Below are 143,301 nucleotides of genomic sequence, written 5' to 3' on the forward strand. Positions count from 1 at the left end.
AGTCGATAAATAATAAAAATAATTAGAAGGATGCTTAAACAATCCACAAAAACTTTTTTCAACCTACTCAAATATTCATTCTATTGTCTCATTTATTTCAAGTACTTAGCCGCATTCACTTTCATATAAATCCAGATTAGAGTTAAGAGCATAACTGAAATATTCAGCTTTTATCATGTTTCTTTTTTTCATTGAAGCGTTTTGTTTTGATTTTGCAGCACTTTTAAATCCATCTATTCCCAGACCAGAGCCCTCAGCCAAAAGGTGGGCTGTTCGCACAGGTTTGCGGTTTAATCCTTCCAGACGAATGCGTTGAAATTATTTATTATGACGCAAAACTTTTTTTCTGCCTTGCGCCCGGCCGCGACACGGCTGCGCCCGTTATCTGACGCAAAAGAGCAAAAGGGCTCCAGCCCGAGGGTAAAAACAAAAAAAAATAATTTGAGCATTTCGTGAGTTAAGCTTTCGGCGAGACTTTAAAAGGTGGACAGTTCTTAGCGGGCGTTGCAAATAAAAAATTGTCTGAAAGCTGATTTTTCAGCGACATCAAACGATTTGCTTATGCGGCAAACATCGGGCGTAATTCTGGCATAATTGCTAATTTTGGCTGGGATAAGGATGTCGTAATGATATCCTGTCATTATCCTAGCAATGATATGACTATGACATTATTGTCAGTCTCCGACTGGAGCGAGTTAAAGGCAATGTAAATTCAATTTTGGGAAGTGCCTTTTTTATTTGTCTGGAACCCTAACCCTTTTTCTTAGCTGCTTCTTTTGAGTCTGATTCGCCATGCAGAAGTCATGTTTTCTTAAGTGTCTTATTGTTGGCAATTAGTGCGGCTTTAATTGCCAAGCCGTTAACAATTAAAATGCCACAAAATGTGGCAACTGTTGTGCTTTATGTTGCCTCGAGTCAACGCCCAACTGAGCAGAATGTTGGATAGGGCTGGCAAACACCTCAGCGGGGAGATTATGCCCATATACGCATTGACTGACCAGATCATTAATCCTGCGCCTTGTTAGCCCAAAAACAATTTGTCCAAATAACAATTAAGGCTACCAACCACAAGCTCGCACCCTCGCACACAAACCCCACACACATAGAGCCATTTGACAGTTGGCTAATGAAATCTGTTCTGTTCGAGTGAAAGTGACGCAATTGCAATCAAGTTACCATTGATTAATGATTTAAAGAACTGATTCCTCTTTGATTTATAAATTTCTTTAACTGCATTCGTTTAAATTTCTATATAATTTAAATGTTCCTTTATTCCGCATCGTTTGTTCCAGTCGCTCTTTGTCCTGCGTTTCAGTTTATGTTTACATCCATTAAAGTCCATTATTTCTGGTCAGTTTTTCTCTTCCTTTTTTTGTGCATTGTGCATCACATTTTTGGCACAACAATGACTTTTAGAAATGGAGGATATGACTTGTAGGTAGATATTATAAATTCTACAAAAACTAATGGAACTATTGTTAGGCATTGCACATTGGCACATTACAACATTTGTATAGTACAGAATTCGAAATTTTAATAAATCTACAGAAAGTAGGCATAATTTTTGTTTTAATCTAAAATATTTATAATTAAATCGAGAATAATAGGGAGAAAAACAATTTTTATATTTAACTATTTTATTGACTGTTTGTCCTGGCTGACTGACTGAATAACTAATTGGTGATCAACGCACAGACCAAACCATAAGAGCTAGGAAGCTGAAATTTTTACTGTAGTTACCTTATGTGAAGAGCGTGCACGTTAAAACGGGCTTTCGGGAAATTCCACCCGCAAGTATGGAAAAATCGCGAAAAATGTTTGTATGAAACTTTTTTGTTTACCATCCGATTGGCATCAAACTTAATTTCAGAGTTCTTTGTTCAAATTAATTTGAGGGGTGTTTCACACTTCACACCAAAATGTATTCCTCCTTGGTGGATATGGGGGTCAAGGATTTGGTGGGTAACGTTTCGCGCTCAAATTCATTTTCAAAGCTCTATATGAAAAATCATTTGAGACGTGTTTCACATTTTCGGTAGAAATGCGATTCAAAAATTTTTTGGGCGAAGTTTTAGGTGGGGTCCGATTTGCTTCCAACTTATTTTTAAAGCTCTACATAAGAACTTAATAAATACGTGTTAATTAGCGTGTGTTAATTAGCGAAAAACGTTGGTATGAAACTTTTTTGTTAACCATCGGATCGGCCTCAAACTCATTTTCAAGGATCATTGCTAATATTTATAAGAGGGGTGTTTCACACTTTTCGAAAAATCCATTACTCCTTGGGTGAAATGAGAGTCAAAGATTTGGTGGGTGGCTTTTTCCCTTCAAATTCATTTGCATGGATCTACATAAAAAAACAATTGAGACGTGTTTCAGATTTTTTGCAAAATCTTAGCTCCTTTGGTGGAAAGTGTATTTTAAAGTAATTTTTTGAGAATTTTAAGCTGTGACCGATTTTCATCAAACTTATTTTTAAAGGTCTATATAAGAATATAATGAATACCTGTTTCAGCGATTTGGAAAACATTTCTCGAAACATTGGTAAAATGAGGCAAAACGTTTTATGAGAGTAGTTTTTTACTGTCCGCTCAGTTTCAAAATCATTTTCAAAGCTATTCGAGAACATTGGTCTTATAACATAAGTGCCACGGGCAAGGAAGGGCTATACCCGCTAGTATAATATATAATACTTAATTCGCCAATCGAACGATCTTTGATCTTACGAAGATAGATATGTCTTAGGAAAATTAAGGTTTAAAGTTCACATTCCGCCCAGAACATGGTCACGGTAGGGTCACAAACTGTGCAGTGGTCCGGGGTAATTCACTCCCTATAGCTCTTCATATATGCCCGTTAAGGGAAATAATTAGCACTTGACCATACAGCAATTGTCAATAATTAACATAATGGAACCATAAATTGCGAAAGTTCACCCTAGAAGAAAGTCCAATTGACACAAACAATGCGAAAGAAAGCAGGCAAAAAAGAAAAATGAAAATAAGTATTATCATTGGGTAGCATAATAAATTCTAGAGAAAGCGCAAAATGTAACGCCACATAAATTAATATGAAATGTGCATATGGGCGTTCGGAGCTGGATGGCGATGCTTATCTCCAACAATTGCAACCAGTTGCCAGTTGCCAGTGAAAGTGAGCCCATCACATGGCGGACAGTGAAAGAATGGGCCTTAATTACGCTACACTGCCCCACCCAAATTGTAGAAAGCATGTCCGTTTGCCTGGACATGACAGTGGCTAGCCTATGGGCCATTGGAGTCGCTTCTTTGGTTAATTACCAAGATGTATGCGTGTCGCGCACAGCAGCCCAATTAACCCCCATTATGGGCGACTGCGCTTGTGGGTGACGATGACCACAACGACAACGACGACGCCACAACACTTCAACCCCAGCTCCAGCTTCAGCAGCACTTGTCCTGGGCGTGTGAGCTCAGGCGCTGCACGAGGTCAAGCGTTCGCTTGGGCAAGTAATTAAGATTTCTGCGTGGTTCCCTGCCCCACAACAACAACAGCAACAGTCGTGAGCAACAAGCAGCACATATCCATAAACACGCTCTATGCAACGCAAACAACTCAGAGCGTTACGCGCCCAACCCCTTCAGCCCCCCTCGAAACACCAAATTGCTTTATGATGTTGCAGATTATGATAATGAATGCCATCTGGACTTGCACTGGACACTGTGCAGGCAGCCAAGGGCGCCTCTGTGGCAGCCACAACGTTGACACTTTAAGTGATTTAATGTTATTGTTTTCGTACAGCTCGCCAGCTATACGACTTCTTATAGTAAGTGCCACATACTTCCTCCCCCGTCCACCACTTGACAGCTAGAGTCTGAATAATTTAATGAATATTAATGCGTAACATTTAATTGAAATGCTTCGTACTTGTAAAGCATGAAGCCTCTCTGTATTGGAACGCAAATATTATAAACAGATTTAAGAAAAAAATTAAAAGAATATATTAAATAAAGCAAATAACTGCTCTTAATCAAAGATAAGTGTGTTTTTAAGGTCTGTGTCAAGAACTAACGCTTACATAAATTACTATCCGTAATCGACAAAAAATAACAACATTTGTACAACTCTTAATTTAAAACCAAATCTTTTTCCAATAAGGCAGGGAGAGAGAAGCTTTAAAGGAGAGAACTAGTTAAAAATGTTTTAAAAAAAAGTACATAAATTGAAAATAATAAACATATTATAATAAACAAAGAAAAAACGATGTATACAGAAATAATCTAGAGGGAAAATGATTCACCATTAAAATATGTTCAATTTTTACCAAGTTATACGTCGAAAGACCTAGAAGGAGGCTGTTTTATATAAAATATATAAATTATGATAAATAAATAAACGATAAAATAAATAGATAGATAATAAAAAAAGCATTATTATAATATAAAAAATAAAATTAATTTAAAATGCAGATATGATCTTGACAGAAACTCATTCAGCATTGATATATATTCAACTTTTACCAATTTCTGGCTGATTTGACCAATTTATAATATAATACTATTCGCCGTTTCAACAGTTGTCTCTCTTATCGGGCTAATGTATCCAATTTAACATTTTGTGCTGGCCTTTTTCGACATGGAAGGGAAATAAATCCGACGCCGTTAGCCAAACTCCACTGAACTGTGCTCAGGGACAGCCTCCCTCCTCGCCCCCCCCCCTCTCCAACCCTCCAAAACACCCCCACACACACACCTCTCTCTGTGTGTGTGTGTGAGAAGCGCTTTTGAAATGTTTTTGATTGGAAAAAATTTAATTTCCTACACGCTGACAGAGTGCGCTTATCGGCCGCAGCATTGTGTCAAAAAATTGTCAATTTTTTCCGTAAGGTTGTTTTTTGTTTAAATTTTTTTTTTTTAATTTAAATTGAGTGCGGCTGTGAATGGAAAGCATTTAACAGATATCTAAACTTTTTTATATACGATATGTTGTAATCGCAGAAAAGCTACCCAAACCACAATTAAGCGCCAGCTCTTGACAACAATGAAGCAAAACTCAAATGCAAAAATTTATAGACAGTTGCCAAATATAATTTTTTTTTTTTTGCAGTTTTCTCATTTTTAAAAATTGCACAAAGCGCATAGCTTCAATTACGATTTGAAGTTTCCATTTGTTGCGCGACGACAGCCAATAGGGGAGATGAAATCAAAAAAAAAAAGAAGAAAAAGAAGGTTCATTAAACGCCTGGCTGTTGCCAACCAATTTTCGCATTCATGAAAATTCGCTGCCCGCACAAAAAGCGGCTCGAAAGAAAAAAAAAATTAAAAAAACCGCAAAGCGTGGAGTGAAATTCATTTTTTCCATTAAATCGAACCGTTGATTGTGCATGAAGCGCACAGGCACAAATGTCAACGCTCGGTTAGATGGCACCAGCCTGATAGGTTGCCAGCTCCCAATGCTCCACCCGCCCTCTTTCTCCCACCCCTTTACCAGCTTATCCGCATGTGGAGTGCCTGAGTGGCAAAACGCGTCGACTGCTGTCACATACGAGTGGCAAAAGCCCACCCAGGGGAGTATTTTTTCCAGCGCACAACAATTCCGACTGTCGCAACACCCTACCCCAAACAAAACGCAGCTCAAACTGAGTTTGACCAGCGAAGCTGGCTCATGTGCTGGATGTAGATCTATATACTATGCAAGTTTTTGGCATGTCTTTCTTTTTTTTTGCTATACTCTTGAAATTCGATACGAACCGAAATGGCTTTTTGACAAACAATGACACGAACCTCACCTCCTACTATTTGGGGGCGCATTTGTTACGATTTTTCGCCTTTTTATTTTTTATTTGGCTCCCATTGAGAATCGCATTTGCAAATGAATTGCTTATTGACAGTTTGATAGAATGTTGCCCGGTTGACAGTTGGCTTTTGTTGTCCCGATACGGTTTGCCTTTTGTTATTCTTTAATTATTCGTTTGCAACATAAAGAAAGTAAAAGTAAGCAGCACATTCAACTTTAAGGAACTCAATTGTTCCAAGCATAGACGAGACTGATATTAAATTATGCTATATGTGACATAATCTTAAGTGTGGAGTTTTAAATTTACATTTTTGATACAAATTTCAAACTCAGACTGTTGTATAAAATCCTAATATATAAGCACATATAAAAAGCTAATATATTACCATATATTTCCTATTACCAGGATTTAAGTTTTGTAAAAAGCGATAGAACTTACCAACTTTAAGATGTTTAAGACCTGAAGAAAGAATGTCAAATGTGATAAATACGAGAAAATGTTGTTTTTAATATAATATCTTACTTAAAATTGTAAAATAGAAAATTTTTAAAAAATTGAACCTAAGTAAGAGGTTCTAGTCGGGAGCTCCCGACTAGGGGATACCTTGAACCCTCTTCTTCCAACATCAAATGCATATATATTCTATTTTAGAAGCTATATGTCAAGTTTGGTGACTCTAGCTCTTATTATTTATCAAAATTGCCCAAAAAACAGGATATCGATATCGATTTTTATCGATTGCTTGGAAACGGAGTAAGTTATCGATTATCGGAAATAAACTTGATCTGCGCGGGAGCTAGGAGCACCTACATCATTTCAAGTCTCTAGCTCTTTTAGGTTCTGAGATCCTTCCGTTCATACATACGGACGGACGGACGGACAGACAGACGGATATAGCTAGATCGACTCGGCTATTGATGCTGATTAGGAATATATATACTTTATGGGGTCGAAGATGCTTCCTTCTGCCTATTACATACATTTGGAAATCGCACAAATACAATATACCCTTATACCCATTTTTAATGGGTTCAGGGTATAAAAACTCTTGTAACTATTTTATTATTGTAGAGAGTTTTTAAACTAAGTAATATTTTTACGAAATAATTATTTATTAAAGTACAACAAAACGGGTTTCAACCTAAATACTTCACTTCATACTGCATAAATATAGAAAATTCAAAATTACAAGTATAAGCAGGATGCAAAAATTTGGAAGTAAAAATTATTTCATGATTTATTTTAATAAGTTTTCTGACTCATTCATTAATTTTATAAGTATCCATGCAATATTAATAGAACTCAAATTAATAATATATTGTTCATTAGACTATTTTTGGTTTAATTTTCTGACAAAGTGTAATAGGTTTTCTACTCATACTAGACCTCTGAAAGCTCAAACATGACTGTTGCTCAAGATCGTTCCATTAACTTTTTGAGCAGTTCAACAGTTGTCCATTTTTTGAGCACCCTTTCGCCTGACTGCACACTGCAGAGCCACGCACTTCAAAATTTGTCGCATTTCCCCTATCATTACACAGAGATGGGCGACAGAATAATAATTATAAATTCGCATTGCAATTAACAACTTGGCTTTACGTTCAATTTAATGCATGCAAAATCCATTAAATCACTTAAAATGCACAAATCTCGCGTTGCATTAAAAAACGCTAAAAAGCGAGCATTTGAGAATTTGAGAGCACTTCAGAGCAATGACATATAATACGACTACAAACAGTTGCCGTGGAGATGATGTTGGCTGCAAAGTCAGGACAGGGCCAGGACATGCACAGGAGCAGACTACCGCACCGTGCTGCCTGATGTCGATGATAATGTAACACACAACACTCAGGCCCCTTTTCCTCCTGAAAAGGGAACTAGACAAAGCAGGGCCGTGGCAAAACAGCCAAAGGGTTGGACATGCGTGCAAAATCCTTGAACAAGGGTAAATGGAAAAGCACCGCATAACGAATTGTCACAGTTTCCAAATTTAATTACAGGCATGCAAATGAAGACATGACTGGACTTTACAGATTAATCAGATCTATAATAATTTAGCTACTATGTCAGTGTTGCCAAATGACTCTTCAAAAACGAAACTATTTCCAATGTTAGAAATAGAACAAAATATCTGAAGTAGCTTTCCGAACACACATAGTTGCCAGTAATTGTCAATCAATAAATTTGAAATACCAACTGATATCCTCTGAATATAGATAAATTTAGTTGAATCGTTAACACTGTTTAGTTCTCTTCTAGTTCATTCAAGTAGCTGCCTTTCCACAGTTGGTACTACAACTTTGTATCTTTCTGGCATCTCTCGCCCTTGCCTGAACGAACTGTAAGTAATTAGCACTGTTAGTTGGCTCCTGGTTCTATTCACTAGTTCCCTTTACAGAGTAGTTCACTTGGATTTTAAGTTTCAATCTATCTGGCAGTCCTAACATAGTCTTGTAACTGGCGCTTGTCGCCCTTGCCTGAACTGTAATTAACCCATGTTTCCATCTAACTGCCAGATTAATAAAGCACATTTGTATGACAGCCCTTTTACTAGCTTCATTTAAATGTTAACTTACTGCCCTCCCCAAATTTTTGGCGCATGTTCATCAGCAAACTGTCAAAATTGAAATTTAAAAATGTCAAAAAAGCTGACACGTACCCACGTTTGCAATCCAGATGCGATTTCATATGTGAATGATGTCATGCATGAATAACTGATAAGAAAATATTGACAAAGAGTTCACTGAAAATGCGAAAAGTCTAGGGTAGAATATTTTGTAGGTCTTCAATTTACATTTAATAATTTCAAATATATGCATAGATATTTAAAGCCTTTTGTATACGAAGAAATTTGTACATTTGTTTGTTTTTCAATGAACCAAATTTGTTTTGTATTGGATAAGATAAAGAAAGCGAAGAGTGCCCTTTTGAGAGTCAACAATGCAAGCATATTTTCACAAATTTAAAATATATTTAAATACTTACGTAAATACCTGTATTCAGACATACATTGCTGAAAAAATTGTATAATAATACCAAGTTGTTTTTCACAAAGCAGTTAACTGCAGTCAGCTCGAGACAATTGTTCTTCACTGTACCAATAAACAACCAAACTTTGTGCCCCACATTGTCAACTTATAAGCCACCAAATACTTTCACCAGTGCTTAAAGCTCATAAAAGCAAGTTATTAAAGAAAAATGGGCATAATTTTGAGTCGCAGCAACGGCGACTAAGGAGTACTAATGGAGCTGGTGCCCAGCGAGTAGACCATTTGCAAATTGCCGAAAATTGTTGGCCAGCTGCGGCCCGTTGCCCAAAAAGGTGGGCGGGATTTTTCAATTAGCCTAAAACCAGCTGACAAAAAGGCTGAAAAGCTGGTGACTAAAATATTTAATACCTTTTATCCAGCCTCATAATTCGCATAATGACAAAAAGTCTCATTTGGTAATTTAGGCAGTGGGTGGCATAGAATCAACCCCAGCCACATTTGGCTGACCAGCCGGATGCACTTCAACTTTCCACCCTGTTGCGTACAATCAAACGTGTGGCAGGTGAGAGGCGGGGCGGGAGAGTGAAAGAGGACACCCGCCGGCACACGACAGCCGTCGTCGCCGTCGTCGGATTGTTGCAAAAGTGCGAAACCGCAAATGTTAAGCGCAACACAGAAGTCAATGCCACCCCACCACCCAAACAAACCCACCGACAAACCGCAAATGCCTCACGACGCGCTACGCTGTCGACCCACTCGATGCATCGTCGACAAAGCTCTTCAATTTGCTTGCCATCTATTATGGCAGCTCATTGTGGGATTACCGACCCACAACCACTAAGCAACCACTAAGCGTGGTTGGGCCGCGTTGTCGTTGGCGTTAACATTGACGTTGGCTGTGGCAGAGGCCGGGGGAGCGGCAGCAGCAGGGGCAGAGTCAGCAGCAAGGGCAGCAGGCCGGGGCGTTCAGCAATTGCTAATAAAAAGGGTGGAAAATCCACTTTGCTATGGCATTTGATTTTGATTTTTCTCTCTGTTTGTCCATTGACTCTTGGGAGTTGAATGCGGTTTGACAGCAGAAGGGGAACAAAGAGGGAGATACATTTCGTCCGCTGACGTTTGATGTCATCGGATAAGGATAGGTTCGCATACAGCCAGTCAGGTAAATTTCATGAGAATGGGAGAAATACTGTCATAAATAGTTATATATTATTATATTCTAAAATAAATTATCTCCAAAAGCTTAGAAAACGGCTTTGATACTGAACACACAACTTTCATACAAACATTTTCCGCCAATTAACAATGTTGCGGGAGGAATTTCCCAAATTGTGTAAACACGTATTCATTAAGTTTTTATATAGAGCTTTGAAAATAATTTTGACGCATATCGGAAAAAAATTAAAAGATCACAAAAAAAAATCTTTGAATTGCACTTTTTACCCAGGATGCTTTAATCCTGCGAAAAATTTGAAACAGGTCTCAAATAATTTTTCTAATAGATACTTAAAAATGACCCACCAAAACATTGACCCCCATTTTCACCAAGGAGGGATGAATTTTCTCCGAAAAGAATTTGAGCAAGGATATTTGAATAGAATTTTGAAGCCGACGGAATTTGCCAAGTCGCTGAAATATGTATTCATTAAGTTCTTATGTAGAGCTTTAAAAATAAGTTTGAAGTTTAAATAATAGTTATAATGTGTACATAAATAAGTATATCAATCTAAAATGAATTACAAAGATCTTTAAGCTCTATAATTTTATGTTTTTAACAACACTTTTTTATTATAATAATTGACAATTAGATGCAGATTAAGTAAATATAGTTTCAGCTAAGAAATCGTTGTTTCGATCTAAAATCGAGACCTAACCCAATAAAAAAAACTAACTAGAGAAGCTAATTCATCAGCACAAAGTTAAGCGGCTTCTGGTTGGGGTGACTGATGGGCATTTGGAAGGACGCTTGAACAATGAATGAATGGCATCCAGCTGAGTGAGTTCGTCTGTGCAGGTCTTTACAGGATTACACTCGATTACAGGATACATTACAAGCGACGACGGGTGGGCAACAGTTAGGCAACATGCATACATAGGTAGCCAACACCCGCTGGGAATGATCAATCAATTCGCATCAAATTTGATTTTATCCAACTGACTGAATCGAATCCGTGTGTTGCGGGGTGGAAACGGGGAAACGCGGGATTCTATTATTATGATTATTGCATTGCGCTTGATGTGGAAAATGGAAGCCATGTTAATTATGAAATTGCGATTTGGTTTTCAGTTTGACCAAGCTGCAATTAACCACTAAAAACTGGACGGCAAGCCGAAGCGATTGTCCGGCAAACAAATCATTTTGTGGGCAGCGATATGAATAAACAAAAAAAAACATCAGAACACAAAACACAGCCCATAGACATTTTGATTTGGGTTTTCGTCTGGACTTAATGAAAAACGGAAATGCTACTTGTTTTATTTTCTCATTCAACATCCTCGTGAATGCCCCGCCGCAATAGCTTTTGCTTTTTGCGTATGATTACATCTGAGCATGGGCGGGATTGTGGCGGGGGGTAGCTTACTGTTTGCTTATGTACTTTGTTTTTAGCGATTAATTAATGCAATTAATCTGCAGCTGGATTCGTGTCTTGAGACTTGAGCCAGTTGCCCTTCAGTTTTGATGAAATTGTTTGTGCGCATTTCTGTGTATTCCTCTGAAAAAGCCCCTGCCCAGCCCAACAGGCGCCTGGCAAAGATTAAGTCGAGCTTATTGGTAATAAAGAAATTTATTAATGCGCACCGAATGTGTATACATACATTAATATACCATGCAACAAGAAATTAATTAGCTAATTAAGATATAGTCAGACAGTAGAAAAAACAAAAAACTATCCTCAGAGGCAGTGTGGCAATATTTACATTATAGCATAATTAGAGATTATCTTGAGCAATAAAAAAAATAATCCTTGACAAAGAAACGCACATAAGAAACACATAGTGCCTAAAATGAATTGAATATGAGTTTTTATATGGCTTGCAAAATATATTTATATTAATTTGTAATATTGCACTTTGCTATTCATTCAAAATTTCGAAAATTTCACCAAGTAAACTCATCTCCCTGGGCCAACCGAGTGTTAAGATAGACTAAGATTACGAGCTGAATGAATAGCTACAAGGGATAATTTGTCAATCAGTTGCTTCGCATTGCTGCAAGCGATCAGTTCGGTATTTAAGAAGCATACGGAATTGCAATTTTTACCGGCATTATCAGTAAAATTCTTCGATTCATAATGTTATCAGGTGTAATTTTGATAATATTAGCGGCGTATCAACTGTGTAAGCATTGCATGTTTGGTTTTATTTCTGAATGAGGCTTATCTTAACGATAATTAACATCGAGAAAGTAGAGCTTAAATCTAGCAAAAATATATATGTATTAGATAGTACGCAGAGCACTTAAAATTTCTTCGTTTCTGAAAATAAAATATTTGAAATTTTGCATAACTAAATTAAATTTAATTTAATCCAAAGTCGGAACCACATTATATTTTAGGTTGTTTTATCTTCTAATTTATATATAATCTATTTATTTATTAATTTTGTGATATACCAAACATAAAAATAATAAATAATAAATAAGCCAATTTATTAATTAGAGCACACAGTAACATGTTGCTTTTCTTCTCGAAATGCATCTATTCTTAGCCCTTCTCTCTTACCCTCTCTCTCAAATATAACTTACTTATCTGTTAATCCCACTCCAAGTAAAGGTTTCTCAGAATGCATCTATTCTTAGCTTCTTCTGTCTCTTAAATACGTATATTTTCTACTGTAGCTTTTATTGGAGCTGCTGATAATTTATTTTCATGCTGGAATGGCGAATGCATTCCGGAGAGGGCTAAGTGCAATGGCGTACTGGATTGTGAATATGGCAGCGATGAGACCTTTCTGGAATGCTATAATAATACCTGCGACGAGTCTGCCTACTTTCGCTGCAATTACGGGGGCTGCATCCTGGACCAGCTAAAATGCAATGGAGAGTCCGACTGTTTGGACGGAAGTGACGAGAACAAATATTTGTGTGCAGACGATAATCAACTTGATTCCTTACTAAATGAATTACGCGGTGAGTGCAGGTGAGTTGGCCAAAAATATGCTTAAGCTTTATTCAAATCGAGACAGCGAACCGGTTCGAGGCTGTAATTCATTTATTCCTTATTTCTAATGGGAACCAAACATTGAACTGAATCAGCTGCCTAAAAAATTGCCGAAGATAAAAGCGTTTGCTCAAAGATAAATACTTGTTTTTGTTCACGAATCGAAAATGAGGTATTCACTTGATTTTTGAGCCAAATCGAACAGATAATACATACTTAAGCCTTGAAGCTTGACAATAATATATTTCCCTATTCGTATGCAGCCCTGCCCACGCCGTCAGCTGTGACAAGAAGTGCCTAAAGTGGAGTCGGGTGTGTAATGGCCACAACGATTGTACGGATAGCTTTGATGAATCTGCGGAGCTATGCACCGTCAGTCAGTGTCCAGCCGATTCGTTTCGCTGCAAGAATGGCGCCTGCATCAATGCCGGTTCCTTTTGTAATCATGTGCTCGACTGTGCCGATGGCAGCGATGAGATACCCTCTATATGCCGCAAACTTGGTGAAATGGTGGCCAAGATGGACACATGCCCACAACTATTAAGCGAACAGTTGCCACAGTCGACACCGACTAAGGAAGAGTCTAGTGTATGGCAGACGGACACCTGTTCGCTGGAAACAAGTGAGGGCAGACTTGTAAGGGATTACTTCTCGGGCTTTGAGTTTGGCCCAGCTGACGGAGTGCCAGGCGGCAGCATCGTGGAAGTGAGCTGTAATGAGGGCTATGTGAATTTCGGCTCGACCATCAATAGATGCATGAAGAGCCAGTGGCATCACGAGGGTTTCGGCTGTATGCGCCTGTGCAGCCAAAAGGATGATATAGCCAAGGCACACTTTGCGACGCAGTGCATCCACGATGGCCATTTGGTGAACTGTCAAAGTGATTCGCAATTATTCGGCACAGAATTGATTGTAACCTGCGCAGACGGCTATAAAAGTGCGCTGGTAACTAGTAAACCAGGTGAACATAGCTGCAATGAGATGGGCACCTGGACAACTATGGTAAGCAATCCCGAATGTGAGCCTATCTGTGGCATTAAGTCGGCACAACATCCTCAACTTTTCCCATGGACTGTGAGCATATTTCAAAGAAACTCAAACAACGCAGCAATCTATGACTTTAGATGTGCGGGCACCATTGTCTCCGCCCAATTCGTAATTACAGCAGCAGCCTGTTTCACCGATCAATTAAATAGTACGGAGCAACAACTGAACTACAACATTGTTCAGGGAAATCATAGCATCAGCTACAGCCTGAACGAAGATCATGGCTATGTTCTACACAACATCAAAAATATACACACGTTGGCCGTGTAAGTATTCCCTGAAATACTTAGCCCAACTACGCTTAACTTTAACTCTCTATAGAAATTCGGCCAAAAAATTAGTCTTACTTCAACTGACAGGATGGTTTAGCTTGGGCGCTAAAGTGAGACCCATTTGCTTGGCTGATTCAAAAGCAGCGCTTAATATAAAAAGATTGGGTGACTTTCAGAATTATCAGCTCGGTGGGGCTCGGACGTTATACGACAACAATAAATATATTTTAACGCATATTGCCATTAAGAATACGACTTTGTACAATATAAATCAATTTCTGATGCCCATTCAACGGAAAATAAAAAATACAGTCGCTTGAAATTTGATAAAAAGGCGAAAATAAAAGATTTCCTTATCTATATAAAATATTTATATATCTACATCTATATCTACATTTATATCTATATCTATATCTATATCTATATCTATATCTATATCTATATCTATATCTATATCTATATCTATATCTATATCTATATCTATATCTATATCTATATCTATATCTATATCTATATCTATATCTATATCTATATCTATATCTATATCTATATCTATATCTATATCTATATCTATATCTATATCTATATCTATATCTATATATATATCTATATCTATATCTATCTATATCTATATCTATATCTATATCATATCTATATCTATATCTATATCTATATCTATATCTATATCTATATCTATATCTATATCTATATCTATATCTATATCTATATCTATATCTATATCTATATCATATCTATATCTATATCTATATCTATATCTATATCTATATCTATATCTATATCTATATCTATATCTATATCTATATCTATATCTATATCTATATCTATATCTATATCTATATCTATATCTATATCTATATCTATATCTATCTATATCTATATCTATATCTATATCTATATCTATATCTATATCTATATCATATCTATCTATATATATCTATATCTATATCTATATCTATATCTATATCTATATCTATATCTATATCTATATCTATATCTATATCTATATCTATATCTATATCTATATCTATATCTATATCTATATCTTTAGTTTTACATATCTTCATCTACATCTTATATCCTCAAACATCTTGTCTCTTTTCTTTAGATTGACTCATAGCCATCTACTTTGACATTACCATCCCAAACGAAGCCGCAGTTCATCGCAACTCATTTCGAATCGCCCAGTCATTATGGCTTGTAGTATCTATTAGCACTTAAACAAATTACCATATTAATTGCTACTAATTAAAAATGCATTAAAACACAGAGCTCTGTCCGTATCAGAGCCGGAATCGCACTCGGGGAGTCTGGCAATTTATTATGCTTTGTCATCTCTGTGTTGCCAGGACCAAATGTGCAAAATGATAATAATAAATATTTTCATATTCATTTTCATAATGCCACGATATCAATGAGTTCATAAAGAGCCACTGTCCGCACTGTGTACTTTCAATTAAAAGCCAACTTTTAGCCATAATTCAAAAACTAAAGTATACAAAACGAGTTTTGCGGCGAAAGTTTCAATCGCATCGATTTGCATAGACCGAGGGGGTTGTCAAATGTATCTGCACATAAGGATGTAAGCAAATATCTATATATATACTCATACCGTTCTACCACCCAACCAGGCGCACCTGTAACATCTGCGCTCCACCGCAAATTTCGCTATTCATGCCATAAATTTCTGCTGTGTGGCACATTAATTAATTTGCTTTGCGGCATTTCAAAAGGATTATTTACCGCTCATTTCAGATGAGTCAGTGTGTGTGTGTGTGCTAGTCAATAGGCTTAAGTTAGGAGAGTGTGTGGCCGTGTGTATACTTATATATGTGGGTGACTTGTATTTCGATATGCAAAGGTATTTAAATGCTTTTAGCACTCGATACAAATTACATATTTGTAGTCTGTCCATGGAGACTTATGGTCTTATATTTAAATATATGTTAGACTTACTCAAGTCATAATTTTAACTTCAGATAAATATTTTGTTTATCCTTTTTAAAAGCTTTTTTACATCTTTGTTTGTCACATCTTTTCTTTCTACTCATTATATCTCATTAAAATTACCCCTGACCGCTGAGCAGCACTCAGTCTCAGCTGCGTGTCGAGAAAGTTTATGACATTCTTAAATCTAATGAACAAAAATTAATTTACAATAATAACTCAGCTAACACGAAACGATGGCACAGGCTGCTAACAACCTCAAGCCCCAAAGGCCCATCCAATAATCCGACAGCTCCAGTTTCAGCCAATGAAAGAGTTACGCCGTGTGCCCACAGTCGGGCCCAGAGGGAACGGGGCGGCGACGCCATTTCAAAGTGTTTCCGTTTGCAATTTGCATAAAATTCGTTAAAATATCTTACGGCATTAATGAGCTGGCCGGAGGGAGTTAGAACGTTACCTGTTGCCCGGTAAAATGTCATCGACTGTACCCAGTGGAGCTCAAGTGTAAATGGATCGCCTTGTGGTATCCGGTAATTGAGTGTAATTAGATCCTGCCCCAAAAAAACACAAATGACAAACACTTTAAGCCTGTGGTTACTCGGTGGGTGGTATTGTGGTTGCCCGTGGTTGCCATGTGGTTAGGCGATGCCAAAGCTCAAACCAGAAGCTGAAACATTCTTCAGCCTCAGCCCTCTCAACCCTTTGCCTTTTGTCTTTGTCGCATTTTGTTTTTAATTATGTAGCGTGAATAATTTTGCTCTTTGTCTCATCTATTTACGAGTCATTGATATTCCTTTTCTATGCTTTAATTGGTGGAAATTCTGTTGTAATTAAATACAGTTGGAGCTTAATTGGGTTTTGGATAAGCGGAAAAGAATGTGCGTAGGAAATTGTTCAATGTGCTTTAGAATATCTATGTAGATGATATTAATGTCAGTATGGTAAAGATGGTTTTGTCAGTAAGTAGAAGGATACATATCTTTAAAGCTTTTATAATAACAGTTTGCATTGTCTTTCTCTTGTAGATAATACAAATGGCAATGATACAATATGGTAAGGTATGGTATAAAGTTCTTGTATGAAGAAAAATCTTGGTAAAGGACCTATATGGGATTGACTAGCTTCATAATATTTTTGTATGCCAACTGATTTTATTTCGAGCTTTGCAAAGGATTTCAGATATATTCAAATATTCTGAATTGTGTTTTAAACCCCAAACCCATTAAAAATGTCTATAAGGGTATATTGTATTTGTGCAAAATCCAAATCTGTGTAACAGGCGGAAGGAAGCATCTGCGACCCCATAAAGTATATATATTCTTGATCAGCATCAATAGCCGAGTCGATCCGCCATGTCCGTCTGTCTGTCCGTCCGTCAGTCCGTCCGTATGTATGAACGCAAAGATCTCAGAACCTGTAAGAGCTAGAGACTTGAAGACTTTTAGATGTAGGTGCTCCTAGTGCCTGCGCAGATCTAGTTTGTTTCCCATAATCGATAACTTACTCCGTTCCCAAGCAATCGATAAAAATCGATATCGACATCCTGTTTTTTTGAGCAAATTGGCTAAATAATTAGAGCTAGAGCCACCAAACATGATATATTGCTTTAAAAATATTATATATACGTCAAGTATCTTTCATTTTGTACCTATCGCCACCTCCCCGCTACCACCCCAGAGCTATAAGTCAAGTTAATAACCCAACTTTTATTGCCAACCAATTTAAACCACAAATTAAATGCTATTGACTTTTACAGAATACACAAATATTCTATGGTACAATAAGATATACTGTAGAAAATTTCATAAAGATCGGTTAAGAAAAAAACAAACTTATATGCAACTGCACAATTGAATAGGGCAGCAGCTTTAAGAATTTCTGTATACATGTACACACACACATTTATGCGCGTCTGCTTCGCATTCTAACTGCATGGTAATTGCGACTTTTTTCTGTAATGGTATTTTAGTTTCTTTTTTATTATAACTGCTTAATTATTGGTATAGCTGCTGAGTAGAGGCATAGCAAGTGGTGCGGTTTGTCGCGAGTTCGAGCCCCACCGGGGAAACATTTTTTTTTTGCTGGTGCAGCTGTTGAGTAGAGTCGACAGGAAGAATGCGGTCAGTTGCGAGTTCGAACCCTGCCAAGGGAACTTTTTGTTATTAATTTATTTGATGTTGGAATAAGAGGGTTCAGGGTATCCCCTAGTCGAGAGCTCCCGACTAGAACCTCTTACTTGGTTTTTATTTGTAAAGCTAAACTAATTATATTTTCACTTTTTGTCAATCGCTCACAATTTAATAAAATGCAATTCTTGTGATTCATGTCATTGGCAGCCTATATTGCTAGCAAATCTTCTGCTAGCGTATCAATAACCAAATTTAATTTCTCAACCCCTCCATGATATATCATCATTCAAAATAAATGTTTCACATGATATGTTCCCAATCTTATCAGATCCTAAATTTTGGCCTCCACACATGATTGTTCACGAGTTCAAGCCCAACGAGAAAGAAAGGCTAAATTCGGCACGCCGAAGATCTAATACCCTTGCAGACCCAACCTTTTCATAATGCTAATAGTGCTTTACCCGTATCTAAGAAGCACAGGGAAAATAGAGTTTGGGCAAGATATCTTGATAAACAAAAAGGTTTTTAATCAAAAACCTTGTTTTCGACCGATCGTTCCTATGGCTGATATATGATATAGTAGTTCGATGTAAATACGATTTTGCAAAAATGATGGGAGCATAGTGAAATCTTTAAATGCCGTATTTAATCAAAATATCTTGAATGACAAAAAGTTTTCCATACATCAACTTAATTTTCGGCCGATCGTTCCTATGGCAGATATATGATGTAGTGGACCGATCTTAATAGGATTTTAGATGTATATGAGGAGCATAGTAAAACTAATAAATGCCGAGTTTGGTCAAGAAATCTTGAAAAACAAAATGTTTTTTCATACAACAACTTAATTTTCGACCGATTGTTCCTATGGCAGCTTTATGAAATAGTGGTCCGATCTTAATCGAATTTTGGATATATATAAGGATTATAGTAAAACTAATAAATGCCGAGTTTGGTCCAGATATCTTGAAAAACAAAATGTTTTTTCATACAACTTTATTTTCGACCGATCGTTATTATGGCAGCTCTATTATATAGTGGTTCGATCTTAATAAGATTTTGCATATATATGAGGAGCATAGTACAAAAATAAATGCCAAGTTTGGTCGATATCTTGAAAAACAAAGTGTTTTTAATACAAAAACTTAATTTTCGACCGATCGTTCCTATGGTAGCCTTATGATCCGATCCAGCTGGTTTTGACATATATCGGATATACTTCCTTCTGCCTGTTACATACATTTGGATTTTGCACAAATACAATATACCCTTATACCCATTTTTAATGGTTTCAGGGTATAAAAAATGATTCAAAAAAACCCAAAATCAGATATGGTTGAATTTAACCATGTTTCTGAAAATGTAGGCGTAGGTGCTCCTAGTGCCTGCGCAGATCGAGTTTGTTTCCGATAATCGATAACTCAACCCGTTTCCAAGCAATCGATAAAAATCGATGTCGATATCCTGTTTTTTGGGCAATTTTGGTAAATAATAAGAGCTATAGTCACCAAACTTGACATATAGCTGCTAAAATATAATATATATATGCATTTGCTGTTGGAAGAAGAGGGCTCAGGGTATCCCCTAGTCGAGAGCTCCCGACTAGAACCTCTTACTTGATTTTGCATAGAAATGATCGGCCGACTTGAGGCGGTGGAGTGTTAATTGCCGTTAAAGCCACTCTCCAGTCAGAACTTTTCTGTTCTAGTACGCCTACTGACGCTGAGATTGTCTCAGTTAAGGTGTCTTTTCCTACACGGAATATCTATGTAACATGCTCTTATGCCCCTCCTTTTTCTGATATTTAAGTTTATATGAAACATATAACTTGTATAAAAGAAGTTTCTTCATACGTGCGTGATAATAACCTATTTATGGTGTTGGGTGATTTTAATTTGCCGAGCATCTGTCATTATTCACTGCCGAAATTATCTAGTGCTCTCAGCACAGCACGATTTAATAGACTGCATGCTTGATCTTTCGTTGTTTCAAATCAATTCAATTTTTAACCATTTGAATAGATCACTTGACCTTGTATTTGTTAACGACTACCTTATTTCTAATGTGTCTAGGCGCCTCCCTTATCTCTTCCTGAGGATGTCTATCATCCTACTTTAGAGATTGCAATGCTTAATTGTAATCCTCTCATTTCGTGCTCATCAGCTAATAAACCCCACTGTTGCTTTCGCAAAGGAAATTATTCTTTGCTGAATCAGCTTCTTTATGCAACCGATTGGTCTTTCTTATATGACTTGGTTGACATGAATACTGCCATTAATTTTTTTTATATCACCCTAAACTCCCTCATAGTTGTGTGTACTCCCAAGTCAATTCCTTCGACTACTTTTTCAAAACCACCCTGGTTTACTACCAGAGTATCACATCTAAAAAATGTAAAATCTAAGTATTTTAAAAAGTTTAAACAGTCTGGTTCGTGTACAGACTTGGCTAAATATTCCATAGTCAAGTCAAACTTCTTTCTTCTTAATTCTCAATGCTATAAGAATTATCTAACTGGTTGTAAAAGGCAATTTTCCCAAAATCCGAGACAGTTTTATAATTTTGTAAACTTGAAGCGTAAATCTTCAAGTTTGCCATCTCCTTTTTCTTTCGGGATGGATAAAGCTAGCAATGACTCTGATTCTGCTAACCTATTTGCTATTTTTTTTAATCAACTTACTCTTCAGTCTGTCCTTATACTAATTCTTTTCTTCCGCTAGTCTATACCTCCTCCCATAATTTCTCTCTCCACTCCTATTAGCTATAAACTCTTTAAAATCTTTAAATCTTCTTTTTTAAAATCTTTTTTTTTTATCTATCCACTGAATCTTCTGTCTTTCCATCCCTTTGGAAAGAATCTTATGTCATTCCTCTCCACAAGAAAAGTGGGTAGTCTGATATACAAAATTACAGGGGCATTGCAAAACTGTCCGCTACTCCTAAATTATTTGAAAACATGTAAGAGGTTCTAGTCGTGAGCTCCCGACTAGGGGACACCCTGTACCCTCCTCTTCCAACATCAAATGCATATATATATTCTATTTTATAAGCTATATGTGAAGTTTGGTGACTCTAGCTCTTGTTATTTACCAAAATTGCCCAAAAAACAGGAATAAAACACCTCCATCGGTCGGTGATGCTATTTAGAAAATTGTGTTCTTTAACTATGCCCTTAGCATATAATTCCATTATCTATTGTATAATCTATTGAATAATGAGGAAGACACTCGTTTTGTCGACCATTAATAAATAAATAAATACAATTTTTTTGGCATATTGTAAAAGTTTAGTAAAATATTTTTGTAATTTCTGTAAAATCCCTGTGTGTGGTCTTCTATATGCCCACATATCTTGCCCGTGGAGTTTCTCTTACTGTTGCAGCAACAAAATGCCAGAAACCGCAAAAAGTGAAATACACCTCGATTTTTTTTGTTGCTCGCATCATGTTAGCAAAGTTTGTTTTGTCTGGCTTAAAGCGAAGTTCTAACACTTTTATTTGCATTGTGTTTTTTTGGCCAAATTGTCGCCAGTCGGTTTGCTGCAGCCGCAACTGCTGCTGCTTGTTTTGCTTGCCACAATTTGCGGTGCCAGCAATTTGCAACAACTGCAGCAAGCTGGGATCATTGACGGCGTAGTTCCCCTCACCCCCTGCCTATTAACTTTGTTGCACACGCTGTTGATTGTTGGCTGATTGAAGCCACCAGGAAAATTGCAGTTGTTGGTTTTATTTTCTTTTTTTTTTGTGGACACTGCGTGGGTTCTGTGCGACTGATTGCCTTACAATTAATGTTTTTTGTCGGCTAGCGCACAAAAAATTTACATTTAATTTGACTCAACTGCTCGGTTGGCCAATATCTGCGAGTCTAAGGAGGTGCTAATGAATCTACAATCTTGCGTGGGTGCCGCAAAAGTTGTTCCAGTTGTTTTCCCACTTTAAATGAGATCTTAAGTTGTTCAATTAACGTATTACTCAATCAATAGGAAAAATTATCACAATTATCTAGAGAGACCAATTAGATTCCTAAAATATATATAAATAGTATACTATTACGAAAAATGCACTTAACCTAGTGCAAAGCTGACGATACAAACAGTTAAGCTTTTTTCAATACATATACAAAACATACACACACATATGCACACTTTACGCTGCGTCTGTGCTTCTTCTTGCAGCATTCAATACCTTGTATAGGAAACGCATTCTTGAGTAACTTCGGTATTTACAGACCGATCTTAATGGCACAAGTGTGTGCATATACTTTGGGAAAACGTGGGCGTTTCAAAAAGTGGAGAATTCTGGATTTTTCTCAACTGGTCCTTCATGAGTATAAGCTCTACTGATGCTGACCAAGAACATATATGCTTCATGAGGCAAGAGAAGTCCACATTAATATAAAATTTAAACTAAACAAATGTAATAATACTGACAACGAATATAAATAAGTACTTAACGAGCCAAGAGAAATCAACAATAATAAAAACAAAGTACATTTATATTTAATATTTAACTATTTTTTTACATAAATATTTAATTCACCTACATTCTACATGTTTGTAATTGCCATCAAGTGAAAAGAGAAAAAACAGATTATGTTATCTGCAGTTGAACGGCGACCATTTATGGCCGCACGGCCGACCTGGCCGAATATTGTAATTAACCTCGGAGCTGGCGAGGGGCAAAACAAGTTGCGACTAATCCTGAATTATTATTTTCCATAGTCAGGCCAAAGACAAGCAAATGGTTTATTTTCAATTTATGGCACGAAAGGGTTGCCCCAGCATGCGGGGCCAGATGTGAGGTCAACCCCCTTGGCAATGTTTCCAAATCATTTGCATATGAGTTTTTGGGTACTCGCACTTTTGCCTAGTTGAGCATTCAAATTACTGTTATTATTATTTTCACTCATATGCCACTCGTCCAGATGGGTTTGAGGGTTTCGGAGGCTGAGTGGAGGGGTAAGGGGTTGGTTTTGGGCAACCATTAAAATCCAGCACGACCTTTGTGCTGCGGCGATGCGCTTGGCGCACTTCCGTTAGCTTTTAATTCTATTAGACGAGGCCACACGGCTCGGCGCTTATCGCTGCCGGCACACATGTCGCCCGCCGCCTCCATCGAACCCAACTGTTTGCAGCGCCCTCTGGCGGTGGGGCAACTGTTCAAAGGCGCGTAAAAGGTTAAAATTATAATTTGCGGCTTCTGCGTGGCACTTTATTACGCAACTTTTTGGCATTTGCAGTCAACACGAGTCGACACGCTTAATTTCTTGGCCGCCTTTTCATAACATTTGTTCTACATCATGTATAATACAAAGTTAGGGAGTTGTGCTGGCTAGAAGGGGCGGGAGGCTGTGTTTTGTTTGCCGCCGTGATCTCCAAAAACAAAAGAACATTTTTAATGGGTCTGCGTGGGCGCTTATCAACCTCGGATATCCTTGACGCAGTTGCCACAAAACAAATAAAGGTTAGTTACGAGATTCTCGAGGTTTCGGTCGCGGTTTTGGTTTTCTGCCCCAACTTTATTTGTTTGCCTTTACTTTACACCTAAGCGGCAAAGTTTCGCACTGCTCTGTGGGATAAACGAGCGATAAGCCCCGTTTGAATTATTTCGTTAACTGCCAAAATTGTTTATCCTTCTGTTAGCCAAATACAAGTATCCCCTTATTTAGTATGTGAAAAATATGCAAGCAGGTTATTTGGGTTATTTTGGTGAAATACGCACAGAAAAGGTTTACCTATACAGCTATACTTAAAGATAAACACGCAACTGATTTGCCTTAATTACTTGCAGGCTCGAAAATATACATAAGATTGGAAAACTGACAAAAAAAATTATTTTGTCAAATTATTTCTCATATTTTCCAAAAATATAGTATTTAAATGATAAATATGTTTCAAATTGTAACTCAAATAAGTTTCTTAAGGCTAATTAGATAGAAGTAAAAAATTAATATCAGCTAAATTAATATTTAACCCAAAATATATCATCAGTAAACCATATTAAAAAATTCTTCTATCCAACTAATATCTATGAATATGCAAATAAAAAGAGTAGGGTGTTCCAAGGATGAACATAGAAGGATATTAATAATCTACAAACAATAAGAAGGGTATAAGACATTTGAATACCTTTTCAAAGGAATTAAGCTCCCATAATATGTGAGATACGAACAAATATTATTTTTCATAGCTTCACGCTAGTAATTCTCAATTAGTTCAAGCATCGAAAAAGCGAAAATGTGTTTGCAATTGGAGAATCGAATACAAGGTCTGCTAATAGTAGAACCGAGTAATTCTTGAAAAAGTTTGCAATTTTTATGTTTATACCTTGTTATTTGTTAAGCTCGAGCTGGTCCGCTTTATACTTTTAAATTCTACTAAAAAACTTAAAATATCAGTAGTCATTATTTAAATGGAATTTGAATTATACTAAGAACAATATTCTCAAATGCACTTTCATTTGGAATGTGGCGAATATTTCGTTCTTACTTTTTGTACTAGTTATTTGATGATTTGATGCCCCTCATTCCGAATTACACCCACACTTCTCTGGTTAAATGGGATGCAAACAAGCTTAAGCCTTGGCCACACCCATTGCGAAAAAAAATATATAACAAATTGTCAACACACAAGATGGCATTTAATCTTCAACAAATTGTGAGCCACTTGTACAGACAGCTTAAATAAATACAGTTGGCAGGCAGCACCACCTGCACCACCACCAAGAACAGCAGCTCTCCCGACCCCGCTTATCCACAATATCGCGTGGCAATCTATCAAGCGGGGCGTACTCGGAGTCGAACGCAGCGTGTTATGCGTAAATTTGTGAAAATCTCTTTGGGGTCTTTATTTTTATACCCTGAACCCACTGAAAATGGGTGAAAAGGGTATTATAAATTTGTGTTAATGTAGATAACAGGCAGAAGGAAGTATTTCCGACCCCATAAAGTATATATTTTCTTGATCAGCATCAATAGCTAAGTCGATCTGGCCATGTCTGTCCGTCCGTCCGACTGTCTGTTCGTCCATCTGTATGAACGCAAAGATATCAGAACCTATATAGAGACTTGAAATTTTAGCTGTAGGTCCTCCTAGTGTCGCAGATCGAGTATTCGATAATCGATAACCTGCCCCGTTTCCCAATAATCGATAAAAATCGATATCAAAATCCTGGTTTGAACAAATTGGGTAAATATTAAGAGCAAGAGTCCCAAACTTGATATGTTGCATCTAAGATATTATATATATCAAGTAGTCATTTTATACTTATCACGTTCTCCACGGTACCACCATATAAATCAAGTTAATAACCCAACTTATATTTCCCCTCAATATAAGCCACAATTTTATTGCAATTTACTTTCTGAGAATACACATATATTCTATGGTACAATAAGATATATGTAGAGAATTTCATGAAGATCGGTTAAGAAACACTTGCTTACGGCAAATTCGAAAAATATCTGTATACATGTACACACATCAACAGCATTGCAATTGCGATTTTCTTGTTTGGTGTGCTACTATTTAAATTCGTTTTCTCACTGAGACTCAATTATTGGTGTGACTGTTAAGTAGAGGCGGTGGCAAGTGCTGTTGTCTGTCGCGACGGCGGAAAGTAGTCCGGTTATTTGCGAGTTCGAGTCCTGACACGGAGATTTTTTTTTTCTAATTTATCTTCGTTAATACTTAAGCAAAAAGGCGCGTAGCGCGAGCCGAGTTTGGTGTTGGAATAAGAGGGTTCAGGGTATCCCCTAGTCGGGAGCTCCCGACTAGAACTTCTTGTTTTATTTTCTATTTTCCACTTTTCTTGTAGTCATGTGAAATTTGCATTTAAAGTCAATAAATTCATTTTGCATACGCACACTCGCTGACTGGAAGCCAAAACATGCGCCGTGTTGTGCTCTATAAATCTGTGCGAGTCGTCGTCTTCTCTCCCGGGCTGACTCTGCAGGGGCGTGGCGCGGGGTGTTGTCTTAGCGGCTTAGCCTTCAGCCTGCGGCCAACTTGAGTCTGGCTACTGACTTGCAGCTGCCTCCGCTTTCCTTCCCCCTCATATCACCGAGTATTACAAGATTACTTCAAGTGCGAGTGGGTAAATAACTGACAACTGAGAGCTGAGAATTGCGACTGCCGTCGCCTTTTGTCGCTTTGGCAGTGCTTAAGGCGATATTTGCGTTATTTACGATTATTTACAATTTAAAATGTACATGTGCCAAGTAGTCCGCGCCCAACCTTGCACTCCTCCCCGCAGCACTGCCCTTTTGTAACCAAGATGTAGTACATCCTTCGGCTCGTATCTTGATATGCTGATTTTTATTTACATCACAATTACTTTGCTGTAACTACGGATTTGTTGTGCTTAAGGTAAGCGATTCGATTTCGGAGTTGACACATAGGTAGCATAATTAAGATGGTTTTAAAATTTAAAAAAAAATAAAAATTAAATCAAACAAAGAAATATTTAGAAAATTCGAATTGCTATCAAATACTGTATTGAAACTATAGAACTAGATTCGAATCGGCAGCCACGTTCTTATTATCTTTCACCTCCCGCAAGAAAGTGAAAGGCTACTGAAAACTATACTGAAACTATCAAATGGGATTTGAAAGAGCTACCTCAATTGTTTCTTGCCAAATGTTTTTTTTTTTTTTGCACTCGATTTTTGTCTTTATCTATCATCTAGCCATTAAAAAGCTACTTACACTGATACTTTAAAGCTAGGATTTGAACCAGCAACCTCATTTTTTCCATTCCAAAGTTCTATTTTTCATTATTTTTTATCTTTCTCCATCACAATAAAATAAATAGTTACTAAATACAACACTGAAACTTTAAAATAGAATTTGAACCAGCAACCTTTTTTTTCCATGGCTAAAATTTTATATCATATCAATTGTTTCTGATATGATATATTATCAACGACTTAGAATATATCATAGTATTTTTTTAGTATATGAAAAATAAACGTATTATGATATGAAACAATGACTATATAATGTTGTTTTCGTTTCTTTTTTCGGGTAGAACTGATTACGCCCAAAAGATTATTGGCAACCAGTTTGAGCAATTTTCACTACGCGCTCCGCAAATTTATGCCGTGGTGCGATATTTGCCCGGCGGCATTTGGATAATCGAGGCCCACGCTGCACCGCAAAAACTTCTGTGCGACTGCAACCGTTGAAGAGAAATCCTGGCTCAACAAGCAGCTAACAGCATCAACAACTAACCACAACAGCAGTCGGCATCACAGTTTGGCATCTTTTTGAGGCAACTAATTGAATTATTAGCGGCTGCAGCCAGTGGTTGGGCTGCGGTTGTTGTTGGGTCTGCGGCCGCTTCGTCTGCCCCGTTGTGCGCACATTGAAATTATTGTTGGTGGTTGACAAGGATCAGCGCCGACGCCTTATTTGTGTTCATGCTCATTGTACCCACAGCCGCTTCCCTCTACCCGGACCAACTGCTGCTGCCCTTGGGCAATGGGTGGACCAAGCTTTAACAAGCGGGTGTTGGCCACGTTGCAGCCCAGCTCGCTTTTTTTGGCATTTGGTTTGCTGTAGCCGCCGGCTGGCGACATGTGCACACGTATTGTTCTTGTAAATCATTGATTAATTCTTACTCTTTTTGAATATGATTAGCGAAAGTTATGGGCAGAGATTTGAATGCGGATTCCAATTGGGTTTGCCCAAGCAGTGCACAATTAAATTACGGCCACAACCCTTGGTTAAACTAAAGGTCCAAGTGGTTAGAACAACTATTTTTTAAGGGCTGCACATTTAATACACTTCAATATTTTTATTATATCTATATGAAATGGTAATATTATGCTGATGATATATTCTTACATGCTAAAAGTAAGAGAATAATGAGTTTAGTCCGAATTTCATGTTTCCTAGAACGGACGATGTCTCACAGCCAACCTTAGTATAAACACTACTTAATTAAACAAGATGTTCTAGTCGGGAGCTCCCGACTAGGGAATACCCTGAACCAACGTATTCCAACACCAAAATGCAGTTCGCACAACGCGATCGTTTGAAGTAACAAAGATATATTGAAAAAAAAAGTTTCCTTGGGGGTTCGAACTCGCAATCCAGCAAAACAAAAAAATAGTTTCCCAGGTAGGGTTCAAACTTGCGACAGACCGCAACAATTTCTATGCGTCTATTCAACAGCCACACCAATAATAGCGAATTATTAAGAAAAGAACGAACTTAAATAGCATTACAGAAAATTATAATGCTGTTAGAATGCGAAGCAGATGCGCATGAATGTGTGTGTGTACATTTATACATAAATTCTTGATGTTTTCGCTAGCTGTGCCATCCACTTGGGCAGTTACATATAACTTTGGTTTTTTCTTAACCGATCTTTATGAAATTTTCTAAAGCATATCTTATTGTACCATAGAATATTTGTGTATTCTAAAAAAGTCAATTGCATTTAAATTGTGGCTTAAATTGGTTGGCAATAAAAATCGAGTTATTAACTTGATTTATAGGTGGCCATAGGTATAAATGAAAGATACTTTATATATATATATATATATATATATATATATATATATATATATATATAGAAGCAACATATAAAGTTCGGTGACCCTAGCTCTTAATATTTACCAAAACTAGTAAAAAAAAACAGGATGTCGATATCGATTCTTATCGATTGCTTAGAAACGGACTAGGACAACCTACATCTAGCTCTTATAGCTTCTAGCTACGGATGGACGGACAGAAGGACAGACGGACGGACAGACAGACGGACATGGCTAGATCGACTTGCTATTGATGTTGATTAAGAACATAGGTATATACTTTATTGAGTCGGAGATTCCTACCTTCTGCCTGTTACATACATTTGCATTTTGTACAACTACAATATATCCTTTTACCCATTTTTAAAGGGTTAATCAAGTTTTATAGAGATAACTTCCAACTGACCGAGTTCACATAGTTAGCTAGATGGATAGACATGTCCAAATCCACCCAGCTCCGCTCGATCAAGCATATATCAACTCTATGTGCTCAAAAATATATCTTGCAATGCCTGGCACATCTCGTAATAAAATTATTATACCCTTCAACAGGGTATACACTACCCCATAATGTAAGGCATGTCCGTACATCCCTTTGTTATCAGCAATCAAGGTCCAAACTGGAATATGAGACACACACGCACACTTCTCTGACACTCTGACACTATACTCTGGCATCAGGCAAATGTCACGCATGTCACGTGGACCAAACAATGGCCAGATATAATCAGCACGTCTAGCAGGACTACAGCTCCTGACACTTTAGTAGTTTCTATAAGAAATATGTATATGAAATACTGAAACTTTCAAATGGAAAAACTTGCATATCTTTTGGCCAAGTTTGCGCTGGCATTGTATAAACTTTTGCCTATAAACTTTGAACTCAGGAGTTTTCATCGAGCAGTTGACACCAGTTGGACTGAGCAGTTTGGGTATATCTTATATATATGTATACAGAAACTCCTGTAAGTGGAGCACACTCAGACCAGTAAATGGCCTGCGCTTCCGCACAATTAGTTCGTACCAATTGTGCGCCTTTGGGTGTCTAGAGAAAAATTTAGGTAAAAAAAAAAAAATGGAAAACCCATTTTTAAGCTAGCAATTTGCAAGGTGTTATTCTTAAGAGCTGGCCGGGGGAGAGCCGGGTAGCTGGCTCGGCAGACAAAAACAAATCACTTAGCCTTAATGGCTTATGAAGGCAGCGCATTTAACCAAAAAACCTCAAGCAGTTAAGCGAAGCGACAGTGGGCGACTTTGGTAAACCAAGGGAAGACAGCAGGATGGGTTGGGCCAGAAGGAGGAAGAGGAGGATGAGGTGCAGCCGAGGAAGCTGTCAAATGGTTGTCTTTACCCGCAGCTCACACATAAAACTGGAACATTGCACACTGCTGACGCTGAAGGCGTTGGCCATAAGATGGAGATGAGATGGAGATGAGATGTGAGAACTGAGACCTGAGACAGCGTCTACAGCTGGCATAATGGGCGACCCAATTAGGCAAAGTGAGTGTTGGTGCAGTGCATATGAGCCATAAAACAATTGAACAATGTGCTGGCAACAATTAACAAACATACACAATCACAATTAAAAGAATAAAGACCTGCAGAGCCTGGGTGTAGAAATTGAAGGAAGCGCAGAAAAAAAATACACATATGTATGAATATTTACATTAGTTAAGTTTTCTTCAGGTTCTTAAGTGTCAAAAGATAAGCCACAATTTTTTTAAAAGAAGTCCTGCCGTGACTTCGATTTTAGGCTTCGGGTTGGGTTTTTAATAATTTGAAAAAAAATGAAATAATTTAAAGTACCCAATATCGTAAAATTTTGCAATAATATTATAAAATATAATATATAAAAGTAATATACGTAATGTGATCATTGAACTTTCAAGCGAGAGGTCGCTGGTTCAAATGCGAATGCAGACACTTGATGGCATTTAAAGCAACCGCTCAAAAGCTGTGTGCCCTTCAGAAGTTGGTGCGAAACACACAAACAATTTGGATACCATTTATCCTTGCGATCATACATACGGACAGACGGACCGATGGTCATGGCTAGATCGACTCGGCTAATCATGCTGGTCAAGAATACACTTACTTTATGGGATCGGAGATACTTCCTTTTACCTGCTACATACATTTACATACATACATTTGCATACATACATTTCATACATTTACATTATACCCTTTTTAATGGGTTCAGGATAGAGAAAGGAATTCCAAGTTTCAACCAGTGAGGTTCAAATCCGGTTTCCACCTTTTAGTAGTATCTGTATATAACCGAATTTTCCTATCCATATAAATTATATCAAGCCTTAAACCAAGAACTTAAACTAGAACCTAAAACTTACGATCCTTACAAATCAGGAGATAGACTAATTCGATTAGCTAAAAGCTTTAGTTAATATTGGAAACAATAAATTGAGCACAGCTGTCATTCATTCGTTTATTAGATTTGTCAATGCAACAGTTTTTTGTCAAGTGGCTGCCATTCGAACAGCATCAAGCTGACCATAAAAATCATCGGAATTGCAAATAGGTTAAACAAAAAAATGAGCTTTGGCCGGAACAAATTTTGGCGTCAAATGCAGGCGTTGCGTATAAATTAGAGTGGCCATTGTGTGTGGCATCTTAAATGTCAAAAGTGATACCCCTCGCTCTGCACCCGGCGCCCTGCGGCCTGCACCCTCGCCTTTGGCTAGTGCACCTGAAGCGCTTCAACTTTGACTCAAAGCGCTGGCAAAACAATAAATTTCCCTTTGGCAGTCATTGACTGAGGGCAAAAAGGAGGCGCAGCTTCAAACCTGCCTAAAGCCCTTACACATCACACACACACACACACACACACACACACACACACAGCTCCACATGAGGGGGCTGGGCAAGAAAAATGATGACCACAATGTCCTGGCAACTGGACGCACGGCTGAACATGAGGACATACAAAAAAGGAGGAGAACTGTTAAGGAACAACTTCTGGGCTAATAAAAAAAATCAAAAGGCAAAAACCAAAGGAAAAACATGCGGAAAAACCTGTTCCAAATGCATTTGGCCATTATGTGCTAGCTGGAGGGGGTGTTTTAGCGGAAAAGGTAAGTGATGCTGGCGTTGGGTGGGGGGGGGTGCTCTTTTAGTCAATATCTCAGGCTATGCTGCAATTTTTCTTCATTTTTTTGGTTTTTGTCACCCAACATGGAACTCAGGCGGAAGTTAAGCTGTTGTTTATGTGTCATCGTAAATCATGTTCAATGTACACGAAACAATTCCACGTAAGTGGATAATGGAAGCTCTCTGTAGTTGGGGTAGTTAGTTTTATGTACTTGTCGTTGGAAGCAGTTCACAACATGCAGCTCTTTAAGTGCTTAACATCAACAAATTTCTCAAAATAAAAACTTTCAGCACTTTATAGCAAATATAATCGAAGCTTTCATGTATATGGTTACAATGCTATTATATACCATATATTCCTTGAACTTTTACCAGTCGCTCAGTGGGCCATAGTTTAAGGATCGAGCCCCCGCACTTAGACGCGTGGTGGAAAACAATAATCGTACCAATTGCATTTGTAGCATTCTTCATTCGATCCGCGCGACGCCTGGTAATTTTCTTTAATATTCTTATATATCAATATAATATAATATTAAATGGATGTAAATTGCATTTCATGCCCAATTCGTTCTAGATAAAACCACCATTTAAAAGTGCTTCCAAAATGTGAAAATAAAGCAGCGCAACTTCGACGTGAGCCATGTGCTACCGCCGTTTCCTTACAATTTTTCTCATCATGCCTCTTTTTTTGAGAACGGCATCGAAGGTGGCCAACAGCAAGGGTACATAAGAATTGAAATTGAATTAAATTGTATAAAACCGATTGCATAATAAAGACTTTCTTAGCTAGCTTGGAAGAGTTATCCAAAACAGCAGCGCCTAATGCGCTGCGTGATGCTGAATTTAAAAAACTTCCGGCCGAAGCGCCAAAGCCTATACAATATCCATTTGTAGCATCCATTCAGATGGTGGAGAATGGAAGGTACCAGCACCTTTGCGGCGGCGCCATTCTGGATAACGAATTTGTGTTAACGGCAGCCCACTGTAATTTGAAGCCTCGCCTACTGCTTGCCAAAGATTTACTTGTGGCCGCTGGCTCAAATCTGTTGTTCGATACGAAAGCCCAACGTTTTCGTGTACGGGCCATTAAAAAGCATCCGGAGTTCAAGCCGCTTTATGGTCATGATATTCTACTGCTGCAGTTGGCATCTCCAATACCTATCGATAACATTCGATTTGCTGCTATCGACTTTAAAAATTCCACCAGCAGAAAGGACGGCAATTTGAATTCAATTCTACTCGGCTGGGGCCGCACAACGCCCAACCTGCCCAAGCAACTAGAAGTTGTGCCTTTTCGTACCATTTCCGATGAAATGTGTGTTCTTAAATATAAATTTAAATATTTAACACGTTCGGAAATTTGTGCCGTGAACACAAATGGACCTCGTGGAGCCTGTGATGTGCGTATTTGAATCAGAGTTGTGTGCCCATAAAATATTGGAGTTCTTTACAGGGTGACTCGGGTGGACCTCTAGTGGATGCGACGCAACATACGGTATATGGCCTGCTCTCATACGGTCGTAAGCCATGCGAGACGGGCAAACCCTTTGCCTTTACACGAATCAGCATCTATGTCAACTGGCTTGAGGAACAAATAAGATCAATGAGAAAACTGAATAATACGAATGATTTAGGATAGATATAACAAGTAAGAGGTTCTAGTCGGGAGCTCCCGACTAGGGAATACCCTGAACCCTCCTATTCCAACACTAAATAAATTCAAAAAAATGTTCCCTTGGCATGGTTCGAACCCGCAAATGGCCGCATTACTTGCTGTCGACTACTCTACTCGAAAATAGTAAATGCCGAGTTTGGTCAAGATATCTTGATAAACAAAATGTTTTTTCACACAAAAACTTAATTTTCGACCGATCGTTCCTATGGCAGCTATATGATATAGTGGTCCGATATTAATAGGATTTTGCATATATATGAGAAGCATAGTAAAACTAATAAATGCCGAGTTTGGTCAACATATCTTGAAAAACAAAACGTTTTTTCAAACAAAAACTTAATTTTCGACCGATCGTTCCTATGGCAGCTATATGATATAGTGGTCCGATCTTAATAGGATTTTGCATATGTATGAGGAGTAAAGTAAAACTAATAAATGCTGAGTTTAGTCAAGATATCTTAATAAACAAAATGTTTTTTCATACAAAAACTTTATTTTCGACCGATCGTTCCTATGGCAGCTATATGATATAGTGGTCCGATCCAGCTGGTTTTCACACATGTGCTGCGTGCAAAAGAAAGAGGAAGTTCTGCAAAGTTTCATTAAGATAGCTTTAAAACTGAGGGACTAGTTCGCATAGAAACAGACAGACGGACATGGCTATATCGACTCGGCTGTTGATGCTGATTAAGAATATATATACTTTATGGGGTCGGAGATGTCTCCTTCTATGGACATTTCACACATTTCACGACAAAATTATAATACCCTCTGCAAGGGTATAACAAGTAAGAGGTTCTAGTCATGAGCTCCCTACTAGGGGATACGTTGTACCAAAGACAATATAAACAGTTAGATAAGTAACGCCATACAACAAAATGCTACTATGCAGCTTGATTTTTTGAAAATTGAGAATGAAAACGAAACCTGTAGTATTGCGCTCTCACAGCCGAGAGAACGAAAAAGCTAAAAATAGAATTTGCTCTCAGCTTCGACTCTGTGAGGGCCGTGCAAGCAATTATGTTTGTATGCGTGTGAATATACATACATAACAGCATATTTGAATGTGTTGTTATCCACTGCTCTGGCAAAGTCTCTGGCTCGCAAAGAAACAATTTTCTTAGTTTTTTAGCGCAGATCACGACCTTCCCTTAGAAATACATATTTTCTGCGGAGTCAACCTCAGTACACAAAATGCATTCATATATCAACACAAATTTGGGATAGGTCATGATCTGCGCTAGAAAACTAACAAAATTAATTTCTTGCCAGCTGAAGCCAGAGCAGTGAATAACAACACATACCTTAAAGTTCTTATGCATGTATAATTCACGCATACAACGAACGGCGCACGCACGCTATTGGCTGAGACAAGGACTTTTCTCTAGCATACACTGTCCAAAAAGAAAAGTGCAATCAATCTATGTGTGCTATTTTCTTAACATAGTTATTGCGCAAGAAGCGTCTTGTGTAAAAATTATATAAGTTCTTCAATTTTCCTGTAAAATTATTTGTTAATATCTAGGGTAATATATCATTTAAATAAAGCATGCATTTCATGGATAAAGCACAAGCATCCATCGTAAGTTCTAAACTTTTGCGCTCAGTGTACTTCGAAAACGAAGCGACCAGCATCGACCAGCTTTGCTGAAGGCAGGCTGGCGACTCACTTTGTAGCTCGTGTCAGCATCAGCAAGCCACGACTTCGGCATTCGTTCGTCTGGTCTTTGGAGAACGAACAACCAGTCGGCAGGCATGCCGTACGAAGCCTCAAAGGCCAGATGAAAGGCCAGGCTAGAAATTTTGCATCGCATTCAAATGTATGGGCGTTACTCATCTTAGTGTTTATATCGTCTTTGCTTATACCCATTTTTAATGGGTTCAGGGTATAAAAATAAATGTATCACGAAGTTTTCAAGTCTCTGTATCTCTCTCTCTCTCTCTCCCTCTCTTTCTCTCTCTCTCTCTCTCTCTCTCTCTCTCTCTTCCTATTGGTCTCTCCCTTTTTCTCTCTCTCTCTATCTGTCTCTCTCTCCCTCTCTCTCTGTTCATTTTTTTTAAATATATGCAGCATTATTCCCACTTGACATTTTTCGAAAATAAAAGAAGTCACTTAAAAAATTATGCCGCCCACCTTGGGCAATTCCACGGGATATAAAAAATGTGTTAATGTGCCGAGCCGCAACGCTTTTAGAATTCATGTCACTTTTATAAGGTAACAGATTCACGCGCGATTGTCACTTACGCTGATTTCCAGAACAGGCCCCCAGAGAGGACCCCCCCTAGACAATTGAGCCTGATGGTGTGGGGCGTATCCCCCAACCAGGCCCATGGCAAACACACAAATGACAGTTACGTGTGCGGGTATTCCATTTCTTTCGAATGCTTCTGTTTTGTGTGCCCTGTGCTAAAGGTATTAAGGGAATTGTGTTTTTGAGTCTAGCATGTGAAAACTTCTGATATTTTCAGTAGTAAAATAAAAATCTAAAAGAGATACAAAAACTAATTACACGGTAAAAATCAGAGATTTTTTGCCAATATGATAATGGTAGTAATAATAAAGAATTTCTTCCAATATAATAATGGTAGCAATCCATTAAGGACGACAGGCTCAGACGATCTAGCCTTTTGTGTGAACGTGTCGATCTCGGACTTAAAATTTGAGAGCAAGTCATTAATTCCTTTTCAATATCGAACACGCTTTAGCTTCTTTATATCCTAAAGTGAGATAATAAGATAGACAATTTTTTATAAAAATTTTAAAAAGGTATAATTTTAACAAATATTTACTTAAGCTGGAACAGCTGCAATTGGGAACTGTGTTGACTTTTTTTTATGGATAAAGTTCAAGGCACATTCCATTGATATAAATACATTAATATATTTAAACGACTTAACTGCCGTCACAGTTAAATTTTAACAATTGTGAAATGTGGACGCATTTACTCTGGGGCTTCTCGGTGATTATCTTTGTCTGGAGCTGCAGCTCAGTTGGAGCCTACAGACTTCTCGACTCTAGGAACGAACGCTATGGAAGCTGTCCGGCGGCTGATTTAAATGCACAACATAAAACATATTACAATGTGAATAAAATAAATACAGAGGAGGCGTCAGACGGTAAAGAGGCATGCGTCATATCCGATAAGCGGCCGAAGCCCGTACATCTCCTGTTGCGCATCATCAATATAAAGGGCTGGAGGAGAGAGCCAACAAATGTTATAAGGTCCAGGCGTAGAGCGGAACCCGGAGATGAGCTTTTTAAGGAAAATCCAGTTTTGGAGAAGCCTAAACGAAAGTTGATTCTAATTTTAAACCAAAAACGCGAGGGAGCAGAGCCAGCCAATCATTATTACATGTGAAACAAGTATAATTTTTCCAATTCATCAGGTTTAGCTAGTTTTAAGAACTAGTAATTAAGCAAACTTTCTGAAAACATATGAGACCATATTTGCCCATAAATTAAAAACATTTTGTTGCCGCAAAGGATTTAAAACTCTAAGAAAATTACTTTGAAGACTTTTACCAATAAATAATAAAAACCCACACACACATATGAGCTGCATCTGGGCTTTGACAGAAAAAGCTTCTGTGGCAGTTGATTGCGGTTACAACCACCCACAAGCACAAGCACAAGCCACCCACCCGGCCAACATAAAGCCAGTCGCATAAAAAATGATGTTATATGCATGACCCTAAATTAATCTAGCGAAACCTTTTCCTTTACAACAAACACCGAGCTACGCACCAAAACTCTGCTGAACGCTTTAGTCCGGGCACATCAAAGCCACTGAAGTATGACAGAAACGAAGCTATTTGAATATTCACGTAAATGTCATATACGAACAAATTAAATTTGGCTTATGACTAGCTTAGAGAGAGAGAGAGAGAGAGAGAGAGAGAGAGAGAGAGAGAGAGAGAGAGAGAGAGAAGTAAGCACTGCGGGAGAAAAAGCCAAGGTCTTTACAAAAGGGAGTTTGCTGCTTCTTTTTATGTCGATATCATAAAAGAGTAGTCCTTGGCCATCTAGATATTTGATAATTTTAAATTTTGTGAGCCATTAAATGACTCATTACGGCTTTGAAGTACCTTCATAAAATACAGCTACAGTAAATAATATTTCTTCCTTGTTGAAAAAAACCTATGGTTCATCTTTTAGGTTCTATCCCAGTCTCAATTTTGATTTATTTATAACTAGAATAGATATAATTTCGAAAGAGCTTAAGATCACATTTCAATCTTATTTCTGTTCGTATTTTTGTATTTTTTAATTTTTTGGTCAGTCTCGCTCCCCGTCTTTATCATATTGTATTGTCATAAGATTCATATATCTGTACCCGCTCTTGAAACTAATTTTAATCCTTAGCTACAACGTGCATCACATTTATTTATTATTATTATTATTATTCTAAGACTCTTCTCTTTAACATCTTGTAAATTTCTTGGTTTCTTGCAAATTTAAACACATAATTTTATGTGCTGCAATTGATACGCGTAAAATTCAGCAAGTTTCTTGCGGAGTGCCAAAAAAGATAAGTAAGAAAAGCTGAAAACTAGCTGCGCAATATGTCGCTTGCAGCGAATTGAAAATTATGCAAAACAAAAGTAAGAAATAGAATTCCATTTGAAATTCAAAATTCTTTTATTTTTTTGCGCCCAACTGCGCTCAACAAGACGTTGCCAGACTGTCGCAATGCCAGCGAAAAAGCGACTCATTCGCATGCAGTTGGCGTACCGCAAAGTGGATATTGATATTTTGTTCTTAAATTTTGTTATTTATGTGGACACGCTCCAGCTCGCAACCCAACGCCACAAACATATTCCCGCATATACTATATAAAAGCGAAGCAGAAGTTTACAATTTGCACAAGCGAGCGACATTTTTGCCAACTTGTGCAAATTTAACGCAACATTGTAAGAGTCCCGGAATACACTATGCCATCCCTTTTTAGAGGCGGGGTTTGGTCCGCCCCAGGGCCCCGGGCTTGTCATGCCCATTGACATGCACGTCGTGTGCCAGTGCAGAGGCCGCCGCTTAACTTTGACAGACCAAACCAAATAACCCGCCCAACAATGCCCCTGCCCGCTACTCTCCACAAGACCACATACAATTTTGCCATAAATTTTGCAACGTTTTCGACACATTGAAAAAGTTTTTTTATTTTATTTTTATTTTTTTTTATTTTTATTTTTTTTTGTATTTGGCAACCACTTGAATTTTTCAATTGTCGCACATTTATTTTAATACAGCGTGAAATTTATGAGTGACAAATTGAATTTGAAAATTGAGTAATATTTGTATCTTCACGAAATAACTTTAAACCTAGGGAACGTGTCTTTTACGTTAGAACTGCAAGAAATTTTTTTGGGAATATTTCTCGGCTTCAAACTGATTAAAGTTATGAAATTGGTGGCACATATGGCACACATTTTTAAAAAATGTTTTCATATAATTATTAAGGAAGAAAAATAATAAATAATACATATTAAGAATGTAAAACGCATATTGTATTTCCGTCTGCTCGAAGCTGGGCAACACCGGGCAATTTCTTCAAGTATATTGAAAATTTCAGTAAAACAATTTAGTTAAGTACATTTTTTTAAATGGTATGTATAATATTCCAAAAAACTTCCCTCTATAACATAACTTTAAGACATGCTCTATTTTATTTCTACGACGCCTCAAATAAAGTTGATTGATGGTTCTTCGCTGACCCAGTGGCCCACCCCAAGAGAATCATAGTTTAGCCCATGTCAAAGTGATTCGATATGGATTGGTTTAGCTGCAGGACATTTATAAGCACAAAGTACAGCCGACTGCTTAAGGATATGCGCGTGTTTTATATTGTTTCAAATGGTCCAAAACACTAAACACTCCATAAATAAAACCATTAGAAGTACCATTAACAGAGAGCAGAAAAAATAGAAATAATATTAAAGTAGTAGCAATTTTTTGTTTATCATTTTTATGTGCGCCCTGAGTATGTGGGCGTGTGTCTGGGAGTGTGCGTGTGTGTTTGTGGGTGTGTGTTTGACATACGCAATCATATAAATCTTAATGTTTATAAATCACGTCGTATTGTTATGCCCCAGGGTCACTTTTTTCGATAGCATGCAATACGCCTTAGAGTATATAAAAACTTAAGATTATTTTGACTGGGAACAAAAAAAAGCTTGACATTGAAGGATAACCAACAAAAAGAATTAATTTAATACAAACATTAAAGCTTCTATAAATAAATTCTATAAGCATCACAAATATGTTTGGAAACTGCATTCCTAATTAATTTCGGTGCTCAGAGTCCGATCTCTATGAAACGTTGTAGGCATAAAATATGAGACACAAAAATATGTGACTTAACAGATTTTATTTGAAATGAAAGGTTAAGAACACTGCAGAAATCTCGAAGAAAAATGTCAAAAAAAAAGTAAAAGTAAAAATATGCTGCTCTATTATGGTTAAAGAAATACACATTTTGAGCTTGATTGGTTTTTTATCTTTCTTTTTTGTGACTTTTTTAATATGCAAATAATTTGGTGGGCAAATGGCAACCAACTGTGACCCAGCAGCAGATGACAATGGCCAACGCCCCATGCAAAAGGAACATGCGATTTCTATTCAAGAGTCAAGTTGACAACAATGCGACGAGGCCTACTTGGCACTTGCCAAGAAACAGGAACAGGATGTGACCATGATGCCAGAGTCTACCTCCCCGCACGACATTTGAATATGACACACAGATGACAGCTGCTCTCAGCTCGTTTCTGGGGATGGCCAGGATGATGCGTGTCCATTGTGCGCATTTGACGTTTGGTTTATTAATCAGTTTGGCCTGCGGCCAGGACCAGGGCCAGGGCCAAGTACAACCAAACGCCGTCGCAATTTTCTACGAATGAATAATTTTTGTTCGCAAAAAAAGGGCAAAGTCAAAAAGCAGTCGCAGTCCTGAGTTCATATTTTTGTCGCGTAACTCGCATTTTAATTTCTCACAAAAGAAAAATAAAGTCAAACAAATGTCAGTCGCGTGTTAATCAACTGTAAATAAATGGCGCAAAGATTAGAGAGAACCGCAAAAAAAAAAAAAAAAAAACAGAAACAGAAAAAAACACGGGCAGCAATTTGCACTTGCCAGACTAATAGATACCCAGTAAACTGGCCCAGAGTACCTAAGAATCCTTATCAAATTTTGTATGCATACAAAGCCTTAAACAATTTCAGTTTATATTCAAAAAATGCTGTTTTTTTTTAAATATATACTTTGATATACGTTTAGCAAAAATGTATGTATAATTTTAAAATATTTTGTGAGATAATTTTAAAGTTATAACAACTTATTTGTCAAAAAAAGCCCACATCCCAAATTTAATCCAAGATATGTCTAGACAGACTTTTAGCCTAACATCGTCTAAACAACTAGAAGCCGATAAACCGAAGGCACATAAAAGAAATAATACGTAAAATTGTACAGGGTATAACACCAAGCAAAACCACAAAGAATTTTGTTGAAAGCCCCTTAAATGCGCACGCAAAACAAATAAAAAATGGGGTGTGATGCAAAAAACTGGCTTAAAGAAAACATTTAATGGTTTTTTAAATGTTTTTTAAATGTGCGTGAAAAATCTGTCACTCGACACAAAACTTCAAAAGCTTAAAGCTGCGGCCACATTTCCTGTTTGCCGAAGGGGCAGGCAACCCATGCAAATTGGCTCTAGTAAAAGTTGTTATCATGAATCCAAGGCGCGTTGTTATTGCTTGACACCCACTAAATCCGCAGCCCAGTTTGAACTTGTATGCCCAATAGACGAAGCCGTAGCCATTCCCGCAGTCAGCAACGCCTACAATAAATAAATGCGCTCAAACATTGTCCTTTTCGAGGCGCAGCCTACGGGCGGGGGTTCGGATTGCTGGTGTTGATGATACTATTATCTTATATCGCGACAGGGAAGGACTCTGCAAGCTTTCAATGGACGCGGCAAAGGACTTCAATAGTCCTTTTGCCAGGCATTTACAATTCATAGATACTCGCAGTTAGATAGTCAGCGAGAAAAAATCGTTTTATTGGCTTTCGAAGGTCCTTTTTGTCGCCTCAGCCGCCCACCAACAACAACAAGGACATAAACCGCAAATAAGTTTAACATTGTACAACATTTACGTTCCGGCGAGTGCCTGAGGTTTCCCTTTTGTTATTGTATATGTTGTGATTTGTGTGGCTTTGTCCAGGGCAGCGCTTGAATTTTAAAATGTCGCGCACAGTGGAACAAACCGTGCAAGAAAACAAACAAAATTGTAGAAAACTGCAAGGAAATTCTCAAATATTCAACAATAGATTACAATTCTTTAAAGATATATTTTATTACATAAAATTACTTTTATTAATGCACAAGCTCGATTTTGAATATGAGTACTGCCCATACTCATACAGGGAGCTGCCAAAAGTACTCATTTTAATCTAGCTTAAATTTTAAAAGATTCATTTATACGCATATAGATATGTGACACATCTCTGTTTTGAGTCGCATATTGATACCGGCGACTACTTATGAATACTAGGTTTACTCATGCCGTCCGACTACTCAGTTTTAAAACTAATCGCTGTAATTTCTATATTACTGAGAACTCATCATGTATTTTAATACGCATATGAGTAGTATTCATTAGCAATACAACTACTCACATTATACACACCACAGTTTTCAGGTCAAACATCCCACCAGTACAAAACGGAAGATTATTAGCGCCCAGCTTGTTCCACTGTGCCCGTAAGCCACTTTCAAGTAAAAGGGGTGCAAATGGTGCAATTTGTAAAATTGCTTGTTTTTTCTTGAACCCAAAACCCAGTAAAGACATTGCCACAAGACGGCACTATGCTATCTAATCTTATTTGATATTATTTTTACGTTAAACTTACATTTCAGCACACTTTAAGGCCAGAGTTGGGGCTTTTGTTCAACCACCCCCGCCAAAACGGAAATCTAACAAATTGTCTTTAAAAACGAGTCGTGTCTTTAAACTTGGAAACAAGCGTTTTTAATGATATTTACAGGAAATGCCAGCAAATCGCATCAATCATTTGTCAGCCATAAAAATTCGTCATACATGAGCATTAAATTATAAAAAATAGTAGAAAAGGCCGGGTAAAAAAAAACAGAGAGAAATTCTTAATGGTTCTTTGTAAAAATGACCTTGTAAGTTATGAGGCACAGTTGGGCGCCCTTTTAGCCAAAAAGCCACGAGTCGAGGTTCAACAGCGGTCACTCCAGCAAGAGCTGGGCACAGACTCGAAGCCCAACATCCACTTGTGGCTGTGGGTGGCGCGGGTTCAATTGGTTTAACAACCGCCTACTCCTGCTGTGTATGTGTGTTTGTGTGTGTGTAGTCAAGTGCGTGCGCGCTCATATGTGAACATTTATTGGAAAACATTATAATTTATGACTTTTTGAATGACATCGCTTGAACTTTTTCAAGCTATAAAGTCCAGGGACAATAACAGCGGATATTGCGGCGGGACTTCAATTTTGTATTTCCGTTATTTAAAATTGCATTCTCCATAGAGAGTTGGGAGTTTTTGATTTATGAAGATATTCATTAGGAATTCGGGATATGTTACATACGAAAATTGAGGAAATCTTAATGAAATGAAACTGCGAACCATTTTTGAACCTCTTTTAAATGACTAATAAACCAGTTCTCAGCTGAGCTTAAAAGTTTAAATAACATATAAGGACAATAAATGCAACAACTTTTGGTTCTCTTTTTGCAAAATACCGCAAAATTCCTTATTGTTGTTGCAGTCAGAGAAAAACGCACCAAACGTTTTCATCCAGTTTAGTGTTCATTTCATATATTCTTTGTAATTTGTAAAACGTCCTTTTTTTTCAAGACAACCGAACTAAGTAAACCAAAAACCAAAGAAAAACAAATTGGTATCTTAAGCCACGCATAAGCTAAACTTCCAATCTAAAATGAAAATCTTTGTATCCACAATAAACGACCTAACAAATAGCAAAGGCTTGAAATCCACACGCTAAAGGGTTTTATCCCAGTCCCAGTTGAGGAGTCCTTCGCCCTGTGAAGGACGTTGCATATACTATATGCACACGCTTTAAGATCTTATCAAATAACCATAAGAACAAGAATGATTATTTTAAGTAATTGCCAGCTATTGTTAGCTGAGAAAATAGCAAAAAGGACCATTTTCTTATGACAGGCATTCGTAGCCTTAATTTAAACTAAAAACTGTGACTTTTGTTTTTATTTACTAAACACTCCGCTTATTTACTGTTGCCATATAGACGGGAGAATGAAAGTATAAAAAAGAACAAGAAGGAAGCTATTGTATATGTATGAGTGAGATATGTACATGCTCCAGGCGCATGACCCATTCCTGAACTCACACACAAAGCTCTGGCAGCGTTGGGTACGACGGATACACGAACTCTCGCACTCCCGACTAAACTAATGCCATCCTCGTCTAGCCTCGTATCTCTGTCTGTGTGTAGGGTGCGGGTGAGTCAAAGTGTAGATAGCTGCCTGCCATAGGACGACAACGAAGTGAACGATGTCGACTCCGCATACATATAGAATGTCCTAAGGTGGAGCAGAAGCCATGACTGCGGCCATGACAGCGATAATGTATACCAGCCAAGCCGAAGGCGAGGTGGAGGAGGCGTGCGTAGAGGAGGGAGCGACTCTTGTAGGGTTGCCGTTTGCTATGGCATCATCCACCCAACCCAGCCCAGCCAACCAGCCAGACCCAACCAACTGCCTGCTGTCGTCTGCAGCTGTCTCTCTCAGACTTGCTTCCCTCTTTTATGCTTTGTGGGTATTAAGTTTTTGGTCTTAATGCTAAAGATAAACGTCTTTGACTGCACTTATCGAGTTACTACTTAGAGGGTTTATCTCTTTGAGCTGAATTGTCTGAATATAGAATATCATGTGATTAAATTAAATTTCATAACTAAATTTATATATAATATATTTTGGATACATTATAGGTATAAAATAAACATAAACTATCCAAAAAAGCGAAATCACATATTACCGATTTCTAATGCGGTTTTCCCGCTAGAGCTAGCTTTTTTGATTCTTCAAAAATTAAATTTGTCTGATCCTAATATTTTTGTTTAAGCAATTTGTCTACCTTTTTTTAGCATAACCATATCAACAAGCTTCCTTAGGTCTATTCAATCCAAATGCTGCAACACTTTTCGGCTCACGACTTATCGAACCTGGTGGCGATCGCGACACTAACCTGACTCGACACGAAAAATCAAATGTAAATAAATATTCTTAATTTTGAATAAATACATGCGAACAACCCCTAAGATACTACATTTGTCTATAAAACTAAGAAGGTCGCTAAGCAACAATACATTTAGATTAATAAATTAAAATTAAATTATGTTAGGCAATACTATTAAAACCATGTGACTAAGTGCCGAGCAATTAAAAACACTTTAAAATCAATTTATCTAAAAGTTTATGTTAAGCGAAATCTTGTTTCTGATTGATTTTATTTTATTTTAAAAGGCAATGGATCGATTAAAACTTTCTAAAAGTTAATCTTATTTGACTTAAAGTCAGGTTATAAAAATAGTTCCTAACGGCTGAATGATGTTTGATTGTTAATATGAAGGAAATTAGTTCAAGGGCAGTATTATATTTATATGAATATATAGATATGTATATGAATGATGAAGCTGATGAAGCTATATATGAATATATATAATATACATATTTTATATATATGAATATATATATTATACATATATTATATTTATATGAAGCTCATAATTTTAAAATTCCAGAGGCAAATGTTGTTTACAGACCAACATGCGGGCAGATATCTGCGCATATAAAATGCGAATTGCTATTTTGAAGCACAATCAAATTCACTTGGGACACTTTTTATGACGCACTTTGTTAAACGATGTGGTTTGTTTGGATGGGAATTCTCGGCGCCATAGCCAAACACAAGCTGGGGTTTGCAGCAACCCCAACAGCGAAATACTTTTCTTATCGAGCAGGCAACTTAAGGCCTTGACCGTGGGGACACGGGGGTCGCTTTTTTAGCTGCTTGTTGACTGGACATATGAGACACTATTTGTTTTATCGTGGACGATACATCAGCCATCAAGTTGATTAACTCACATGGAATGTGCCAAAGTGCCCGAAAATCAAATTAAATTGCCTTGACGTGAATGTTGGTGACATATTTCCAAGTGGTTGGTGGTAGGAGTTTGTCATGTTTGGGATGGTCCAGGGCTATTTGATTTATGCGTTGTAAATGAATAGTTTGTGTGGGTCCTTAGAGTAAAGGGATAAGTGTCACATGGAAGAGAAGATCATATGATGCACAGAATTTCAAAATATGATGAAATGAGTAACAAGTTGCTACTAGACGACCTGCTTGGCCTTCACATGCTGCTCGTACTTTTTCTCCAAGAACTTAAATACAGACTCGATGGCTGAATAGGAGGTCCATTCGTGCTCCGGATGTCCAGCAGATACACAAGTGATATTCTCGGCAACATCGCCTTGTGTTAAATCCGTATCGAGCGGCTCGTTGCTTGACACCCAATTGCAGGTGACATCAAGAAAATACTTTTGACAGCCGGCCGGCGGATGACCCACTGTGCCATCGGTAAGAGCAATGGCATATACTTTTTCCTTGAAAAATTTTGTATATTTCTCCGTCTGCAATAAGAAGGGATTTTATAAATAAACATGATTGGATTACTGTTGGACATACCAAAGCCCTGCTCACAGCCCCACCAAAACTATGTGCCACAATAGCTACACTTTTGGGCTGGGAGGGCATAATAATATGTTCCCATACGTAAGCGGCATGAGTCATGGAATTTTCCAAACCTTTGATCGGCGTACGCTTGCCCTTTATCATGCGTGTGGTGTCATTCGTATTGGTGACGAGTATATCATAGCCCAGTTTCTGGGCTCGCTGTATATAAGGCAGCTGCGTGCCGTGATCCAGGGAATTGTTTATAATCAATCTAAAAGTAATGATAGAAATTGTTTTATATTGAACTGAATGCATTTAAATTCGCAATTTAAATTTGCTATATCAAATACACTCATACGAGTATTTAGACACTTACAAATCGTAATAAGCATTCAGCATGCGTTTATACTCATATAATGTATGTATACTAGCAAGAATTACCCGACTTTGCGTGGCAAAATGATTTTCATTATATGTAAAATTGATTTTTCCTTCATTTTTCATCTGTGGTATGACATTTTTGAAATCTGTGAAACACGTGCTTGATAAACTTTAAGCGTCAAAAAAAAATCATAATGAGCTCTTACGCAAGTCTCGGGAAGTCAAGGATTCGATCAGCTGGTCAGTCAGTCAATCGAATTGTCAAATAAACTATATAACTATTTTATCCGTTTTAAGTTCTTTATTTCCATCTCTGTTAGTCAGCTGGTCATGCAGCCAGTATAGTTACTGATCAAAACTCGTCATCTAGCTCTCATCAGTCGCGGTCAATCAATGAATCCATCAGTAAGTCAATCAATCAGTCAGTAAATTAGTCAATCAGTCTATAAGTCAGTAAATCAATTCGTCAACCAGTCTGGCTACACACTTTGTCCGTTTTTAAGCTTTTATGTCCCTCTGAGTCAATCAATGACTGAATCAGTTGCTCAGTCATACAGACACAATAGTTTAGCATATATCGATAACTTTAGATACATATATGAATATATGGGCATACGTGCCAATATGATACCTACCTCCTTGCCCATTGCCCGGCTAGCACATACCCACTGCCATGGATGAGCACAAGCAGCTTCTTTGACTGGGAAAGCGGCTGCGGCTGTGAGAAAACGAATGTGGAATGCTCAATGGGCACGCCTTTGGGTATGTAGGTCCTTTTTAATCCGTTCTTTTCCAGCAGTTCGTATATGATTTCTGGTATCTGATTGGCCAGCTGCTCGTAGTGCTCCTGATTCTTAGCCTGATTGTCGCTTATCTTAAACTCGTAAGGCTCCTCGCCGGGTTCCCCGCTGATTTTGTCTATTTTGCGTAGTTGTCCAGCTGTACGCTCACACACACACACACACGTGTATACGTATATAGTGAGTATGTAAAACCAGATAACTGTTAAGCTGCAAACTCACCTTCATTGAATGCATATCCAAATTCCCGCAAGCGCGCAATAGCTTCTTGGCAATTTCTGGCACTTGGTTCCGACATGGTACACTTCCTGCAGTTATTTATGTGCCCTGTGGGAATAGATTGCATAGTATTTATAAAGCGCCTCCACATGGCACATATTTATCGCGCGTCACTTACTTAATAAAAGCTAACAAACTGTTCTTTTGCTGAAGACCGGCGTTTTTGAGTACTTTGGTTAGCAGCATCGATACTCACTGTGTAAATACCGATACACAAGAGGACATATGTTGAGGCGGTCTACCGATAAGTTCACATTAGAATATTCGATAAGTAATGTCGAACCGGTAAACTTAAATTGCATTTAATTACGTTTATTCATGTCTCTATTAAATTCTACGTTCTAGCTTCAAGAGCGGTGTAGTTGCCAGTTTAATGGTGATATTATCAATAAATTGTAGATGTTTATAATTAAAACTTGTGCTAAATTTGTAATTTCTCACTAATTTGGCCAACGTAACTTTCATAGATAAAATGCCATAACGCCAGCCTGAAATTTGAAATATATGATTATAAATATGGATTAATATTTCGTTTAACAAACACCACGCACCTATGCAGTTGCGCAAACCCTTCGTGAAAGGTATATACGCATACGGATGCTTTTCCTGAAAGTTGTGTGGCAGAAAGTGGTCCGGATTAAATGAATCTGCCTCTGGTCCCCATATATCCTTGCTGCGGTGCATGTGAAATATGTCAATCAGAATTTGCGTGCCCTTGGGCATACAAACGCCATTTGATAGCCGCACATCCTTCGATGCTTGCCTGACCACAACCGGAACAGGCGCTATGAGGCGCATGCACTCCCGCAAAACGAGATCCATATAAACCATTTGTTGGGTATCCTCGTAACTAACTGAAAAATCGCCCGCATTGGGAAACAACGCAAGGATTTCATCAAATGCCTTTTCCTGGTACTCGGGAAACATGGCCAGCAGCATGAGCGTATTAGCCAGCGTCTTGGAAGATGTCTCAAAGGCACCCAACACTATTATAATGGACTCATTTTCAACATTCTCTCTGTCAAAGCTGCCTCGTTTGAGATGCTCAACTGCCAAATTGAGAAAAAAATTCTTGTTGCCCGTTGTCTTGTCCTGGATGTCCCGAGAGAGCTTCTTATCCACCAGCTGCAGGAAAATATATATTATTCGTTTATACTGAGGTGTGTGTTCCTTTTACCTTTCTGATAAACGATCTTATTTGTGTTTTTGATCTGAAATAATGCTCCTCTCTGCCCAGAAGTTGACGTATTATTCGAAAATTGAACCATGGGGATAAGACAAAGTCTGCCACGCATTCCTGGAGCCTAAATGCAAATGCTTGTGAATGCTCTTTCATTTGTACTCTACTCACCATTCAACATGTGCTATAAGGGAACTGTTCTTAAAGCTTGGCTCTTCCTTAACACAAGTGCCCATTGTGGTTTCTGCTTATATCAAGAAAAATTTATAAGTTTTTTAGCTAAAAAAAGTTCTACTTACGCGTAGCTATGCTTAATGTAAAATGCTGTAGACAAGGCAGTATATCAGTCTCCCTGCCATCGGCCATTTTATCAAACTCTTTTAATAATATTGCCGTCTCGTCATTGAAAATGGGAAAAAAACTCAGCAAAACCTTGTGACCAAATGCGGGATTTAACATTTTTCTATGTTCAGTCCAAACCGGATCTACAAGGGGAAATTTGTTCGCCTTATAAATATGACAATTATCTTAACTGCTCACCTTCCAAGCTTAATAAGCCCTTGCCCCCAGCATCGTCGAATATCTTATACATTAAACTTTTGTTCACACAATGCGGAGAATTTAGTATATCCTGCGTCACTTGAGGATCGCTGACAATTAGCAATGGCAATGGGCCCAGCCAAGTGACCAAAGTAGTGCCATAATCCTTGATATAAGAACCAAACAGGCTAAGCAAATCTATTATATAAAAGATAGCAAATTAAAATGCAACCAAGCCTTGTCATAAGTTCAATTTACCTTCCTTATGCCGCATCTTGTGCGCTATTCCGATTAGGGGATACCCTAGAGGACCTGGAAATTTCGCAAAAAACTTATAAAAGTCACGACGCGACCACAGATAATAAGTTGCCAGCACAACTAAGCATAATATAGCCAAAATTAAATTCATGACTGTTCTCTAAAGCTCGCAAAAATATTTTAAACATCTCAACTTAAGCTGATCTCTTATATATGACCGTCAGACAATAGAATAATTTATTTTTAGCATATACAAATTAATAGGTGTTGCACTTTTCCCTTTGTTATGCCTGTTATAATTACGCAAAACTTGAGCTATCAAGTTAAGCTATTATTTTTTTTTTACTTTGGGGGCAATGCTCTAAGTGAGTGTGATTAGGGTTAACCTGTGCTAAGCACCAAATCGTCGTAACATGCACTCATAATAGCTTTTTTCTCTGGAGTTTTTTTTTCATTTCATCAAAAACGTATAATAATCCGAGCTTCTACCTATAAAAATCTTCAAGTTATGCTTAAAAAATATTAGCGAAAATCTGCCAAGTTACCAAATGTTAATTAAACTTAAGTATAGTTTTTAAAAGCTTACAAATTTGTATGTTGAAGATTCAAATTATTAGCGCTTCAAAACAAGTAAATCGATTTAAGATCGATATCTTTAAAATCTCTATATCTTTTTGTAATCGAACTATTCAACGATGGAACTATTACAGTTCTCATTGCGAGTCAGCTGTTTTGTGTTGTTGGCAGGTATCGAAATGTTATCACTGGAGAAATCTTAACAGAAGGATAACATTTAACATTTTAAACCAAAATTTGTGCCATTTTTAATTGCTGGCGCCTATCAAACAATACGAAATCAAGAAGAATCGATTCAAGCAGTTAGTAGTCAACCCAGTTCGATAGAACTTGGTATCGAACTATCGTAGAGAGTCATTGGGCAGTCAGCTGTTTTGTGTTGTTGGCAGTTATCGATATGTCGTCAATCGTGGAATCTAAACAACAGAGCCAAAACGGACACATCACATAATTTAAGCTGGCCGCATCCACAGCCAATTCGCTGCCACGCTGCCAAAATTCAAAGTTCTAAATGCAAAGCACGACGTACGGATTCAGAGATCTGGAAAACTCACCGCGCACCATGCATATGCGCGACTGGCGTACCGCCCTGCGTACGCCAACCTATCGAATTGGCAATCGCACAGTCCGCTTTAATTATCATTTCGCATTGCTTGTGTTCTGTGTTTTTATCCTCGCGCTGCTCTTTCTGTATGCGCGCCAGGGCAGTCGCAGCTCATCGGATGGCTATTGGCTGCGCAGCCGTTATGCCAGCCAAGAGAATGCCGCCTCCCTAGCCACGCCTTACAATACAACATATCCACTGACGCCGCCGCTGAGCGTGCAGGGCGGGGTTATCAGCTATCGCATCGCCATGATAGCAGATCTAGATACCAGCTCGAAGATTGTCAAAGGCGATGGCAGCACAACGTGGCGTAGCTATCTCAAGAAGGGCTATCTTACGTATCTGGCCAAAAAGCAGGAGATACAAATTAGCTGGGACGACGGTGCGCCGACGGCGCTGGAGTCCTCGTTTGCGCTAAAGGATCGCGGCATGGAGCTCTCCGAGCTGGTCACATTCAATGGCAAGCTGCTCAGCTTCGATGATCGCACCGGGCTCATCTATGAGCTGGCCAATGACAAGGTCATACCCTGGCTAATACTGCTGGATGGCGATGGCCACAGCACCAAGGGCTTCAAATCGGAGTGGGCAACCGTGAAGCAGCACACGCTCTATGTCGGCTCCATGGGCAAGGAGTGGACAACGGGCATGGGTGAATATCAGAATAATAATCCCATGTACGTGAAGGCCATAAGCACAACCGGCGAGGTGCGCTCCCTCAACTGGGCGGAGAACTACAAGCAGCTGCGACTGCAATCGCTGCAGATCAGCTGGCCCGGCTATATGATACACGAGAGCGGCGTCTGGTCACCTGTGCATCAGCGCTGGTACTTTCTGCCACGTCGCTGTTCCAAGGAGAAGTGAGTGGGCGCTTCTCAAATCGTTTTTTATCTTTGATTCAATTGCTCTTCACAGATACAACGAAACCTTGGATGAGCACATGGGCTGCAACATACTAATCTCTGCGGATGAGCACTTTACCAGTATAGACACACTTAAATTGGATACCGCCAATACGGCGCCCACGCACGGTTTCTCTAGCTTTAAATTTCTACCCAATACAGAGGACTCCATTATTGTCGCGCTCAAAACGGAGGAGCTTAATGGAAAAACGTCCACATTTGTGACGGCCTTCAGCGTGAAGGGCAAAACCCTGCTGCCCGAGACGCGCATAGAGACGGACTACAAATACGAGGGCTTCGAGTTTATTTAGCAAATCGTCGCTGCTGTGGTATTCAGTGTATATAGTGTATTTTCTGATACATATATTTATATATATATATATATATATAGTCAAGTTTATCTATAGTCAGCTTTAAATATAGTACGCTTAATTTATGTCTGTTAAAAGATGCTCATAGACCAATGCCATTCATACTTACGCTGTTTAACATACTCTGTTTACCATGTGACCAAATAGGGTTGGCGCTTTGTCTGTCCGATTGAAAATATCTCTTATATATTTTTAATTTGCTTATTTATCTATGAAAGGCAGGCTCGAAATTTAGTAAATACACGTACAGGGAAAACTCTGCCAACGTAAACTCCCCTGGCCGTATATTTCTTCTCAAACCATATTTTGTATATACGTACAATTTATAAATTAGGCTCGACGCTGTCCGCCCAAGGCAGTTTTTACTGTAGTGTGTTTAGATAGTGTTATCAAATTTGACAGGTACATGCTTGGCAATTTCCTTTAAAATTATGCTCTTATTTTTCAACTAGAAAAAGCAATTAATTTTAAAAACATAGTTCTTACACAAAATGAATTTCAGGCTAATTGTTCCTATATATTCTACATTATATAGTAGTCATCTGTTGATATAAGAGATTTTTGTAGGTAAAGAACGGTATAAAACTCGCAATGATAAATAAAATTTTTGGTCAGGTTACATGCCTGCAATACAAATAAGTGTCTATGCAGTTTTATCAAAATATCTTAAATTATTTCATAAAAACAGATAGTGCTCTAAAGTATATATACTCTAAGGACTGGTAAACAGAGTATTGTGCAGTCGGTTTGCCAGCGACAGAAAATTATTTTAAAATTTTGTGATCTTTGTATTTGATACGCAGCAAATGCCAATTCGTATTTATTGTAATGCACTACGTGTTTAACAGAGATAAAAACTTGAAAACTATCACACTGCTAGGATCTAGCTACATTATTTATACTAGTTGCCGATTCCAGACCTGCCACAACCAAATCTTCATTGTCGATGCGACCCTCGCTGGCACGCACCTCTAAGCGATCTGCATTGTGATTGACATTCCATAGCTCGGGCAAAAATTTTGGCTGCATTGTATGCAGAAAGTGCTCCCGCCACAAACGTTCCAGCTCCACGAGGCCACCAAATTTATCCCGATACATTTGCACCACCTTCTTGCCATGCTGGCAGTACGACTCGTTGGGCACACGGCACTCCAAGTCGGCGGCCTTTTGCAGCAGCTCCGGCGTTATTTCGGTGGTGTCTGTGTAGTAGTCCAAAATGGTTTTCTGCAGCTGTGCGACTTTTTGGATGGGCATGCGATCGCTCTGCAACAGCAGAGCCTTGCCAGCGCACTTGACGTTTCTGGAGAGGATGACAAGCAGTTAGTATAGATGCAGACTCGAGCTGTTCGAGCCCAGTTCGATGCAAATGAATTAACCAAGACAACTCACCTAAGCTGCTGATCATCATGGTACTTGGAGACGCCCTCGCCATGGCCAAAGGGCGCCTCGCATGTGGCCGCCAGCTTGTTCCGTATTTTGTTATCCGATATATTGCTCAGCTGATGGCAGCTGGGACAGAGCAGGAGTATGTCGTGGGATGTGTGCGATTTCATGACAACGGGAAAATGTTTGCGATATTCGCGTGGCACCACATTTTTCCGTAAATAGGCATCCCGCCGCCCGCAGACCACACACTGGTTCTCCTTGGGCGTCTGATAGTAGCGACCCACATCTCCGACCGCGCGACCCGCCGGTTCAAAATTCAGGCGCACCGTAAAGGGCTTCTCGCTGATTTGTGTGCCCAGCTTCTGATTTAAGTACCAGGAGGCCTTGCGGCGATCAATGGTGCAGAGCAGTTCGCCATCGGGCGCCTCCAGCACGCAGTTGTCATAAAAGGCTTTCGACAGGGTGCCCAAACTGCGGACTTGCTGCTGCTGCTGTTGCTGTTGTGGCTTCTTGTTTCTCTTGTGCTTGGCTTTGCCTGTTAGCGGGCTGCTGGGACTGTCTGTTTCTGTCTGTGATTTGCTCAGACCGGCGGCAAAACCTTTCGTAAAGTCCACGTCCAGAAATGGCTCTATTTTTGGACGCAGCTGCTCGAATTTAGGCGGACGCCAATCCCAAAATGTACGCGGCTCCAAGTCTCTGGATAGCTTTTGAAATATGGCCACAGCGGCGAGGGCATCATTGGCCGCATAGTTAAGCTGAGCGGCCTCCAGCTGTGGCGCCTCCCAGTTGGAGCAGGCTAGCCGCCAGTTCTTGTCCAGCACATAGTTCAGATGTGTCTGCGATAGCTTGCCCAGACCCTCTGCCGGATGCCCGGACATGATGGCCATGTAGCGCAAATCAAGGGTGCTGGCGACGCCGACACCAAAATCATGCGATAGCTTCATGGCATCATCTTGCGGTGCCACGCCCACCTTGATAACGGAATCATCCTCGAGCAGCTCACGCAAATCCTTGGGTATTTGCTTCATGCAGCAGAGACGAAAGAGCGCACAAAGACCCTTGTACGAGCTGAGCTGGAGCAGGGCCACCGGCCTGCGTGTGCCGCCCACAGTGATCCATTCGCAGTCAAAGCCCAGAACCTTGAATGACTCACAGTGGCTGAAAATTGTTGTGTGTTACCAGGTGCCGAAATCCGTTTAAGCCCATGCCCACTCACCTCTTTAGCTCGTTTAGAATACGTTGCGACTCGTTCACCGAGGTGATAACCTCGATGCGTTTGTGCTGCAGCTGGAGGGGACTGCGACAGAGGATTTTCCATATGGATTGCCTCTGCCGCACGAGCACAAAGACCAGGCCCAAGCTGGCGGCGAGCAGCGCCCAACGTTTTGTGTTGTTGGCGGTTTGGTTGTTCATGGCAAGTCGAAGTCGAAAAGTGTTGATGAAATTACAAAATATATCGAAATTACAATAAACTACGGCCCCGATAGTCCGATAAAGAATGTTAATGCAGCCTACTCGACTTGCCGCCAAACAAAAATTTGAAATGCTATCACAATTCATTTTTAAATGGCATACTGATCTCAAGCTTAGGCATCTAACTACATGATATAATAATTTGGTTTTGCTTTTGCCACATTTAAATTACTGTCATTGCGCACTCTGTTTACAATTATTGTTATCGCTGTTAACCCAACGATAGCTGTGCTGCTGCTTAACATAACTTTCTGAGCATTGCATTCTATTTGCAGCACGTTGGCAGTTCTTATAAACAGCACTGTTCGCCAACAGGAACGACAGCAGCTGTTAATTTAATTTGCAAAAGTTTGCTCGTGCTACAATCAAATGTTTGTGTATGAAAAACTATTAAGTAAATATTTTAACAACAAATAATAATGCAACTAATCACAGGCAGTCATGTTAAGTTAAGGAATGCTGCAATTTAGCAGACGCAGTTGTTAGCATTTTGCCTAAAACGCTGCAACACGATTGAAAAATCGATTTTTCCAAAGCAATCAACAAAAAAAAATATAAAACAGGTAACATAATTGAATAACGGCACTTTGTAACGCTTCTTTTCCTAACCTAATTAAACGTTTTCAGGATGTGCCAGTAAATTAATAAGTAGACTAGCATATTAGAAAGCGGCACAATGCCAGAGAACTTGGAATTGCATCAGTTTGTGGATGGCACGCGTGCGGGTGACATATCAAATCAATGGCTGGAACGCCTTAAAACGCGCGTAAATTGCCCATATTTGGGCATTATACTGGCCACGCTCTCATCGTTGTTCTTCTCGCTATGCTCGGTCATAGTGAAGGGCCTGGTGGATGTCAATCCCATGGAGCTGGCCTCGTTCCGTTTTGTGGGCGTACTCCTGCCGGCCATACCCATACTCATCTATACCAGGCAGCCGGTATTTCCCGAGGGCAAACGCGTCATCCTGCTGCTGCGTTGCTTCATGGGCACCACGGGTCTGATGCTTAGCTTTTATGCGTTCCGCCATATGCCGCTTGCCGATGCCAGCGTCATCATCTTCTCCACACCTGTGTTCGTAGCCATATTCGCACGCGTCTTCCTTAAGGAGCCCTGCACGCTCTTCAATGTGCTCACCATCAATATGACGCTGCTGGGCGTGGTGCTCATCACCAAGCCGCCGCTGGCCTTTGGTGATGCCAACCACCACGCGATGGACAGTGAAAAGTATTCGGATAAAACATATGATATCTGGGGACCAGTTGCTGCCATATCATCCACGCTGTTCGGTGCCAATGTTTATATTCTGCTGCGTGCCCTCAAGAATCTACACTTTTCGGTGATCATGACGAACTTTGGAGCCATCGCGCTGGTCTATACACTGATTGTGTGCGGCTCCATTGGCGCCGTCTGCTGGCCCAGCTGTGGACGAGATCGCTGGCTAGTCGTCGTGCTAGGCATCTTTAGTTTTTTGGGTCAAATCCTGTTGACGCTCTCGCTGCAGGTGGAGCAGGCGGGTCCGGTGGCAATTGCCCGTTGTGCCGACATTGTGTTCGCATTTATTTGGCAAATCCTCTTTTTTGGCGAGGCACCCAATGCGTATTCCTTGTGCGGCGCTCTCATGGTCGTCAGCTCGGTTATTCTGACAGCCATGAAGAAGTGGGCCATGACTTTGCCACGGGAATCCTCGCTGCGCAAGCGTTTTCGAATCATTCTGCTGGAGTAGACCAACTATTAGATGTAGTTTGTAGTTGTAATTCGAATGCTTTAGCTATGTAAGTGGTTTCTCAACGTTTAAAATCAAATTTTCATCGGGCATCGAAGAATAATGCTCAAAACCTAATACGATACACTAATTCATACACGATTTAGACTTGGATTATTAAAAAGCTCAGCTTAGCATACAGAAATAGGCGCATTATAGACTCATTCACATATTTTAAATAAGCATAAAGTTTTAAAGTTCGAGCGTGATACTCATACCATCTAAAAAATTATTCATACATATGACTATTATATATACACGTATAATTGTAATGGTTTAGTTTAGCCAAATTCATTAACTTGTTGTTTTGTACATTGTTATACATGCTTATACTAAAGTATTTCGAACAAAAAAGCTAATTAATAAATACAAATTGTGAAAAAGTAAAACCCGTTAACACAAATTTAAATTTGTGTAGTGTTTGCAGTTTCTTAAATTGCAGACAGAGGGCGCTGCGTAGGCAACAGCTGTTACCTTTCGATACTTGCCTGTATGCATGTGAGGTACTTAAAGATAACATGCAATTAACATGGCGCAACCTCCAATTATTTCAAGTCCTGTAAGCAGAGCGTCGGCGCCATCGGTTGGCACAGCACAACGCAAATTTAACACAAAGCAGACAGTCTTATTTTTACCATAATTTAAATAATTCAGATTTACAAATGCAATGAAATAGCGCCACATTAGCAGCTGCACCCACAATTTGAAGGTACTCAATATCTGCAAAAACATACAGTGCTCGTGACGTCAGACGCTTTTGTTAGGCCTCGTTGAGCAGTATGCCGTTTATGTACTCAACATTAACAGTTGCTTAACATAGTGTAACCTTTCAGTGCTATTAACTTTGCTAACAGCGCGTCGGCGCCACCGGTTGCCACAACAAAACGCAAAAAGTACTCGAAAAGCGATAAGTACTAAAAACAAACAAACACGCAATTTGCCGGCGAGAGAAAACAATTACAGTGAAATAAACCAACTTGCAATTGGAACGTGAATACATAGTGTGCCTTGAATTTACATATGTCGATAATATAATTATATTTAAATACATTGAAAAAAGGAACACTACGCAAACAGTAAACAAACACGTTGTACATTCGATTCTTTTTTACTGGGAGCAGCAGCTGTTTTTGTTGTTGTGATTAATGCGCCTAGAAACCCAAATCGGCAATTACCGCATCCAGTTCGTCCTGGAGATTGGTGGCCCTGGAGCGCACCTGTGAAATTTGATCCTGCAAATTGTCCACATTGGCCTGCAGCAGCACATTGCATTTCTTCATAGCAGCAAAGCGACTCTCGTGCTTCTTTACGCGCGGCTCCAAATTGCATTTCTTGGCGGAATTGGCGGCATCCTAAGGAGCAGAGGTAAACCGTGCATATAAATATATATATATATATATATCTAAATATATATAAATAAGTTGACAGATATTATCCGGTATTGCCCGTGCCTGACTTTTTTCTGATGTCTTGCATGTTTATCAATCAGTCAGTCAGTCAATCATTTCCATCAATCATTTATTCAGATAAAGAGATGCCTCCCAGATGGTGTACTTACTTCCGCTTCGGATTCGCTGGCCGATTCCTCTTCGCTTTCTTCAGATTCCGATTCGTCTGACTCCTCCTCGGACTCTGCCTCTTCTTCCTCGTGCTCTTCTTCGGCTGCCTCTTCATCATCTTTGTCCTCGGCATCGATTTCGTCTTCGTCCAGCTTCATCGATGCGGCCATCTTTTGCACTTCCTTCTCCAGCTTTTTGAACTTTTTGTTCTCCTCTCTGCAAGAAATCTTTTATAATCACAAATTCACTATAATATTTGGCCGCTCTACTTGAGTATAACATGATTCTTCTTCATGGCTTGCTTCAGTGCATCCTTCTCTTTCTTGGCGGCCTCCTCCTTGACTTTCAGCTTTGTCAGCTTGCTGCGCAGCACCTTCACCTCTTTGCCCATTCGGCGCTCGCGTCGTTCTGTCTTCTTCTCCTCGGGCTCGTCGGGATCACTTTCGCTCATCTCCAGCTCCAGTTCGGGAGAGCTGTCGCGTCCGAAATGCGCATCGCTGGGTCTTCTGGAGCCGTCCGCTGAGCCACCTCCCTACATTTTTACAATAGATGGGTGGATTAGGAAAACATCTCGCCAAACGCAACGCCTGACCGAATGCATCTGTGGGCATTACCTTGTTATTGGTTACCCTCGCACCGTAGTAATCATCGTCTTCGTCCTCGTCCTCGTCGACGTCGTAAGCAAAGCGAAAACTAATATGCGGTCTGTTAGTGCTTGGAGTCGTATTTGCCTTATATAAATAGCGATTGCGTTGGTTAAATCGGTTAATGTTTTTAGTATGCGGAGTATAGAAAATAAGCAAAAGCGTTGTCTTTGTCTATTTAAATCGATTTTCTTAATATTACAAAATCTAATCTTCGTTTGGGAAACTCATATTGTGCGTGTAAAGTGTGCATAACACCTTGAAGATTTCGATGACGGGAGGTTAAGATAGTAGCTGAGAGATTGTAAGCTGGTGCCGTTAATCATATAGTGAGCCTTACCTGCAGCTATGCGAATCGTATAGAGGGGCGTATTTTAAAAGAGAAGAAAGCAAGTTGAAGAGAGCATGCGGTAGGGTGGGGGGGAGGTAGAGGGAAAGAGAAATTAAGAAATATAGAAATAAAGAGGTGCGCCAAGGATATTATGACAGAGAGACGGAAGGCATGTGAAAGATAGAGGAGAGAAAAGGGAGAGAGAGAAGAAAGAGATACAGAGTGGAAAAGAGGGAGAGAAAGAAGAAATAGAGAATAGGTGTGACTGAGGGTTGAGAGGACAAAAAGAGAAAAAAGACGGCTGAGCAGAAAAAAGTCTTGAAAACGTTTCAAGTTTCAAATTGAGACAAAGAATCTCGCTTATTGGCGCGGTAGATTTCAGCAACCCGCCCACGTCTCTGCAGCCCCTCCCCACAAATGTCTCAAGAATGTGTGTCGTGTTGTCAGCTGATATGTAATTATTTATCGTAGGTGCTGCTACAACTACAACAATGACTACAAAAAAAAAAAACTACAATCAATGCGAAAGCGACTAATTGCGATTGCTTTGTTAGCTGGTTTTTTAGAATTTTTTGTTTGGTTTTTTTAGGCTGAGCTGTCGCTCGGGGGGCGGCAACGCAGACGGCGCTGAAAATGTGCGAGAACAGGTGGATATGTGTGGGTTATGACCCCAGCTAGAGCTTCAACTGACAACAACTGACAACACACGGCATCTTCTACTAGTCTAGTGCCACGCCCACAGTTGTTAAGTTGGTGGGGGCGCCCCGACGGCGCTGTCGCTTACCTGCAGCGCAGCTGCCAATTTGCGCTCAAGCAATTGTATCTGTCGCTTTTGTTCCTCGATTTCCGTTTTCGCCTCGACAAGCAGCTCGCTGGTATCATGATAGTTCTTTTCCACCTCCTTGGACACCTTGCGCGCATCCTCGACCTCACGTTTTAGGGAATTGACGTACGCCTGCTCGGAGGTGGGCGTGGGATCCATGGTGGCCACAATAACATTCGAGCCATATTCGAGATTCTTTTCGCGCGATTTCTCACGCTCCAGCTCCGTTTCGAGAGTGCGTATTTTGGCCAAGAGCTTTTTATTTTCCCGTTCCTGGGCCTCACGATTGCGCAGCTCAAGGGCCAGCATTTGCTTGGTGCTCTGCAAGTCGTCGCGTATCTTGTCAATGTCGTCCAGCTCATCGGGACTCTCCTCGTCTATGGACATGGTAGACACTATGCTGGGCCTCGAGCCGCCCGCTCCGAGCGCTGTGACACTGTTCGGACCCAGGGCATTACTGCTGGGCGCCTCGCTCAACATATTGACCTTTGACTGCGACTTGTGGAGCTGCTCCTCGATGGTCATCTGGCGGCGGAACTTGCGCAAGCCCCCCAATATCGGCTTGCTGCGATCGTTTGTCTGTGTAGGACGCAGCCTTACGCCGCCCTGAATCTGCTTGAGCAGCTTATTATGCGAATTATCCTTCTCTGTCTCATAGATGAATTTATCATCCACTTTGGTCATCGATTTGCATGTCAATATGGGCTGAGATCTAAAAGAAAAAATAAAGTTTGCATATTTAATGCATTATATTTCTAAGAAGAATCTGTTCTTTATTCCAAATTTTGTCCATTTATTAAATTGCAAAATTTTTAACAAGTTTTTGAGAATCACACAACTTCTTTTCTTGGGTTCGAAACATATAAAAGGATTTAATACACGTTTTAATATCTTTTGCTTTTGGTACATAGTATCGTAAAATTTTATTTGCATTTGATTTTCGTCATTAAAATCTTGTGACACTTTGTCATCAGATTTTCTGCAAAAGGATTTTAAATTGAACATTTTTAACATATTTTTTTAGATTCTTACATAATGGTGGCAATGGGGGCCCTAATGGTCACCGAGTGGGTCCCTAATGTATCCTCAATGTGCCCCACTATTTTGATCGGATTAATTAGATTAAAATTCAGCTTTCTAAAGTTTTATTTTCATCATTTCGAAAATGAGAAAAATTTAAACTTGAAAGGATTTCCTACTCTTGGTTGTTAAAGGTTGAGGCTTTTAAGCTAAAACAGTTGTTGGTTGTGAATGAGTACACAGAAAATGGACTCTGTTAAGCACTCAGTACTTTTTACGTTGCTGGACGTTTGAAATTCTCTACAAGTTAAAGCCTCAAGCGTGCCAAGGCGCCTGCAATCCTCGAGTCGATAGCAAAGTCTGCGAATGACTGCAGTAGGAAGTTTTTGATATCGTATGCAGACAACCTGCTAAGAAAGTGTATAAAAAATAACCAACTTTAATTTCTTCAAACTTCAAATTTGAAACTTTCGTAACTTGGTGAAAAGTAAAGCGTTTCTTCTGATTTATAACTTGTGGACTTTCCTTTGAGTTCCAGATTAATTTGATATCTGTATTGAATTAATTTGTTGAGAGAAAACCCTTTTTTACTTGCCAGTTATTTTCCACAGCTGCACTTGGAACGACTCCATTTGCAATCGATTGTGGCTGAACTGGACCCATTTATTTATATATAATGGCTAATGAGCTGCTCACCTGTCGTTGCATGCTACGTGGCGCAGCTTCTTACCGCTCTCCACCTCTTTCATCATCTCGGACCAGTCGGGACGTCTGCGAGGTCGCGTTCTGTGCAAAATGAAATAAATGGTGGCTTAGTTGAAAGCAACCAGCATCTGCGCTTGGCCACTTACTTGAGCTTCTCAAGCGTTTTCTTTTGCGTGTCGCTCAGCACCCGCTTCTCGCCCGGCACCAATGGCGGCGGCGGCGGTGGCGGCGCCTTTGGCACCAAAGAGGGGAGCGGCGGCGGCGCGGGAACTGCAACAAAATCAAAAAAAGCAAAAAATAGGTAGAGTAAACGGTTAGCTGTGGGCTTAACTGTGTGTAGGGTGGATTTGCAGTTGAATGGTCGAGCTTTTATTTTAGGTTTTTTTTTAGAGTTGTTTTTTTTTTTTTTTGCTTGTTTTTATTTTAGCGCATAAATCGTTTAGCGTTGCGTGCACTCGCGTTTATTAAATATAATTTTAATTTAATGAGTTTGCAATTTGTGTCAGTTTGTTTTTTGCGTCAAGTTTTACCAGCTCCCATTTTCTACCGCTTCCTCCTTTTTAGCTGCAGGCCATACATATCAATTGAGTTTAGTCTTGAATTGTGGGGCTCGTTGTTGGGTGTATGTGTGTGGAGAGGGAAGGGTGAGGGGGTTTTGCCTTTACATTCCAATTCGTGTGTCTGAAGTTGCTCTACATTGGCAGAGATTGAAAAGTTACTGCCGTGGCGCCAACCCAACCCACGTATCTCAGCTGCACCACAACCCAATTTGTTTTATTGCCTTAACACCTAATGCTTCGCAAATTCCCCCTTACCCCCTTTCTCCACACACAACCCCCCACTGGCAGTCGGCTAAAACTTTGATTGCATTTTTTATACACTAGCAAAGGGTATTGTAAATCTGTCTTGAAATGTGTATTGCATAGAAGCAGACATAGTTGGACCCATAAAATATATATACACTCATGATCAGTATCAGTCGAAGAGTCGTTATAATTCGTCTGTCCAAATGTTACTATGCAAACTATTCTTACAATATCCTTAAAAAACTTATATTTTTGTCGCGAACAGTGTATATATCGCGAGGCTGACTCGGACAACTTTATATAACATAGAAACAATCAGTCTATAATTCAGTTTTGTTTTGAAAAACTTTTTGGTTTTCATAGAGAGAACTTGACATTTAAGGAAGGAGCTGTGCTATGAATATGTATATAGGCACAATCCCATCAGCATTGCTTCACGTTATAATAAAGCGGCTATCTAGCATATAGACATGTACGTCTAGCAATCGATCGATAATTCTGCTTATTTTAAATCCTATTTGGTTTTCAAGATATGTTAGAAATATCTTTCAGAAATTTACATGCGATAGTTTGACATAGTATAATATAATCCGTTTTAAGCCCAAATGGTTGGTACCCGGATATCTAATTTATTTTTTTACTATGAACCAAATACGAAACCAAGCCAAGTGATTCTTAAAGACATAATTTTTCCCAAAAATGTTTTCAATATTTTCAAAATAACCTTTGACTCCAACCCTTGCATACACCCATATTTTAGGTAGAGATATAAAAATAGAGTAAAATATATACATCTAGCAATATGTTGAGCATAAGGCGCAATTTTTAATAAATGTCAATCGTAAATTTAATTAAAGCGTAGGTACATATTTAAATTTGGATTAAAAATTTAAGAAAATATATGCGAAAGCAAGGTTTAAAGCAAAAACTGGGTTCATGCATGCCTGAAACGACGTTCACACAACGTAACTAATCGCAGGGCGCTGGTTCAAACCGTGAACCGAAGTAACCAGAACATTTTTTAAAGTTGGTAGCTCTGGTTGTTATGTATATTATATACATTCAAAAATTTTAATTGAACTCAAATGTATTTAAACATTTTTTCACAAATTCCACCCGCGCATGTGGAATATAAAGGGAAAAAAGGTTTACAATCTGAACAGCTGCAAACTCATTTCTAAATATTATTCTAAAACTTTGACCTTGACGTACAATTCGCATATGTTCCACAAAGCTAGGGTATTTAATCTTCGTTAAGCCTTGAAAAATATTTTTCAATTTTTTTTCTTTTTTAGCAGTTTCTTTTGTGCGTTGCGCTTGACTCGCCTTTAGTTCGGGTTTGAATTTTGGGTTTTAGTTTCAGTTTAGTTGGCTTAAAGTCTGTGATGCGCTTTTGCCTGCACACATTTTTGGTTAACTGGGCCCAATTAGCCTGTAATGTTTGCTGCCAGCTGTTTCGTAACGTTGCCCCAATAAATTTCCGCTTAAATTGCTGGCCTAACAAGTTGCCAAGTTCCACAAATTTACCATTCTTTTACTTTCAAGTTCGGCCTTGTAATTAGCAATTGAGCGAGTTTATTTTTATTTTTATTTTTTCTGTACACAAATATTATGTATGTATGCCCGTATCGCTTGTGCACACTTTGTGTACAATACTTTGCATTCTTTGCAGATACTTTCAGAGTTAAAACCCTGAAACCCCGAGTCTCCCCCGCAGGTTGCTGACTTTTCTTTGTTGTTGTTAAAAAAGTGCAAAAGTCAAACAACTGCTTAAGACAATGGCCGTGCGCGCGCGCGAACCAAGTGATGAAAAGCTGACAAATCTGTTAATTAGCTTTGTTTGAATGAACCCAGGGCAAAGCCAACCATCCACTCTCCCCTGTCCTGCCCAGCTCCAGAATCATTTTGTAACCCCCTTCAGCTTCTCTCCTTTTGTTTGGCCTGTGTCTTTACTTTTTTTTTGCTTTGGGTTTGCTCACTCGACGCGCCCGACTGAATCTGCACTTAATCTTTAAGTGCTTGGCTGCCTCTTTGTGGTGCATTAGATGCTGCTTCTTATTACTATTGCTCCTACTACTCCTATATACATATGTATATATATATCTGTGTGCTCTGCACCTGGGCTTTGAAACTAATCCCGAACTTGTGTTACTTTGGCTCAATGAAATCAGCGCTAAACTTGATTATTGTCTGGCAGCTAACCGGCTGCATGTTAATGTCCCTGTGTAGCCCAGCTGCTGCCTGCTGGGTCATTGTTTTTTTTTTTTTTTTTTGTTGGCTGCCATTTGTAGTCACTGATTAAAATACGTGGTCAACTTTTTGGGCAGCCAATTGAGCGCTCGTTTAGTAAGTTTCGCTTAATTCGTTTTAGTAATTTATGGCAAAGCTATGGCAAAAGCGGCTACCTAAATCTGTGCACATACCCGCGCACACACCCTTCCGCCCCATACATACACCCACCCGTACAGCCGCACACACTGTCTCACAAACAAAAAACTTACCCAAACTTGGGTAGCCGTGTAGCCCAGATAAAACTCTTCATTCATTCATTCATGTCGACAAAATTATTTCTTATTTAAATAAAATGCTGAGCAGTATCTCTCGTCTTTCGAGTTGATGCTCCCACTTAATATACCGCAAAAGCCCGCACTTACAACGACGCCGAAATGAATAGCGGGGTATGTAAACATAAATTTTGTGTAGCCCCAACCTAAACCACCATCCCCTCCCGTAGATCTTCTTGTTACTCTCTCCTTCTCTCTCTCTCGCCTGCCCCATATTGTGTTATCATCAACTGAGAATATTCTATGCATGCACAAATGTTGCCGTTGTCATTGAATCACGCTGTGCGCCGAGCACAGAGTTGGGCTGGGTGGGGCTTGGAGGGGGCATTAGCATGGACTCCACTTTGATGACTGACTTTGTTCGCCATTGTCTGAGCTTTTCTGCCATGATGAAGCGCTGCGCGGAGAGTCTGCCATATTTTACAGTCCCCAACCGTACTGGTAAAAACTGACAGCCCCTAATCCCAGTCGGGCTGCAGGCGCCTGATTAACGTTTTTCATCTAGTTAATAACTATGTATTGCCAGCTCATTTGTGGCCAACTAACCACACTAGGCAACATGGTAACTGTTTTAAATGAGCGCTTACGATTGCTCTATTAAAGGTTGTTTCATTATGCCCTTTTTAAGTTTCCTGAAATAACTTAAGCTTTCCTTTGGATTGAAAGTGAGCTCTTAGATGCGGTTGTGGCAAATTCCGAAAAGAGCTGGCCAATGTTTGCATGAAAAATGTAACGTTATGGGACTCTGTTGAGCGTTAAAACGGCAGACAAGAAGTCGCCGGTTCAAATTATAGAAATAATTTGCTTATAACTAGCTAGGTATCATACTATGTGAAAGCGTTGCGGATGTCGCACAAAGAAGAATTAACAAGTTTTATGCGCTGTCGAGAGAGTAAGTACAAGAGAGAGAAAGAGAAGAAGAAAGAGAGCAAGATTTATATTTTGGAAAATTAAATTTCCCAAAGAGCTCCTCTTCTGACTAACTGCAGGTGTAGACTAAGAAAGAGCGTATTAATTTAATTTAAGCTTTTAAATTGCTTAAAAAAAAATACTTTTATGCATATTATTTCAATTATAAATCTTCACTCATACAGCACCTTTGGCAATAAATGCATAATAGCTTCATTTAAAAATATCCAATTTATTATTTCAGCAATTTTAAGCCTCCGTTTTGTAAATTTCACATCTAAAAAGCTTCTTGTGTATTCTTCGCATTTTAGTTCTGGCCATGCTGGGGTCAATTTGGTTGTCCCCTGGCTATTTGTAATTTTCAAAACTTAATGCGATATAAAATATCAGAACTTTCCAGCTCATAAAACACATGTCACAGCATATGCATCAACGTAGAAGCGCGCAGTCTTTACAAATAATTTGGAAATTATTTGTTTAGTGGACCATATTAATGTCGTTCAGTGTAAATATTGGCAACGTGAATGCGTCATGACCAAATTTGAATTGGCCTAATCATCTTTTATGCCCACCAAAAGAATCCCCTACCAACCCCACATCGCTGCACCTATTGAAAGTTCACATTTCTAATGGCAGCCAAAAACGTAGCTAATAAAAAATGAAATGAAAGGGAATATAGCACAGCCGTAACACACGTTCACACACATACACACGCACACATCGATATAGATGCTGCTATATAGGGCAGGCTCATTTAAATAAAGAAATATATATATATAATTTTTTGTCCATCCGCTTGTCCTTTCAAGACATTTGCTGAGGCTTTGCGGCCTCCTTATTTTATATATATATTTTTTTTGTTATTTTTGTTCGTTTTTTCGTTTGTTTTTTTTTTTAGTGCGTATATTTGAATATAAATGGCGCATTTAGTTCGACTATATCAAGCACATGGCCATATATCTTGGCCAGCTTTTGTCCTTACGAGTACGAACTGTTACTCTGTGTTCCCTGTCTTCCCATCTATTGATAGTTGTTGGCTTTAAGGCCGCTCGAGAAACAAAACAGAAACCATCTACGAAAGTGCCTTTTCCACTCATCTATCCTCATCTGGTTTTAAACATTCCACTTTATGTTGTAGTTTTGACACAATGAGCAATAATCATGAATTTTACTTAGACCATAAAAAGAGAGATGAAAACACCCAGAAAGTCGGCCCAAGACGTCGTCCGAGCACATTAAATAAATGTTTTTCTTTTCTGTCTGCATTGTTGCCTTTTTTTCTTGGCTTTTTTATACGCAATACCCATTGGAAATGGTTAAACAGTAGGGAATAATGGTTGGGTGCAAGTACTTCTGATAGGCAGGAGGAACTCAATTGACTTTCTCAGAGTCTAGGAGCAAGAGTCCTATTATTTCGAAAAAAAAAATCCTTTTTTTAGCAGGATATTAGGTTAAATTGTAGAAATCAATATATATTGAATTTATCCATAGGTCCATCGTGTAAATCAATAAATATATAGAATTTTAAATGTCTTTGAAATCAGCAAATATCGTATGTAAATATCGATCTATAAATTAAAATAATAAAAAATGATTTAAAATAATGAAAAAAATTGAATCTGGAATTTAATCTATATCCACTTTAGAGAGCGATATCTTTCGATAAATCGGCATATACCGAATGTGCAATATTTTTTCATAATTATATACATATTGAATATGAATTTTAAAATTAATAGCAAACAATTATTATAACGATTGATATTAAGTGTGGAAATTAATTAATATCAACTTAAAAAATATGTTTTTATCGAATGTAGTTATTTATTTTTTTGTGTGTGTATATATATAAGCTGGAATACATTCCAGGGTAAATGCTAGTCATGCTCACTTCTTTCCTCTTTATGTGACTGCTTTAAAGGACAAACATTGGGCACAGCGGTTACCATTTTGTTGAGTGACCTGCCCAAGTTCTGCCTTTTCGCATTTTCTTAACCCTCGACCCTCCGCACGCTCACCCGCTCAACACCTCATCTCCTTGCTACTTTTCTCACAAACCCCACTCGAAGGTTGCCTTTTGTTTGCCTGGCAAAGATTAGGACGCATTTGCGGTCACGTTATTGCCCACTGATTAGGCCATGCTGGCAAGCATGCCCCGTCCCGCACACCTTAAACGTGCACCCTTTGCGCGTTACTGTCACTTAATGGGCTTTACACTTCATGTTTGATGCACCCCGAGGGGGCCTTTGCTTTTCAATTTGTTAACTTATGCAACTCACAGTGATAATTCTCAAATTGAGTATTAAAATTTGTCCACGCCTGCAGCTACAATATGCATTTCGAATATTACAAAGTGTACCTAAAATTTGGAAAATTCTTTTGCTTTTTTTTTTTTGTGCTCTTGGTCTTTTCTATTTTAATAATAATAATTTGTATTTTGGCCTTTTGATCGGTGGGTGGGAAAACCGTTTTGCGCCTCTTTCGACTCAATGCACAGCACTTACTAAAAATTTAATAAATAAAATATGTTATTTATATTGCTTTTTAGCCCTCTCTGTGTATGTGTGTGTGTGTATGTGAGTGTGTGTTTGTGTGTGTGTTTGTGTGTGTGTGTGTGTGTGTGTGTGTGTGTGTGTGTGTGTGTGTGTGTGTGTCCTTATGTGCTTTGTCGTTTTTGTTTGGGCTCACAAATTTTTGATGAAATGTTTTCATTTAATACTTATATTCCTATACGCAGTACGAGAGTACTCTCATAGGTGCAATATACACACAAACTGCTCTAGCTGCGTTCTTCAGTTGGACCTGAATGGACCTACACACACATGTGCATTGAGTAACAGGTACATATATATATATATATATATATATAGTCTAGAGATGGTCACATGACTAAAAATATTCCGTCATGCATAATAAAACATGCAACAGAATTGCATTTGTTTCTCACACAGAGTATTTTTTCTTTTCTGGTTTTTCCTTTTTTTTTATATGCTGGAATCCCAACTGAAGTTGGAAATGTCGTCTGGCATAAATAGCAAATAGCTTGGGACATGGGTATGAAAGTAATATAACATACATTATACTTGAATTTTAAATTTTAGCTATGTTTTGACTAGTCTTAGCGGGTTTTGGCATTCATATGGTTTCTATTTGGATGGATAAAGTTGGAATTGTGTTCTTTTTAGAGAAACCTATCAAAACTGATGACAATATGAATTTGTTTTGCCTAGATAAAACATTCACGAGTGCAGGAGTGCAAGTTGTTCACACTCTGTCTGATTATTCGGTAGGATTCTAAGGTAGATTCCCTTTTTTATAAGTTATACAAGTTTCATACCAAAAAAGGTGATAATTTATAGATATATTCTCTATATATATCGATTTCGAATGGATTTACAATAGGAATTAAGGAAAAGGGAAAATACGTTTTGGTTCTGGTTTAATAGAAGAACCTTACAATTGCTGGTAAGTCTTAATCTTTTAATAGCTGATCTCTCTTCGCTCACTCGCTCTCTCTTTCTGTCTTTGCTCAATCCTTCGTTAAGCCTACAAAATTTAACCTTTCTACTTTTTACAAAATTGAAGAATTTGTATCTTATATGAATGGAGAAATAGTCTGTCTATATATTTATATATGTTTTGGCCTTGGATTGAGTTTTATTAAAATTGTCAATTAATGATAATAATATTAAAAATGTTTGAACTTTCAAGAATTGAAGTTTTGTTCTATACACAAATTTATTAAAATTTTTTATATATTTTATTTACTCAAGATATTTATCAAATTTAATATTTTTTATGTTGTTCTTGAGTAGATGTGATTTATACGGACTTTATTTAATTAAATTCAATTAAATTTAATATTTTGATATGGCATGGGAAATTAATAATGAAATTAAATTCTTATTATTAAGCTCACGCTTCCACCTCTGAATCGTTATACTAGATGTATGAGCAATACCTGTGCTGCTACATCTAAAATATCGCTCATACGCTACGTTTTGCAGAGTGTGTCTCTTATATTTTATTCATTTGATGTGACGTCTATCGGCCTTGCCTATGCGCCAGCATTTTAATGCCCCTTAATAAAAAATAGAAAGGGTGAGGGGAGAGCGAGAGAGGTGGCGGGCAACCAACAAAAGAGATAGAGAGGGCAATAGAGTGTTAGAGGGCAATCAATGGACAGGTTAATATACAAAAAATGCACACGGCCGTGTTCATTGATATAGCATCTGGCTAGTATTTGAAAAAACCCTATAAAATACCCACTAAAAATATGCATATTTCGGCTGAATTACTCGAGTTGTGTCTTAGACATTAGCGAAGCGCGTGTTTTAATATATTTACAGCATTTGTTTTTTGTTTTTGGCGATCCATTAGAGTTGTTAATCGGGAATTGTTTGCTTAGCATCCGGAGTTGCGGCTCGATCTTCCGCTCGCAGGGTCGGTCGCGGAATCGTCACTTACCATTTTTGATGCTCGGTTCGCGTTTTATTGAGGGCGCTTTCCTCAGGGTTTTGGTCTTGAATTCGGGCTTGGGTTCTTCTTTGGGTTCTTTGAGAATTTCATCAACTTTGGGTACCTTTTTCAGCACTGGCCGAATTTTTAGCAGATTATCAGTGCTCTTGCTGGGCAACGGCTTCTCCTCGCGCTTCACGTGCCGTAATTTCGGTTTCTCCAGCTTGAAGCGCAGACGACGCTCGCGCTCCTCCTCCGTTTCGCCTTCGACGGCCTCATCGTCATCATCGGGAGCCAATTTTTTCATCGATTTGTCGCGCTTGACCACAACGCTGCGCAATTTGGGTTTCTCTAAAGTGAAACGTTGTGTTAACTCACTTTCCTGCGGCTCCGGCTTCTTGTTGATCTGCGTCGGACGCAGCTGTGCGGCCTTCTTTACATGCTCCGGCAGCGTGGCATCTAGCGTGGTGTCGTCTTCGTCGTCGTCGTCGTCGTCATCTTCTTCCTCCTCTTCGTCTTCTTCGGTCGCTTCCTCCTCGGATTCAGTTTCTTCTTCACTTTCCTCCTCCTCCTCTTCGCTTTCTTCTTCCTCGGAGGAGGATTCGGGCGGTGGCGTTGGCTCCTTCTTCTTGGCCGCTGGTTTTTTTGTTGCCAAACTGGCCGCCACTTTCTTAACAGGCTCTACAGCTGATTTCTTTGCTGGTTCTGGCACTGGTTTTTTCACGGGCTCCGCTTGCTTTTTGGCAGCTGCTGTTGTTGTTGCTGCTGCAGTTTTCTTCACGAGCTCTTCCGCTGTCTTCTTGGCTGTGGTTGTTGTTGTTGCCTTTGCTTTGCTATTGCTGGTTGTTGCTGCCGGGGCTGCCTCTTCACCATTCTCCTTGGCGGCTGTTGCCTTTTTGGCCCAGGGCGTTGTCGCTGGCTTTGTGGCCGCATCCTCTTTCACCCATGGTGGACGAAATGTGGTGCGTCCGCTGCTGCTGCCGGGGCCAGCTGCTGCTGCCGGTGCTGCTTTTGTTGTTGTTGTGGTGCTACGGGGCGTCACGAAGGGCATTTCAGGGCAACTCAGCAACTGTTTTCCGTTCTGTTAATTCTCCAGGGGTTGTTGTTGTTTTTGCTGTTCGCCCACTTTACCTCGTCTATTTGCACACACTTTTTAATAATTTTCTGTGATTTTTATGCCGCGTTCTTTTTGTTGTTGTTGTTATTCTTGTTGTTGATGAAAACACAAACTTTGCACATTAGCACCAGCGCGGGGTGGGTGGGCGATGGGGCCAACACGACACTTGGTTCACTCGCCACTTGTCCAAAAGTTGTTTTTTCTTTCTTAATTTTTTTTTTGTACAATTTTTTTTTTTTGTATATTTTTTGTGTATATATATTTTTATTTTTGTTCGCTTGTTGTTGTGATTTGCTTGTTGTGCTATTTATTTAAATCTCTGTGCTGTGGACGATGAGCAACAGCTGTTTAAAATATTTTCAATACTCAATTCCGTATATATTTGGGTATGTTTCACTTTGAGAATTTATTTTTAAATGGATGCGCTCATTAGCTGGCGGCGCATTTGTTGTTGCTGCTGCTGCTGTTGTTTTTGTTGTTGATATTGTTAGCGTGTATGTTTTTGCACAGATAGAATGTAGGCCTTTGTGTCATAGTAACAAACGGCGTCTAAAACTGTTCAAATTGGCCAAATTGTCCGGCTCTAACAAGCAATGTTACGCGTTTAATCCCATGCATTTTCAGCTAACTGCCACAACAACAACAATAGCAACAACAACAGCAGCAACAACAAACGACAGCTAACAATTTGCTATGCCACTGTGCCTCCGATATGTAAAAGGCGAAAATATTTAATTTCAGGTTCTTTGTGCCAGCGAGAGTCAAAAAAATCGTCGGCAGAATCGAAAAAGAAGCAACAAAAAAAAAAAGAAAATTCGGAAAAGCGGAAAAAAATCCGTGCTGCCTCTGACGCTTGCGTCTTTTGCCGCTTTTGCCTTGTTTCACAAAGTATACAATGAAACGCACACTCACGCTCATACACGCACACACACACACACACGCACACACAGAAAAGCACATTAAAGAGGAAAATACACAAAAAAAATAGCAGCACCGAGAGAATGAAATGTGAATTTGTTTTATTCCATTGCCAGTTTCCATGGTTTTCCTCTCTTGCCTTCTTTTTTTGCTTTTCCATTCTCCATTTCTCCTATTCGTGCGACGGCCTTTTGCAAATTTTGGTTTCCTTCTTTTTTAACAAAAATTCAGTTTTGCCTTCGCGTTAATTAAACATGACATGCAAATAAAAATTTTACTTATAAATATGCCGTCATTAGAGGCGGAATTATATATCGGGGACGCACCATAAAAGCTCAAATGCGATGGCCAACGATTTGTTTAAAAGTTATTGCAATTTTGATTTTATTCAGAAAAAAATATTTATTTTTTAGATTTATCAAAGCTTTGGCACAGTTTTTATATTATTATTTATTTTTTGTTATGGACAGCGTTTGACTGGCATTTTCTGGCTTAATCGTCGGCATTGGCTGTGCAAATCTTTTTGCTATGCTGCGCATTTTGCTTGATTTATTTATATATATAAATTTATTTAATTTAATTTTTTTTTTTTCAATATTCTTTCAATTTTTGATTCGTTTAATGCAGCTGCATTGCACGTAGCGGCTGTTTATAGACACATATATTCTTTTCTTTCCATATATTAGACAGAACGCCCACACACACAATCACACACACATACACGCTTGGCACAGTGGGGCAAATAAACACATAGAGGAGACGGTTTTAAAAACTTTTTCTTGTTTTTTGCTCGACACGCAGCGCCTATGACAGCGTTTCAAAAACTAAATTCATGTATTTTAAACAGCACGCCAAATGCTTGAAAATTTCGAATAGAAAACAATTTTTATAAATTCGCTCTCGACGCGCGGCCAAAGTGTTCTCTGCGCACGCTCTCAAGGCAAAATAAAAAAGAAAATATTTAGAAAAATTTGAAATTGAAATTAATTTTGGCCGACAAAAAGCATATTTTTAGCCACTTGCTCGGACACAGTTGAGCGCGCAGCCGATTGACCTTATAGCAGGTGCAGCATAGTTCAATGATACTGGAATTATGAATATATATATAGATTTATGTTACATATATATGTATATGTTTACATATATATAGTCTCAAGTATCTGGCCTAAGTAGCCGGCGTCTGTTTATGGCGTGACAATAGCTAAACTCTTATCATTTACTTTGAGCACATTAAATGGGTCTCAATTACGCAAGTTTCTTGTGCCGATTATACGGTTTGTGTGTGGGTGGGCTTTTTTTTTTTTAAGGGCGTAATGCGTCTTACCCTGTGATAAAAACCACTCGTCTAGAAAATCCAAACCCATTTTTTTTTAGCGCCTGCCTCTGTTCTTTTGTATTCCTGTTAAATCTGTTTTCTTTGTTGATTCTTTAGTTTCTCTTGCAATATTTACATTGTCGCAATCGCCCAGTTGTGGTGTAGCCTTCTCTCCGTTCTATCTGTTGAATGCGTTTGACATTTGTCGCAGACTGATTGCGGGAATTAGCTATCGTTTAGTGCGTGATATTATTTTTAGTACCCAATTGATTGCATATCGATTAGTTGTAATGCATTCTCACTGTGAACCACCGCGAACAACGTACAAAACTTTAGATCAAAGGAACTCGCGAAACTTTAGAAAAAGATGTTCAGAAAACATAAAAGTACGCCATAAAAAAGTTTACGAAGAAGTTTATATGACATTTCTGTATTATTAGAACGCCAGAAACTATGGGTTATTGAAAGATGTAGAGTTAGAAAGAATATGAAAAAAAATGTTAGTAGAACAGATATTCCGTTTGTGTGTTAGTTTGTTTCCAGATACTTAATATTTATGCGAAGAAGGCAAATTAAATTAGAACTTGCATTTTCAAGGTGAATCAGAACAAAAAGTTAAGAATTTAAAAAAAAAAATCTGGATCTAGATAGAAAGTCTCGAAACCTTTTAAAAATTAAGAGACCATAGGTGCCATTTCTATATTTTTAACTCCTTATACTTAAAATGGATTCCTACTAAAGGGAAGAATGACACAAATTATAAATTGCATTTTCACTATGTGATCATTAGAAGTCTAGGTACCGAGAATAGAATCTTGAATATAGATTGTAATTAAAAATAAAAAGGGTTTTGTTACTATTGAAATACTATATTAAACTTACAGGAAAACAGTCATTTAAAAATGCCAAAAATAAAGTAAAAGCAAAGAAATAGCTGGAATTAAAAAACGAGTAAAAATAAATAATAAATAGGTTGTGATAAGGAGTTCTTGTCAATTTTGAATTTTTAGTAAGAAACATTTATTTATTATAATAAGCTTTAAATTATTAAAAATAAAGGTGTATATATTACAATATTAGCTTTGAGCTATTAAAACAGACCCAACTGATTATAGTATAGAAAACTGAAACTAGAAAAAGTTACTACACATCTAATTAGGAAAAGAAAGGTAAAAAGTAATTAAAGTTCAAAAGGAAGTGAATTAAAGCAGGAATTGCAGTCGAGCCAAAGGCGACAAAGTGTTGAAATAAAATGGAAGGGAAAAGCAAAAGGCAGCTTGAGATGGGCTTGCGAGATAAAAAGTGAATAGTTTAAAAGTCGGGCTACATTAGGAATCGACGACTGCGTGAAGAAAAACGACTTAAAAAACGAACAGGAAAAAAGCACAGAAGCATTGCTATAAAAGCAAAGAAAAAAGTATATAAATAAGAAGAAATGTAAGTGCAGACCGTAAACCGATTGAAAGGAAGAAATAAAGAGCAAATTTCCGAAAAAAAAGCGAAGGAAATAAATGCCAAAATGCGGTGACGCAAAATGCTGAACAAAAATGTGATAAGGTGAAGTTATGAAAAGAAAAGGTATTCAGTTCCATGTGCGCGGGGGAATGCATAACAAATGCCAATATAGAAAAAAGTCAACCACCTCCCACCACCTCTCTAGTATTATGTGAAATGTAGCCCACACAATTTCAATTAACTTCTCAGTTGGCGTCGCTCGTCAGTGTCAAATTACAGAAATATCTTAAAATAGATGAAAATTTAAATGGGCAGTCGCTTCTCTCGTGGGCTTATAATTAATTAATTTATTTCTATTTAAAATTCTATGAAAATATGCTCCAGTAATTATTATTTTTCGCCCCAAATATATTTCCATTTGCTGCGCTGCACAAAACCAATTTTAAATTAGCAAAACGTTTGCTTAAACGCACGTAAACAAATGTGCGCACACACATACAAACACACACAAGAGTATGCAAACAATAAATGTTTCATAATTTAACGTTTTTCAACACTGTCATTTGCATGCCTAGATATTGTACTAGGCGTATGCGTAATAAAAACATTGACAAAACAAGCGAGCTTCTGCGGGGCACGGGGTAAAGTGAATATAATGTTAGTTGCATATTTTTCATCTGCCAGCAAGTGAAACAATTCTTACACTTTTTATTGGTACTGCATTCTGTTTGTGAAATTTCCCAGATGAACATAAATATGTATGCATATATATGTATATGTTGTGTGCATGGAAGTTAGTCGAAAATAAATGCTCGCATAGTTTTGAGACTAAATGCAGCAAACAAATTTGCGCTGCATACTTTTTGGCGGTGTCAGAAAACATTGACTATCACCTGTATACGCTGTAATATAATAGTCTAGTGAAAATGTTTTTGCTACCCTGAAAGAAATATTCATAAAATGTAATAAAAAGTTAAAAATAAAAGCATATAGTAGGAAAAAAGAACCCCTCTATATATTCTAGTCGATCTTATTTACAAGCAAATCATAAAATATTTTAATATGTTTGTCCCAAAGGCAAATATAGCTGTAAAATGTGTGCGACAGTACAGGGTATTTTGTGCGGATATTTTGAAGCATTCCATTTTTTTGTTTATTAAAATATTTGTTTTTATACCCTAAACTTATTGATGGGTAAAAAGGGTATAATGCTTTAATGCATATGTATGTAGCAGGCACAAAAAGCATCTTCCCGACCCCGTAATGTCTATATATTCTTAATCAAAAGCCGAGTCGATCTAGCCATTCCCGTCTGTCCGTCTGTCCCTCTCTCCGTATGAACGAACGCATTGATTTCAGAACCTATAAGAGCTGGAGACTTGATATTTAGAACGTAGACCTTCCTAGTGCCCGCACAGTACTGTTCGTTAATCGATAACTTTCCCCGTTTCCAAACAATCAATAAAAATCGATATCGAAATTCTGTTCTTTGAGCAAATCTTCTAGGGTTAAAGAGCTAGAGCCACCAAATTTGCCATGTAGCTCCTAGAATATTATATATTTAATTTTATAGTTTTTTTTATTAGTGATAAGGTAACGCCCGGGTAGCGTATGCTGCATTTGATGTTGGTAGAAGAAAGTTCAGGGTATCCTCAAGTCTAGTCTAGCTCAATGAAATTAGGACAGGGTGGCGCCTAGTCGTGCACTTCCCCTCGGTTAAATTAATTCTCTGTTTGCCTTGTTTCGCTTTGTGCACATAGTTAAATTTTGTTTGAAAAATCATAGCACAAATCAATAAAATTAAAAGCCACTTTGGAACCGAGTTTCATTTTTTTACCTTTTCTATGTTTTAATTGTGTGGCTTTGTTTGTATTCTATTTTATTTATTTTTTATGTGATGACAAGTTGAAAACTTGCCAGGGCCGTAAATCAATTTGGTGAGCGTAGACAACTTTACAGCGGTTTGTAATAAAAAACAACAAAGTCGCACTAATTGAAAGCATTCGCCTGGCGAAATTTCATTGCAATCAAATTGCGAATTGCAAATTGTACAGAAAGGCAAGATAGTGTTTGAGTTGGCATTGCCCGACTAGCAGATACCCTGAATGATTGCAAACGAATACAGATACAAACACTTGGGCAGGCAAGGGCGTTGCACACTGTGCTTATTCTGTCCTCTGTTGCTTTCTGTCCGATCTTCATGAAGCTTTTAGGCATCCGAATGTACTTGAATACAAAAGCCCATGACGTTATATCCAAAACTTTCACAAACCAATATTGTTGTCTTTAGCTCTTGTAAGCTGCGAGGTATGGTCAAAAAATCTATTTCTATCAAAATCATGCTGATAAAGAATTTATATATTTCTGCTGCCTGTGAAACACATTTTCCCAAAACCAATCTACCCTTTACAGACATTTTCAATGGGTACAATAATTTTTAATTAAATGAGGCGAGCATTTAAAATTGTAATGCTAATAGTTTGTGTTTATTTGTATACGCTCTCGCTCCTTCTTTTTCTTTCTTGCTTTAAAACTTAAAAAATACTGTAAATAGGCCTCTCTTCTTCTTTCTCTGGCTCTCTCTTTCTCTCGCTCTCTCTCTCTGTCGCTCTTTCGCTTAGAGACTCTCGTGTAATTAAAGTAGCTTCTGTTTGTTTGGCTTAAGCCATTTTAACTGCGGGCTGCGCCTCTGCGGTGCTGTTGAGCTGCGTAAAATGCGGCCAGGTGGAAATCTCCTGATACAGTCTGCCACCTGGACATTCAGTATCGCGCACCTGTCTATGTCCGAGCAGCTTGTAGGCCGGATCAATATAGCCCTGGGCCACGCCGAATGCAATCAAATCCTGTGCTGCCTGTAGCATGCGTGCGGGCGGAAGTTCAGCTTTTGGTTTGATAAGAAAATGAATTAATTAGTTAACATTCTGTTTGGTTAAACCAAATGTGACTCACTTCGCCAATCGCCGATGAGCACAATGCCCACGCTCTTGTCATTATATTTGGGCGCATGGGCGCCAACCACATTGAAGCCACGTCCCGTATAGATCAGCCCGTCGCCGCCAATGCCAAAGCTATAGCCAATATCATTCCAGCCGCGATCCACCTGATGGAAGTCCTGCATTTCGCGCATGCTGCGCATGCAATCAGGCGTGCTCTCGCATACGGCTGGTATATACGAGTGATGAATGATCACAAAAGGTGCGGGTCCATTAAAATAATCCACCTGCTTGGGCATGCGGGCACCCCAATCGGCGCGCGACAACAGCTGCGAGATGCCGCCACCGCCACCCGGACCAGCTCCTCCCTCCGTCGTAACCGGCTGCATGTGCTGGCTGTAACCTGTATGTGTATAGAGCAGAGATTGGCCATCAGTTTATTGACTTGTTTAAGTTGGATTTTAGTGCAGTTACACGATATTTTCTTTATTTACAATTTTCGCACTCTGTCGAGGTGTCTGTGTATGTGCGACTGTGTATGGGCGCGTGTGTGCGTGCGTGTATATTTGGCAAAACTTTTGTTAGCATTAATTGCAACAGTTTGTTTAACTTAAACTTTATCAAGTCTCACGTTCAGCTTCCGTGTGCCGCGTTGCCATTGATAAATTATATTGGAAACGTATTCCCCTGGCTGCTGGTGTTGTCTGTCTGTCTGTCTGTATGTGTGTGTGCGTGTGTTGCCTCAACGAGGTGAGAAATCGCAATGAAACGCCAACGCCAAATGGTAGCCGTAATGTCTCTGAAAAATTCCCCGTATACCACCTAACTAGGCACAACAACAAGAGCCCCGACAGACAGAAAGAGAGAGAGAGAGAGAAAGAGATAGAGAGAGAGAGAGTGAGAGAGAGAGAGAGCGACTTAAACTGCCTACTTAAACTGCCCAAACAAGTCGTTGCCCCAAGCTGATTCGTATTGATATATAATCAGTTTTAGATAGTATATAGATTTTATAAATCCATAAATTTATAAATATATCTCTTGCCCGCTCTCACCTCTCTACCCCTATATTTCTTTCTCTTTGCGGTGTTTTCGCCAAACGTGTCAATTAATGAACCGGCCTAAGTCCATATAAAATATGCATAAAGTTTGCTCGCCAATTTGTTGTTTACTGATAGGTTTAATACACTACAAAATGCAAGGAGTCTGACGATTCTGTACAAGCTTCCGTTTAGGGGGTCGCAGTTCATTAAAGTATATATTCTAATAATATAATATTATATAAAATCGGAAATTTTGGAGAAAGTGTGAAATGATCAATGCTAATCTGAAAGAAATAACCATATGTGCGCTTAGCAAAAGCTACATTAGGTATAACCAATCTATGAATCCTCAGATCAAATGTTAAAACCATGAAAATGTTTTTTTTTTTTACTTCTTGTATAACCCTGTGGTAAACAACATTTAAGCCACATCCGGTTCAGATATTTAAAATCCGTTTATGGCTTTAAAAATATTATTTATCTCATCAATAGCTTAATAAACAATCGCTTTTAACAATTTTCTGTTTACTCAGCTGAATTTTATTCTTTTAAAAATTAAAATATTTTCTTGAAACATTTCAAGCCAAAAATGTGGTGTGTCTAGTAGAGCTTTGATTGATACGATTGTTATAATTGAACAGCAGTTGTGTTTAAACTACTACAATCGATTATTTTTTATCAACTATCGATAGACCTCAGTCATCAAATAATTGTTGGCTGAATTTTTATATATACTTATGTTGAAGTCGTCAGGCTGAAATGAATTTAGCTACTTTTTCCGCCTGTAATATCAAGCACGTGAGAGACTGCTTAATTCTTGTTAGTTAGGTCAACTATTATTAGCGTCATTTATCAACTCTGCATCATATACGATTTTATATTAATTTAGCAAGGGTCTTGCTTACTTAAACCGCTTAATAAAAAAATTATTATAATTATTCAAAGCTATTTTCAATTCTGAAATGCAAACTAGAATGCAAACTTAATCAAAATTGTTAGCGTATGTCAGCTGTCTGTGTTTTGCGCTGTTCTCTTATAATCCACAAATAATGATGAGTCAGCTTTAAAGTTTAACAAATGATTTTCAAATATTATGCGAATGCGATGTCAACAGGTGGTATCATCTATCAGTTGGACCCACGGAGACAGCTGTAGGCCAAAACGCGGCCTTCGAAGTTAACTTTCTGGTTCCCGGTCGCCCGCAGCTCATAAATGCAAATAAATCTGACGACAAACTATTTTCATTCAAAATTCGTTAAATGTATGCGCGGGTGTTGACTGTGATTGAGTGTGTGTGTGTGATTGAGGGTGTTTCTGTGTGCGAGAGTGTTTGTGTGTGCTTGCGCCCAGAAAGAGAGTGAAACTTTAGCACCATCCATTTGGCATGTTTGCCAAGGAGTCGACAACTACCACGCCTCTTCCTAGCACATTTATATGCATACGCAAACTTGGCAACAGGGCAATTTTGAGGCTGCAGAAGTTTAGCTACTGGGAGGATCTGTGGCTACACTTGACTAAATCAATAGCAGTAGCTTCTAATTACAAAATTTTAGGGCCAACATTTTTGCGAACGCCTGCCCACTATTAAGAATCAGATATATATAGAGAGAAGGTATATGGAACAACGAGAAAAAGGGGCGAACAAATAAAAACATTTTCCGTACTAGGTTTCTTAATTAAAATTTCGGGAAATTTTAAGTCCAAATTAAATTAAAAGTTCTTGAGTACAATTAAGTACAATTTATGCATAAAGGAATAAATTCCTAATGCTTCTAAAATAAATATATAAATGTTTGATTGAAGTAAAAAGTAATATCTGTACTTAAAATCAAGAAAAGTGAAAGCTATCTTGAATTTTTAGCTCTAAGGCGTTAAGACCATACTTTCTTAATTTCAAAGTAAAAATGCGGGAAACTTAAATATTGTTGGTTTAAAATTAAGCGTATTTTGTTGTTACAAAATATTTTATTTGTTTTTTCCGTTTTTATAAAAATATAGAAAAACTTAAGTCAATATACTTGAATGAAGTGCTTAATTCTTGATCCAAGTTTTTGCGTCCTTAAAAAAAATATTTGAAATACGAATTTTGTGCTTGACTTAAGAATTGCCGATATTGACGCACTTGCTTCAAGTGTGGTCGGAACTTGAATTAGGAATGGAACGAAAACGAAGCTCAAACTAGAACTGACGATGGAACTGGAGTGGGAGCTGCCGCTGGAACTGTAACTACAGTTGCGTCTATTGGCTTGAATACTAAACAGAGTGTGCAAAGGGGGCGTGGTTGGGGGCTGGCTGTCAAATCATTTGCTGTTTAATTTATGCCTTTGGCTTTTTCAGTAGTGTTACACGTTAATTGCGTTTATATACTCTATCTCTCTCTCTCTCTCTTTCTCTTTCTCTTATATACCGTTAAGCCCGGTCTGGCACGTAACACCCGTGCCAACAGCCGACCCCTCGATATAAACCCCTTTTTGTACACGCTTCTCTAATCGTTGGCCCTAATTACACGCGGGGCTAATAAAGTAAACATTAAACTCGTTGTGCTAATCAATGTTGTAAGCTATAACCAAAATAAACACACACATACACGTAAATAACTCCACCCTCGAATGTTAAATAATTAGTTTGAGATGGGCCCAGGCTCATGTTTTATTAGGAAATTGCCTCAAAAAAGTAATTTTCCTCAAATTGCATGAAATTGACTTGCCCCGTGGCACACGCTGAGTGCGAAGTGAGGGAAAGTGGGGCTTGTCGGTGATTTCTTTGATAATTTGATAAGACCATATCCTTAAGCATTTGATCAAGTTTTGTCTCATAATTGAAGCATTTCAATTTATTCATTTTGCTACCTCACAAACATAAATGCCAAGCGACGCACTAATTGTTTGCTTTTAATAAGCCAAAGCATATAAAATATGCTATTCACAAAAACACGAACATCCGCATACCTGAAAACATATAAGTTAAGCCCGAATACCGCACGCATTAAACAAATATTTTGGTCTTGGACGGAGTATAATATAATATGATATATGAAATATTCGAGATTAAGTCACGCTCCGTTTAAATAAAAAATTAAATAAAAAAGTACCTGTGAAAAAGGCCACAAAAAAGAGGAAAAAAAAATACACAGAAGCAGTTGCTGCGACTAAAATACTCTAAAAAGTCTGAATTTTATGTCTAATTCAAGGTTTAATTTAATTTAAATGTGTGTCTACTCATGAAGCTTATCTATCGGCTTCTTCCTATAAATTGAACCAAATAAAAAAGAGATTTCAGAAATCACAAACTCTACCTTTTAGGCTTTATTTAAAAATAATCATGCCGTTTTAGGCAAAATTCATGATTTGCGAGATCTCTATTTAAGATACATACATTATTTTAAAGAAATATATAAAAGATATATAGATGTAAAATGTTTCTGTTGCAGAGACTAGTCAGACGGAGGAATATATTGAACCGTTTTTCTGTTTTAAACTTTCTGACAATTCCCTAATTTCCGAAAAAAAAACAACAAACTGCCCAATATACCTTTTTCTTAAGTGGAAATATGTTAGAATATTGTGCTTTACAAAAAAAAAAAAATCTGTATAACATTCTATAAAATGTCATGAAATGCGCGACTTAAACAATTTCCAAGATCATTTAATATTAAAACAAGTTTATATATTTTATTTACCTGCTGTTTTCGTGCGTTGCAAATTAATACATTAAGCTGTTATACCCTTTACGTAAGTGTATAAAAAAACAATCAATTATAATGTGCATATTATAAAAAGTCCCTCATCCGACTGTCAATGATTGTGTGCGTGTGTGTGTGTGTGGGAGAGTGTGTGTGCGAGAGTGTGTGTGCGTTTGGCGCTTAAATGACATTTTTGTTAAATGCAAGTAATTTAATTTGCGCACAATCTGAAACATAAATTTGTAAATAGTATGGGTATTACGAGCAGCAGTACGAGTATACAAATTACTGCCTGTACAAGATGCATATCTCGTGCCCTCTCTTCCTCTCTCTGTCTGTTAGCCAGCAAACAGATGAGCTAGCAACAAATTTCAGTGGCATTGAACAGGCGTGCAGAAATGGCGATAAGCAGCAATTGCTGTTGTGCGTGTGTGTGTGTGTGTCTCAGGGGCAGCCTAGCGATAAGGCGGCAACAACACTTACCCATCATAGATAACAAAAGTAATCCAAGTGCTGTCATGTTTTGCAGGTGTTGCGTGTTTCTGCGGCTCTGCTTGGTTAGGAACTTTTTTGCTTTTTGTTTCTATATTTGTTTGTTTTTATATTTTAGGAACTCTTTTTTGTATTGTATTAAGAATGTAATTTAATTTGTGCTATTGGCAAGAATTGTGCAAGTTTTTGAAATCAGAAAATTTTCACATGCTTTATTTTTGGGCTTATTTTTACGTTATGTTTCGCATTCGCGCGTCTCTGAAGAGCGAATGATTGGGCTGCATAAGGGCGCACCAATGTTTATAGACGTGTACCAAATTTTTTTGTACTATTTTTATTTAGTTTTGTTGTTTTTTTTTCTATTATTTTTTTTTTTGTTTTTTGTTTGTTTACTTCTTTTTTCGCACCAGCGCTGTCGACGTCAGCGTCGCTGTTGTTGCCTGCGCGCAATGCCAAACAATTTTTAAATCGCATGAAATTTATTACCAAGCGCCAGCTGCGACGTCGACGTAAACACTGGCGTCGCCGTCGCCGTTGCCGTTGCGCAGTCGACGCAGCTGCTGAGCGTTTCATTCGATTTGCTCTTTGCCGCTCCGTTGCGCTCGCTTCCGCTCAGCTGGAATCGTGTTTTCTTTCATTTGCGATCGGTTAGCTCTCAATTGTTACTGATAATGTTATCAGCTCTGTGGGGGATTTGTTACGCCCCCCTCGCCTGGTCTAATTGGTGAGCTGTATGCATACCGTTAGGGCTTAAAGGTTCAAATTCCTGTGTGATTTACATGGGAATTTGTGCGAATTTTGTCGACCTCTTTTTTTGTGCGTTGAACTTAATTTTCTGTTTTATTTTGTTGCTTTTTATATGGTCTGATGGACGGTACTTTTTATTTGCACTCGGGTTACGGGTACTTTTTTATTCGGCGCCCTTTGCGATGGCATATATATTGTGACTTGGCATAAATATCATATGAAAGCTGACCTTTGCTCCGTTATCCAATCGGCCGATTACAGGTGATTCATGCATGCCCATGGCACTACCTTTTGGCTGATACCTAATAATATAATCAATTTTTTTTTTCAATATCGATAGCTTAATCACTTTTCATTTAATGCCATATCATCATGTTATAGGCCATCTTCACAAGATATTATATTGGTCACTTGGCTTTTGATTAGATAGAATCTGTTTTGTCTTATCTTTATACCGCCAACCGTAAATTTTGTGCAAATTTTGAAACTATATATTTTGTTTTTGTTTTTCATGTTTTTATGATTATGTGCCAGCTGTTTATCTAGAGTGAAAGTCATATAATGTGCTCATAAGGTCGCAAAATTTTTTGTGCCAAATAACATTAATCAAAATCTTAGTCAAATATATGCGCATATCTTAACTATTCGTAATGACTGGTTGGCAACCCGCATAACAGTCAGCTTTTGTCCGCCTTAACTATTATGATATTTGTTTTCTTTTTTTATTTTTTATTATCTAATAACTCAGTAGATATATATACCTCGATATGTTAGCTGGTATTTACATTTACATAAGTTCTTATCGGATATTATCGGATGCTTGAACTTTATGAACTGCATTTCTGAATGACCTGTCACTGTCTTGCACTAAGCTATATCTCTTCCGTTGTCGTGCCCCGCACTTGCCTCAGCCTACACGATTCTTTCGCCTGACAAGATTGTATTTTTTTTTTTCTCGAACCATCCGGAGTTTTCTGGGGATGCCCCTCGTTGTTTGAGGGGAAGCCCTGGACAAATGTATTTACTAAATTGCTTTAGCTTTAGCTTTGATAGATAAATTAGCAACATTTTATTCTACTGTTTGATTGTCAAATCTGAAAAATGTTGCGAGGTATTTTAACATTCTAATGGAGCTTGTAACGTTTAAGGAATTTTGAATATTTGTATATCTAAATATGTTTTTATCCAAACATGACGCATCTTCTCCCCAGTTAACACCGGGTACTGCTTTATATGTCAAAATATAAGAAATTAACATAATTTTTAAACGTTGACCGCAAAAGTGGCACAAATATTAAAAAATGCCCAAATATTTTGGCAATATGGGAACTGAAACGAAGTTTCGGAGCGCTCTGCCTAAAAATAAAACTTGTTATACAGGCTATGCAGGTCAGCTGGGTTTTCCACAAATGACAAATTAATGGATTGCCGTTGGGGTATTTAATCATGTAAGAAGCAGCTGCCTGATAAACAGTTTACATTTATAATCAATACAAAGTTTTCTTCCGTTATTGCTTACATAGTGTATTTAGACTTCGCTATGCTTTTCAGATAAGTTTTCCTTTCTTGTTTTTCATTGGCCCATCTCTCATTCACACAAACACACATACACATCTAGATATTTCTAGCCACACTGGGGGGATTACCGCAGCCTCCAGATGGCCATCATCAAAAGGAAATTCAAGTCATTTGCTAGCCAATATTTTGGCTGTGTGTTTATGTGGCAAGGTAAACACGCAAGCGAGAAACAACCCCTCCTTCCCCCTCTCTCCCACCACCGTAACACAACTTGATTTATTTTATTTTGTAAAAGGGGAAATTTTTCGTAGAGCTCACTATAGACACATGAAATAGTTCAAATAGTTGAATTGCTGGCACGGCACTTACCACAAATTATACTCGATTCTTGTTCTTGCTGTTTTTGTTGCTGTTGCTGCTGTTGCCGTGTGGTTGCGTCTATGTCAGCCGCTTTTGGCATAGCCGCCACCGCTAAGGTCCCCCAAGCGGAGCAAGACGCCGACCCAAATCCAGACTGCTCGTCGCCCATTTCGTGCCAATGTTGTTAACAACCAAAACAGCTCTGAAAACCGCTAACAACAATGTGAAGCTTGTCCGGGAAACCAAAAAACTCGATGTCTCGATGGCAATGCCGAAGCCGAAGCTGTTTAGTGCTCTGATTAATTCCAGTGCGTTTCGAAGTACACTGTAATCGAATTAGGGTATGCAACATTGTATATGAAGTGGGTCTTGGCTAGAAACAAAAATGTTAATCTTAGATTTTTCACATCTATTACAGTATATACTTATATTTATAAATATAATTTTTATGTATATAATTTTTATATATATAATTTTTATATATATAATTTTTATATATATAATTTTTTTCCAGGCTGATGATTTTACCTCGCAAGGCTTTCTTAACTTTTTTATTTCCATAGAATATAATTCAAATATATAAATTTGTATATAACCTTTTTAATTTGTCGATTAGTGGGATATAAAATTTATATAAGTACATATACCTAGATATATTCAAGCCCCTTCCCATATACACAAAATCAGAGTTTTTACACTCCAAAACTGTTTCATAACTAAAAAAAATGTTTATTATGATAACGTATATCATCAATACTACGTAGTCATCAATAGTTACCTTTATTGTTGCTTCAAAACAGTAGTGTTGGAAAGGCATTTTTAGAGACCTACTTTAAAATAGTACAGTTTTAGTATATTATAGAAACAGTATTTTATATAGATTATATTTTATAATATATATATTATATTATATATTATATTATTATATTATACATTATATATTATATATTATTTATTATATATTATTTATTATATATTATATATTATATATATATTTATTATTTTTTATATTTTATTATGTTATATAAAATTATATTGTATTATTAGATAGGAAGGGTTGGGCGGGGCATATATTTTTAATATTTTTATATTTTTAAACTTAGATTATTTACTTAGTTCTTTTGGATTAATTATATTCCATAAATTGCCCTGGTTAAGGCATTTCATCGACGTCTATTCTCAGTCTAATTTTTGTTCAATGCGATTGGCTTTGTTTTTATTTTTTTTTTTAATTTACCATTGGAGTGTCCGCTAATCGTACATCTTATCAGGGTATTAAGTGCGATGTTCGTTAACTGCGGTTTGGCACGCTCTTTACTTATTTTTCTCCCATTCTGTTTTCTTTGCACGCCCGAGGTTCTGAGCTATAGAAATCACATTGTTTTTAGGGTATTCACCACAAGGTGAAACATTATCTGTGCAGCTGTTAGATAATGGCGAGCGTCTATTACAATTAGCAAAAGTAATTGTGAATTATTTGTTCAAGCAACGATATACACCTGCCACACACTTATGTTAGCCAGCTCGTCTGCCTTGATATGAGCCAAGTCCATTGCCCAAAAGACTATACTTAATTAGTGTACAATGGTGTTAACTCGCTTGACTTAAGCCTTTTATATAAGTAAATAAAGTAAATATAGTAAATATATATATATATCTAAATATAGTATAGTAGATATCTACAGGTATTTGGGCACAGTGTTCGCTCGAAATTGACAACATTTGGTTTTCGGGCTGCCTTGTTGTTTTCTTCTATTCCTTTTTCTCAGAATATATATTATCCATAGAATTTTATTTGAATTTTAGAAAAATCATTTAATGACAAAAATGTTTTTGAACTGTAAAAAAGTAATAAAACAAGAAAACTTTTTGAAAGACAATACATTTGTTTTTTATTTGAGAAAAAAATCTTTAATATCAAAAAAAATATTATAATTAAAAAAAATATATATATAGGCAAAAATGTTTTTATCAATTCTTAAGAAGTGTATATTTCAACACTGTGGCAAAATCAATATAAATTTGGGATACTTTATTGTGAGGCCTTAAGGGGAAAAATTAACTATTTAAACGTCTAACTAAATCCACTAATATTTCGTAAATGTTTGGTTATAATAACAGTAATTCAAAAACTTTTAATAGCTATATAAAGCAGATATTTAATTACATAATTTCTTCAGACCAATTTCTTAAAACTTTTCTAAACTTTTATGCAAATGCATTATAATGAAGTGCTTCAATTCGTAACTCAAGACATCAGCAAAATGGTTCTAATTTCTGCAAGCTCTTATATCAGACTAGCACTGTATACAGCTCATATATCAACATATAAATGTCCATATATATACATTTATATTTATATGTGAATCTGGCAAAGTTTTGGCATGAAGCAACTCATCAGTTGGCGCTTATATCATTGCCTGTTCTGTTCGGATTAGTTACGCTTGCTGGTTGCCATTTGGGTTAGAAATTATATGCCAGGAGGCTGGTTCCGCTAGGGGTGGGGAGGAGGGGTGAGAGGAGTGGGTTGCGGGCTGTTGCGGGCAGGATATTTTAGATCTCTTAACTGATGCTAGAGCTGGCTACGAAACACGCACATGCCATATATTAAGGCATACATAAAATGACAAACGATTTGCGTTGCGCGTAAATTGAAAAGCGCTGAGCCTGTGAGATTGCTGCAGCCACGAGAAAGGCCAGAGCAGGAGAAAGCGGGCTGGGCAGAAGCAGCAGTGAAAGCACGGCAGGAGCTGTTGGCTTGGCTTGGCTGACTGGTTGGCGACAGCAGCGACTTTTGCTTGTTTGTGTTTCCTGTTTTTGTTGGGTGTGTGTGTCTGACACCCTCCTACCGCACCGCCCTCCCCCTCGCGATATGCCCGGGCTGAATGCCAAAACTTTGGCAAAGTATTCAAATTAAAATTTCAATTAAGGAAGTGAATTTGGTGTGCCGAAAGTGTATTAAGTCTATTTGGGCGTCATCTTGGCATTTGAGCTGTGGGCTCAACTGTCGCCCGCTCGATTGAAATGTGGGCGGGCACACGCATGCCACGCCCAACAGCCCCACCTTGTTCGCACCGTTGCTTGATTTATTGCCCAAGTTTTCTCAGTCACATGACATACAAAGTACTTTGTGGAATACATTGTGCATTTTTGTATAAACCAAACAGTATATATTTTTGTTGTGACTGGTTGTTGGTTGGGCTCTTCTTTTTCCAGCCCGCTGCTGTGGGCATTATTAATAATGTAATCAATTTGTAAACAATTTGGCATATATCAATGTGCTTCGTGCTGCCCATAAATCTCGCCCAAAATTAGCAAAGCCGCCGTCCACGCAACGCCAACGCCAATTTGCATCCCGGCATGTGGCTAGAATATGGGGGTTGTTGTCTGTCGGTGGTCTGAGAGACGGAGGGCTGGAGAGCTCTGATGTCCTGGATAACTTTTCAGCAGAACCCAAAACGAGAGAGCACGCAGCTACGCACAGCGTTGAGGCCTCTTGACATATTGCAACGGGGCCACGTTGATGGATGGACGCTTGGGATGGACAGTTGCCTGTATCTGAAACTCGTTGGCATCCAGCCTCCTGCTGCTGATGCTGGCGGAGTTGGGGTTGGGGTTTGGGGTGGGGTGACATTTGGCAAGCAACAGCTTTTGCGAATTTGGGTAGTTGGCTGGTTGGCTACGTTTCTTTTGCTTTTGCATTCCTGTCTGGCTGCTCGCTTGGCAGTTAGTGACAGCTGCTGCCAGGCAGAAACCAGCAAAAAAAAAAAAAAAAAAAAATGAAACAAAATAAAACCAAAAAACCAAAAAGCGCACAGCCCGTCACAGCGTAAAGAGCGGTATATCTAATCTCAAAAAAGCCTGAAATTCGGTGCCCCGTTGCCATAGTTAACTAAGATTGAGACATTCGTCTGCTCTGCTGATAAAGTTCCAGTCGGTAGCTTTGTTGTCTGAAACTAATAACTTCCTGACACTTACTTAATTTGACACTCGCAGGAATTTAGTAGTTTCTTCTAAATATGTTAGTATATGCAATGGAAGAAGTTATATCCATAAAGAAAATGCAATTCTGACTGCTTTAAAATTTTTGAATTTGAATAAATTTCAGATTCTTTGCAAAATGGTGGAATCTCAGAATATTTTGGAGCTGTGTAGCTCAAGTATAAGCTTTTCGACTATGTTTAAATATATTTTTGAACCACTTTCCAAGTCTTATAAGCACACAGTGGTATTAAAATGGCTTAAAAGTCATTTCAGTCCATATCTAAGGATCTTCCTGAGATGTTGGGCTCCCATTCATTATATAAGCTTTTCGACTATATTTAAATTTATTTCCGAACCATTTGAAGCTCGATTCCAACTTTGCAATCCATATCTCAAGAGCAACTTGAGCTTATCTGCTGAAAAAAATATTCAAAAATTCAAAGTACCTTCAACATCAGAATATTTTTGGGTTTTAATTATAACACTCAGTATGTGTGAAGCTTAATACGATATATTCACATAATTTTATCAAGCTTGTTGGGCTACTGTGTGGCATATTTTTCTGTCAATTGGAAATTGAAAAAACAGTTTTTTCTCCCCACTTGTTGAATTCTTTAAAGCACTTTGATTCAATTGTTTGAATTGTATAATCGTAACAAACTCAAACATTATTTTCCTCTCGACTAGGCGACGTTTATAGCCTCAATAAGTTGGAAAAAGTATAAATAAATAAAAGGCAACAATCGTGTGTGTGCTCTTTGGCGAATTCTCATGCGGCGCATTCAAACGGCAAATTGAAGTTTGTTCTTTTTTTTTTTTTTGTATTCCACTCAACTCATCTGACTGGGCTTTCATCATGTTCTGCTACTGGTGGCAGACAGGCACGACTGCACACGGCTGTGTCTAGAAGTTTATGAACTTGTCATTCAGCTTTTCACAATTTTTACACTCTCCCGTCTTTTACTTTGCTTGCAGGACATGTCGGGTGGACGCTTGAATCATCAGCATGCCGCGTATGCCTGGCGGCGGGAGCAGGAGCACAATCGAGTGCAGGCGACGGAGCAGGTGAATCGTTATTACGACCATTGGGGTCAGGTAACGTCACGCTTTGAGAACTGGACCAATCAGGCGTATTACGACAAGGCCGACAAGAAGCTTCAGCAGCGCAAGAGTCAGCAGCAAAAGGAACAGGAGCTGGACGATCGTCGGGCCAAGCTGCGTGAGCTGCTGGATGGAGATAATTATATCTACGATCTGGAGCTGGGACGCAAGCGTCGGCCGCGTGAGGCGGCTGGTCACGATCTGAAAACCCTGCAGTGTATCAATCAATCGCTCAAGGAACAGGAACAGCTCAAGCGTAAGCTGGAATTGGAGGCCAAGCTATACGGCCGTTGGCGTCACGGCGTGGACGATGAGAAGTTGTTGTACAAGTCGAAGTCGGACAACGAGGTGCTGGCCAAGCTCAACTGGCTAGACAAGCAGATAGAGCAGCAGCAGCAGCGTGAACAGCGCGAGGCGCTGGCCGCCGAACGGCAGCTGTTGCTCCAGCAAGAGATCAGTCGTACCGAGCAGGCGCAGAAGGAGCGTCAGCTGATACGCGAGCAGGAGATCAAGGATATTTGCGCGCTGCAGGAGTCACACGTGACGGAGCTCAAGCTACGCCAGGAGCAGGCGGACAAACTAAAGCAGGAGGAGCAACATTTCCGTCTCTTTCTCACCGAACTGGAAAAAGAGAAACAACTGCTGGAGGAATCGACGGCTCTTATGCTGCAGCAGCCGGATGTCAGTCAGGCCTACAATCTGAAGAAGATCAAGATCTTTATACGCAATCGCAGCGAGGCCTATCGCAAGCAGATCTCCCTATGCATTAATCTGCTGGAGCGCATGGCCAAGTATGCGGTCAAGACAGAGCAGCTGGAGCAGCTGCTTGACAAGTGCAAGGAGCAGCTGGATGCCGAAACTTTAGCTGCCAGTCAAATTGACGCCATGTACGAATCGGAGGCCAAATACAGTCTGCAGCAATGCGAGGACGATTGGCGTGAACAGCATTTGAAGCGCTTTGGCGACATCAACTTGCTGATCGAACAGGAGCAGCAGCTGCTCAGCGCCATGCTGCGCGAGAATCTGACCGAGCAGGAATCGATTGTGGAACTGCGCGCCACACATCTGGCGGGCATTGAACAGACCACCAAACAGTTGGAGCAACTTAACAAGGAGCAGGAACTGTCCTCGCCACGTGCGCTATGCGCCATCGAAGCTCAACCATGTGATTATCCAGAGCATCCGCAGGCCACGCTCAGTAGTCAGGCTGATCTGAACGAAACCAATGAGCTGTTGCCCAAGGTGAGCGATTCGTTCACCAATCTCAATTTGGATGTCTGGCAGGATATGCCGCCGGTTCGTGGCGGCATCGATTCGCCACGCCTCAATAATACACGCTCCATGAATGTTGTCGATCCACAGACGGCTGTGCCGCCAAAATTTGCACGCAAACGTGTTGTCTGGACCTAAGGTTCGAACTTCAAAGCCACTAAAATTTTAAATGTATTATTAACCTAGATTATCAATGTTTTAGCTATAATTGATTTATTTTACAATTGTTTGTGTGTGTGTGTGTGTGTGTGTGTGTGTGTGTGCGGATATGTGTGTGTTGTTGTCTATCTGTGTATGTGTGCTTTATGTAAACTGTGTCTAAAATACGCTCGCTCCGACTGATAATACTAAAAGAAAAACTAACAATAAACTGTATTTGTGGGCCAACAGGAAATGGGTTATTCAATTTAAGTGTAAAATTTATGACTAGTTACCACAACCCAAATTAAAACGCTTTATACTATTTAAGGTTTAATTTTTACTAATTAAATATTCAAATTTCGTAAAATGTCAATATCCCATTAACTTTGCTTTTAACCTATTTATTATGTAGCTATGCTCTCTTCAACTTTCCTTTTTAATTTCTCATTGACATATTTTGCGTTACATTTTGAAATTTAATATTTTAGCAATATTCTTAAAACCATTTTGTTTGGTATATTGGTTGTCTCTGTTCAACTTTCTCTTAAATTTCTCTCCGAAATTTCCCATAATTTCGATCGATTTTGAAATTTTAGATTTCAGCGAAGTTCATACAATCAATTTAATTATTATATTGCCATGCTCTCTGTTCAACTTTTCTTTTAAATTTCAATTTTGGTAAATAATAAGAGCTAGAATCCCCAAACTTGACATATAGCTTCCAAAATATAATATTTATATGCATTTGATGTTGGAAGAAGAGGGTTCAGGGTATCCCCTAGTCGGGAGCTCCTGACTAGAACCTCCTACTCCTAGTTCCTTGAATTGTGAAAATGAAGATCTATTAATTTTTTACTAATTTTCATTGCTATTGTTAAATTATTCTTTTTATTATTTCTATGTAGGCTTCTTGAAAAATTTGAAAATTTGCTTAATTGTGGAAGCATAGCACGCATTTCTTTCTGCATAAATATTCTTTTATTAATTCTTTGGCATGTGTGTTAGTCATGTCTTTGTATATAATTTGTGTGTGTTTTATGAAATTAATTTGTAACTTTTATTTTGTTCTCGGTTCATTTTTTAAATTCTATTTGGCGATTATAATAATTATGGGGACATTCTGTGATTTGTAAATGGTTACTGTTGTCTTCTTGAGCATTATGTGTGGTTGCTCTTGTGCTAATTGTATCTTCGCCTAAGAAGTTTTCGTTTAATTGGATTCTGGACAGAGCATCGGCCACATAATTTTATTTTCTTGGGACGTATTTAATTTGGAAATCGAGCTCATTTAGCTTGATTTTCCATCGTTGTAATTTCATGCTAGGTTCTTTCATGTTATTTAACCAGACGAGTGGTCTGTGATCACTAAGGATTTGAAATTGCCGGCCAAGAAGATAATACCTAAAGTATTTATTAGCCCAAACGATTGTTAATTATTCCTTTTCAATCGTTGAATAATTTATCTAATACTCTTTGAGAGTAATGCTTACATAGCATATAGGCTTATGCTCTTGCGAGTAGTTAATGAAAATGGTTTTTCGAAATTAGGGTATATTGAAATTGGGTCGGATGTTATGAATACTTTTAGCTTTTCAAACGCTAATTCGTTGATTTTTGCTTCCCTTTTTTAATTTAAGTGTTAATGGTTCTACTATATTAGCGAAACTTGGTATAAATGTCCTATAGAAAACACATAAATTTAGAAATGATATAATTTCTTTTAGAGTTTTTGGAATTGGAAATTTGACAATTGCTTGTATTTTGTTGGGATTTTGTTATATACCCTCAGTTGTGATGATGTGACACAGAAATTCAGTTTTATTTCTCATGAACTCGCATTTATCCAAGTGTAATTTTAAGTTAACTTCTCTAAGATTCTCAAATATGTTTTGTAGCGACAAAATGTGTTCCTCCAATAGAGTGAAAAAAATTATAATGTCGTCTAAGTAGACTAAACATTCCTTAAAATTAAATCTTCTAAGTGATTGTTCACACAACGTTGTATCGTTGCAGGTGCATTGTTAAGACCAAATGGCATGCTAGTGTACTCGTAAATGGGGTCTTGGATATTGAACCAGGGTACATTTGCATTTGGTGGAAGCCTTTGGCTAAAACAATGGTTTTGAAATATTAACATTTTCCAAGTTTGTCTAACATATCATACATGATCGGGATAGGCTACTGCCGGGAACCGATTTTTCACGCTCATGCGATTAAAGTATCGCGTGCCATTTACCATGGCATGAGACGTGAAAGTGTAAAGGTTTGTCCCATCTACTTTCATTGCGGCGCAGTGGTCATAGATTAGTATTGCGCGGCGAACGTTTGTAATGATAATGCCGTCGTCCACTATGGTGACAGGGTCAAGGTGACTCGGCTTGCGTTTGGCAACGAGCCGTACCTCCTGCATGGTGGCCTTGCGCGCAGCTGCTGCTCTCGGGCCGCTTGCAGAATGTGGCAGTTGCTGTTTGTCAACAATTTTCTACAGCTAAAATCTGGCCATCGCAAAGTTGAAGTACGGAACCATTGTGGGTGACTGGAAATATTCCTGCATTGCTAATTTATTATAGGGAGCTGAATTATGAAAGTTATTACATTGTTCTTATGTTTTACTTTAATATTAGATACTTTCAAAATGTCTGCTGTGGGGGTCCCTGTCAATAAGAATATTCAGTAAATTAGAGTGATCAATTATTGTTGGATTTATTATATTTATTTTTTCTTAGGTTACAGTAAGCAAAAGGGTCCCTATTTCTGTTATCATCATTCTTTTACGTGTGCTTATGGTTTCAAAAAGTTGACCTGTGTCGGCCCGCTTATCTTTTGACGAATTTAGAATTTAGTTTACAGTGTCGGTCAGTTGGTTAATCTTTTCATGTACTGCGTCTGCGTTAATTTTACTTTCTTAAAGTTGTTTGCGTCCGCTACAACCTTAAAGGCTGTTCCCAAGAAGTCGAGGCTTCTTACCTTACGATGGTGCACATCAAGGGCAAGGATAACATGCCCAGTACGTGTCCAGTGTCAACTTCCAGCAATTCCTCATATGGAATGCGGAAATAGTCCCGTTAATTTCATAGTTTCTTGTCATTGTCTCGTAGTCCGTGAGGTTGGTAGTGTGACGTAAGTATCCGTAGCTGTCCCATAGTAAGATGTCTCCGTCCATAATTGGTATGTAGTCCGCGTGCGAGTAGTCTGTCACCCGTGTCGTTGTCATTGACAAGGTTTAAAGTGTGGTGAACGTTATCCTAAAATGATAAAACTACTGTTATGAAAACGGTAATGAAAGAACTGTGTTTTAAATTCAACGGAGAACCACCCGCCCCTCAATGAGGACCGTTGTCCCCAAGTCCGCTCAGCCTTTTTTTCAATGCACAAGGGCGATAACTTGTTGCCTAGTCTGCGGTTCATCTTAACCAGGACCTTTTCATCTACTTCAAAGACTCCGACTCCTTTGGTTAACCCTGGCGTTCTGCTGAATTTAAGCCCTTTCTATCTTGCCTCTAAACTCACGGGTAGATGCCGGCAGAAAGCTAAGCAATATGTCCTTAGGCTTTTTCCCCACCACTGAGTGAATGGAATTGTTATATTCGATAGTGCCCTGCGGGATGAGGTCGACTGTGTCAACTATACCCCTTTGTAGCTTTAAGCACCTAGCTAGCACCTAGCACCCTCCATAAGAGTGCTGTGAACGCGATCTACCTGCCCATTAGACCAGCTATGAAGAGGAGGTGCGTTTACCACGCTGACGCCGTAATTATTTAATAGCAGACACCTGAACGTCTCTGTCTTGAATGCGAGATCATTGTCGCAATATACCTGCTTAGCCGAAGGGAAAATATTCATTAAAACTAGCATGGGCGGTCTCATGTCTTCTATCGTTCGAGATGCTATAGGCTGGACTACCGCAAACTTTGAGAATTTGTCTACGCAAGTCAAAAAGAATTTTTGCTTGTGGAGAAAATGTCGATATGTAACATTTCTCCTGTTTTTGAGGGAAGTGGCGGCTGGCCGAGTTCCTGCTCCTTTGGTTGTCTGACATATTTAGCTTTTGTGCAAATCTTACAGTTAACGACCACCTTTTTAGCCACTTTGGTCATTTTATGAAAATAGTATTCCTTCATGACCTGTTTCACATTCGTCTGAGACGAGCCTATGGGCTCGATTTTGTTCCTTAGTGATGATTTCTCTTCTATCACTGACGTCACACACGTCGGCCACGAAGTTCTTGCAATACCAAAACTTCGTAGTCGGAAAGGCTCTCACCAACTCATGCTGGAAACTGGCCAAGATTGGGAGAGTACAGTGAAACATTTGGTTTAATGACGGTCTTCATTGTTTCTATAAGGGCGTCCCTATCGGTGAAATTTATTGTGTGGCGAGTTTTTTCGCTGAAAAGTATGAAATTCCTTCCATCTGGTTCCGGGAGCAGCTTAGAGGCTTCTCTGTCGAATCGATTGTGTAAGACAGGGACAATTCACTGTCAATTGTAGCCGCGTCAGATTCTGGCTCATTGCGGTTGCCCTGCAAGGCGTTGTAGCGTCAGCTACATGATTCTCTTTGCCAGGCTTATAGAAAAGCTTGACCCCTGTTTCATCAATGCGCGCCTTCCAGCGCTTTATTTTTGCAATGGGATTGCTCTCGGATACCGAGAACCTAAGAGGCTGGTGGTCAGTGAAAATGTTTCTATCTGTAACCCCGATTAGAAAATGTCGTAGTTTGCCTAATGGCTAAACGATGGCAAGCAACACTCGCTCGTTAGTAGCGTAATTTGCCTCACTATCTTTTAAAGACCGGGATATCATTGTTATGGGGCGGCCATTCTGTGATATAACTACGCCAATGCCGTAGGCTGAGGCGTCTGTAGTCAAGTCGAATGGTTATTTACAGTCCGGGTACATCAGTATGACGTCTTCCAACGCTAATAAGTTCTTAAGTCTCTGGAACGCGTTGCGCTGAGCATCGTTGAATTGTATAAGGACCTTTCTAGACCTGTACTTGCTAATGGATCCGTTTTCTCCTTTTAGGATGTCAGAGATGGGTTTCGCTATTGCTGCAAAATCTTTGATAAAACAGCGGTAATAGCTTGCCAATCCCAAAAAGGATCTTACTTCAAACACCGTAGTCGGCTCAGGGTATTCCCTAATGGGTTTTACCTTATCTGGATCTGATTTTGAACTCTATTTAGTCACTATATGACCGAGATACTCGACGCTTTCTTTAAAAACAGTGACGCATGTTTGCGTTTAAAAGGCTACCAAATACCCAGTCGACATGCCTGACATGGTCCGACTCGTTTTCCGAAAACACGATGACGTCGTCTACATAAACATAGCAAGATTTTCCAATTTGCTCCCGCAGAACGTCGTCTATGGTCCTCTAAAAACGGCTCGCTGCATTCTTCAAACCAAAGGGAAGTCGACAAAACTCGTGCTTTCCTCCATTGATCGAAAAGGCCGTCTCCTCACGGTCTTGTTCTGCCAGAGTAATCTGGTGATAACCTGATTTCAGGTCAAGCGTTTTGAACAATTTGGCTTTACCCAGATTAGCCAGTATCATTGCGATACTTGGCATTGAGTATTGGGTATATCACCTGTAGTGCCTCGACCTCTTTGTTCTTTGTGTGGTTTACGTTCGCACTTTTATGGTACTGCAACCTTTTTGTAGGCATAAAACCGCTCCCACCAGCTTTAGCAGGTCGAGCACTATAATTCCATCAAAAGTGGATAAGGAGTCTAGTAGGAAAAAATAAGTGTCGCACCCAAGCATGGACAACTTGCACTTTTCAGCGATGTTGTTGAACCCATGGATAGAATGGACAACGAAAGGGGGACTCGACAGGGACGACGCTTTTAAGGCGTTTGTGCCTGATGTAGTTATTTGCCGCACCCGTGTCAATTAAAAATTTCATATCTATCCCTGCTATTCTCCGTCGAATGACATTCACCTAAAAAATCGGCGCTATCGCTATCATAAACTGGGCTATGTTTGTCTTGTTGTTCGTCTGATGCCTCATGTGCCGTGTCGGCATACCCTGCACTCTCAGCCTCGCTTGCCTGGATGTGGTCTGCCCTTTGCCCCCTTTGGCCCGTCGCTCAGTCTGATCAATACCTTGAGAATTGCATTTTCTCTTGTTGCTGTTGTTGCTGGCGCCCTTGTGGGCGCTGCTCTAGACCAACTCGCTCTTCTTGTCCCCTAGCAAAGCCTGTCGCGAAGGCATATCTCTCGTGATTAGCCTCGACCTCCTGGGCTATCGCTAGTGCCGTCAGCAGATCCGAAGGGTGAGCCGAAAACCACACATCGGTTAGACTATGTTTTAGTCCAGAGATGAATACGCGAAGTGCGTCACCCCTGAATATTTCACACATGCCCGCCGCCAAATTGCTGTTATACGTCAAATGGGCTTAGTTCGTAAGTAACGTGAGTTTTTTCCTAACCCCGTCGGAGTACTGTAGAATGGACATGCCGCCCTGCCTACACGTACCCATTTCTTGTTCAATCACATAGATAGGCAGCTTGTCACTATAAGTAAAGTCCATCCTCGCTATGATGGCCTCAAAATTTAACCGCGAGGTGAGAGGTGAGAACCGTGTCTGCCGGGCCTCTCACTTTACGATTACGGTGGCTTGGTAGTTTCGAGAACTTCCGTTTTATTTTTTTTTAATTTTATAGGCGGCATGCGCGGCCTACCACCAGGACACGTAAGTGTCTTCAGTCCCATGGAACTTAGTAAGACATTTTACCGCGTCGAGCAGCTCGTTACATTGCACCCCTTCCATGATTTCCACTTCCTTATAAACCTTCACTTTAGGCACTGAAAGTTGTGTGTTTCTTAACTTGTTTGACACCTGCGCAATCGGTTGCTTAAGCTCCTGCCTTAGCGCCGCTCCCCTATTTACGAATTCTTGCGCTTGTGCTGCGAGCGCGCTCTGCACACAAATTAGGTTTAATGAAACTGGTGCCGTTTATCAATGCGTTATTTATTATATATTTCTTTATATTTTTTTATTACTGAACCCATTAAGAATGGGTATAAGGGTATATTGTATTTGTGCAAATTCCGAATGTATGTAACAGGCAGAAGGAAGCATCTCCGTTCTCATAAAGTATATATATTCTTGATCAGCATCAATAGCCAAGTCGATCTAGCCATGTCCGTCTGTCTGTCCGTCCGTCCGTGAAATTTTAGATGTAGATGCTCTTAGTTCCCGCGCAGATCGAGTTTGTTTCCGATAATCGGTAACTTACTTCGTTTCCAGGCAATCGATAAGAATCGATATCGACACCCTGTTTTTTTGAGCAAATTGGGTAAATAATAATAGCTAGAGCCACCAAACATGTTGTTTCTAGAATATTATAGATACCACCAGCGACCACCCCAGAGCTATAAATCAAGTTAATAAGCCAAAGTTTATTGCCAACTAATTTAAACCACAAAATAAATGCAATTGACTTTTTCAGAATACTCAAATATGGTACAAGATATACTGTAGAAAATTTCATAAAAATCGGTTAAGAAAAAACCAAAGTTATATGCAACTGCGCAATTGAAAGGGGTAGCAGCTTTAAGAATTTCTGTATACATGTACGCACACCCATTCATGCGCGTCTGCTTCGCATTCTAACTGCATGGTAATTGCGACTTTTTTCTTTAATGCTATTTTAGTTCCTTTTTTTATCATAAGTTCTTAATTACTGGTGTGGCTGCTGAGTAGAGGCATAGCAAGTGGCGGGGTCTGTCGCGAGTTCGAGCCCCACCGGGGAAAGAATTTTTTGTTTTTCCTGGTGTGGCTGTTGAGTAGAGTCGACAGCAAGTACTGCTGTCAGTTGCCAATTCGAACTCTGCCAAGGAAACTTTTTTTTATTAATTTATTTGGTGTTGGAATAAGAGGGTTCAGGATATCGTCTAGTCGGGAGCTCCCGACTAGAACCACTTACTTGTTTCTTCTAAAAACTCTGTTATATGATATGTTTCATGCAGCGAACTAGCGCATCGGCTTGAAACTATATCTCACGTCACAAGTCGCTTTAATGATTCTGTTGAGACTATGGTTATTGTCTTTAGAATTAGTTTGTTTTCTATTTTGTACATGATAACTCTGATTCGTGTTGGAATACCCACTTGAACTGGGTTAGCATTTTGCTGATAGTTTCCCATGTTCCTACGATTGTTATTTTGATTACTCTGAAAGTTATTAGTTTAAGGTCTATCAGTTACGCCATTTTCGTATAATCCTTCTCTTTGCGCTACTTTTTTAAGTTTCTGTGTCGACGTATCTGGCTAACATCACGAAAAGCCTATCGGGTAATTTTTTTGTAATTACATCTTTAATTGTGTTATTTAGGGCATTTATATAAAGTGTCATACTGTTGGGTATATTTCCTAAGGCTAACTTATTTAATATAACATTTAATTTATTTTCAAGATCCTCGATGTACTTATGGACGTTTCCCTGGTAATTCGTGTTGTATAGGGGTTGAAAGAGTTCTTCAAATGGTGTTTGCACTTTGTATTCTTCAATCAGTGCGTTCCACAACTCCTGTCAAGTGCTTGCTGCTGTCCTTTGTAAAAGTCTCTGAGCCTCCCCAACGACTTGCAATTCGATGGCTGCGTATAAGATGCTGTATTGTCTGACATCTGCGGTTCGATAAAGATGTGGGATGTAATCGATCCTTTTAATAAAAGCGTTGAGATTTTCTGTTGATTCTTCAAAACTTTGCACCTGTCTCGGTTGTGAAAGGGCCTGGTTAATAATAATTCCATCGTCATAATTTTAGTGTAATACACTTTTTGGTGTTTTATGTTTTTTTTTAAATAGTTTTTTCTTTGAGCTTGTGGTTTTTGAACCTTTTAGTTTTTTGATTTTGCACTTTGCTTTTGCACTTTTATTTCACTGTACTTTGTTGTTGTACTTTGTACATTTAATTTAGCTTATAGTTTGTGATTAATTGTTATTATTTTAATATTTTTGTGTGTATGTGTGTCTTATTGAATAGACCCAGTAATAACGTATGGATCAAAAGATATGCAATACTAGTCGTTATTATCTGTAGTAGCTTCATTGTCCGAAGGGTCAATGTTAATAGACTACTAGTGACCCGAAGGTACTTGTGCGGATACGTATTCGAGAAAACGTTTGTTACACACTGACAACAATTTCGTTCGCGATTGTGCTTTGGATCTAGGAATTAATTATCCTCTAGCGATCTTTACTTTTTCCCGACGTATCCTACCGGCTTCGCCAATTAAATTTTACACGTTTAGTTACCTTAAAAAAATACATATCAATTCTTTATTTTGACTAACGGATTCTTCTTATATCGAGTACATTTAGATTTGCCTCCCGAATAGCAACTTCTTTATCTGTCCGTTGCGGTCACTTAGGAAACTTCGCTTTAAGAGCTTGAGTCAAAATTGAGTGAAGTTTGAGCTGCGTCACCAAATATGCGTGGGATAGTAATCAGATGGGAACATTGACAGTGGCGTGATATTTAGGGTGAATTGTTTAATGTCTAACAAAGGGGGACAGTTTGATCTTGATCAAAGTCGATGTTATCACCAGGTTTTTTGTTTTAAATATTAGACATGTTTTACTTCCACCTTTACTTATGCATGTGTGCTAAGTTATGTTAAGGGGTGAGTGCGACAGTGGATATGTCACTACATATAAGTTGAATTTTAATACGTGTTTTATTCAGAAACCAATCTTAGACTTAACATTTGAGAAATTAAAGTGACCCTAGCTAGCTGTTGGCTCGTTGTCAGAGGCAGGGGCGACAAAGCTGTAGCGACAGTTTTTTGGCAGAGTCGGCGGCGACAAAACTACAATAGATGTCGCAATGGTCGATTCGCTTTGTCGGCAATATTTCGATTTGACGAATGTTTATTGAACTTGTTGTTTTAGGATTCTTTGGAAATTAATTATTCGTGTCACAATGTTGAAATGTTGGCATTGCGCTTGTTAACATATATACATATTTATTATCTAACAGCTATTAAATTTCCTTCGTATTTCCCTTAATTTTCTTTGAAATTTCCCTTGATTGCCCAATATTTTGTTGTTTCGAATTTTCCTTTATTTCCATTCAAATTTCCCTTTTTCCTTTTCCTTTCAAACGGAATGCTCAATATTATTATTAATAGCAATGCAGCAGTGCGAAATTCCATTTTGTATTGTTCGATTTAAAATATAAATAAATTATTGCAAGATATAAATGCAGTCATATGATAGATATCTTTGCCCATCACAAACCCATGACGAATGTGTGTAATCAATTTAATTGCTGAAAATGATGAAGGCTTCAATTATTTTGTTTGTTGCTTGCAACCTAACCCAGACATGTAATTTATATGCACTCATTATTGTAATTGTGGATAACTTGGTCAAGAGGAAAAATCCAGAGTATTAAACAAAATGCACACAAATTATGCAGTTTCGTTTCAATTACTTCACCTGAGGCAGCAACATCATCTGCAGTCAAGCTAAAAAGCAACTGACATTAATTAAATCCCTTTATGCGCTGAAGTCAGTACAACAGAGAGTTTATTTTAAGCTGAATGCAAAATATGATCTGCAATCATTTTCAGTTGCAGCACTTGAAATATTCGCAGTCGATTTAATAATAATTATATCAGAGCAAACGAAAGCAGAAAGAAATGCAGTTTTTGGTTGGAAAATATGCCAAATATGGCGGGGAGCCTTTTTGATTAAATTTCTTTCAGTGTTTCGGGGCACAAAATCCAATTTCATTTGCGCTAATGGCTGCCGCTTGCCGCTGTTACTGCTGTAGTTGCCGTTGCTGCTGCAGCTGCTGACGCTTATGCTGTGCAACTTCCGGTTCGCTTCGCTGCTAGCAACAATGCAAAACACACAGCGTAGCAGAAGCGATGAAGGAAAGCAACAACAACAACAACAATTACAACAACAGCTCCACTAAAAGAATGAAGGCAGTGAAAAGTGCATGAGAAAAACGCGATTGTTAAATTGAATTAAAACCAACACGAATGAAAAAACTGCAACGTAATGCAAACATCGCCCGCTGCATTTAGAGCAACTGCAACCAACTGGCGACCAAGCGGAAGGTATGTATATCATGACCAGCAGCGGCAGTAGCACGTCTCTCCCTCTCTCTCTCTCTCTCTCTCTCTCTCTCTCTCTCTATATCGCTCTCTCTCTCTTTTCCTCCTTATCTGTCTATCTCTCTCTAACTGGGCCATCAATTTGGACATCGTGTAAGTGCAGCCATTAAACTCAACCACTTGGTTTAAGTTTCACGAGGTCAGTTTGAGAAACAAACCAAAGAATTTGATAGCTTTGATAGCTGTAAGAAAATATAATAGAGATTAGCCTTTCGTCACAATAAAGCTTAATACAGCCAAGAATTTCTAATCTGTGAGCCTTAGAAATGTTTATATGGTTGATATAAAATATTTCAATATACAACAACATTTTTGGATTGGGCATTCAAAATGTTCGCAATAATCACTTGCTCAAATAGTTTTTCTACTATAAATTTATTAAAAATGGATTTAAGGGGCAAAATCATTGAGTAATAAATGGGTTTGACCGTAAGTCGCAGCATGTAAACTCTGAATGATTAAACTAATCAATTAATTATACACTAATGTTCCATAGTTACATATTTACAAAACGTTTACATTAATTGAATCTTTGCTCAAAGATAATATACTATCATCGAATCTAATGCCTAATAACTGGACCACGAGCCAGCTATTAAATTGTTTATATTAAATATATATGTATATAATATATTATCTATATTTAGTATTTTTAAAGTAACTTTTGTGCTTAATACTTTGTACTCATTTGGGAAGCGTTTCTTTATCTCAATTTCATAATTTTTTCGATCAAAAATTTCAACAATTACTTAACTGATTTTATACAAAATATATAAGGTACTAGCGGGTATAGCCCGGCCGTGCCCGTGGCACGTATTATATAAATGTTCCAAAAAAGCTTTGAAAATGATTTTGAAACTGATCGGACGGTAAGCAAACAACAAAATCGTTGAAACACGTATTCATTAAGTTGTTATCTAGAGCCTTGATAATAATTTTTAAGCATATCGGAAAAAAATAAGGCGTCACCAAAACATTCTTTGAATTGCACTTTTTACCGGGGATGCTTTGATTCTGGGAAAATTTTGAGACACGTCTCAAAAGATTTTTTATATAGATCCTTGAAAATGAATTTAGGCGCGAAACGTGACTCACTCTTTGATCCCCATTTCCACCAAGGAGGGATGGACTTTTCATAAAGTGTGAAACACCCCTCAAATGATTTTGAGCAAAGAACTATGAAAAAAAGTTTTAGGCCAACCAATGGTTAATAAAAAAGTTTCATACCAACTTTTTTGCATACTTGCGGGTGGAATTTCCCTACTACAGTGAAACCATTTACTTCCTAGCTCTTACGGTTTTGGCTGTGCGTTGATCACTAATCAGTCAGTCAAACAGTCAGGAAAAAAATGTTTATATAGTGATTAAGGCCTTTTAAATGGTTTGATTTTAAAGTGAATACCCTAAAATTCCATATTGACGAAATGTTTCTCACCGCTTTAAATAATTCATTAGCTTGTTCTTTTGAAAAGGTTGTTGGCGTCGAGCCCGATTTTTTACCCGATAAAAGGTGTTTAAGCCTTTTTCTACCCTAACCCATTAAAAATGGGTAAATATGGAATAATATTTTTGTGCAAATGTATGTAAGAGGCAAAAGGAAGTATCTCCAACCCCATAAAGTGTATATATTCTTGTTCAGCATCAATAGCCGAGTCGACCTAGCCATGTCCGTCTGTCTGTCAGTATGTATGAACGTAAAGATATCAGATCCTTTAAGAGCTAGAGAAACTTGAAATTTTAGCTGTAGGTCCTCCTAGTGCCTGCGCAGATCGAGTTTGTTTCCGATCATCGATAACTTACTCCGTTTCCAAGCAATCGATAAAATTCGATATCGACATCTTGTTAGTTGAGAAAATTGGGTAAATATTAAGAGTCACGCTAGAGTCACTTGATATGTTGCTTGTAGAATATTATATATATATTTACATAAGCCAATGTTAGAAAAACAGGCGTGATTGTGCACGATGCAACTTCAGTAAAAACTAAACTTCTAAAATATTGCCAACGCTTAGCAAACCTCGGCTGAGGGCTCAAGATCATGAGCTCGCTCTTTTTAAGCAATGCTCTCATTCTCTTAATGAGTTTCTAAAATATTCTAAGAGCCTGAATTTGAGCTGCGTTGGCAAATTGGGAATAACGATTGTGGCGGATATTTATGTCTAATCGTTTTCGATTTTATGATCGGTCCCACGCCAGAATTGTTATTTTTACCAAGAACTCATGATTTTGGGACTCTAGGGTTTATTGTTACAAATTGGGGTGTATCATGTTACAAATGTGGTGCGCTTAGTTCCTAGGGCCTATGTGTGAAGGGTTGGCATTGGGTGCTGTGGGCATATGTCATATATGGTGTATTAGGATACATGAGTGTATGTGTACTTATATATATATATATAAAATAATAAATTGAAATATATTTTTTTATAGTAACTTAAGGTGTAAAACTTAATTATACTTATATACTATACTTATATATACACTAACGGCTACTTTTGTTGAGTACATTCAGATTTGCTTCGCGAATATGAACTAATTTATCTAACTGTTGCGGTCGCTTAGAAAACTTCGCTTTGAGAGAGCTTGAGTCAAAATTGAGCGAAGTTTGAGATGCGTCAGCAATTATGCGTGAGATAGTGATCTGATGGGAACATTGACAGTGGCGTGATATTTAGGGTGAATTGTATATGTCTACCAAGGGGGACAGTTTGATCTTGACCAATGTCGATGTTATCCACCAGGCTCTTTGTTTACAATATTATAAATGTTTATACTTGTGCTTATGCTTATGTGGTAAGTTATGTTAAAGGGTGGAGGCGACTATGGATATATCACTCCCCCAACCATTAGAAAAGTGCCTGTCCTCAGGTGTTTAAGTTTGGGTATAGTGTAACATTTTCTTCTCTTACAATTGGTGTATCTCCTATTATTGTAGGTGTTTCTTCTACTTTGGGTTTTTTATATTTTATAATTAATTTCTTAGGTATGCTTTTGAACTCATATGTCAAATACAGTGTTAAACTTATTAATATGATTACAAATATGGTTATTGTAATTATCTGGAATACATTGTTAAATTTTGTGTGTTCATTTATAATTTGTTTCGTTTGTACAAACGAAAGTGGTTCTAATTTTATAACATTGCTTACGTAAATGCTTTGAGTATAATCTAACATATTGTTTGAAATTGAAATTTCATTAATTTGCAGTAAACAATTAAAGATTTTTATTATATTGTTTCCTTCTATTGTTATTTCGTTATTTATACACTTATGATTTAATAGTTTTTGGTAAATTCCAAGTTAAAATTATATTTGGTTCTACGTAGTTGATTTGAAAATTTTGCAAAATTTTAGTATAACTACATTCTGATGTTATTCGGTTGAAAATTCCTGTCAAACATTCATTATTAATTCATTCATTATTAATTAATTTTTTTTGTTTCTTTGCTATAAACTTTTTTGTCTTGGGTAAAATATTTTTTATGAGCTATTTCTGTCAAAATGTTATTATCATCCGGGTATGGAATTATTTCGAATACCGGGCTTTTTATTATTTCTCGAGGAATATGGGATTTTATCAGTATTTCGTTTGTATCTGATTTAAACCAAGTGGAAGTTTTTGTATTCAACAATTTCTCTGAATTAACATGCATCAAATATTAATGTTTTAGTAATTTCGGTTTAAAAATGACTAATCTTGTGAGCTGCATTCCCATCTCAATGTCTTCTATATATTCTGTAAAGTGTTGTAAGTTAAATATAAGGATATCAAATTTCTTTCCTTTTGTTTCTCTTGATCTAGTTCGTTCATGATTTCTATTCCTTTGTTTACAGCTTCTGTTATGTGATTTAATTCGTTAACCTGAACGCTGTTTTCTGCTAAGTTGCTTATTTTTTGTTCAATTTCTGTTTTGTCTTCTTGATCTAATGTTCCAAATAAGTATTTATATACTCTGCCTACTATGTTAACTAAACCTCTTTTGCAGCGTTTGGCTACTTTTAAGCCGTTTAATTGTTTTCTCTGTTTAATTGCTCTACTAGGTATTCGATTGTATTAGGTTATTAAATTCTCTACTTTGTTCAATTAAGTTGTTAAAAGTTTCTTCGGTTTTTGTTATATTAACCGTTAAACAGTGGAATTCGAAATCTGTCGGAATGTCTATGGTTCCTGTTTTAAATATGAGATAGCCGTTATGGGCTTTGATAGGATTAATTTGAATGCTTTGTGCATTTATATGGTATACAGTTATTGATAGTAATATTATAATAATTAGTTTAAGCTGGTGCTTGTATGTTTTGATCGCTGTCTGTTGTTGACCTGTAATTGTTATATTTGCTTTGATTAGTCTTCTTTTTCTTTTTGAATTTGGTTTTGTAATGTGTTATTTTCCTGCCTCTGTTTGTTTCCTCAAAATGTTTGTCGTCGATTTGTCTTAGTTCTCCTGTTTTCTTGAACGGGGTTGTCGTCTTTGATTTAACTAATGGTGAATGTTTGTATCTAGTGTCAATTTCATAATTTGTTCGTTTTTTATTGAGGTTATTTATTAGTTTTTCTTTATTAGCTTGAGTGTCATACTCTGGTGTACCTGCGTATATTAATATGTCCGCTGGTGTTCTGTTAGTCGTTTTGTGCTTTGTTATATGATTGTACGTGTAGAGTATAGTTTCAAATTTTGTTAGTTTATTTTCGACGTCTGAGTCGCTGTTAATGATTCTTAATTTTTCGTTAACTGTCTTATGAAATCGTTCTTCGTCGGATATGCCATTTTTACTAGTGGTTATATTAATATTTACTGCTTCTGATTTTAGCCATAATTGTAAAGTTGTGCACATAAAAGCTGAGTCTTTGTCTGCTTTTATTTCGATGGGTTTACCCATTTGGTTGAACACTTGTAATATAGCTCGTTTGGTTTCTAACCAGTCTCTACTTTGCAATAGAAATAATTAATGATGCAAATTTTGAATAGATATCAATGCAAGATAAAAATTGTTTATCTCCTACTATGTAAAAATCCATTACATATTTTTCTCGGATATTAGCAATTTCCGGAGTTATTTCGAAAGTTAATTTTGTATTCCTTCGTTCTGTTTTTGCGATGTTGCAAATCTCACATTCATTTATTAAATTTTGAATTAAATTTTGATAATCTGGGAAATAGTGGGTTTCTTTGAACCAATTTATAGTTTTTAAATTCCTGGATGTAATAATTCTTTGTGTTTTTTTTGATATTAGTTCTTTGAATTCTGCGAATGTTTGAAGTTCTATTAATTTTTTACTAGTTTTCATTGCCTTTGTTGAATTATTCGGACTTATTATTTCTAGGTAGGTTTCTTGAAAAATTGGAAAATCTGCTTCGTTGTGGAAGTATAGCACACTTTTCTTTGCGCTTAAGCATTCTTTTATTAATTCGTTGGCATGCGCGTTAGTCATGTCTTTGTATTTTTATGTTTGTTTTATGAAATTAATTTGTATCTTTTATTTCGTTCTCGGTTCCTTTTTCAAATTCTATTTGTCGATTATAACAATTAAGAGGTCTTTCTGTGTTTTGTAAATGGTTACTGGTTGTTCTTCTGCTAATTGTATCTTCGCCTAAGTTTTCGTTTAATTGAATTCTGGACAGAGCATCTGAAACATAATTTTCCATTCGCGAGACGTATTTAATTTGGAAATCAAACTCATTTAGCTTAATTTTCCATCGTTGTAATTTCATGTTAGGCTCTTTCATGTTATTTAACCAGACGAGTGGTCTGTGATCACTAAGGATTTGAAATTGTCGACCAAAGAGATAGGACCTAAAGTATTTAGTGGCCCAAACGATTGCTAATAATTATTTTTCAATCGTTGAATAATTTAACTCATGCTCGTTGAGAGTTCTACTTGCATAGCATATAGGCTTATGCTCTTGCGAAAGGGCGGCCCCTATTGCCATATTACTCGCGTCTGTAGTTAATGAAAGTGGTTTTTCGAAGTTAGGGTATATTAAAATTGGGTCGGATGTTATGAGTACTTTTAGCTTTTCAAACGCTAGTTCGTAGTCTCTGTCTTTTATATTGATTTTTGCTCCCTTTTTTAATTTAAGTGTTAATGGTTTTACTATATTAGCGAAATTTGGTATAAATTTCCTATAGAAACCACATAATCCTAGAAATGATTTAATTTCCTTTAGGGTTTTTGGATTTGGGAATTTGACAATTGCTTCGGATTTGGTTTTATACCATCAGTTGTGATGATGTGACCGAGAAATTCAGTTTCTTTTCTCATAAACTCGCATTTATCCAACTGTAGTTCTAAGTTAGCTTCTCTAAGCTTCTTAAATACTTTTTGTAGCGACAAAATGTGTTCCTCCAATGAAATGGAGAAAATAATAATGTCGTCTAAGTAGACCAGACAATCCTTAAAAATTAAATCTTCTAAGAGATTGTTCATACAACGTTGGAACGTTGCAGGTGCATTCTTAAGCCCAAATGGTATGCGAGTGTACTCGTAATGGCCATGTTTAGTCGAATATGCGGTCTTGGGTATTCAACCAGGATCCATTTGGATTTGGTGGAAGCCCTTGGCTAGATCAATGGTTGTGAAATATTAAAATTTTCCAAGTTTGTCTAATATTTCATCCATGATCGGGATAGGGTGTTTATTATTAATAGTTAATTCATTGAGATTGCGGTAATCTATGACTAACCGGAACTTTTGCTTTCCAGATGCATCGTTTTTCTTTGGAACGATTATTACTGGTGAGCAGTAAGGGAATATGGATTTACGTATGATATTTTGTTTTATCATATCGCTTATTTGTTTATTTACTTCCTCATCGTATATTTGAGGATATTTGTATGGACGCTTGTAAATTGGGTCCTCATGTTTTGTTAGAATTTTGTGTTTAATTGTACTAGTGAAAGTCAAATTGTCACCTTCATGGTACTGAATATCACGAAATTCATGTAAAACTTTTTTAATTTTTTCTTTTTCTTCTGAGTTTAGGTGCTCTAGCCTTAACTTATTGTTTTCTATTAATTCGTTATTAATAGCGAAGTTAAATGGTCTGTCCTCTGTTGAGGGTGGATTAAGGCACTCTTGTGCGGTCCTCTTCGTCATTATATCTAAAACAAAAGTTAGATTCTCCTAAGGTTACGGATCCTTGTGCATTGTTTATTTTTGCTTGACATGCTTCAAGGTATTCTCTCCCAATCAGAACATCATAATGCTCTGAGAAGTCGTGAATATAGAATTTTTGTTTGGTCGGACAAATTTTGCTTGCTCCTAATCGTATACTTTGTTTTAATTCAATAACACCATTTATGGTGTGAACCTTTAATGTTTCGTTGTAAGCTGGAAAATTTAAGCGGTTTGTTTTCATTAGATTTATGGTTGAACCTGTGTCAATGACACATTTTAGAACTTCGTCATTCATAATCAATTTTATGAATGGATTTCTTATGTTTGTTCCGAGGCTTGCTGATGAAAATTTTCGGATGTATCCATTTTCATCTGCCCACTGTTACTATCTCTTTGACGTTTAGTCGGAGGGTTTGGCGCATTCAAGCGTGAATGGGACTGATTTTGATAGTTTAAAGGATTTTGGTATCTACCTTGACTTAATTTCTGTTTGAACTCGTCGTGAGCTTTCTGATTGTCTTCGGACTTATTGTGCTGTTTATTTTGTGCGTGATAACCCTGATTCGTGTTGGAATAACCACTTGAACTGGTGGTTGGGTTAGCATTTTGCTGATAATTTCCCATGTTCTTACGATTGTTATTTTGATTTCCCTGAATATTATTATTTTTAGGTTTTTCAGTAACGCTATTTTCATATAATCCCTCTCTTTGAGCTACTTGCTTTAGTTTTTGTGTCGACGTAATGTCGTATCTGGCTAACATCATGAAAAGCCTATCTGGTAATTTTTTTGTAATAACATCTTTGATTGTGTTATTCATAGCATTTGTATAAAGGGTTGTATTGCTAGGTATATTTTCTAATGCTAACTTATTTAATATAACAAAAGATTTATTTTCGAGATCCTCGATGAAATTACGGACGTTTCCTTGGTAATTCGTTTTGTATAAGCGTCGAAGGAGTTCTTTTAATGGTGTCTGCACTTTGTATTCTTCAATCAATGCGTTTCTCAGCTCCTGCCAAGTGTTGGCTGCTGTCCTTTGTGAAATTCTCTGAGCATCTCCAGTTACTTGCAATTCGATGGCTCCGTATAAGATGCTGTGTTGTCTAACATCTCGGGTTGGATAAAGGTGTAGGATGTAATCGATCCTTTTAATGAAAGCGTTTAGATTTTCCGTTGGTCCGTCAAAGCTTGGCACCTGTCTTAGTTGTGAAAGGGCCTGGTTGAGGTGTTGTTCTGATAATTCCATGGTCATATTAGTGTAATACCCCTTTTTATTTTTTGTTAGATGTTTTTTTTTTTTTTAATATTTTTGAGCTTGTAGTTTTTGAACTTTTTTTTTGTTCTTTGATTTTGCACTTTTATTTCTTTGCACTATCTTTTTTATTTTGATTATAGTTTGTGATGGATTATTGTTTTAATGTTTTTTTTTTTGTTTTGTGTATGTCTTAAAAAGAACCAGTAATAACGTATTGCAGGGATCAAAAGATATGCAAAGCCAGTCGTTATTTACTGTAGTAGCTTTATTGCCCAAAGGGTCAATGTTATTAGACTACTAGTGACCCGAAGGTTCTTGTGCGGATACGTATTCGAGAAAATGTTTGTTACACACCGACAAAAATTTCGGTCGCGATTGTGCGTTAGATCTGGGAATTAATTATCCTTTAGTGATAAATACTTTTTCCCGAAGTATCCTACCGGCTGCGCCAATTAAGTTTTACACGTTAAGTTACTATAAAAAAATATATTTCAATATATTATTCTCACTAACGGCTACTTTTGTTGAGTACATTCAGATTTGCTTCGCGAATATGAACTAATTTATCTAACTGTTGCGGTCGCTTAGCAAACTTCGCATTGAGAGAGCTTGAGTCAAAATTGAGTGAAGTTTGAGATGCGTCAGCAATTATGCGTGGGATAGTGATCTGATGGGAACATTGACAGTGGCGTGATATTTGGGGTGGATTGTTTATGTCTACCTAGGGGGACAGTTTGATCTTGACCAATATCGATGTTATCCACCAGGCTCTTTGTTTACAATATTAGAAATGTTTATACTTGTGCTTATGCTTATGTGGTAAGTTATGTTAAAGGGTGGGTGCGACTATGGATATGTCACTATATATATATATATATATTGTGGGTGAGATACATATGTCACTTCCCCATCCCTAAGAAATTAGCCTGTCCTCAGGCGGACATTTTTGGGTATAACGTTGGATTATTGCTAATTACAATATTATCGGTTACATTTAAGTTGCTGTTGCTTATAATATTTTCATGTGATTGTATATTGATTGGATCTGCTATTTTTGCTTCTTCTTTTTGTTTCTTATATTTGACGATTAATTAATTTCAAAATTTGTTCTTGTTTTTGTATAACTACATTCGGTTATGGTTTGAGTCAAAATTCCTGTTATGCATTATTTGCCCTGTTAGGCTTGTTTGTTTTGTATGAAGTATTTGTCTTGGATGACTTCTACTATAGTATTCATTTTAGATTCTAATTCTTTTAACAAGGATTTCCTTGAAGTTTGCATAGAGTTGGACATCTATAACTTGTTTAGTTGATTTCATCACTTTTGTTAAGTTATTTGGGTTGATTATTTCAACATAAGCTTTTTGGAAAATAATGAAGTCTGCTTTATTATGGAAGTAAATTACACTTTTCTTAGTGCATAGATATTCTTTAATCATTTCTTTAGCGGATTCATTGGTCATTTCCTGATAAGAAATTTTAATTTTTATTTTGTGAAAGTACTGTATTTTACTGTGTTAATATAAGCTTTTATGATATAATAGTTAATAGGTATTTCTGTGATAGAAATATGGGTTTCATTGTCTTCCTTTGCACTGTGTATGGTTGCGGCTATGCTATCTGAAGAATCGCCTTTTCCTCTATTTTAATTCATGATAAAGCGTCTGCTGCATTATTTTCCTTCCGGGGACATATTTGATATGGTAATCAAACTCATTAACATGATTTTCCACCTTTGTAGCTTCATATTTGGTTCTTTCATGTTATTTAACCAAACTAGGGGCTTGTGATCGCTAAGGATCTGGAATTTTCTACCGAACAGATAGGACCTGAAGTATTTGGTGGCCCAGACAATAGCTAAAAGTTCTCTTTCTATTGCCGAATAATTAATTTCGTGTTCATTTAGTGTTCTGCCTGCGTAGCAGATTGGCTTATGCTCCTGTGATAATACTGCTCCTATATCAATATTTCTGGCATCTGTAGTTAGTAAGAATTGTTTCTCGAAATAAGTATGTAAGTAAGTAATTTTAATGTATATGGTTTATCTTTTATGTTTATGACTACACTTTTTTTTAGTTTTGCCGTCATTGGTTTTGCTATTTTCGCAAAATTTGGGATGAACTTTCGGTAAAATCCGCAAAGTCCTAAACATGATTTGAGTCCCTTAGTTGTTTTAGGTATTGACAAGTTTTTGTCGTAATACCCGATTCTGCAGTACCTGTATGCGCTTATAATTTAATTTAGCTTCAATCCCCCAAATCTGCACTCCATAGAGCCATATCGGCAAAATACAGTGCACGTATACAGCTCTTTTGCATCTCAGCGGCAATGTGCTCCTTTTATTGTTGAGCCACCGCAGTTGTTGCAGTCTGTGGCGACATTTTTTTACCGTAGCTTTGAGGTGTGGCCCAAAGGTAAGGCGCTTGTCTAAGGTGATGCCGAGATACTTAGCTTGTGGCGGCTGCTCCAGGGTAACTCCTTCAAGCTGAATTGGAGGGATATGCATCTGCATTTTGAGGGTGAAGCATGGGTTAATAGTTTTTGACGGGTTAACCTTCAAACTCCACTGTTTGCACCAAGCTGCGAGAGTATCCAGATACCCCTAAAGTCCATTGCTAGCTTCTACGCAACTTTTGGAGTTATAAATAACTGCAATGTCATATGACGGAATAATAGCCTTAGAGGGATCGTCCATATGTTGAGAGGTAGGGCTGGGTATTATTTTGCATGGTAAATGTATATTCATTTATCCGTATGGTTGTATCTTTGTAGTCTATTAGGGCTTGAGTACTCTCTAAAAAGTCTCTACCTAATATCACGTCATAATTTTGTGAAAAATGATGTAAATAAAAAATCTGATTGGTGGGCCAAAGTTTGCTGGGCTTCAGCGTAATACTTTTATTTAGTACTATTGTACTATTAATTGTTTGAACTTTCAATTGGTAAGTTCTTATGGGGAAGTTTAGGAAATTTTCTTTCATTAAGTTAATAGACGACCCCGTGTCTATAACACATTTTAGGATTTTATTATTCATGGTTATTTTGATAAATGGGTTGGACGTGTCAATTTTCATGTGACCACTACAGCTTTCGGTTACCTTTTTATTGGCGGATTGGAGCGGATGAATGTTTTTGGTGATTTTGTTAATTAAGTGGGTTTTGTGCCCTGCCTTTGTTTAGATTTTGACTAAACTCTAAGTTTATCTGTGGACTACAGTCAACTTGGGGTTTTGGTTTTTGTATAGTGTTACTATAGTTTTGTTGTTTTGTTGATTGATTATAATTTGGAGTTACCTTGATTTTTCTTGGAAGTAGCTGGATTGGTTTGAATGTTTGGGTTCTTATTTCTATCGGACAATACTAAATCATAGACGCCTTCTCTTTGAGCTACCTGTTTTAATTTTGAAACTGTCGTTATATCATGACGAGCTAATGTCATGAATAAACTATCGGGCAACTTCCTCATAATAACGTCCTTAACTGTATTCTTTAATGCATTTGTATACAACATGGTATTCATCTGATTGTCTTCTAGTACTAACTTTTTGGATATGACAAATGACTTATATTCTAGTTCTTCTACAATCTTAGTATTGGCATAAGGTGCTGTGGACATATGTTATATATGCTGTATTAGGATACATGAGTGTACGTGTACTTATAGTATATATTGTGGGTGTGGTACATATGTCACTATATATCAAGTAAATAAAATGAAAGATTTTATACCTATCGCCACCTCCCCGCTACCAAGCAACTTATATTGCCCACCAATTTGAGCCACAATTAATGCACTTGACATTTTGAGATTACACAAAGTTTTTCTATGGTACAATAAAATATACATATTGTAGAAAATTTCATTAAGATCGATTAAGAAAAAACCAAAGTTAAGTTTTACTGCGCAATTGGATGGGGCGCAAATTCCAAGAATTTCTGTATACATGTACACGCACAAATTCATGCGCGTCTGCTTCGAATTACATATGTACATATACCAGCTGCATTGCAATTTCGATTTTTTTCTGTGCTATTGGTTTTTTTCTCAATAATACTTGATTATTGGTGTGGCAATTGAGTCGAGGCATAGCAAGTGTTGTGTTGCGACAGATGCAAGTTCGAGCCGTGCCGGGGAAACAATTTTTACGGTCAGTTGCGAGTTCGAAGCCTGCCAAGGGAACTTTTTTCTCCAATTTATATTTATTTCTTCAAACGAGCGCGTTGCGCAAGCTGCATTTGGTGTTGGAATAAGAGAGTTCAGGGTATTCCCTAGTCGGGAGCTCTCGACTTGAACCTCTTGATTGTTATTATCATTATAATTTATGCTTATTATTATAATTGGTTTTATTTCTGTTTATATAATTTTTATATTATTTAAATAATATTATTAATATCGTTTGAACTATAATTTTAATTATAGGAAGTTAAGTAAATTGTCAGACAACCAAACAAGTTGTTATACCCTTTGACCGAGTACATGAATATCCTACAATAAATATTAAATTTTCCATGCGGCAGTTTGTTGCTCACTTCCTGGTTGCGTCGAACATTTTATGGAATGCAGACCATTCAGAGTCTTCTGTATACGTAATTTAAATAAAACTCAAAAAAAACTGTAGCCATACATGTACGTATGGAATTTCAGTACCACACAGCGAAAGCTGTCTTTATATTATACAAACAAAAGAAGGGTGGGGTTGGGATAAAAAAGTAACATATTATTTTAAGAATTAATGCCATAAATTTAATTTCATGACGGAGCATAAATGTGCGAAAAATAACATTCCTTGCAATAGTACTATACATTTTTTATTATATCATTTAAATTGGAATTTGCAAAGCTTTAGTTGCAGCAACTGCTCGTTTGGCCCTCGCATTAGACGTTTAATTTTTACTTGAGCAACTTTTGCGTCTTGCTCGCAATTCGCAGTCGCATTACGCAAAAGTCTCTCATTCAAACAGGTGCGGAATACGACCTGGCCAAAAGCTATTCTACGGGTTGTGAGTTAAACAAGATTAACGATGCTGCCGGATGCGTTGACGGCAGCAAAGAAGAAGAACCAGTCACTGCTAGTGGCAATAACAGCGGCAAGAGGGCAAGAAGCCTTGTCAGCTGGCGGTGGTGCCGTCGGCTACGCCCACGGTGCGCGTTTTATTCGAGTGACATTCACGTCAACAATTCAACAAACAATTGGCAAATGTGGCCATAAAACCCATGACAGTTGCCGTTGCCGCCGTTATTGTTATACCCTGTACCCATTGAGAATTTTGGGTAAGAAAGAGCATAATGCAGTCTGATATTATAAAGTATATTAAATGTTTTTTTGGTTATATCACTTAGTCTGTTTTATTCAAAATAATCGAAAAATATCTCATGGTTCGATAAATATCTATTAAATATAGATTGATCCGCTGTTTTTAATATATCACGCTGATTGTTCCATCTTATTGCTGATACAATAATCGAAATAAGAAAGGAGATAAAAGAGCTGTGGCCTTCAGTATTTCTTACTCATTGCAAAAGTTTGTAATGGTAAATTAACCATAACAGATTATCAATATTCGAAGAATGTGTGAACTAAATTGTTAGCTAGTAGTCTTAAAATTTGCAATAATTGAAAGTTCCCACTTAAATCGATGAAAATCGATTTTGAAAAGTCCAATTAAAATAATAGAGTACTGGTTGCGTTGAATGCTAAATGCTTTAAGACATTCGGATCTAATTTGTTAGCCACTGGTACTTCTATAATTCGCAGTAATCGAAAGCTCTTTCGTAAATCGATTAATATAGATTTTGCCAAAGCTGTTTGACAATGCATTTTAAATGTGAAATGTCAGTTTAAACTAAATTGCTTGGGTTGGGATTGCCAAAATTTGAAAATTATTAATTTTTAACGAATCGATTCCAATTAAATTTTTATTGAATTTTGCACCAAATATAAAAGAAGAATTTTAAGGGCATATCTCTAATACTAAAATATTATTTAATTCAGCACTGTACTGAATATCTGCTAGTCGAGCAGCCCCAAGTAGAACATTTGGTTGCTGCTGTCGCCTGCCTTTTTGCCTACCACTCAGCGTCTGTTGCTGTCTCTCTGTTTATGGGCGTGTGTGCGTGTGCCTGCTGCCTGTTTTCTGTTGCTTACCAATGCACAAAGCGGAAACGGATACGGATGCGGAAATACATGTATGCGTGCAGTTGCAACTGGCTGTTGTTGCTGGCGCTGCCGCGGCTGCATTTGCTTTTGTTGCTCCTGTTGCTGCTGGTGCTCCTGCTCCCGCAGACACACAAACAGACAGACAGACGGACTGGCGATGACGTGAACGTCAACGTGACCAACGCTGTCAGCGTCACCGGCTCAGCCATAAGCCAACATGTCGCCAGCAGACTAAGCCCCAGTGCGGCCGAACATTTTGCCCGGCTAAGCCTTCAGTCAATTGCATTCAAATAAACGATTCACCGACTACCAAATGCCGAAGCCCTGCGCTAGCACTTCCAAAAGGGACTGGCGAATGACTAGCTGTAGGGCTTAGAAGGAAGTGGTGGAGTAGGAGTAGGGCTTAGTGGCATGTTGAGATACTTGTGCAGTCAGAGTGTGAGAGATAAAGAGAAGGAGTGCGCGAAAGCTTTTGCAGTCAAAAGTGCGCTTTGGCCCATTTACATAGAAATAACCCAACAGCAGCCATCGTTACGGACAAGCAGCAACAGCAGCATCAGCTACAACTCAAGGAAACTCGCTTGCAAAGTTCAAATTGGCAGGGAAAGCGGTTCGCTAGCAGCGTATTCATGTAGCACTTGATGCTTAGCTGGAGAGAGGGAGTTGCAGAGCGGCGTTTAAAAACTTTAAACAACGTTTACATTATCTGCCACGCCGTCCGACCACCCACTTCAGCATTCAATCCCTGATGGCATTAAAAACTGCGTAAATATGGCAGCAAGCAAAACAAACAACAGCAGCAACAACAACGAGAGGCGCTTTCCTGGCGCCGCTTTAAGCTCGAATTGTTGTTGTTCCGTTTACATGTGTGTAAAAACTCGTGTGTGTGCGTGTGTGTGTAATACAGTTTCAGCTTCATAACTAAAAAACCATATAACAAAATTGTGTACACACACACACAATACAGTCAAACATCCACATACACACCCATTCAAGCACCCACTCCCCGCCATATGGTAACGGATATGAGAATAATAAGCAGGCTGCAGCCCATCATGTGTGTACACATATACATATATATTTTTTTTTGGTGAGGTACAGTGAAGATTAGCTTAATGGAAATCTGCTTGAGCGCAATGCAGAAAATGCATAAGCTAAAGTAAGCATTTCCCTCGACCACTTAATTTGCAAGTGTTTTTTCTAGTGAAACAAAAAGTATTCTATTAACCATATTTTGCCGGAAATAGTTTAAACACAAAGTTAAGTACAAGGTATTTGTTTCAAATTAATTTTAATTAAAGCTTATGTATTTAAGCTGCGGAACTCAACTGACATTAGTTTACGGTTAGCTTGAAAAATGTATAGTTAAAAGTTGGCAGAAAAATAGATTTTAGTTGGGTTGAGTTGGGGCTATACGCAGTAGACTAACTTGCTGATGTTACCTAGATCTTTAATCACATTCACCATTTTTAACAAAACAGTTCTCAAAAATCGAGTTTCTCAGATTAAAATGAATATCCCAAAACATGTATGTTTAATTTACTTTTAATTTTCGGCAGATTGTGAAGCTTCAGCTAAAATATCTGTGTTAACTCTCTCGCATTGCACTCTTACACGGCGGGTTAACCGCACCCTGGTTTTGGTTTGAGTTTAGTAGAATTAATTGTCGGTTAGTCTGACCTCATCGAGAGCGAGTTGTATGTGGTAGAATAAATTAATCTCTTTTCCACGTACAATTGATTGAGATTACTTTGGTTTATGCTTACCGAAGCTTCAAGCGAACTGTCTGAAAGATAGTATATGTGACTTTTACTGAAGATTTTATATAAAACGCAATTCATTTTTTATTTTGAGTAACAATTTCAATTAAAGCCTTGTTTATGCGAAGCTAAAATAGTTATGTAAAAGAAAAGTATTTTTTGTTTAACTTTATACAACCTTCTTTTAAAGCTGTCATAAAATAAATCAAAACTTTCTTAAAACTGGCATTTATAAAAGCGTTTACGTAATTTTTTAGCAAACAAAATATAAAAGTTTTATAACAATTAAAAAATAATTTCTGCTCATAATTTATAGCCGGATACAAAACATAGTGTATAGGTGCTTATCTACATAAATGAATTATCATATTGAAAAAATATTTATTTAATGCTCCTATAAATCGAAGCTTTCTTTTTATATTCATTATCAATGAGTATGTAAAGAAATTAGGTTTAATTTAATATAACTTTAAGTTGAAGCTCTAATGGCAAGAATCTTTAAGAACTTAAAGCGTTTAAACATTAATTATGTTGTCTCTACCATACACATATTACTATTTAATTATTATAAAATGTTAAAGCTTCTTTTTGTTTCTTTAAATTCTGGGTAAATACTCATAAAATTAAATTAAATTAAATCTGTTTGCACTTGCAAACACTCGTTTAGTTGTGCTGCGTATTTACATTTGGTTATTTGATTTCATTTTTATATACACAAACGACTCGCTGCTGTTGCTGCCGGTTACAAGGGCTCAGCCTGCGGGGTCTTTGGGGCACTTTCGTGTCGGATGATTTTCACACCATGCTGGGTGCCCTGCTCAGTCCTCTCTTAGTTCTCTCTCTCCCTCCCGCTCCTATCCACCGGCTTGATGGCGTTGAGTTGCTGCCGAAGTGTGACCGCAATGCAATTGACGGTGCATAATTGTTGAGGTGTTGGCTGAGATGTTTTTGGTGGTGTTTTCAGGGCGGCCTGTCAGGTTCCTTAGTTTCAGGGATTACGGCTGAGCATGTTTAAGAGAACAACAATTGATACTGCCATGAGTCCTGAGTATCCTGTGTCCTCTACGCATCTGAGCTGTTGTTGCCATTAACATAGCTGCAGCACAGCAGAGAAGTTGCTCAATAAGTCCTGGCTTATTGTTGCCCATTTGATTCCATCCAAGGCTATGCGCACTGTTTACTGCTGTTTATACTCGGTTTATACTCGTTCTATACCTGTTTATGGCACTTTGTCGAAAAGTTTTCGCAAAAAATTAGAATTCATTTGCAGCGGCACAAAACACTCATAACTATGAGCACTCACACAACTACTCATACACATGCTCTGAGCTTGAGTGTGAGTACATAAAACTGCCCAACAACAGTTACAACCGCAAATACGGCAACAAAAATAGTAAAAGCATTTAAGCTGCATGTGAATGACTGCTAGCTACTCTATTTAATTGCTTGAAACTACTAAACTGGTGGTAATGCAATAGTTGATATTATTACTTGTTGAAATACATAGTTGAACACAGATATATCCCATGAATGGAATTAGGCATATAAAATCCTCCCACATAAATTTGTTATGGCTTTTCTTTAATTTGAGCCAATTTTCCAAAAAAAATTTCCTGACTATATTTTTAATGTTTTGGAAGTGTTTTCTTTTTATACATAATATTCTATCTTCAAAGATTTGGGGTATTTCTCTGTGAATATCGATTTTATATGCATTTATATTGACTTTTGGGGATCACGAGATCATCCAAACCTTATTTATTATATGAACGGACCAATAATATCATGACTATGATCAAGATCTTTTTAACAGTATTTATAATATTAACGAATTATTAAGATATTTATAACTACTAGATAATTGATTTTTTGTATTATAATTTTAAATATTAATATAATGATATAATATATCTATGAGTGTATGTGGCGGTAGTCAACATCACTGCTATTGGTCTATTGATAACCAGTCAATAAGTTAATCATTTTGTTTTGCCATCTTCGAAAATGCATATATATATATCAATATATATATATATATATATATATATATATATATATATACCGTATGGTTATAGATACTATCATCGAGAATGTTAATGTATATCAATAAACCCTCAATAATTTCGTGTGTCAATTGTTGATTAATTTTTCGGTTTCAGTCTTTGTTTTGAGTACGAAAACACGTTGTAAAAATTGTGGGAGAAAGAAGGCAGAAGTGGGTGTGGCTCAAGTAATGTTCAGCCAACCCATTGAGAAAACGGTTAGTATTACCAAACCACTAAAGCACACAACCAATACACCCCATACCCTATAACCCAAAGGGTATCAACGACCGCAAACACCAACAATGCGAAACTGTAGCAATTGGCATGGCAAACACATAAACCTCTCATTCGGTTATTTTGCATTCATAAAATGGCACTAATTATACAGTTATACGGCTTATATAGGGCTTTATTTATACTATATGCACAATGAGTGGGCGAGGGTTAGCGGAAGGTTTTTGGCCCATAAAAATATTTGGTCACATTTCCTGCCAGCTATTATTATCTGCAATGTCGGCTGACTTGGCCCCCGGGCCTGCCCGCTCGCTGCTATTTATCCGATCCGTCCCTCTCTCAATCTCTCTGTCTGTCCCGCTTTCATTTGGAATCTCCTCGTAACGGTAATTAACGAGCTCAGCGGAACTAGCGACTTTGAAGCAGCGCTTCTGGAGCGGCGGCGGCTGTGGCTGTGGCGTCAGCTGGCAGCCGAAAACAGACGCAGCTGCAACACCTGCAGGACGTATACGTAACTTTTGTAATTAAAATCAGCGCAGTGCTGCAGCAGCAGCAACAGAGGCAGGGGCAAAAGTGGTGGCAACAGCAGCAGCGACAACAAAAGCAGCCATGCAAAAAAGCTCCAGCTGCAGAAATGGGCGTTCGGTTAGGGGGCGTGGCATTTAAAACAAAAGCCTTGCAAAGGCGCACAATAGTTTTGCGTCTGCGGACTGGGTGTTGTGTGTTTGTGTGTGTGTGTGTGTGTGTGGGGGGGGGGGGGGGGGGGGAGAGTCGGAATGGGCTTAAATGCGGTTTGCGGTTGTGACTGACTCGGCGGACTTAGTTGCGTCTTAGCGTTATTTGTCTGTGCAGCAAAAGCAGCAGCAGCTGCAACGCTCAGAGAAAAAAATATTGCTAAATTTTATAAGAAATATATATAAATTTATATAGTTCTTTGGTTTCGTAACCAAATACTCTTAAGATCGAAGATATTACCCACTGACGCAGATACGAAGGCATACAAGTTGCCAGACCGTGTCTGTTCTTATTATTATTGTCTTTTGTTTCATTGTCAATAATAAATTTATATAAGATAAAAAAGGTTGTCAGTCCGACTCAAAGTTTCTATACAATTTTAAGCTCTCCAGCTCTTAGCGCTTAGTTGGCAAAACATTTGCATTCTACATGATTTGAGTGCACAATAAAGGTGTCTCTTTTTTCGTCGAGTGTATTACTCCTGCTGCTGCTGCATGCGCCCCACTGGGCTGCATTGGGCGCTTGAACAATTTGTTAAAGTGCTACCAAAGGACTTGGTCCGTGCACCTTTTGGCCTGCCAAGTGCGTGCCACAGCGCAAATGGAGCAGTGGCAGCTAAGCTGCTTGCTGCACGTTGATGCTGCATGTTGTTGCTGCTGTTGTTGCAACGTCTTAAGATTCACAGTTAACATCTGCACCCAATGCTGTCAGAATCTGATTATGAAAATGAGCGTCGGACAATAGTTGATTGAAAATTGATTTCGACCAATGCACAGGTAAACAAAAGGGAATAAGCTGATTGCCAATATTGGCCAATGATATTGTACATCTAATATACTCAACTAATCCGCTTTTGGCATCGCATTCTGTTTAAATTATTTGGTCCATAACAGCACAACACAACTCACACACACAATGGAACACGCACTCACAACAAGCACACAGAGCTGAACAATGTGATGTGCCAATAATATAAGTAAGTAGCTTTTATTCTAAGCAATTTCTATCTGTTCAAATACTTAGATATTGGTCAGTACCCATGAAAATTTCATGGGAAGCGTCCCTTGTTTCAATTTTAAATATTTACAGCGATATCATTTATTTTTTTGGGGGAATTATTTTCTTTCGAAATGTTTATTCTTATTTGAGGGTAAATCATTTTATAGAATCAATAAATATTTTTATATATTGCTGCTATAGCAGTACAAGAATTTGGCTTTTCATAATTGTTATAAAATATGTATTATGCTATTCAGACTTATATTTAAATTGGCAAAAAAATAAAACTAAACTATTTAACTGCTTCCATATAGTTATATCTAATGCAAAATTAAGTTGAGTTTTTATCTAAGCTTTTTTTTAACAACTTTTATGACAAGCAGCATTTTAGAAATATTTTTAATGTACTTGTAAAATTACTTGCTGCTTTTTACATATTTAATTGGATTAGCAACTATTTTTTTATAATTACATTCTCACTTTTTCGTGACTGTGAGTAGATAAATGTATATGTACTGAATAATTGCCAACAACTGTTGAGCAACAGGGTGTTGAGAGTCTGGTTGGCCACACAGTATCAGTGGTTGGAATGTGTCAGCCATTGGTATACCATCTACCCATAAAAATTTGCTGAAAAGGGGTATAATGGTTTTGTGTAACAGTTAAAGACAGGCAACAGGAAGCATCTCTAAAGACGTACTTTTTATATATTCTTGTTCAGGATCTGGATTAGTTGATATTTTTCAGTATTTATCCTTTTTGGTATTAGGAACTTCTTAAGTTCACGAAATGTTAGCAAATATCTTTCCCAGTAAATAGTTGTTCCTTTTAGACATACTCTCCCATATTCAAATTACCGATAAATATCGATTTATAGAATTGGTTTTTAAGGCATAACTCGAGAAAAGTAAAAGCGAGTTAAATCAAATTTTGCATGTAGATTCCCTTTAAGTATACAAAGATTAAGAATATTTTACTTTTTGGATAGCTCCCCACATACTCTCCATAAAGCTATAGCCTTGCCCTTTGTAATTGCACATTCCAATATAATATTCCCGTCCCACAATTTTTGAAACGATCGATCTGCAAGAAACAAAGTTAATCAAGTACGCATTTCCTATAAGGGGCCAAAGAAAGAAGCACCACAGTAATGTATACATGTAGCTTGAAGCTCAGTTCAGGGCATCTGCCAGTCGCGAACTGCCGACTAGAATACTTGTGTTATTTTTTTCATCCACTTTTGCATTGCCTACAAGTGACCCGCAAGCTTGTGACCAGGACCTGTGCTGTAGCTCTGGTGTCAGCAGCTTGCTGCCATAGTTAAAAACAAGCTGCGGGCGAACTGAGCACAAAAAAACTGGCCAAGTTTAATTGATAAAGTTTTTGATGATGCCATGACGCCGCATTAAGCCTGCAACCAGGCCAGTTCCAAAGGGACAAACACTTGCCAGCTCGACTGGCAAAAGGTGGTCTGGGCTGGTTGGGTGCTTGAAAAAGAATAACTGTTTGTTCAGCTTTAAGTTAAGGCATTTACGCGTGTCCTGTACTGATTCCCACAGTGCTCGTTAAATCAATCGCATTGAAACTACAACTGCCATGACCAACGGCCGTCCCTTAACCCGCAGCCATTTCCAACCGGACGACGCAATCAATGCAAAACAAAAAAAAAAAAAATCCGAAAGACAGACGCTACAACAAAAGCAACAACAATGTTTACCGTCACTTCATTGAGGACATCAAAATGTATGAGCCTGTGTGTCCTGCGAAATACCCATCGGGCACACACGTGGTGTCAACGACATCAGATCGATCCACTGGCATCCGCTCCATCTCTGGCTCCGGCTACGGCTCCGGCTGTTGCTGCTGGTCACGTTGTGCTCTGTTCAGCTTTGCTTTTATTAAAAACGCTATGCAGAGCACATTACAAGTTAATAATTCCCGTGCCGAGCTGCTCGCGTTTTGCCAAACACACACCAGCACACACTCACTTACGCTTCAATATGGCCGCACAACTGGCAGCTGACAGGCACGAACCGTGAGAGGGGCACGGCCGCAGGCATGGGCATGGTCACGGTCACGCCGATGCCATATGCCGCACATTCGTCGCTGCTGAAATATAAATTTTGTGTTTGCACCGCAAACCCCTCTAATGTCTGCCACAATCGACCCAGTCCCGTAGTTTGTGTCCCAGGACGCAACATGAAACGAATAATTTTTATGATGCTCTGCTACACATTGCACGAACCGAATGAATGGCATTTGTGTTCGAAAATACATTTATTCGAGTGGGGCGTTGCGATATTTAGATTCCAGAGTGGGAGCAGAGAACACTCCGATTTCGGATTTGTGGTACGCGGAGGGGGCAGGGAGGTTGCCCTTTGCTCTGCGGCTACGGCAGTTGACACAAATTGTCAGTTCATCAAAGCCTACCGGGGGTATGTGTAATGTGCCTGGGTCTTCGTTAGTCACCACAGCCACACATAGAGTGTGGATAGAGAGAACGTGGAAATGAGATAATCACACAGAGAAAGTGAGAGGGATAGGGCGAGAGGGAGACTGTGTGCGTGAAGTCGCTTTGTGTAACAAGCTCATATAAATCCTGCACGTTGGCCCATAACCATATTGAGCAGCCTTTTCGGACACATTGTTGTCAGTTGGTTGCCGGCCAAAATGTCATTGTTATTAACTTTATATGGCTTATTACATAAGCAGGCGCAAATCCGTGCCATGCTGACGTGACAAACGTCTCACAGCTCCACAAAGAAAGCAAAACCAATAGCAAAAAAAAAGTTAAACGAAATTTGTACACTAATTAAATCTAATGCCAGTCACAGCCAAACCAGACACACAGCCGCAGGCCAAAAAAATCCATTAAAGCATGAGGAATGCTTAAAAGAATCACAGTATGCACAAAGGATTCTCCTGACCTCTTTGCAGCTTGCTTGATTGCTCTGGCAGCTGAATTTAATGCATTTAACAAAAAATTAAAGTTCAAGTTTTCAATTCCCATATCAAACTTTGCTCAGGCCGAACAAGCCGAAAACTTTGTTGTCAGGATAAGTATATTTGGTCTTAACTTCATGACTTTATTGGATTGGCATTTATATTTTTGACAGCCCTTAATCTATTGTTCGATATGATTGAGTGTGGATCATATTCAATGTTTTTCTTATGTTTGCTTACTTTAATCTTAATTTTTTTTATTTGATGCTACATTTTTTCTTATATTAATTGTTATCATAGTCATTGCCAAATGTCCTACAGTTAGGCTCTTATAGTACATGAAATCTTGGTAATTTCACCCAATTTTACCCAAAACTGAATCTATAAAATAAAGTTTATTTTAACGTTTAAAAAGTTCCAAAAATGTCCTTATTTGCCTTCCCTATTAATATTTTTTAACTGATAAATATGTTCTAAAATTGAAAATCTATAAGTTTTGAGTTGAAATTTTTGATGAATTGTAAACAACAAAGCTGTTGGAATACCCAAAGATTTCTTTTGCACCGACAGCTTAGGCTTAAATCGCTTTCGGCTAAAATCGATTTGCGCACAGCTTACGTTTAGGCCTACATTTGGCCAGGAGCTTGGCACCGAATATAATCAATTGACAAAAGTTATTAAAAGTTTAAGCGAATCGTATAAAAGTTTTTGTTGTGTGTGCCAGAAATCACAGCAAAGAGCTTACACCCCCTCCCATTAAATGGCAAACCAATGCAAATCGATAAAGAGCGAGAGAGGTGCGGAGTGAGCTGGGGCGGTGCTAGGTGGAGCTGGGCATTGCTGGGGAATTTGAGACAAGTTTATATCGTAAATTGTGCGCAACGAAAATGAGATACGTAGAACGCATACCAAAGGATTTCTAAGTAAAACATTTCTGATTAGCCCAGCTACCATGTTGGCTGGCGCTTCTAAGTGTTGGCCCAGTCAAAGGAGCGAAAGGAAACAAGGCGACAGGAACTACCACAAAGAGATGGCAAGAGAGGTGAGTATATACGGAGAGGAAACTCACAACTGTGTGCTACTGTTATTGGGGGGGTCCAGTCTATTTGATGTTTTGTGCTGACCTCGCTGTGACTCGAGAAGAGCGCAAGCATAATAAAATCTTGATAGAGACAAACCAAAGGCAAGGACATGAAGACTATCGAAACAGTAAAATCTGTTCGACTTAGTGCTGAACGCGTGCTGTGCTTCCTGTCTTGGGACTGCGTCTTAAGGTGTGTTTTTTACCAAAGCAAAACAACAAATAATATGACTTCACAGGCGACTCAATATGATTAAAATATGACTCAACCTGGGACGAATTCACACGTTTCAGGCTCACGACATGAATTTTTACAGGGTGAATTTTACAGGGTGAACCTACCTAACAGGAGATTAAGCACTACTTAAATACGACATAAGCCAATTTGACACGAACTGACATGATCCAACCAGACTAAAAAAGACTACTTGACTCAACTCGGTTAAAGATCACGTCTTAAGTTCCGAGCTAAATATGACTTAACAAGGCTCAACATAACACAATTATTTTTGATAATATCTTACTCCACGACAAATATCAGAACTTAACATGATGTAAAATTACTGAAGCCCGACATATATTTATATTTATACAACATAAATATGATATCAACATATCTTATAAGTATTTTCCATTAATATACAATTCGTCACACTATTTTTAAAACAAATCTGTATAAATGATATTAAAAGCAGTTATGAAAATAAATTAGATCGCGAAATAAAAAGGAAAATATTATATACATATATAAAATCATAGAAAATTTAGAATTTCTGTTTTAAATAAATATTCATAAATCTGTGCTTCATTAAATGCGACCCATCTCTAACTGAGTTGAGCTGAACGAATGAGATGGGGGAGGCGGGAGCTGTCTGTGGGGAAGCTAGGCACTCTGATTCAGGACATGGCCTGCCTCTAATTGAGCTTGTGTGGGGGAAACGTATTAAAGTCGATGTGTGAATGTTTGTTTGTTGCCTGCCTGGTTGGTTCGACAGATTTGCCCGAACTGGGAGTTCGTTGCTTGGGGCTTTGAATGAATAAAAATATTGTGTTAACTTTGGTTAGTAAACTCTCAGTGAAAGTCTTGCTGTCCTTAAGTGTAAGCGAGTCGCAATCATATCTCGCCATCTCAGTCTCTAAGTGTATTTGTTTCATTGCGCTGAATGCTAATGATGGGAAAATTTGTGAATTTGTGCCAGGCGCTACCGAAGCTAGAGGAGGGAATTGCTCCAAGCTGAGCTGAGCTCTGTTGAACTGTGCTGAACTGAACGAAGCTGAAATGCTAATGATGTAAAAAGCTTCAACGCTGAAACAAACGACAACATTTTTGGCAGTACGGATGGGGGAACGAGGAGGAGCACCCTCCAATGTTGTCCTCGAAATGAGGCAACTGACTTAACTTAATTGAAGTTGCCTTTGCTACTTTCTGTCTTGCCAATTGGCTGATGGACCCGCTGCTTCGCTCTCTCTCTCTCTCTCTCTCTCTCTCTCTCTCTCTCTCTCTCTCTCTCTCGTTCTTCTTCCTTTATGCAGTCTTTATGCGATGTTTTCTGCATTTAAAAGCCATCGTCTCTCGTTCCATTTGACAGTCCTTGTCTGAGCCATTTTGGATGATGTGATCGGATGCTCTCGCTCGATGTGATTTCGTAATTAATGAAGCCCTGGAATGGGCGTAAATGAAGCTTAGCGGTTTATTTTACCCCCGCCCCGGGCCACTCAGCAAGCTGGCCAAAACGTTTAGTTTGCCTTGAAAACCTGTCAAGAAAACGCACTTTACTCATTCGTCGTCCTGCTTAATGAGCACTTGGCACTCGCAAGTGTTAGAATCCAGTTGGATCTGCTTTGAACAAGTTTTCCATTTAATGTCAGTTACTGCCCTTAGTAGCACTAAACATTATAAGCTTTAATTAAATTCCCTTTAAATCATTGTAAGGAGTTGAACCAGTAAGTCCCGACAGTCGGGCAAACTAAGAACTGCACCTCGAATTGACTTATAGAAATATAGCAGTTCTTATATTTAAGTATTAAGCTAAACATTATTTCTTTAACGTTGCTTCGAAATATAGAGTTTTCATAGTGCCATTCTGCGCTTTGCGTCGCTCATAAAAAGTTTTTCATTTATCATAAAATATGTTAGTCTTACAAATGAAAGTGTCGAATCACTACTTTCTACGCGATTTTTATACCCTGAACCCATTAAAAATGGGTATAAGGGTATATTGTACATGTGCAAAATCCAAATTTATGTAACAGGCACCAAGAAGCATCTCCGACCCCATAAAGTATATATATTCTTGATCGGCATCAAAAGCCGAGTCGATCTAGCCATGTCCGTCTGTCCTGTCGGTCCGTCCGTCTGTCCGTATGTATGAACGCAAGGATCTCAGAACCTATAAGAGCTAGAGACTTGAAGACTTTTAGATGTAGGTGCTCCTAGTGCCTGTGTAGATCTAGTTTGTTTCCGATAATCGATAACTCACTCCGTTGCCAAGGAATCGATAAAAATCAATATCGACATCCTGTTTTTTTGAGCAAATTGGGTAAATAATAAGAGCTAGAGTCACCAAACTTGACATATAGCTTCTAAAATAAAATATATATGCATTTGATGTTGGAAGAAGAGGGTTCAAGGTATCCCCTAGTCGGGAGTTCCCGACTAGAACCTCATACTTGTTACTATTAGCTGAGTAAATATTTATGCTGCACACTCCTGCGGACAGAACTGATTCATAAATGTTGTCTTTACTTACTCTTTCAAAAGTCATATTTGCTTCTGTCTCTCTCGGTTTTCTGTTGCGGCTTCTTCTTTTTCTTCTCTTGTGTCGGTCGACCAGACCGAATGTTTGGTTCGCACGTTCCTGGTGTTGCATATTTTGTATCAGGGCGAGAGCTGCTTGATGACTCGACGTATTATGATAAGCAGTCAGTTCATAGTCGAGAGTGTTTGCTGCTTATCAAAGTCAGAGAATTGTTCCCTCACAACATTTTGAGTGGTTGTTTTTATTTATAGCTTCTAAAAGAAGCCAGATGGGAGAGAGCAATGAAAATAAATATTTTTATACCCTGAACCCATTAAAAATGGGTATAAGGGTATATTGTATTTGTGCGAAATCCAAATGTATGTAACAGGCAGAAGGAAGCATCTCCGACCCCATAAAGTATATATATTCTTGATCAGCATCAATAGCCAAGTCGACCTAGCCATGTCCGTCTGTCTGTCCGTCCGTCTGTCCGTATTTATGAACGCAAGGATCTCAAAACATATAAGAGCTAGAGACTTGAAATTTTAGATGTGGGTGCGATATCCGGTTTTTTGTTAAATAATAAGAGCTAGAGTCACCAAACTTGACATATAACTTCTAAAATAGAATATAGATATGAATTTGATGTTGGAAGAAGAGGTTTCAGGGTATCCCCTAGTCGGGAGCTCCCAACTAAAACCTCTTACTTGTTTTTTATTGTATTGTAACATAAATATTAAAGATAATATATAATCATCACTGTTTTTTTTTATTGTTTCATATAATTCGAGGATTCCTGAGGAATTGGTAATTTAATAACATTTAATAATCTCTAGATATAAGTTAATGAGTAAGTAATATACAAATGTGTGAAAGTTACTGTAAAAAAATTTGATAGGCATTCGAAAGAAAATTCATTGCAGAATTGAAAATGAACTAACTAAAACAGTCATAAACTGAAAGTGCCGTATACATCTCTACTGAGTATACAAAAGTGGACACAAATCAATGTCCGCTCTGAGAACTGTCTTTGAAGTGTAGACGACTATAAAAGTAGCCTTTCCTCCGCTCTAGGCAAACCACAAAAACACTTGAATTGCAATTTGCAATTATGACGTTAGCAAATTCGACTCGTAGACTGTTTTCAGTTATTCCTAGAGAGGGCTGGTACGGGTGTGCGGTGCGGTGCGGGGTAATATTCTCGCTTCAGTTGCCTTTTGTTCTCTGGACGCTTTAATCACCCGACTTTAATAGCTCTTATCAAGTGGATGCTGGCTGCAGTATCCAAGTCCAAAAATGTGCAGCACTTCCGGCTCGTTAACTTTGATGTAGGTGCAGGAGCAAAGCGGATGCGGATGCGGGTCCATGTATTCGCACTTGGCCAAGTAGCAAGCATTTGTGGCAGCCACTGACAATGCTCCATTAGCATGCAACATATTTTAATTAGCCAAATAAATTGTAAATGTCCGTTGAGCGAAATAAGCTGAGAAACTGGCGTGTGTGTGTTAAAGACTGTTGCCAGTGTCGCAAAATACTCCAGGGAAAACTGGAATCGGAACGTTGTATTGCTGCCTTGAGCAGTCTTTGGCCCAGCTAGTTAAAGTTTAAGTACCTTTTTTGCTGGCCAAGATTTATTGTAAATAGACCAAAAAAATAAGAATAAAGAGAGAAAAAATATATTTAATTTATATATGGGACCCTCGGCATGGCCATTCCCAGGCGTCTGTTTCATTTCACTTAACGTTTAACCTGATGTCATTAATTGGGCGCAATTAACGCGCCTTTAATGATGCCCTCCGGCCATGTCCGGCGTGTATATATGTATACTTACTATATACATATGTACTGTTATACCTACATATGTATATTTAATTAGCGAGCCACGTGAAGTCAACACTTAGTGGGCAGAGGAGAGGGTAGGTAGACTGGGGGCAATTGGGAGTTACAGCCGCCAACGCGTCGCTTGATAAATAGCCAATAATTCTTACAGTGCTTTAGAGGCGCCTCGCCGACTGGATATATGGGGGCAGGCGTACAACAGGCCAAAAGCTACCTGCTACATCCCCCTGCAACAGCTCTGCTCTCCTGTTGTGCTGTTGAAAATAAAATAAATGGTGTGGCATATAACCTTGAGCGTGTGTTGTGGCTATTATCATTTGTAATTTGCAGCAATTAGTTGGGGCTCAAAAATTCTAAAGCAAACTTTGTCGACAACAGCAGCTACTGGGGCAGAACAAGAAGAAGCGTAGAAACAACAAGGACTATAACTTTGCCAGCGGCCTCGTGGCTGGCAAGGAATGACAGTGGGAAAAAACAAATAAGTAGGGATTAGTAAAGAATGCTAGACTGCGAAATACCTAATAAAAAGCTCTATAGCTACAATCAAGTTCTATATAGATACGCAAACCTAAGATTGAATTTAATCTAATTGGTTACTAATGAAACCACATACCAAATTTTATTTCCCAATCTCTTATAGATTTCGAGTTTGATGGGGCTAAGTCTCTTGAACAATAAAAAATTTGAGTGCTTAAGGTAAGAAATGCGCAGTTATGCCCTCCCTATGCTGTTTCCTTCAATTTCATACAATTCGGCTACCCTTTTGCTAGCTTTCTTTGTTTCCAGGGTAAAATGGAGAATGAATTTATTGGGCTTGGACGGCTTATATATTTATAAGGCACATTAAATTAATTTACGCATGTTTTGCCATGTATACAATATACTTTGGCATTACCTAACACTGGCCAGAACCTTGGCACCTCGGGGTACTTGGGTCAAACGAAACTTGACTTGCCTGTTTACACACGAAACACAGCCGGGAGTACTTAAACATCTTGCGCAAATACGCGTACCGAGCGTAACAACAACAATAACAAGCATAATTAGTGCTATTGATTGTCGAATTGTTGATTAACATGTGATACCGCAATCAAAATGAATGTTATTTGGACTACAGCTGCGCCCAATTAACGCGGCTGTGTCCGTTTCATGGGGTGCAGAAAATGGCCGGGTTGCCAGTTTAAATTTTTAGTTAAATATTCCAAAGTCGTTTTTGCTACCGCTTAATTGGTCCCTTGGGTGTCCTTAAAGTTTTCCAGTTGCCAGCGCACAAGAGTCTTAAATATTGTTATTATTAAATTTTTTGCCCACTTGGAAAAGTAATTTATTTACTGAGTCAGCGTGCAGACACATTACCTTGATATGTTTTCAAGTTTAAATATACTATATTTTCTTAAGAGTTCCGCATATTCCGAGAATATTCTCAAGAAATTACAAAGCTTCGTTTCGTTGTATTCAAATCCTTTCAAGTTTATTTTAGGATGCTTCAAAGTCAATTATTGCGGCTTTCTGCGGGGTCGCAAAAGCTTTTATATTCCGGTTAAATGAAGGAAGGGCTTGATGCTTGTCATCAAAATCAATGGGCTTCATGATTTACTTTCATATTTACACTTTTCTGCAACATTCCAATACAATATTTTATGTTAAGGCTAAAGCAACTGGATTTGAAATTTTGTGGGCTTTGAGTGAGTTGAAAGCGAGCTTCAAAGTTTAAAATGGAAGAAATATCTTTAAGACCAACAAATCTATGTTCCATTTTTACATTTTACTTACATAAAAGTTCATTTATTAATCGTTGTTAAGCCTTTAATAATATAAGCGTTGAAGCCTTTATCTGTACTTCTCAATTATATTGCTTTTCAACTGTGCTATATTATTCACATCTCTGATCAAAAATGCTTCGTCTGCACTTTTCCCATTTTTTTAAATGCTCAGGTTCTTAGAAGTACTTATCGGCTCGGACGATTTTGCCTGTTGAATCCAATCCCTTGGCTGAGGACATTTATCGGCTCTTCAATCTGGAGGTTAAGGGCTAAAAGAAACTGTATAAGACCGCAAGCAGCATTAGCACCTTTTGTCTTCTGCTTCTGCCTCCAGCTTCTGCTTTATGTATGTGAACTAAGCTTTTAGCCTGACATCAGTTTTCACACCAACCTAATTGCAAGCCTCTCTATCTGCTTCTCAGCTTTTGTCTAATGCAACTGCAAGCCAGCTAGTTCAGAACCTTCTGCCAGCTCTTCAATCACCTGAGCTGTAAGCCTCTCTCAGTAATTTTCAAAATGTAAGTCGACTGCTGACAGCCTAATTGTATGACTCACATTTTAAAACTTTTCAGCAGCTTAACGCTTAGCAAAGCCTTAAGCCAGCAATCAATTGAACTGCTGATGCCTTGGAGGTGGCTTTGTACGCTTCGAACAGTTGAGCTATAAGCTCGTTTCCTTATGCCACCCCGCATTTGGTTAGGCTGTGGAGGGAAAGGGCTAATCGTCTAATCCAACAATCTAATTCAACAATTTACACATACATGCTTTACTCGGCATTGACACGCTGAGGGGACTTAAGGAAACAGGGAGACAGCACACATGTATAGCTAGCACAACAATAAGAGCAACAATTAGTTCTATTGAAAGTGTGTGCGCGTGTGTGTGCGCGTGGGTGTGTGTGTCTGCGTGTTGCGTGTTGGGACTTGGCCATAAAACATATGGCCCCACGTATGAATAATAGATTCAAAGCCGCGTTGCACAGATGCAAAGTATTCGTATATATGCATTTCTCTATTTGCCGCAGTTATACATAGTTACGTTGAAACCCACATCGTCACCCCCCCCCCCCCCCCCCCCCCCCCCTACCCACTCTCCTTAGCCAGGGTAACAACTCAAGTCGCAGAGAAGAAGAAAATTGTGTGCAAACTTATGCTTATCCTTATGCGACGCTCTGCTCTGGCATGGTTCTGACCTGCCTTCGGCTGTCTAGATAAATTGCAGTTTAAACCTACTTGGATGCAATGTGTCGGATCCTTGGGAAACCCATATCCTGCTCCTGCATTGCCATGCAGCTTTTTTGGGCAAAAATCTGCGCCAAACGTTGCATGTGAATGTTGTTGCAGCTGCTGCTGTTTCTTCTTATTTGACTGCCTGCCAAGTGGGAGCTGGTTAGCGGGGCAGCGCTTGAGATTGAAATAGACTTGTATTTTAAGCGGCTCAATATATTCTTAATATACTTGAGCCAGTTGGCGGTAAAAGTTAATACGATTTAACTGGCGCACAATTTGCAGACAGCCAACAACAACAGCACTTGTGGGCAGAAGGGGGGGCTGACTGCGGGGTTACGCCCACGCAAATATGCAAAATATGCCAAAAAAAAAAAAAAACAGGAAAAAATGAAACGAGCTAAAGAGGAATTCTGGCTACGGTTTTAGGGGTTGGGGTTAAAGCCACTTTGTCTTGCCAAAAATATGTATTAGGCCACTTGACTGCGTCGCGGGCGGGCGGCGACCCTTAAAGAAAGGGCTGCCCCGGGTGCTTTGGTGGCGGGGCAGATTTGTGTTGAGCTCATGCGCTTCATGAATAATTTGCGCCACAATGTCGCTTTGCTGGCTTTGCTTATATGCTGTTTTTTTTTTCTTTTTTGTTTGCTTCAAAGCAATAAACAAATGTCCAAAAAACATATGCAAAGTCGAAGCTTAGTTGGCCCAGAGTAGTTCCTATGTGTGGTGTCAAATGTGGCACGCTATGTGGTGCTCTATATATGTTGCCTTGTGTTGCCCTGTGTTGCCCTATGTGTTGTCAACCACAAAAGACAAAACCCACCCGCGTGTGTGTCATCAATGGCGTCACACTGGCCCAAAGTCTTTTGGGTTCAGAGGGAAGGGAGATGTCAGAGCGAATGCCAGCCCAGAGGCTGCTGAGTCGTCAAGTCGGCAAGTCATCTAGTCATCAGTAGCGTCATCAGGCGCAGCAGTAGCAAAACAAATGACTTCCGTTTTAATATACCCTAGCTATGAGCATTCTAAATTTGCTGAAAAATATGTGAAACATCGATTCCTGCTAGCTCCAGTTCTTAAAGAACTTCAGAGATAGCCGTGAAATTGAATAGGTGAACAAGTCATTTTGCAGATCAAAGGGCCTCTAAAGTTTATATACCTCTCTCTTGCTCTATTTTCCACTTCACTATCATAAAGCGTTATATTTGCTAGTCTGTCTGCTTAATACAAATTATATAAGCAAAATTAAACATTTCTGCCAGATTTGAATTAGCGATTGCTTGCCTTTTTCGAGAAAAATTACATATTTAATAATAAAATATAAAAGTTACAAAGCTCTGCTCCCCTTTTTATTAATTTCTTTGTTTTTAAATTAAAAGGCTTTGCACTTTTTCCGAATATTACCAAGAGAAACAAATATAAACGCTGACAAGTTCTCCTGGATTTGATCCGGCGACCTTCCACTGGTTATTCCGCTCAGACTTTTAACTAATATCAGCTTTTGCAGGTTTACTTATGAAAATGATTAAAAAATTATTATTTTTTTATTTTAATTATTCATTTTTTTAATTGGATTCACATTCTTTACATACTAACTATAACTAAAGATTCGTGATTTGCAAACTATAATTCTGCCCTTTACAGCAATCATCAACTTTATGCTTCTGCTATGCAAAGAATATGGCCGCAAGGGCATTAAATATTCGACAGCCCATTGTTAACAAAAAATGTCTTCATGTTTTATTTGCTTTCGTTGGCGATAAAAACGTGTGAAATGCCATTTGGCAGGGCCAGGACACACGAAACAGTCAGGTCAGGTGTGTAAAGTGGACCGGGATGGGTTGGGCTGGGGTCACCTGGTCTTAGCACTGGCCATCTTTACAGTCAGCTTTGGCAAATGATAGTTTTTATCTCAGGCGGCAAGTGTTTTGCCACTATGAGTTATGGTTGCTGCATCAAAAAGGCTTTGCAGCAGCAGCAGCTTCAAACTCGATTGGAATGCGGGCTAGCTGCTGTGTGTGTATGGCCCACATGAACAGAAGCATTACCATCAGTCTCAGCCTCCATTCTGCCTGGAAACGTGCGCACAATTCATCACATGCTGTCAGTGTCGTCTTCATAGCGAAAACTTAAGCTGCTGCAGCAGCAACAGTCTGTGGCTTTGCCCCGGCAAAGTGCTACATATTCAAGATAATGTTTATTGAGCTGCTAGTTGGTTAATTTTAATACACAACACACACACAGTCACACACTCTACAGCTGATTTATGGTTGTTGCTGCCGCTTGGCCAATTGAAGCATCCGTCAATACAATAAACTGCACTTGCTGTCAGCTGTGTGTGTGTGTTGTTTTCTTTTTTGCTGGCAGCACTTGTTTTTTATGTACAAAATGTCTCATTAAGCAAGCGAACGAATGAGCAGCAGCCACGCCCACTGTGCGCTCTTTAGCCGTGAAAGCATAAAAAACTCGTTTACCTGCATTAAGCGAAACACTCAACAGACGGTTCAAGCATAAAGGAAATGTGACAGGACCGGCGGCAACGGCAGTGCCAACTTGGGGCGCCACCAAGCGGATGCCACAAGTGAACCACGCCCATAAGGAGAAGGGCAAAAGCTGCCTTAACTGTAAGCTGAGACGCAAGTCAAGCTGCTACAACAACAAGAACAAGAATAACTAGAGCTGTGGAATTTGCTGTGGCAGCTACTGCTGTTACCACCTGCAGCGCCTGTTCCAAAAAATGCAAATCAGCTGTAAAGCGCGAACCAGGCGACTTCCTGCCACTTGCGTCCTTTCTCCCGAGGGTCGTAGTCGTCGTCGTCGTCGTGCCACGTGGCCCGCCTGTAATTGCGCACACTTGGCAGTTAATGGGCGCGACACAGGCAATCTCAAAAGAAATGTATGAAATTTGTATGATATTTCGACTGGCAAAAGTGCAGCACATACAGACACACACAAACGAGAGGCAGCTAAAAGAGCGAGCAGCACGGCCGAGAGGGAAAGTTTGAGAGAGCGAAAGGCAACTGCAGCACAAATGAAAACCACTACAAACCCACTTCAATTTTCACTCACACATACACACATGCACGCACGCACACATCGCCCAAGCTTAGTGGTTAAAGTGGAGTTTCCCTTTGCAACACCATATGGTGAATTTATGTATCGCTGGGCTTTATATATAGTATTATTTGTGCATGCTCAAAAAAACTTTGCGCTTGCGACTCTTGTATAATGTCTTGAATATATGCAACCAGATAAAGTTTCAAATTTTATTTGTAGAATATTTTGTATTAATATTGAAACATTATAGCCGAATATTTTGTATTTTAAATATGAATGTACATAGTTTCTGGAAATTTATATTATTTTTAGAGATATTGCTGCTAAATAATTTGTATTATTATAAAAACTTTAGAGCTTTATTTTTATTTTGAAGATTTAATAAGACAACATTTTTTTAAATATATTTTTATATATATTTTCTCTATAATTTTAGAGTTTTTTTTCCCTCTCATATAAATATTTTATCATAACGTTTATACAACGACTTAGAGCTTCGGAGAATGGTATTTCTTATATATTTATTTTTGTATACCCTGAATCCATTGAAAATGGGTAAAAAGGGTTTAATGTTGTTGCGAAAATATAAATGAATGTAACACGTAAAAGGAGTCATCTCCGACCCCATATATACATATGTTCTTGATCAGCATCAATAGCCGACTCGACCTATCCATGTCCGTCTGCCTGTCCGTCCGTCCGTCCGTCCGTATGTATGAACGCAAGGAGCTCAGAGCCTATAAGAGCTTATCCTTTTTTTTTTTTTTTAATAATAAGAACTAGAGTCACCAAACTTGACATAAAGCTTCTAAAATGGAAAATATATATTCATTTGATGTTGGAAGAGGAGGGTTCAGGGTATCCCCTAGTCGCGAGCTCCCAACTAAAACCTCTTACTTGTTTTTATATTGAAATTATTAAAAAAAAAAAAATAGTAATAGGTAAATGAAAAAAAATGCTTAGGCAACTATGCTTTTATATGGCATTAAATAATGTATATATTGTTATTGTAGAAAGTTAAAAAATAAGCATAGAAAAACAAATTTTTATATTTTGTTTATTTCGTATCAGCCTAGAATTGTTTTTAAACCAACAATCAATGATAGCTTTATAGCTTTGAGTAAATGATACAAAAAAAAAAAAATGTATTAGTAAACATCAGACTTGATTTAATTGAAAACAGAATACAAAACAAATCCAAATAAACAAATGCTTTGTGAAAAGCTTACAAATAAAAACTGTGTTTATAAATGTAGAACAAAGCAGCGAGAAATCAATATGAATTTTAACTTTATTCGATAAAAATTAACCGGCTCTGCATATTTTTTGTATTTATTATATTTTTTTGCATAGTTAACTATATTTTAAAGAGCTATGAACCCAATTATGGGCTAGTTGAACTTTGTTTTGCGTAATCAGCCAGATATATTCGATTTTGCTCAGCTGGAAACTATTTTTGGTTAAGGCCACAGCAGGAGCTGAACCGGTGACTGTGTCGGAACATTGTGCCTCATCCTGTGGTACAGCTATTGTGTGCTTTTTATTTCGGACGTGTGTGTGTGTAGTTAGTTTATTTTTGTTAACGTGCTTTGAATTATGCGGAAAATGCTACAGTTAGAGGCTTGTCAGCTCGCTTCAATTGCAGCGGAAGTAGAGGCCCTTTGGCTCTTGAGACTGGAGGACTGGGAGACTTGGAGACAACATACCGTTACGCCCACCGCTCTCCGCCCTCCTGTAGCCGTTATTGTTATTGTGCGCGTGCAACGCTGCGTATTCGTGATTTACATGCGTTTTGTTTACATTTGGCTTGTTGCAGTTGCAATTGTTGGCTCTGTTGTTGCTGTTGATGTTGCTGCTGGATATGCGCCTGACCCTGTTAACTTGTTATTGTTTGTGCTTGCGCATGGTCAAAGCCAAAACATGTGAACTGTTAAAACAAAAATTAGCAAACACAAGACAAACATTTAGCCTGAACCTGATCCACTGACCCAGCCAATTAACGTTCGTTCTCATTTGCCCCCAATTTTTTTTTGGCACTCAGTCGGCGCTGGAGATGAATGTGGGCGAGTTCTTACGGCACGCACTAGTACGAGAACGCACGGAAAAATTTACTACGGCACGGGCTCTGCTCACCCGTAGACTTTTGAGAGTAAGCAAGTTTAAGTTGCGTCGAAATTCTTGATATAGTTGCATTTGATGTTTTTTTTCGACTGACTGACAGCATTTTATTTTTTTTTTGTTGCTCTAGCCCGGACCTTAGACTTGGCTCACACGCCTACCGTAGAACAGAAAACACGAGCTTTACACATCTCTAGTTGACACCACGTTGACTTGCCGTCACGTTTGACGCCTTTTGTTTTTTTGCCACAAACGATGAATCGCTTTTAGAGTGTTGCAATTTGTAAGCAATTTATAATTTGCCACCTGCTAATTAACCAGTTTTTATTTCAATGCCAAAAGTTTCAATGAGCTGCAGCCGCGTGGCAAGTGAGAGAGAGATCTCATACTAAAGTCCTTAAACCCACACGCCGCATTTGGCTGACCCACTGACTCGCTGACAGAGTTCCACGTTAACCCATAGGCAGTGCGCGCAAGGACTAGGCTAACACCATGCCAGACAGTAAGAGAGTCAGAGCGATACATGCAGAGAACGTGGCAGTGAAAGAGAGAGATAGGGAGAGCGAGCGACTGTGAGAGCATGTTTTAGCCAGCAACATGATGCGTCTGCAGACTTTTGGCAACATGTTGCAGATTACTTTCAATTATGCGTTAGAAAATTAAAATAATGAACAGCAGCATGTTTAAATGCATATATCAGTGTGTACCAGCACACAAATATACTTATATAGGTATATATATATATATAAATATATATGCATATGTATTTTTGAGTACTTCTCGGCTCTTGCTAAATATATATGCAAATGCATAGAATTGAGTGTAGTTCGAATTGTGTGCGAGTGCGACATTTATAGGCTAAAAAGAACTTGTCCGGGCCATGGTCACAGCCGCATTCACAGTTGTTGCTATATACTAGCTTCTATATAAATATATATATATATATATATATATATATAATTTGCCCTTGCTTCTTCTTTTTTTGAAGTTTTTTTTTTTCTCACAGCTCATCGAGCAAAACATTTTCCATTTTGATGGTCTGCCGTCTGTCACACGCACACGCATACAAAATAAACATAATCTGAGCAGAGTGTGTGTGTGTGTCTGTGTGTGTGTATGTGTGTGTGCATGGAAAATGTCCTAGTCGAGGCCTCAAATGCTAAAAGCGTCTACCAACAACAAAAATAACAACTAACAACATGGCACATTATTTAATCAAGCGTAGAAATTGAATAGGCCCTTAAAAACTTTGCCCCAGGCACTTAACCCCGCTGTGAGAATAGAAATTGACGACATAGCCAAAGGACAAGACGAACACGTTAAACTTATGCCTCAACCAGACCGAAGTCCCGGCCAAAGTTGACGGCAGCGGCTTCTGTCTAAGCAAAAAATGAGCTGATAAGAGAATTTCATGCAAAATTGGTAAGCCAACAACCTGATTACTTAATTGACACTAAAGGAGGGGGACAGGGTGTGTCAAGGTCTGTGTGTGTTAAATTCTGTCATATACTGTATTAACAGCTCGTTTGTGGGCCCGCAAAACCGTCTGCTGTAAATGGGCCAGAAAGTGTTGTTAGGGTTACGCCCAAAAAAAATTTCACAATTATCTCTGTTGACTTTTCGTGATTTTTTATGTCAACAATATGATACACATCCGCCTTTGCGTGGATTAACATACATGCGCATGTAAATCAAGTTAAAAGGTTTATCAGAATTGCCGAATCAGTTTCAATATCCAGAGCTGAGCCTTTAAAATGCAGTAAATGGAACACATCAAGTCAATAGCTATTCGTCTCTTTAAAGCTTACAAATTCTTTTAATTCGCGCACTAAACATTTTTTTTTATCATAACATAAAATTCCTAACAGCTGTGACGTTCTGTTTTTAACTATGGCAAACATGTTTAATATTGTCTGTTAGGTTGTCATAACATAACATTCTGTACTGTGTCCTGCTGTTCTTAACGGTAACTTCTTTAATAATTCAGACAAGTCTCAAAGTCAAAGCCACTAAAGGATTTCCAACCACTATAACATTCGTGTTAAGCCCCTTAACAGTTGAACTGTTAGCAGCGCAGTTTAAAGCACACGTTTCAGGCAAATTTAACAGCTATTATATATGTAAACAGCAAAACAGAGAACAAAGCAATTCCGCCTGAGCAAATAAAAAATGTATATGCATGTATCAGACGCGGTTTCATTTGTATGACATTCGACACTTTTCCAGGAATTTGGCAATATACATTTGTTATTGTAAAAATATGCGCGGAAAAACGTGAAATGACAAAAAGCCAAAAAT

At 38.3% G+C, this 143,301-nt stretch overlaps 10 protein-coding genes across 21 annotated transcripts; 5 read left to right on the top strand and 5 right to left on the bottom strand.

Annotated features, from left to right (window-relative positions):
• The first annotated feature begins 11,970 nt into the window (after window positions 1–11,970).
• Window positions 11,971–14,593, top strand: LOC6632361 (modular serine protease). The gene is made up of 4 exons (XM_070207434.1): window positions 11,971–12,105; window positions 12,605–12,905; window positions 13,190–14,239; window positions 14,295–14,593. The coding sequence occupies exons 1-4, from the start codon at window positions 12,060–12,062 to the stop codon at window positions 14,563–14,565; spliced, it is 1,668 nt and encodes a 555-aa protein (XP_070063535.1). The 5' UTR covers window positions 11,971–12,059; the 3' UTR covers window positions 14,566–14,593.
• A 17,995-nt stretch (window positions 14,594–32,588) lies between these two features.
• Window positions 32,589–33,740, top strand: LOC6632362 (mast cell protease 1A). The gene is made up of 3 exons (XM_015170721.3): window positions 32,589–32,704; window positions 32,769–33,382; window positions 33,436–33,740. Exons 1-3 carry the CDS (start codon window positions 32,623–32,625, stop codon window positions 33,619–33,621), a joined length of 882 nt encoding a protein of 293 aa, XP_015026207.1. The 5' UTR covers window positions 32,589–32,622; the 3' UTR covers window positions 33,622–33,740.
• An 11,377-nt stretch (window positions 33,741–45,117) lies between these two features.
• On the bottom strand, window positions 45,118–48,071 carry LOC6632363 (FAM172 family protein homolog CG10038). 2 transcript variants are annotated; one of them, XM_015170268.3, is made up of 5 exons: window positions 47,973–48,071; window positions 47,798–47,902; window positions 47,411–47,714; window positions 46,407–46,665; window positions 45,118–46,351 (listed from the first exon to the last, which is right to left on the bottom strand). In XM_015170268.3, the coding sequence occupies exons 2-5, from the start codon at window positions 47,871–47,873 to the stop codon at window positions 46,052–46,054; spliced, it is 939 nt and encodes a 312-aa protein (XP_015025754.1). In that variant the 5' UTR covers window positions 47,874–47,902; window positions 47,973–48,071; the 3' UTR covers window positions 45,118–46,051. The 2 variants fall into 2 exon arrangements, with proteins under 2 accessions (XP_015025754.1, XP_002056724.2); XM_002056688.4 differs by lacking the exon at window positions 47,973–48,071 and having other exon boundaries at window positions 47,798–47,957.
• Window positions 48,072–48,169: 98 nt separating this feature from the next.
• On the bottom strand, window positions 48,170–49,931 carry LOC6632364 (probable cytochrome P450 313a4). The gene is made up of 7 exons (XM_002056689.3): window positions 49,833–49,931; window positions 49,575–49,772; window positions 49,334–49,519; window positions 49,206–49,278; window positions 49,032–49,158; window positions 48,406–48,979; window positions 48,170–48,342 (listed from the first exon to the last, which is right to left on the bottom strand). The coding sequence occupies exons 1-7, from the start codon at window positions 49,846–49,848 to the stop codon at window positions 48,182–48,184; spliced, it is 1,335 nt and encodes a 444-aa protein (XP_002056725.2). The 5' UTR covers window positions 49,849–49,931; the 3' UTR covers window positions 48,170–48,181.
• Window positions 49,932–50,781: 850 nt separating this feature from the next.
• LOC6632365 (apyrase) lies at window positions 50,782–53,308 on the top strand. Its single transcript, XM_002056690.4, has 2 exons — window positions 50,782–51,869; window positions 51,925–53,308. Exons 1-2 carry the CDS (start codon window positions 50,920–50,922, stop codon window positions 52,220–52,222), a joined length of 1,248 nt encoding a protein of 415 aa, XP_002056726.1. The 5' UTR covers window positions 50,782–50,919; the 3' UTR covers window positions 52,223–53,308.
• Window positions 53,068–55,197, bottom strand: Exd2 (Exonuclease 3'-5' domain-containing 2). Its single transcript, XM_002056691.4, has 3 exons — window positions 54,885–55,197; window positions 53,672–54,826; window positions 53,068–53,582 (listed from the first exon to the last, which is right to left on the bottom strand). The coding sequence occupies exons 1-3, from the start codon at window positions 55,079–55,081 to the stop codon at window positions 53,159–53,161; spliced, it is 1,776 nt and encodes a 591-aa protein (XP_002056727.3). The 5' UTR covers window positions 55,082–55,197; the 3' UTR covers window positions 53,068–53,158.
• Window positions 55,198–55,438: 241 nt separating this feature from the next.
• LOC6632286 (solute carrier family 35 member G1) lies at window positions 55,439–57,275 on the top strand. 2 transcript variants are annotated; one of them, XM_015170723.3, is made up of 3 exons: window positions 55,439–55,518; window positions 55,577–55,704; window positions 55,769–57,275. In XM_015170723.3, exon 3 carries the CDS (start codon window positions 55,818–55,820, stop codon window positions 56,865–56,867), a length of 1,050 nt encoding a protein of 349 aa, XP_015026209.1. In that variant the 5' UTR covers window positions 55,439–55,518; window positions 55,577–55,704; window positions 55,769–55,817; the 3' UTR covers window positions 56,868–57,275. The 2 variants fall into 2 exon arrangements, with proteins under 2 accessions (XP_015026209.1, XP_070063811.1); XM_070207710.1 differs by having other exon boundaries at window positions 55,581–55,704.
• Window positions 57,276–57,919: 644 nt separating this feature from the next.
• On the bottom strand, window positions 57,920–74,102 carry sals (sarcomere length short). Of its 6 annotated transcripts, XM_070207707.1 has the most exons (9): window positions 73,482–73,560; window positions 70,735–72,166; window positions 62,135–62,258; window positions 61,980–62,069; window positions 60,225–60,975; window positions 59,080–59,196; window positions 58,735–58,997; window positions 58,465–58,681; window positions 57,920–58,258 (listed from the first exon to the last, which is right to left on the bottom strand). In XM_070207707.1, the coding sequence occupies exons 2-9, from the start codon at window positions 71,774–71,776 to the stop codon at window positions 58,058–58,060; spliced, it is 2,805 nt and encodes a 934-aa protein (XP_070063808.1). In that variant the 5' UTR covers window positions 71,777–72,166; window positions 73,482–73,560; the 3' UTR covers window positions 57,920–58,057. The 6 variants fall into 6 exon arrangements, with proteins under 6 accessions (XP_070063808.1, XP_070063809.1, XP_002056729.1 ...); XM_070207708.1 differs by lacking the exons at window positions 70,735–72,166; window positions 73,482–73,560 and adding an exon at window positions 74,085–74,102; XM_002056693.4 differs by lacking the exon at window positions 73,482–73,560 and having other exon boundaries at window positions 70,735–72,448.
• Window positions 58,131–94,434, top strand: LOC6632289 (trichoplein keratin filament-binding protein). 2 transcript variants are annotated; one of them, XM_002056695.4, is made up of 2 exons: window positions 58,131–58,271; window positions 91,262–94,434. In XM_002056695.4, the coding sequence occupies exon 2, from the start codon at window positions 91,265–91,267 to the stop codon at window positions 92,795–92,797; it is 1,533 nt and encodes a 510-aa protein (XP_002056731.2). In that variant the 5' UTR covers window positions 58,131–58,271; window positions 91,262–91,264; the 3' UTR covers window positions 92,798–94,434. The 2 variants fall into 2 exon arrangements, with proteins under 2 accessions (XP_002056731.2, XP_015026210.1); XM_015170724.3 differs by lacking the exon at window positions 58,131–58,271 and adding an exon at window positions 90,940–91,085.
• PGRP-LB (Peptidoglycan recognition protein LB) lies at window positions 77,988–86,486 on the bottom strand. Of its 4 annotated transcripts, none has more exons than XM_015170264.3 (3): window positions 86,312–86,486; window positions 78,480–78,866; window positions 77,988–78,411 (listed from the first exon to the last, which is right to left on the bottom strand). In XM_015170264.3, exons 1-3 carry the CDS (start codon window positions 86,469–86,471, stop codon window positions 78,191–78,193), a joined length of 768 nt encoding a protein of 255 aa, XP_015025750.1. In that variant the 5' UTR covers window positions 86,472–86,486; the 3' UTR covers window positions 77,988–78,190. The 4 variants fall into 4 exon arrangements, with proteins under 4 accessions (XP_015025750.1, XP_002056730.1, XP_015025751.1 ...); XM_002056694.4 differs by lacking the exon at window positions 86,312–86,486 and adding an exon at window positions 83,669–84,106; XM_015170265.3 differs by lacking the exon at window positions 86,312–86,486 and adding an exon at window positions 79,095–79,221.
• Window positions 94,435–143,301: the final 48,867 nt, after the last annotated feature.

Source organism: Drosophila virilis, chromosome 2 (genome assembly GCF_030788295.1).
Source record: "Drosophila virilis strain 15010-1051.87 chromosome 2, Dvir_AGI_RSII-ME, whole genome shotgun sequence".
Taxonomy (NCBI): domain Eukaryota; kingdom Metazoa; phylum Arthropoda; class Insecta; order Diptera; family Drosophilidae; genus Drosophila; species Drosophila virilis.

Bases quoted from the DNA above. Each gene is read 5' to 3' on its own strand.
- LOC6632361 (XM_070207434.1), top strand. From the start codon at position 12,060: ATGTTATCAGGTGTAATTTTGATAATATTAGCGGCGTATCAACTGT. The intron at 12,106-12,604 runs GTAAGCATTGCA...TTTCTACTGTAG, and splicing joins ATTAGCGGCGTATCAACTGT to CTTTTATTGGAGCTGCTGAT. The intron at 14,240-14,294 runs GTAAGTATTCCC...AACTCTCTATAG, and splicing joins AATATACACACGTTGGCCGT to AAATTCGGCCAAAAAATTAG.
- LOC6632362 (XM_015170721.3), top strand. From the start codon at position 32,623: ATGTGCTACCGCCGTTTCCTTACAATTTTTCTCATCATGCCTCTTTTT. The intron at 32,705-32,768 runs GTACATAAGAAT...AGACTTTCTTAG, and splicing joins GAAGGTGGCCAACAGCAAGG to CTAGCTTGGAAGAGTTATCC. The intron at 33,383-33,435 runs GTGCGTATTTGA...AGTTCTTTACAG, and splicing joins GACCTCGTGGAGCCTGTGAT to GGTGACTCGGGTGGACCTCT.
- LOC6632363 (XM_002056688.4), bottom strand. From the start codon at position 47,945: ATGTGGAGGCGCTTTATAAATACTATGCAATCTATTCCCACAGGGCAC. The intron at 47,715-47,797 runs GTGAGTTTGCAG...GTGAGCGTACAG, and splicing joins TGGATATGCATTCAATGAAG to CTGGACAACTACGCAAAATA. The intron at 46,352-46,406 runs GTATGTCCAACA...TTCTTATTGCAG, and splicing joins GGGCTGTGAGCAGGGCTTTG to ACGGAGAAATATACAAAATT.
- LOC6632364 (XM_002056689.3), bottom strand. The intron at 49,159-49,205 runs GTGAGTAGAGTA...ATTTGCATTTAG, and splicing joins CTTATAGCACATGTTGAATG to GCTCCAGGAATGCGTGGCAG. The intron at 48,343-48,405 runs GTGCGTGGTGTT...TTCAAATTTCAG, and splicing joins GGGTTTGCGCAACTGCATAG to GCTGGCGTTATGGCATTTTA.
- LOC6632365 (XM_002056690.4), top strand. From the start codon at position 50,920: ATGCAAAGCACGACGTACGGATTCAGAGATCTGGAAAACTCACCGCGC. The intron at 51,870-51,924 runs GTGAGTGGGCGC...TGCTCTTCACAG, and splicing joins CGTCGCTGTTCCAAGGAGAA to ATACAACGAAACCTTGGATG.
- Exd2 (XM_002056691.4), bottom strand. From the start codon at position 55,081: ATGAACAACCAAACCGCCAACAACACAAAACGTTGGGCGCTGCTCGCC. The intron at 54,827-54,884 runs GTGAGTGGGCAT...AACAATTTTCAG, and splicing joins ATTCTAAACGAGCTAAAGAG to CCACTGTGAGTCATTCAAGG. The intron at 53,583-53,671 runs GTGAGTTGTCTT...CATCCTCTCCAG, and splicing joins CATGATGATCAGCAGCTTAG to AAACGTCAAGTGCGCTGGCA.
- LOC6632286 (XM_015170723.3), top strand. From the start codon at position 55,818: ATGCCAGAGAACTTGGAATTGCATCAGTTTGTGGATGGCACGCGTGCG.
- sals (XM_070207707.1), bottom strand. From the start codon at position 71,776: ATGCCCTTCGTGACGCCCCGTAGCACCACAACAACAACAAAAGCAGCA. The intron at 62,070-62,134 runs GTAAGTGGCCAA...CATTTTGCACAG, and splicing joins AAAACGCTTGAGAAGCTCAA to AACGCGACCTCGCAGACGTC. The intron at 58,682-58,734 runs GTAGAGCGGCCA...GATTTCTTGCAG, and splicing joins AAGAATCATGTTATACTCAA to AGAGGAGAACAAAAAGTTCA.
- PGRP-LB (XM_015170264.3), bottom strand. From the start codon at position 86,471: ATGGGCGACGAGCAGTCTGGATTTGGGTCGGCGTCTTGCTCCGCTTGG. The intron at 78,867-86,311 runs GTAAGTGCCGTG...ATACACATACAG, and splicing joins AGAATCGAGTATAATTTGTG to GTTACAGCCAGCACATGCAG. The intron at 78,412-78,479 runs GTGAGTCACATT...TCAAACCAAAAG, and splicing joins GCTCATCGGCGATTGGCGAA to CTGAACTTCCGCCCGCACGC.
- LOC6632289 (XM_002056695.4), top strand. From the start codon at position 91,265: ATGTCGGGTGGACGCTTGAATCATCAGCATGCCGCGTATGCCTGGCGG.